Source organism: Gouania willdenowi, chromosome 17 (genome assembly GCF_900634775.1).
Source record: "Gouania willdenowi chromosome 17, fGouWil2.1, whole genome shotgun sequence".
NCBI classification, from domain to species: Eukaryota; Metazoa; Chordata; class Actinopteri; order Blenniiformes; family Gobiesocidae; genus Gouania; species Gouania willdenowi.
In genome coordinates this window covers 21356568-21478463 of record NC_041060.1, presented here as the reverse complement: position 1 = coordinate 21478463, position 121896 = coordinate 21356568, and the positions used below count along the sequence as shown (strand labels likewise).

The window sequence follows — 121896 nt, the reverse complement described above, 5'->3', positions numbered from 1 at the left end:
GGGCTACATTTTAGCAACACATTTTTAACTTTAGAGGCTTGCTGTAGCTTACTGGCCTGTTTTTGCCACTGAGGCAATCTAGCATTGGACTGAACCTTGGTTCATGCATGGGAAGTATAGGATTTCCTCAAAAAAAGAACCTGCACGATAATAGTCGTTTCAAAAGCATAGGATGTCTGGCCCCCTGATCAGGAAGAAAAATCTAAAGTTTTGCATTGCTGTGATGAAATGCACGCTCTCGTCACCTCTGGAGTTTTGACAGGGCAGGACAAGAAACAGCTGCAACCTCTGGAATGCAGATCCTCATTTTTTATTGTTTTTTTTTTTTTTTCTTTTTTTCCAAGCAAGACAAGACTGGTCTGCATCATGTTCATCGTCATGTTGTAGAGTCACTTTATTAAAGGTATGGCTTTATCTTCAAGTGAATGCAATCAATTGTAACGTACATTTGAAAAAAAAGCACCAACCATTTATTAGAGTTGTAAACAAGCGGAGACAGAGTGTAATCACACAGGTTTTTGGAAACGGCTTTAAACGGAGGAAACATAAAGCAGACAGAGATCATTCTGAGTCAGACAATAGACGAAAAAGACTTGAATAAATTTCAGCAGAGACTCCGAGTCCCCAACCCTCCTCGTGAGGGAGCGTCGGATGCAGAAGTTAAAGAGCGTCCCTCTAAAAGCCAATGTAGACATTCAACTCCACGTTCGTCACAATCCAGTTTTAATATTCTTTGAAAGAAGAATTCCAAGCACATGAAGACGTTTTCTTTTTACTGTTACAATGAAAGCATCAACATGAAGGTTCTGCAAAATTCAGACAAATGTAACTATTGAAAAATACTTTTTCTTTAAAAGCTATAGAAACCACAAATCTTGCTTGAGTTTTAGAGCTAGATATGTTCACGTTTTGAATAGAAAAACTGAGGTATTACATCTGACTGGAAGATGAAGCCCCTTTTATTTCTCTTTTTTCTTGATGGCTTTTTTCCTGTTGGCCACACCAACTGGTTTACCAAGTAAAAAAGTAATTAAAAAAAAATGTAGGTAAGTTAAAACTATTTTTCAAGTCAAATGGTATAGTATTTACAAAATGATTAGTTCTTACATCTTACAAATTGGAGCTTTTATCAAGTGTTTTTAATGAATCTGCTCAATAAACATGTTTTTTTGCAACAAATTTGTCCCAAACAGACATTAAATATATATTTATAGGCTTTGTTCTAGAATAGTTTATTAAAAAAAAAAGAAAAAAAAAAGAGGAGAAAACTATAAACCTTAAACGATAAGACACATGCAAGATTGTAAAGTGGATTCCAAAAGAGACAATATTGTACAAAATAATATTAATAACAGTTTTAACAAAAAGCACTAATTGTAGCACCTTGCGTGATTTGCAAATTCTGCACAAAAGCACCTCTGTGGTCGGAGCCAGAGCAGCACCGGTGGCATCAAGAGAGAGAGGCATGATGGGATAAAGGGGAACAAGGGAAGACGGGGATTGGGTCGAGCAGATCCTCTCTCTGTGACTGACAGTGCGCTACTGTTGGCCAGCCACGGCATTAAATGTCCTTCTCCTGATGTCACTCCCATTGCTAAGTTTAAGTCATGTGATTCTGGCCCTACAAGGGCGAGGAGTAGTTTTCCCTGGTCAGCGCTGGCCTGAGTGGATCTTCTTGGCAACAAAAGGAAAAACACAGGTTTTTTTTGCTTCACAGGGAGAGAAGAAGGTAAAGGTTGTCAGATGTCGATCTTGGCATGTGGGTGTTAATATATACCCTCTGGCCCTGTCCTTCAGCGGGGGGTTGGGGGATCAGGGTGGGGGGTAGGGCTTATCAGGGGTGTGTCTATCCCAGGAAACAGACAGGGCCAACCTCAAAACCAAATCTCTGGTTGGAGTCCCCAAAGTCATTCAGCATGACGTCGATGATGGGTAACTGGTCGATGCGGGGAGTGTTGATCTCCATTACCGTCTTTGCATAGCCTTGTTTCACCTGTGGAAAGAAAGAGATTTACTCAAAAAATTATCTATCTCGAAAAAGTTGTTGAAGGAAAAGAGATAAACATCTACAACAGGGATGGGCAATTCTATCACAGCGGGGGCCACATAAATGTGATTGTATCTGATCTGAGGGCCACATTATCAACATTTATGTCAGCATTAGAATAATGATCTGAGCATTAACACGGGGGGGGTGGGTTGTCTTTTTTTGTCTTTGTCTGTGGTTTTGTTGTAATGTCATGTATTTTTCTGTCATTTTCTGCATTTATGTTATTGATTGTGCGTTTTTAGGGTCACTTTCTGTATTTTTGTTGTTATTTTCTGTATTTTCTTGTCATTTTGTGTAATTTCGTTGACAGTTTGTGAGTCTTTGGAGTTATTCTGCAATGTGTGTTTTGTGTTTTCATAGTCATTTTGTTTGTTTAATGGGTTGTTGTGTCTGTCTTTGTTTTCATTTTGTGCATTTTGGGAATGTTGTGTGTGTTTTTGTGTACTTTGTGCATTTTGCTGTCGATTTGTGTGTTTTGGGAGTTATTTTGTGTTTTATGTTGGTCTTTATATTCCTTCCAACTTGTTGAAATACAATTTCTGGGGATTTGTTTTGGGGGCCACACAAAATTAGACCATGTAGCCCCCAGGCCACCAGTTGCCTATGTCTGATCTATAACATAATTCATTTCAATGTAAGTGGTGGATAGAGGATGTTATGTCCCACAGCTTTCACGGGTCAATAGTTGGTGTTGAATGTATTCCCTAATCAATACTGCACAGCAACTAATGTCAATCCAATAACCATTTAAAGCTGATTATTGACCTTAATGTCTCAGTTATACCAGAAAGTAAAAAAACAAATCCTATGTGACCTTTGTTTTGTCACCAATAATAACTTGACATTTATCACCCGATAAAGACAATTGATTGTTTTCACCCTTCTTCAAAGAATAACGTCAAACGTGTTATAAATTATTTATTTTACCTGATAGAGATATTTAAAATACTCTATAAGAGTCTCTTTAAAACTGAACCCAGGGTCTGCATTAAACGATCGTTGTGTTTCTTTAAATGCTAAATGCAGAATACTTTTATAGTGACTTTTGGAAGTGTTTCACAATTGATTACTATGTGATGTTGTGTCTGCAAGTTTTTCTTAATAATCTTTTAAAATAAACTAAAAGCACTTTCTTTTTAGAATCTTCTTTAGTGCATCCATTCTCTTCATGTGTAAACTCTTTACACTCGGGACCAGCAGCGGATCGCTCTGCAGGAGAGAGCATGGGCATCCCAGTGGAGGAGAAGAGGAGGATATTCTAGTAATTCCGAGGAGGAAGATTCTACCAAGAAAATGTTATGTGATGGTTCCAGCCCGCAAAGGAAGCAATATGGCCAGTGACTGCTTGACAAATACTTATGCCAAACTTTACGTATGATTCTGCCATGTGACCCGGATGCTACACTGTGGCTGCCCATGGCTTTTTACACATATATAAAGCGAAAAACGAACAAAACAACTGTACACAAAATGACTCCAAATACATACAAAATAGCAAAAAAAATATGCAAAATGACAAAAAAATGAACAAAAAATATTCCAAAAACTAAAAAAAACTAAAACGAAACACACAAAACTACAGAAAAATGTACAAAACCACAATAAAAAGCACACAAAAACACCATAAACACTCAAACAACAAAATGAGAAAAATGTGCAAAACAAACAAAAAGGATTCCCGAAAAGACAAAAAACCAAAACAAAACATGCAAAATGACAGAAAAATGCACAATATAACTCCAAAAACACAAATCGACAACAAAAAAAGCACACAAAAAACTCCTTAAACACCCAAAACAACAAAAAAACAACACAAAATGACTGCAAATACATACAAAATGACAGAAAAATGCCTAAAAAAAGAAACCCCATATATAGACAACAAAATAAGCCCAAATAACTGTTCCTTTCTGTAGTAATTTTCAGATTGGTCTTAATTCTAAATGCTGACATGGATTTTGATAACATGACCCTTGGATCAGACAGTCACATTTCTGTGACCCCTGCTGTACTAAAAGTTGCATATCTGTGAAATAAAGTAACTGTGTTCCCCTATTCTTCTGTTTGGCTGTAATTTGCAGCAGTGGTTTTCAAACTTTTTTGGCTCAAGTACAACATTTTGCTCAGAATACTATGAAAAGAACAATTATAGAGCATAATGATGGAGGATGAGTGATTACACACATTTTAAAGAATCCCAATTTGTAAATGAACATAATTTTAATAGATTTATTTTATTTGTATTATTTCGGTCATCTCCTGCCTGGTGTGGGACCAAGACTTACCCTTGTATTTTTAGTTCTTGTTCTATTCAAGAAAATTTTCATCATCATTATTATGATTATCATTTTTAACTAAAAATAAACATTATAAAATCCCATATTTTTAATGCTTTCATTTTTTAACTTTCCACTTTCTCTCTCTCAAGTACCCCTAGTAGTGCCATTTGGAGCCCCAATTTGAATTTTCAATTGACTGACTGACTGTGATGCTAAATACAATATTGTGCAGTAATGTTTGCTTATTAATCCTTCATATATAGGGATATAAGCTGGTCTATAACTGTAGGAAACTAGCGTGCCTTATACCCTGAGTAGGCTGAGAAATATCCCATTGAGAATTCACTGCTTTTCTTTTCCAATGATTGCAAACAGAAGGTTAGAAGATGAATGTTTACCGAGCAGCCGTCCGCCAGCGGCTTGATGAAGGGATTATTGTCGTAAGACATTTCCTCATCATTGGAGCCCAGGAAGCGCAGCGCCTTGTCATAGTTGTCGGCCTTGGCGTCGTACCAGGCCACGGACTGATGGCATATGTAGGTGAAGTTCTGCCGCGCTGAGGAGCTCAGCAGCTTCAGGAAGGTCATCTGCACTGTGTTGATCGTGCGTTCTGCCACATCCACGTAGTTCAACTGGAAACAGGACAGGAGAAGACAGCAAAAGGATGAAATAGGAGATTTAAAAAGGGCAAATAGAGGATGGTGAGGCATAGAAAAATATTAAAAAGAGATGAAAAGGCAGAGAACATGAAACAGGAGAGGAAACGAATGAAATGGGAATGGAATGGGCAACTGTGGCAGAGGAGTGAGAAAGAGTTACTGTAAATGAGACACAGTGATAGGGATACAAAATTGAAAAACTTATCTCTAAAGGATGGAAGGTAATGGAAAATAAATTATAGTCTGTGTGGGCTGACTCACGATTTTGCCACGTTTAAATTCACTGAACCATGAGCCTGGAGACTCCTTGGGCCAGTTAGATATTCTTACCTACAAATGCATACCAAGCAGAAATTAATGACAGGAGATTATTAACATACCAATATTACCAAGTGTTTTACACAGCTGTTATACTATGTTTTCTTAAATAGCTGAAATAGGGCTAATCCTAACAAATGTCCCGATAGAATAAAGTTTAATGCCAGCAGTAGATTATCCATAGCTGAGTTTCTAATAATGATTATATTAGTGTGAACAAGTGTGGAAAGAGTGCTGAAAGCTTACTCCTGCAGATTTCTTATCTGGGTAGATACAGGTTTCTCCTCCTGCTGTGAAGTTACAGAAGACTTGAATAGAGTCTCCGATGCAGCCCTGGTTTGGATCAATCCAGTATTCACCTGAGAAACAAACAGTCGTTACACATCAGGGCAGGAAAGGAGGAGGAGGGGGACAAGGAGGAGGGAGGAGCAACCACTTTAGTTCTCCCTCCTTATTATTCACAAATTGATCAACTGCGCCTCCTAAGAGACTTTGGTAACACTTAACTTTACATTAAGTGTCATTGGCTAAATTGTGACACCTTTCGCAAGATTATGACACCTTTGGAGCTATGGTTTGGGTTAGGTGAAGGGATCTAATGGGGTTAGGATTAAGATTAGGGATTAGGGGTTAGGGTAACAAACAACACTTAATGACAGCCTTCATAACACCTTATTCATGCAAACGACAGGTGTTATGTCATAATAATGATGGCGTAATGTCAACCTTTATGTATAAAACTTCAAGTAAAGTGTTACAGAGACTTTTTTCTCCATCATACCATCTGGGAAGTCAGGCTGGCTGAGGCGCAGGTCCTTGCAGGTCCTGGCCGGGTTGTCCTGGGTGCCCAATGGGAACTTCATGCGCTCGATGTCCTGTTTCAGATGGTTGAGGGATCCGAAAACATCCTCCATGCCCTCCATGCCAAGATCGACTCCGTAATCTGCCATCGACTCGTCGCCCTGCACCTCCGCCTGCCGCTTGGTCTTCCTGCTAGACTGTTGCATGGGGAGCGGCTGGATGATGTCACCGGGTGGACCCTGCAAGTCCAAGGACAAAATGCATTCAATGTTCCTAAAGGAGTGTTTAACCATGCACAGGAATCCAGGAAAAATGTCCCTTAAATTAACTGAATAAAAATCTCAAATAGTAATAGTTTATTACAAACAGGCAACTTACGGGTGGTCCTGGTGGCCCAATTAATCCGGAATCTCCTTTCTGACCAGCTGAACCCTGTGAAAACATAAAGTGTGAATCACATATTCTAAAGGGCATTCGCTGAATTTAAGCATAAATGTGTTCAAAAGAGTATTTTAGATGTGTGTTTTTTAAAAATAAATGTGCACGTTTCGTTTATTGGTGAAACAAAATACACATTTTATAATATATACTAGGCATGGGACGATACGCTGAGTTCATGATATGATATGATATGATAGACAATAATGGGCTCGCAATAATAAAATGGAAAACATACAAAAAATTGTAGTTGAAAAACTAATCAAGCTTTTACTTGACTTAAACCCGGACATATAGTATGTATATGACCTTTTCAACTCAATGGGAATTAAAAAACAAAAACAAACATAACTATCAGGTGCATAGTAGTAATTTGTGTGTATTTATTTTTTTATCTGACCCCTTACTTGTGACGTTTTGTTATTTGAATATCTTAACACAATGTATTGCGATATATTGTCCCACATTTATTATATACATTTCTACTACAGGTACCCAATAAACACATGCTCTAAACTGATTGTTTTAAAAATACTGAAAGTTGAGAACTCACAGTAGATCCTTTGGATCCTTTCTGACCTATAGCCCCCTGGTAAAAAACAAGGAAACATTCAAACATGATCATATTTGTAATAAAAAGTGAAACTTACACTTCTTCATTAAAAAAAAAAAAAAGGCTTACAGAAAGTCCAGGAGGACCAGGAGGGCCGAGAGGACCTTGTGAACCACCGACACCCTTAAAACCCACAAAAATTAATCAGCATTCAAGAAATGCAAACCATATTATCACAATTGCTAATTGCAATTGTGTGCAAAGCTACAATATAACAAGTAATCTATTCTAAATACTATTCTGAATAGCAGGCTTTTGGTTTAGCAAAGTATATCTGTGCAGTTTTTTGCTTCTACTAGTTTAACCAGGAACATAAAGCTTACTTACAGCATCACCCTTACCACCTCCAGAACCCTGAGGTCCAGGCAGACCTCTGTCACCTTTCTCTCCAGGTTCGCCCGGAGGTCCAATCAGACCAATTAGACCTGGATGACCCTGGGAAAGACAACATTTTAAACTTTAAAGTCAAATCACTCAGTGCTCATGATCTATTTTAACAGACATATGTTTAATGCTTTGCAAATAACAGAAATACATGCAATGTTGGGCCAGATGACCTCAGTGTCGTTTTATTTCACCTATTAATAATTGCTTTGTTTATTGTGGTTGCCATACTTAACAATGGTGGTCTGTCCCAACACCTGCTGCTAGGCAGAGTTATCACCATCTGCTTCCCTCTGCTGCCTACTGGCACTAAACCAATGACCATTAGAAACAAAATTGAGCTTATATCTATTCATCCCCTGCATTCAATCTCCCTGCGGAGCACAACAATTCTGCATCGTGCTGAGACGGACTAAGGATAAATATATAGGAAATTAACCCAGCTCTTTGCTTACTTTAGAAGCCTTAGATAAGGCATTTCAGTAGCTATGAGAAATACTCAATAAGAAAATTGGAGACTAGCATCCCAGTATGAACTTGCCTTTTCTCCTTTGAATCCAGAGTCACCTTTCATACCAGGAAGTCCAGGGGGGCCCTTCAGAAGTAAAAATTTGTCAGTGTAAGGCATTTGCATAATTGTAGTGATCTTTAAACTGATGGTAGGGATTCTCCTTCTGACCCAGGCATTAACCAATACATTTTGCAACAACATCTTAAAAGTAGACTTTTCTTCTGAAATTGAATAATTACAAATAAAAACATCACACCCAAGGTAAAGCAGTGTAACTAAGGTTACTGCAGAACTGACTGCATGTGTTTGATAATTTGAAAAACAAATAAATGTCTTACAATCGGTCCAGGTGGACCATCTTGACCCGAAGCACCGGGAAGACCTTGCTCACCCTGAAAAACAAACAAAAACACTTCCAGTCTTATACTCGTCTCATTATTTATACCTGCTTTTCCTAAATAGGGTCGCAGGGGATGTCTTGCTGATTTCAAATGAGAAAAGTCTACTCACAACAGCACCGGGGATTCCACGCAGACCCGTGGCGCCAGCTTTTCCAGGGGGTCCCTGAGGTCCCACAGGTCCCGTTTTACCAACAGGTCCCTCTGCTCCACCTTCACCCTGTCAAATGCATTGCTATGTATTCAGGATTTCTTACGCCACTTTTATTGATTTAACCCTCCTATTATCCTTGTCTGTCTGTCTGTCTGTCTGTCTGTCTGTCTGTCTGTCTATCTGTCTGTGTTTGACCTTACATCCCCACACCTGCAGGTCTTGAGTGCATACTTTTGACTTGACATGGCATGGGGGGTTCTCTCATGACAACGTTCCCATACCATGGAGATGAATTTGTGTGTGTGTATGCGTGACCTACTACTCACACCTGATAAAGTAGAAATGATATTTCCTGTACTATGAACAGCTGGGAATCACCATTAGGACATTGGTAGTTCATGTCAACTAAGGGAGGAACAAACATATAAAAGCTTGCACTGTAGCTCTTTATTCAAATTGTTCCTCATTGTGCTCTGTGTGCATTGTAATCTGCACGCTTTCTCTTTCTCTTGAAAATGTCCTGTAGGAAATCTTTTACTGTCAATGACGTTTTGGAACAGCTCTTTCACAGTGAAAGTGACGTAGAGGAGATTGTGTCTCAGACAGAGAACTTTGTAGAATAACCCCAAATATGTTACAGAAAAATATTTTTATGAGAGAAGGGGGTGGGGTCATCAACATCAATCAATTAAACTTAGAAAAGATTTGGTTGAAAAATTTTGAAGATAAACACTAAAACTGAAAGTTTGACCTGGTGGTGGCGCAGCAGGAAAGGTCATAACATTACCACAACCAATAGGGTTCATACTCTTGTGGGCATAAATGCTAATTCAAAAGTTTGGCCTTGTGGTGGCGCTAGAGAACAGGTCAAGGTTTCATTATTAATGACTTATTTATGTATTCAACACATAAACAAAATGCCTGACACAAAAACTTGGTCAGCAATTTTCGGGAAAACCTTTTCATATCCCTGGGGGTCAGATTGACCCCAAGGGTAAATGGTGTTGAGGATAATAGGAGGGTTAATAAACAAGGAAACAAACCCCAATCCCATACACATACATGTGCAAACCCTAAAGCTTATGAATGTTTCTTTAGACACTTTTATTTAACTTAAAAAAAATTGAAAAAAATCATTCACATGCTGATCTTTCCTCGAAGAAACTTCAATATGTGACTGGTTGTAATCCTTTGTCTCTGAGTAGCAGCAGCTAGTTTTCACATATTGCAGCTCCTTAGATGTCATTTAGACGAGGATGATAGGATGAACGAACAAAATCATTCTGACAACCAATTAGGGCTGTGTTTGACACCCTCTGTTCAGCACACAGGCTTTGTCTTGTCCACATCAAATCAAGTCTAATCCTCTACCTTGATGTTGATAGAAGGTGCACTTTTGTGTACGCGCGTCTGTTTGCTACAAAGAGGAAAGGAAATGAATGGATACAAAAGGAACAGCAAGGCTCTGCCTGAAAAGTGGCACGTTTTCTATCTGTGTGATGACAAGCCATTTCTTAAAGGCTCTCACTAACATCCAGTTTGTTTTGCTCAGTAGAAGCACCAACATTGTGCTGTGGAGTTGGATAAAGCCATCAAAAATCCCCCAAGAAACCTCATTACTTTTTTTGTGGGGGGATAAATTGCCCAAGTCTACAAACATACAGAGCACCTGAGAAGAAAAGCTCCATCTGAGAAAAAAAAAACAAGGTGGCTAAAAAAAAAAAGTTGCTCTGTTTTAATCAACTGCTTACAAACTTTTAAATAGTTATGTACGGCTGGGACTGAAGCATCAGCGTGGCTGGACACCTCATTAAAGCGACTTGATTCACTATGTCCAGTGACAAACAGGTTCATTATGGCTTCATTGTGTCATTTGAATGCTTTACTGCCAATACTGTTTACCCAGCTCCCAGTTTCACTACCATAGGCTCTCACTCTCTGCACTTCATTAGGCTTACACCAGGGTTGGGCTCAATTATAATTGTAATCGCATAATTGTTAATTCATTACAATTGTAATTGTAATTGAAAACATCTGTTGCTGTTGTAAAAATAATGTAATTGTATTTGAGTTTAGATAGTTGACTTTGTAATTGGAATTGGCATGGAAATTCTATAAAAAACAATTAATTGAAGTGTATTTTACAGCTGATTTAAGTCTTCAAAACAGACCGGTTATCATAAGCGATGCTAACAGAAAGCTAACACAAGAGGAAGCTTACATTTTATGTTTTGTTTTGTTTTTCTATTAAAAGCACAGTAATTGTGATTAAGTGAATTTGAACTTTAGTATTTGAGAATGTAATTGTAAAATAATAATTGTAATTTTAATTGTAATTTAAAAAAAAAAAAACATAATCATAATCTAATTGTGGTGGAAGATGGATAATTGAAAAATGTAACCTGGCTTACACATTTTAGGACATGCTAAGGTGATCCTGAACATTCTATAGGAGTCTTGCATAGGAGGCCTTTATATGGTGCACCAAGCATTTTTAATGACGTTCCTATAATTGCGTAAAATGGTATGATGTACTGTTTTATTTCAAACAAATGCAATAATACAAGAAACAATATTATAATACAAAATATTTGATGCAGATGGCTTCCCTCCAGAAACCCCCCTCAAAAAACCCAACAATAATTGCACATATTACTGCATACACCTACTTTTTGTGTTTGAAAGGGAGTGGGTGGAAGTATAAATGTATTAGTCCTATGCCTTAACCATTAAATTCAATTACATTTAAATGACTTTGTCCTTGAAGGGGCATGAAATACCATACCAGCACCATGGCACATTCTGACATAACAGTAGTTTAAAACTTTAAAAGTGTGTAAGTATTAAGACCACACATCACTGACTTGTGATGTGATTTTTCTAGATTGACATTGCCTTGCTCTGTTCGCTCCTCATTTCCCACAAACCCTAACCAGATAATCGTTTCCCACTCCGTCATCATTTACGCGAGCTCGAGTGGAAAAATGTTGAGTTTATTAAATAAAACCTTTTATTTTTTGCAAGTACAAAAATACATTTTAATTTAATAGAACAGCGCCATGAGACCTGCACAATCTAGGATTTAACTATCCTGAGACAGGTTAGATCGACTCTTCTAATGATGTGTTGCTGCCATGGTAACTCTGATTTTGCCTCTACCTCATTTTACTGTCTGTGGTTTGTTTGTTTAACTTACCTTTGATCCCTTTTCTCCCTGTCTTCCCTCCTGACCGGCTGGTCCAACAGGTCCCTGTAAAAAAAAAAAACAGCACACACTCAACTTAAACTATGTCACAATGCAACCTTTGATGGATTCATTCAACATTCAGTATGACCTTGAATAATAGAGGCCAACACAGGGTCAGGCAACCTTAATGGAAGCAAAACCCATCAGTACTGTCAGCAAACAGCCTCTGGCCTGAACCCTGTGAGCGGGCCATTAAAACCATAATCAAACAGAGTAACATCGGCCTATATGATGTTAGTTATTGGGTTTTGTAAATGTGCATTAGTGAAAGTGTGTTTGTACTGCTGCATGTTTGTGCAGATGAGGCGAAACTGATAAATGAGCTCCCAAATATTGGAAGCAACTCATGCTGAAGTGAAAATACTTTGATAAAGGATGACAAATCACATCAAAAATCTTCAATGATAAGGACATGGAGCTGGACTCCCCTCTCGCTCACCTGACGGCTGGCTTCAGGAATACTAAATAAGTGGTGAACACAGCCGTGTATCATCAAGCATTCAAGCCTGTAGCCACCGAATCAAAAACAGGCTAACTAATGTGACCACTGCATAATGATCTGGCCGTGTAGTGCCACCTGAGGTAGAAACTTTTTCAACACAGCATTTCAAATGATGCTAGAGTCGCAGCCTGGTAATTATTTGGAGCCAAACAACCTTTTGGTCGATTCGACGTCTTCACACAAGCAATTACAAGTCCTCATTTGAAAACCTGAATGTTAAAACTGCAGTCAAACAAACAACAAAAGACATGACTGGTTACAAAAGATTTGTTACTGACTGTTTTGTATTGAAGTTTACAACTGTATTTTAAACGTTGTTTTTCTCAGTGTTGGTTTTATGTGTATGTACTGTAGCATTGATTCTTTCCAAAAGAAAGACATAATTTCAAACACAATTCAGTACCGTACAAGAAAGTTTTCTTCATTATGATTAAAATAACAAAGGCAGAACAATCAATGCATTTTTATCAATCTTATGTCTATTGTTGGGGAAATGCTTGGACGAGAGGAGTAGAAAAAACATAAGACACCCTCTGAGAGCATACGACGTTATAATTCACCAATGTCAGAAGGAATGATAGCAACAGAAGTAGGACAGTTGGCTGCAATGCCAGCATCAGTGGTGCAGACTCACTCCCTGGTAGAGGTTATCCATGTGATGTGTATGCGAGGGGACAGAGTCCTCTAGATGAAGACATCAGTGGCTTTGGAGGTGCGCCAGAAGCATTTGTTATCAAAACTTTAATTTATGGGGCACAATGAATAGAATAGTGTGTTATCCTAATTTGTGCTCGTGAGTAGAAAGCTCAACTTCCATCCATCCATCCATCTTCATACCCGCTTATTCCCGTTTATCAGGGTCGCGGGGATCTGCCGGTGCCAATCTCTGGCTCTCATAGGGCGCTGGGCGGGGGTACACCCTGGACAAGGCGCCAGTCCATCACAGGGCAACACAGACAGACAATCACTCACTCACTCATTCACTGCTATGGGTAATTTAGAGACTCCAATCAACCTTACAGTCATGTTTTTGGATTGTGGGAGGAAGCCGGAGTACCCGGAGGAAACCCATGCAGCACGGGGATAACATGCAAACTCCACACAGAAAGGACCCAAGTGTCTATCCCAGGGCTTGAACCCAGGACATTCTTGCTGTGAGGCGGATGTGCTAACCACTAAGCCACCGTTAAATGGGTTGGGGCTTAAAGAGACATTGGCTTCGTTTGGTTCTGAGATGTTTCGTCTCGATTAAAGCTCTACTGTGTCCATCCTCCGCGTTTGCGCATCATCCGCGGCCTCTGCGAGTGTGTTCCAATATTACGGCAGGTCCCACATAATACTTCATTTAAATTTGAAAAATGCATCTTGGTGCTCCTGCTGCCTTTGGCAGATTGCCAGAATGCACTGCGACCGAGCAAAAAGAACCAATCAGAGCCAGGATTGTGTTTGATGGACTATCTGACAGCTGTTGCTCACAGTCCCACCCCCTTCCCGCGGTTGGAGCGCCGTTTCTTTTACAGTGTATGGTCTGGAGGAGTAGAACATGGAATTAGCAACTTTTCTGCTTGAAAGGTAATTACTGCTGCTTGATTTACATTATGTTTGATTTGTAATTGTTATACTAGAACTCTGTAGTGCATGTGTTGTTCGGGTGTGCGCAGCAGCCTCCATGTGGGCTGCTGTAAGTGACATTGTGTTGTTGCTGAGGTGTGTGCACATTGAGAAGGAAAAGTGCTGCAGTGATATGCTTTTAACAGAGCGTGTTATATTACTGTGATAGTGCTGCCGGACTAACGATAGCTTGTTAGCTCCTCTGAGGGAGGGACTTTGGAAAGTTTAGCGGCAGAGCAAGAGAGCAGTGGGGAGGGAGGGGGAGAGCGGGATCTGAGATTTGCGGACTGCATCTTTAAAAGAAGGCTGCAACAAAGATAAAAGAAAGAAAAAAAAAAATACTTTAGCTTTACTTCACTGAATTTGGCCCTCAGAATTATACGTTTCAAAATGTTCTGCACCAGTGACGGTCGCTCGCGTGCCATGCTATGCTGTGAGAAATTCCTGGTGAGAACCCTGAATATTCTCACCAGGCCAACCATACCTGAACAATTTCACATTTATAAAGAGTCAACAATTATATAAAAGAAAAAACAATATAAAGTACTACTTTGATCAAAATACAGAGAAGTACTACAATAGACTCAAAATTACAAAGTACTGTATTTTATTTTAGATCGCAACTAATATGGCAAAGCGCCCTATCTGTGTATTTTACAGCCAGTCGGCAGCAACATCTAGTGAGAAAAAATGTAAATTGTGAGTCACTTGGAAATTTGAATTCTGCGTAAACGTAAAACATATTGACTTTGCACTTTGCTGAAAAAAAACAGTAAAAACGTTACATTAGATTTAGTTAAATAATGCAGTATACCATAAAGTATCAAAAACAGTACCTTAAGTGTTTTCATATCTGATTGCGCTCTGGGCCGAATCAAAAAAGCAGAATCTGGTTTCTACTTTCTAAAGTAGAGCAGACGAACAGTTAGCATAGCAACCTAGCGGCAGCCTGATTACAGAAAACTGGTGTTTTCCAAACTGGAGATTTGAATAGTCCAAAATGTTATTTTTTCAAAAAAGGTTACGCAGCAGAAAAAAACTGGGAACATCAGAATTAGTTAAATATTTATTTATTTGAAAACAAAGAAAAAGAAACGGTCTTCATCACATCAACTAGATACAAGAAAACTTGCAAAATCGGCAGTGAATCAAATACCTATTTTCCCCACTGTATATATAATTTATATAAAAACTTCCCTGCACAGAATATACAGGGAGGCTTTATATTGTAAGACAGCAACCGATGCGCTGTGAAGTGCACCCAGAGAGGCACTTCAGCCAATAATAGGTCTGCTCACTCAAAAAACAACGCGTGTGTTTTGGTTTGTTCAGCAGTGTAAATGTGCTGTCATCATGCAACGTCTAATAGACAGACATCCATAGCTAGACGGTAGAGGGTAGAGGCCGTCCCCTCAGGGGGGTGATGTTGAGGTGCATTTAAATTTGGTGGGCACAGTGGACCAACGGACAGGACAAATGGTGCGGACGGACATGCAGCACAGCAGGTCCTAGAGTCACGACCAGAAATTCACATCCGGGGCAGACCCCGACCCACATGGAGCACCACAACACCCCCCAGCCCCCGTTTTGTGGTTAAGAAGGTGTTCGAGTGCAATGAAAGAAATGTTCAAACCATGTGAACAGACAGTTTTTCTTAGACTGGCAGGCGTCTTTTTTTTCTTTTAAATTGTTCAGCTTTATTGTCTCTTGAATTGACTCCCATCGTTCCTGAGATCTTAGCAGTAATTCTTTTTTCATATTAAGCTCATTGACGGCTATTCTCATGATCGAATAGGTTTGTTCAGAGTCAATCTCAAACGTGACTCTGTCCTCCTTCAACTGCTGTATTTTATCTTCAATATTAGCATTTACAGACATAACTTGGGAAACATCTTCTCGTAGGACTTTGTTCTCCTTGAGCAGAGCTGCAATCACTACCTTAGGATCTAAAAACTGAATTTCTGACAGGTTTAAACGGAGCATCTTCGCCAAAAAAAACCAAGGCTCTACTTTTTCTTCTTTGTTTAGTTTTCTGACGGGTGGCACCTAGCGTTACAGGTACGTTACAGCCAAAAAGCAAGGCTCAAAGGCAGGATTCTGACATTAAAGTTAGGGTTCCAAAAAGAAAGAACATTTAGGCCAAGTCAGGGCTCCAATTGGCCAAAGGCAGAGTTCCAATGATGACATCATAGGCCAGTGGTTCAAAACTGGAGGAGGGGTGTGACTTCATAAAAAAAAAGTGTGTGTGTGGGGGGGGGGACCACACCGGCCCTATGGAGCACCATGTCACCCCTCCGCCCCCAAACACAAATGGGTGCCAACCACACTCCCAAGTGGTCCAGGGGTAATTACTGCAGCAGCCCACAGCAACCCCCGGCCGGCACCTAGTGACCCCAAACACGGGAGCCGGCTCCACCGCACCCCCAGAGTTTTAGCCGGGTTTTCACTTGAAAGGCTCTATAGATACAGTAAGTGACTCTCTTGAACCAAGGTGAACGGTGAGCGAGCGCCATTCACAAACGCCAGAATGAACACGCTCACAATGTTCAACAGGCAGAAAAACAGTATGTTCAGTTAACGTTATCTCAAAATATTAATGAGTTTGTGAGAATGTAACCCCTTCTGCTCCTCAGCCACAAACAGAGGGGGACAGTTGCTCAAAAACTCAATAATCATAGAGCTACAGGCCGTGGGGATAGACTTAGGCAAGTACACCATATTCGGGCGTAATTTAACCTTAGACCCATCTGGAGTGAACTGGGTACAAGAGGGATGCACGAACAAAGCAAGAAGGCTGCCAACACGCTTTACAGAAAAAAAAGCAAGTACCAGTGCAGTTCTATATGAAAAAAATTACGTATCTGCAAACTTAATAAGCTTGAATGGGGGTCCACAAAGAGCCTCAAGCACCAACACTAAATTCCATGAGGGAATGCTTGATTTAAATACAGACCTCTCCTTGCAGACTCCCTTAAGGAAGCGTATGGATAGAATAGAATAGAATAGACCTTTATTGATCCCCATTTGGGAATTCAGACGTTGCAGCAACACCATAGAATAGCAAAAGTAAACAGTAAGAACAAAAATAAATACCAACATAGGATAATAGCGAAAATATACAACTGTCAGCTGAAAAAGCAAAATGGAGCCTAAAATTAGCGCTCCGTGAGTAGGCAGCATCGATTTTAGCCTGACTTCGTAGAGGTTCTTAGCAAAGTGAAGAGCGTAAGAACTGAAGCATGACTGTGATGGGTGCATGTATATATGTGCAGGTGAGGCCTCACATACGTCATCACAGATCATCTGCCGTAAAGGCATGAATAGAGGTGTCTTCAGTCGGCCACTTGGGGGCGTTATATCCTATACTATATGTGTTGTACTGAGTGAAACCATTTCTGCTGTCATTTGATGCGACAGAAAGGCCAACGTGGGCCAGGAATTACTGTGACGAGGCAATTTCCTGACATTACCACCAGCAATAGTCCGACCTCTTTTATATAACTGCCTGTCAAACTCCCAATATGTTGATATTAACTGGATGATCACTGTCTGCAATTACTGCTTATTCTAGACACTCAGTTTAACTAATGAATATAATTTCCTGTCAAACACAATAAGATCAATTTTAGACCAGGGCATACAATCATAAATATGCATCACTCTACATTAGTAACTAAACTCTCTGAACATTTTTAAAGCCAAAAAAAAAAAAAAAACCTCTAATGTTGAATTTTTATAATGAACTCACCCTTTTACCGGGAGGTCCTGGCACTCCAGCTTCACCAGATGGACCTGGAGGGCCCTAAAGTAGAGCAGATAGGATACTTAACTTCACTTTATAAAAATGGAGGGTTATGACATGATGTGTTTCTATGGTTTCATAGTCGTAGAAAGCGTTAACCATTTGCATATGTTATGCATTTAAAAAAAAAAGATTTCAGTTCCTCTCTGAGTCATTTCAGAACACTATTCTAGTTCGAAGTTAACTTTTTGGCATGACAGAGTGAAAAAAGGCACTTGGAGTGAAATGAATATACTATATATATGAATATATGAATTGAGTGAATGCTTAACTATCCCACAGACTTACAGGTTGTCCTAACTCTCCATCATCTCCTTTGTCACCAGCTAAACCATCCAGACCCTGAAGACAACACAAAGGCCAATGACATCTAACATCAGGTATCAGATACCATGTCATTTTAATGATGACTATGGTGATAAAATGTAGCACTTACAGCAGCACCAGGCTCACCGGGAGGACCTGGATCTCCTGGGAATCCGACAGGACCCTGAAGACAAATGTGAACACAGAGTTAACTGAGCTTGATGTGTCTGTCGGTGTGTGTGTGTGTGGGGGGGGGTTTCCAAAACAGCGGACGTACAGAGTTACCCTTGGAACCGTCATCACCAGGGGGTCCACGGCCACCAGGGGGTCCAGCAGCTCCTGGGGGTCCGGTTTCCCCCTTTTCACCAGTCTCTCCTTTAGGGCCCTGAAAAATGTTATATAACTCATTACCTTACAGCAGCATTTCCAAAACCATGGGACAAAACTAAAACTGCTGAGATACAGTATTTCTGAGAATCTCAAGTTGGCATTGGAAAAGTAACTTTTACTTCTTTTCTTTGCCAATTCATAATTGGCTAACACTTAATAGGTATAATATTTAATAAACTGTACTTAATCACTATTTGGTCCCAAGCCCAGACCAGAAAGTCTAAATTATAAACACGAAGCAGCAGGTCTAAGTAGCTAAATTAAGTATTTTAAAAAACTGGCTATCCTTTGCAGCCCTCAACAAAATAACGCAAATATACACATTTCAGATCAAAAGATCTAATGTGAAATAATATATGTGATTATGTTAAATGGACTCAAATTTTGGGTTGTACTCTTAATTGCAGCATTGGTGGAGAATCGTTAGAAGCGGAGAGCCTCTGTAGTCAATGCTAGAGTGACACCTTAAATATAATCTTGTTGTGATGCAAAGTCAGACTCAAGAGGAGTGAGGAACTCAGACGAAGGTCGGATTTTGGTGTCTCTGCTCTGCTCTGAATGCCCACAGCGGATACCCACTTAACCAATAACCTAGAATCAACTACAAAGAGAATTTAATGAAACATAATGCTCGTAATATTTCACATATTAAAATCAAACCACATTGACTTCTACTATTGACTTTTTGTTTAACTTAATATTATTGTTTTTTAAAGCGATAAGACATAAATGTGTTGTTGAGAAACCTCTACTTTGGAAACATTCTACTAACTTCAATTGAAAATCGTTCAGAGCTGGACTGACACAGTACAAAGAAAAAAAATGATAAAATTCTACTGGATAGGTACACTTTAGGGAGAATGAGATTTTAATGGACTATATGTATTTGAATGTAGATCATTTACCTGCAGCTTGTCACGTATAATAGACGAAAATTAACACGTAGATAAAGAAAATGATTGTATAACACAATACTCACTTTTCCACCAGGCTCTCCTTGGGATCCTGGGTTGCCAGCCTCGCCAGATTCTCCCTAAGATGTCACATTATAAAAAACAAGCTTTTAATGTGTGCTGAGCTATTACCATGCATGCAGACATTGTCATCATCATCATAGGCTTGCTATCGAGTGGATAATAAGCTACGTCTGTGCTCTCGTTTTTGCATATTTATACTTCACAGCAGCCCACTTCAAGGCAATAATCACATTCAGTGCTACATTCACTGCATTAGTAAAAGCATTCTTACCTTTTCACCCACAGCTCCCATTGAACCTATACCTCCAGGAGGACCCTGTGAGCCCTGCAATTAAAACACATCGACACCAATTATAGCCAATGAGAACAACAAAAATGTATTTTGACAAGGTTTAACTGTGTCGTCCACCAGATATCAAATACCAACTTACATCAGCTCCGCTGGGACCCTGAGGACCTCGGGGGCCTGGAGGACCAGGTGGACCCTGACAGAAAGAGAGAGGCAGCTATAATTAAAACCACATTTTATTTAACAAAAACTACCATCAGGGTCTAATGAACTTGAACAGTGCAAAGGTTTTTAATAATCAGTGTTAGCATTTTCTTTCGACTTGAAATCAAACTTTGGATGGCTGCATACAAATTGTCTACAACTTTCAGCACAATAGTTTGGGGGTAAAAGCCCTTCACACACTGAAATATGTCAACAAAAACAAAAGAAATCTGGGTTTATGAAAAAATGTGTAATATGGTTAATGAGAGAAAACTGTCTGGGTCTGTGACTATATACACATGGCATATTGTCATCTAACACTTTTTAACACTTGTTTAGGCATTTATCACCTTTCAATAAGATTTCTGAGACAAGTGTCAAAGCTATTTCCTCATGTTTATTTATTGAATAAGGCATCATGTCTTCGATGACGTGAATTTATATTTCAGGTTCAAATATTGCATTTATCCAGCTTTTTCCTTTCCCGGATTACGACACACATTACCATTTAAATGATAACAGTCATGTTATGCATGACAATATGCGCCATACACGTCTCACCAGCAATGCCTCATCTTTGGCTCTTGAGATTGTTTCCACAAAATCCCGCGTTTACTGATTTATAGACGTTGTACTTTTGTTGGTGATTTTTTTTATTTACTCGTCTAGTTTCATCATATGCTTTATTTCATTGTATTTATCTATTTTAAATTTGATTCAACTTCTGGAATTTTGTATTTGTGATCATTTCTAAGCTACGGATTGTCTTTGTCTGTTTAAATGTGCAGTGAATATATTTAGTGTGTTACTTAGATGGGAGTTGCACAATGGAAAAAGCTTGATTATGGAACGACTTGGTTTTGGAGATTAATTATTTGTTTTAAAGTGAGGTTTAGACTAATATGACACTATCCACATTTTCGGTAACACTTTAGTTTAGGGAACACCTATCAACCCTTAATTCTTAGTTAATGGCTTACTGGTTTGTATAATAAGGCCAAAGGCATATTTGTCATGTCGCAGGTAAGGGTGCAGAATTTCTGCTCGACACAGCGAGAGCGTCACAATAATCAATTCTAGCTTCAGTTTGACTGCACTCACCATCGCTCCAACGTCTCCATTCTCGCCCTTGTCACCTGGAGGCCCAGGTAAACCCTGGAAGGAAGACAGAGACACTTTGTAACACAGATGAAAAGTCATTCTAGGTAGCTTTTCTAATCTAAAACTTGCTAATTAAAACCAACCACCGACGGCTGAGTAAATGCACTTCATAAACTCTGACATTCAGGTGATATATATAGAATAACAGGCTTTACTTTTGGAGTGCAAGCTCACAATTAGTCAGAAAGGACACCTATCATAATTAAAGGGTAACTGTGGCTAGATGTAATCAGCTTCACTAAATTGCAGGGTGGAAACTTCATCCATCTTTGTCCACAGGAAAGTGCAAACCAAAGAGGCCGTATTATTCATTTTCATGCTTGTCTAAAACAGTTTGTGAGCACCTCTAAAAGGTGTGTCTGCAATTGAAATGAGAAAAACTCTGACTTGCTATTGTTGTCTACAGTCTCTTCGGATAATTGCAGTTATTAGGTGTTGTGTTAAATGAACTCAATGATAGAAAATGTGTTTTTCCATAGGTGGGGGAGTGCCGTGATGATAAGTTACTGTATAATCCAAATGACGCGGAAATCAATCTTTGAAATAATATGTGTGCAGTTGAAGCCCATTTGGCTGATTTATGATGGAAGACGTTGCTAATTTATTACTGGTTCTGAGTTGGACTTCAGGTGCAGTAATTGTGTGGTGGCAAAGAAAATTAATCCAACAAGGGCAGCGCATAGGAATCAAATTTGTAAAACAACTTCTAGTTTTCTCCAGGTAATCCAGCTATATGAAAACATGTATGTTAGCTTGATTTAAAAGTCGCTATATGCTAACTTTTGCTTGGAGTATCAATGCCTGTGGAGGTAGTACAGGTGTACAAGTAACCAATTCATCCATCCATCTATCCATCTATCCATCCATCCATCCATCCATCCATCCATCCATATTTTAAACAATTGCCTGTGAATAAGAATGTGCACCATTGAAACAAACTGACAGAAATACAAAGACATCAACAAATGCTAGAAGGATATTAATAATGTCTATATATGTAATATATAATATATATAATAATAATATATTATATATATTATATTATATTATATAACATACGTATATATAATCTAAAGGTCTATATGGCACAAGTTTCAGTTGATGAAGAAAATCTGGCGTGATTTATTAGATATTTACTCCCTTTCACGTCCCTTAATTAATCTCTTAACTGAAAGAGGATAATTTTTTTGCAGCCAGAATGATGAAAGTCTTTCTGACCGCGGCCATTCATTCCCCACAGTCAGAAACCATTAATGTTACAGATAATTACATTGAAAAGCTGAGCTTGCTGCAGCTTAGCCAAACATAATTAAAAGAGTAGAGATGAAGTGCATTATGCTCGATTAAAAGCCAATTGCACTTAGTAACAACGTTATGTGGCCTTATTGACCAAAAGGGCTCGTCTCTAATTTCATCCACTGTAAAATCCACAAAGATTTTCTACAGAATGTGGTTTCTTTATTCATTCACTTCAGTCCTTAAGTTTTTTTTAAATTTTTTTATTCCTGACTATGCTACTGTGAAACAGGGTGGTTCCCAATTCTGTGTGGGAAATTCTGAAATCCCTCTCGGGCCTACAGTATGTGTTTCTGAATTCAATTTGCATGTACTCCCTGAGCATGCATGTTTTATTTTGGTGTGTGTTGCTGGAGTAATGTATGTGAGTATGCATAGTATACCAGGCCAATTACATTGAGTTAAATGCAGTTAATGACTGAATCATTTAGGGATTGTGCAAGGGCTCGTGACTTGACGTTGAGGCTTGGAATGGATAGACATATAGATGGATGGAAGGATGAATTTCGATAAGAAATAAGTCAATGTAAATCCTTAAAATACCTAAAAAAAACAAACAAAAACTGCAATCGAATAAAACTTCAAATCAACCAATTTATGGTTTTATGGTTTTTAACTAATCATCATCCTCATGGAATAAAATGCAAACACATATGAGTCCAGTGAGTTTGTGACCCTTTTGGTAAATATACATTTATACAGGTATAGAAATGTATCAAATAGGCTCATTTATTTTGCAGAGTCGGACTGTTACTCAAACCATAAAAGCTGCAAAGGGGAAGAGTTTTACACCATCGGGAGAGTTTCTGAGAAATCAATGGAGCCTTCACGTTACCTTTAACACCACAGGAAGCAGCTAACGGATATTTTGTCCACTCCTTGAGGGCATAGCAAAGGAATTGTTTTCCCCTGGGGCATTGCAAAGCTTTCCTCGACTCCGAGCCAGTATTAATAAATGATGCTTTGTTTTGATTGAAATTGTGTCAGGTGAGATGAAATGTTATCGGGTTGAAGAGGTGCAGAGAGGAAGTCGATCTGCTCTGTATGGATTGGACAGAACTAAAGTAATCTTGCAAGGTGGTGACAAACGTGACTTGGATTTATGCGTTTCTCAGTCAGGAAGGGAATCAACGTGCGTCAGTAGATAAAGGAACAAAGAGGTGTAATGTTGGGCTACCTGCAGTCCGATGGGTCCTGGTAAACCAGGGAATCCTCTTGGCCCTTCGTCTCCTTTTTGACCGAACATGCCCTGCTGTCCTCTGGGTCCGGCCTCACCATCACTGCCCTGTGCAGGTCAAAGGACACAAAATTCTTATCACCGGTCCCCAAATGAAGGTGTTTTTAGGCTTGTTGTTTCTTTTTCTTCTATTATTTTGGTCTGCATCCTGCTCATATTTTCACCCTATGAAGGGAATCAAATGCTTATGCAATTGAATTCTTGTTAATAAAAAAGGCTGTTTCTTCAATTGAGGAACACTCACTTACATTTTGTTACTTAAACAGTTTAGAGCAAAGAGGAACAGCCACAAAAATGTGACCAATGTCTGATGCAAGGGCCACGTTATCAGAATTGTTGTTAGTTGTTGACCAATTTGAGCATTACTACTGTTTTTCTGTAATGTTTTATTTTCATATCTTTTGGTTGTAACTTGCGTAATTTTATAGTCATTTTGAGTATTTCTGTTGATAAGGTGTACATATTTTACTTGACATTTTATACATAAGGCTGTCATTATTATTGCATGACACCTGACATCAAGAGTCATTCGTTACTCTAACCCTTCGTTACCCTAACAACTAACCCTACCTAACCCCACTAGTTCCCTCCACCAAACCCAAAAAATGTCAAAATAGCTCCAAAGGTGTCATAATTTAGCAAATGACACTTAATGACAGCCTTTATGACACCTTATTCATGCTAATGACAGTGTACTGACAGTCTTATGTATAAAACATCAAGTAGTGTTACCAATTTTTTGTTATAATTAATTGTAAATACATATTTATTGTTGTTTATGGTATTTTTGGAGTGAATCTGTCATGCGTGTTTTTGTTGTCGTTTTGTCAGATTTTTAACTTATTTTGTGTGCTTCTAGTGTCGTTTTTTAAAATATATTTTGTGAATGTGTTTAGTGGGTCGCCCAGTATTAAATTAAGTGCCACATGCTGCTCGCAGATTTTGAAGAAAACCCGTGCAACGCTGGGAAATCTTGAAAAAAGGTACCAATCCACCAAATCACCTCATTACAAGGTATTGGCTACAGTGAAGTGAAGCCACAGGGTGATGGTAAACAGGAAAAGATGCTGACTACATCTGTGATATCAGGGGTATGTGGAGCCCAACGAGAGAGAGAGAGAGAGAGAGAAAGAAAGCTCTAAGGAGACTAAGAGGTGAAGAGTGAAGTGCTGACAGACCCGGAGTTTTCAGTTCAAACACACGTCAGCACTTGAAAGTGTTAGAGGAGCCTTTGCTGAGCCCTGGGACGTGTAGGGAGCCTCTGGCACCGCTACTGAATGCCAAGCAACTTTAGAGGAAAGGTTGGGTGATTACAGGTGGAGCAGTAGGATCTTTGAATCTGTAGCGGGGTGAAGTGAAATCTGCATTACTGTACTGCAGTTAAACATCCATGCACAATCTAACTCAACTGGTTCTCAAACTTTTTAGGCTCAAATACCCCCTTTCTCTTACTTTTGAATGCCAGTACCCCCTTATGTCCGTCTACTATATTTTGCTCAGAATTCTGTGAAAAAAATACTCTAGATGGAATGAATGTGTTATAACACACATTTTAAAGAATCTCATTTTGTAAATAAGTGGAATGAAACAGTATTTAGTGGCTCCTGAATAGATTTATTTCTATAGATTTTATTATTTCTGGTCTGATCTCCCTCCTTGATGTGGGACAAAGACTGATCCTTGTATTTTCAGTTCATGTTCTAATCAAGATCATTTCTATTATCATTGTTTGTGTTTTTTTGGGCTTATACGACAAAGCTAGATAATTATATTCTGCATTTATCTCCGTTAGTGGGCTCCACCTAACCAAACATACAAAGCCATCCTACAAATCTAAATTACAACTCGCTAAGTTAAGTAAGATGATTTCAGCCTGGTTACGTGCGCCCTCTTGTGACAGAGGTGGATATTACAGCGTCAGACCAATCACAATCACAGAGAAACTGGAGAAAAACTTACGTCACAATTGAGGAATAATTCTTTAAACATATGTAGAATTAAAATCCATAAATCAGACCAAAAACTCTCCCCTGTCAGCTGTCAGATCGGATCCACACAGCGATGTGTTCACAATGATCCTCGTTTTATTGGACAGATTGTTTTCTAAGAGATTTGATTGGCCAGGAGGCGGGACTTTAGTACTAGCTCAGATCCTAACCAGAACAAAACCTGGTCTCGACCAGGTTAGGTGTTCAGCCAAAGTTACCATGGTGATTTAGCTCCGTAATACATTAGCCAACTTCGTAGGACACTGATTAAATCCCAAAAGTTAGCACGAAGCTTCATAGTACTGTATAGGCCCTTTGTGTCATTTTGTGTATTTTAGTGTCATTTTGTGCATTTTGCTGTTGTTGTTTGTCTGTTCTTTTTATTATTCAGTATCATTTTACTCTTAACTTGTGTTTTTGTTGTTGTTTTTGTGTGTTGGTATTATTGTAATTATTATCTCAGTGTGTGTGTTTTTTGTGTCATTTGGTTGTTTCTTATGTTGTTTTGTATGTTTCTGTTATTTTTGTGAATTTTGTAGTAATCTTGTGTATTTTTCCCTCAATTAGTAAGTATTTTTCTCTCTTAGAGTCTGTATTTTGGTTGTCATTTTGTGAGTTGCTGGTAATATTCAGTGTGACTGTCTTTTTTTAATGAAAAATAAACATAACAATTTGTTAATTTTCCTCTCTCTCCCTCAAGTAACCCCTGTAGTGCCATCGCAAACCCCCATTTGAGAAACACTGATCAAACTGAACACCCATATTTAGTTCCCAAATGGTAAATTATATATATCTTTTAGTTTAGAACCAGAAAATACTTTATTAGTTCAGTTTTAGTTTAAGCAGAGGCATTTCCAAAAGTACATACATGTTACTTTTGCAATGTAACATGTACAGTTGGCTCTTAAAATGTCATTTAAGGGCCAGATTATCTGCCTTTGAGATAAAAATGAACTGTGCAGAGCACAATACTTAGCACTGTAATACAGCCTACATATATATAGTGAAAGCCTATTTTTATTTTATGCATTTTTATTATTATTATTATTACTCACCTTAGTTACAAACATTGCTACCTGTCAACATTGAGCTGTTCTGCAAAGCTGCATTTAAGACAATTTTGTGAAATAAGTCATTAACGGTATAATTCCAAACAAATCCGACGTTGCACATCTTTGAACCAAGCAGCAGCCATGTTGAAAGTCTCAGGTCAATCTAAGCCTGATTCACAGAGATATTTGAGGAACAGACACACACACACACACACACACACACACACGCACTGACAGACAGACAGATATTCCTTACTTTATAGATAGATATAAATAATTCTTGTGAAAATCCTAATTAACACTTACTCACTAAACTGAAAAATTAATCAAAAGTATTTGTGCAGCTTCCTGAAGCAAAGCTTCGATTGTGAAAATGCTTAGATCTGTATAAACACTACACTTGTGTAAATATAAAGTGGGATTGATCTTTTCGCTTCCTGCTCTCAGCTTTCTCTTTCTGCTTCCTGTCTAAACTCAACACTTGTGGCAAATCAGAGCGAGAGAGGGAGGGGGAGTGGATCTAAAGGCTGATTAAACGAGCAGGGGATATATGCATATACATCTGGCTGGAGAAACACAGACGTTTTGCTAAATTCGGATATTTTAGTTTGGATTGAACATTAGTAATAGTGCTGTTTTCATGTTGTTGCCCTTTTGCAGTTTTTGTGGTTGGATGCTGGGTGTGACGGCCCAATGCGTGGTTACACTGGTGTCCTCCTATCTTTGGTTCAGTTTGGCCATAGGTTTGCAATCCTTTTTGTGTCCTTGATTTCATTATATTTCTGTTACTTTTAAAGTTGTTCCAATTAAATAAAATCACTATAAGTCTTGATGCGCTGTTTGACATCCTTAATTTATTTTGGAAAATCTATCCGTGTTGCCGTGGACTGTTTTATTACATTCTCACAACCTGTAGGTTACATTATTTAATCAGGAGCACTGTCTACACCAGGGGTGTCAAACTCATTTTTGGTCAAGGGCCAAATACAGTGCAGTTTGAGCTCAAGCGGGCCGCAGATTTGTTAGAAAGAAAGTGCAATTTTAACACTAATGTGACCTAGTTTTAACTTCCATCACTTATCCAAGCAATAAGTGACGGATATCAGTCCCTGCAAGATCAACAGTGCAAAAATCCTTAATTTTGTGGCCAATTTTTTTTTTATAGTAATTTAGAAGATTTTTGTGGGGAAAACGCTTGGAATTCTGAAAAATTAAATTGTTTCCATAAATTGCAATAAAATAAGACTGCAGTCGTGTGACATAGGCACAAAAGCACCTGCAAATATTGTGTCATTTCATTAAATTTGTGTATTTGGAGGGACAAAGATAGCTACGACTTAGATATTTGGTCATTCATGTCATGATACATGTTTTTTCTGTCATTTTTTACTTTTGGATGATCTAAAGGGCCGGACTTGGCCCCCGGGCCTTGAGTTTGACACGTGGTCTGCACAGTCTAAAATTTTCACAGCCTGCTTTTGGTTGTTTGAATGAAAGGGAAAGTCAAACAGTAGACTGTATCTCAGCGTATTATTGTTCTTAGGATTTCCAACCATAATAAAGTTGAGGATCTGAAGCTGAAACGGCACAGCACGACTCAGGACTTCATCATGAATACATGAATACACATGAGCAATGACTCACCAAGACAAACAACTGGTAAATACTTTCTTATTCAGCATGGGTGCGCTATACCTGCTCCTGGCCATCCGTCTCACCAGGTTGGCGCTGGCTCCTACAGAGCCCTGCAGATGCAGATTCTTTGCTCTAATGGTTGTTAAGGCCTCATCATTTACAGCAATGAGCTGCCAGCTGCCCTCGGGCCATTGGCTATTGTCGAAACAGGACTTTCCCTGTTGTGTTAATGAGATGTGCACCTCAGCAGCTTTTGCAGCTGGACCTGATTCATCATCAGGTAAGATGTGATAAAGACTGGCAGGCTGTTAGACTGCCACACTATGCAAATCATAGTTTGAGGATTTTTTTTATTTCATTAAAAGGAAAGCTGTACTTTTAATCTTCGTACTTTGTGATTGAAGGTGTAATATTTGGTCTCCAGGAGAGGGTACAGATTTTTTTTTTGGCCATCACAAATGATGGTGTGAGTGGAAAGAACTGCAGCTGGACGCACCTGCATTTATGTCTACATACGGGGTAAAACATCACTATCTACCAGATTTCTATACACGAGGATTTTCCATATTTACCATACATACACATGTATTATTATGAACTATTATGATAATATTGGCAGCACGGGGGTGTAGCGGTTAGCATGACTGACTCAGACTGTCCTGAGTTTAAGCTTTGGGGTGGACACATCTTCCTTTCTGTATGAAGATTACATGTTCTCCTCATGTTTGTGTTTTGTTCCTTCTGGTTTTTTTCCACCAACTAAATTTCTGATTGGAGTGGATGAGCGGTAGTTCGTTGAGTTGTTCTATTTGTGTTTAAACTTAAATATGACGGTGACTTGTCTGGGGTGTACCCCCACCTAGCACCCACTGAGAGCAGATTATTTACCAATATATAGATACAAATACAATCCTTTTGTCTCTTTTGTCCCTCAGGCCATCAAACTATACAACTCCCAACTCGGAAAAGGAGCAGTAGTTTTCGTCTGTAGCACCAAGGTTGTTTGTTTATTTATTATTTACTGTATTTCTGTACATTCATGTTTTTTTTTTTTTTTATCATGTATTCTCTATAGTCTGTATTCATATATTATGTCAACCCTGTTTGCTGTTTTTCTTTTCTTTAATGCTGCTGTAAATATAATTTCCCTGATGGAGCCTTCCCAAGAGATTAATAAAGTCTATCTAATCGAATCGGGAATCGAATCGGGAATCTAATCTAATCTAATCTAATCTAATCTAATCCAATCTAATCTAATCTAATCTAATCTAATCTAATCTAATCTAATCTAATCTATTCTAATCTAATCCAATTTTTTTTTTAAATATAATCCATTATTTTATGGTTCTTAGAGCATTATCACTGTGCTAACTTAGAGGTAAAATGATGACAAAACAAAGTAGAAAAATAAGATTTAGAATAAATTTCCAATAGCATTAACAGGCTAAAATTCCCAACAATATTGGTGCAAATCAATAAACATTGGGTGTTTTTTCCACTTTTACTTATGTTTTACTTGTACTCAGACAAAGTCAGTTCAGGTAGTATTTCCTGTTATAAGATTATAGGAGAGATACTCACAGCTGGACCAGGAGCTCCTATCACACCTTGAAGACCGCTTGGGCCGGGTGGTCCCTACAAGAGAGAGCAACACATATGACAAATGACAGGTCAGAGGAAAACTGCTGCACTGGTAAAAGTAACTGAGCAGAAAAAAAACACACATGGGTAACATGAAAATCTATTGTTAATTTGACCTCCTCAGTGTATTCTAATAAAAAAAAAAAAAGTAAAAAAAAAAAAAAACAAGGAAAAATGTAACAGCTGTAATCAGAACTATATAAAAAAACACAAATATTTAAATACTCACAAGTTCACCCTTATCTCCTTTGCCTCCTTTCTGTCCAGGTCCTCCAACTTCCCCCTATAGTGCAAACACACACACACACATTTCAGATCTTTTCTTTCACTCTAGAAAATATTTAAACGTCAATCTTAAGTCAAAGTCCAATATCTTTAAGTGTCACCTTAATCATGGTAGCACAGTAAATATTTCTTGTGAGACTTGATGTGATTGGCCCACAAAGACCTTGGCTGAGTGCAGTTATTTGATTAGCTTCCAGTTTAGCCCTGCTGACACCATGATTGACAGAAAGGTCCAACGTGATGCAAACACGTGCATGTTTCTGTCTTTACCTTTCTGTGAAGCGACACCTAATAATTATTAATTGATTAATACATTAAACTAAATTTAATGGAAGATATTTGCTCAAATGCAGCCGACTGAACAGAATGAGAGAAACTATATGAATGATGGATTGCAAATTTACATTAGGGCATGTGAGTGTGTGGGAAAGGCTACAAGAAGATCTGAGAATATACATTTAATGAATACCATTTAAAAAAAGAAGAAGCATTGGACGCAGCATAATATTGACATTTCTAAACAGTCTTTGTAGTTGTGGTGAAGGTTCTGGGCGTTGCTATTCTTTAATGGTAAACGCCTGCACCTTTAATGGGGAAAATGTGGGAGCCGCAGGAGCCTCATTAAGGGAAAGCTGCTGGTTTCACTTGAAGCAACCGTATCACCATAAATGTTCACAGAGATATATTTTACAATAATACAATATCATCTGGTTCTAGCATTTCAATATAAAGAAACCCAGCTCTGATCTACCTTGTCACCATCCTCTCCAGGTGGACCCTGGGGACCGGCTGATCCAGGAAGACCAACAGGACCCTGAATGCCATCACGACCAGCAGGACCAACAGGACCTTTCTCTCCCTGTGCGGAACATTGTTTCAATTTAGTAAGAAGAAGCTTAAAAAGGTATATATAATTCTAAAAGTGTAGCTCAGCACAAACTCACAGGGCCGCCCTTTTCTCCTGCAGGTCCGGGGGGACCTTGTGGACCGTTACGTCCAGTCAGACCGATGGGACCTCCAGGGCCAGCAGCGCCTCTTTCTCCTGGAGAACCCTGCAGAGCCGATGTATGACGTAGACGCATCAAAAGCAGTGAAATTATGCTTAGTCACATGTAGAAAAATTTGATCTCGTAGATCAGGGGTGCCCGAGTCCAATTGTGTCATGCATGTTTTAGATGCCCCCTGGTTCACCTCAGCTAACTGTAAATGGTAGCTTGTTATCAGACATCTCAAACATGTGGTACAGGAGCTCTCAAGGACCATACTGAGCACCTTGGTTGTAGATATTCAATATTCAATGATTGTGTAGCCACATTCATCCATCTGGACTTGAATAAAGTGCAAAAAACATGTTCTCTGACACCCTCACAGCAGAAATCACAAAACAGCTTAAAATGAGCTTTGGTGACAATTAAGAGAAAGAACCAAGAGGCAGTTTTTAGATTAAATCCTTATTTTAAGCTTAAAAACTAAATAACAGATTATTGCACTTCTTACAAATCATACACTGATCACTTTAACATGTCCTTTTGTTTTATCTATTAAGCTTTAGCTTAACTTATTATTCTGTATTTTGTGTTGCTGTAACAGCCAAATTGAACTATTGTGGGGCTGATAAAGTAATACTTTTTCAGAATCAGAATCATTTTATTGTCATTATACGTATGTTTCCAAACACACAACAAAATTTCAGTCAAAAATCTCTGATTTCAGCAAAAAGAAAAAAATGGCATAGATGAGAGAGAGAAAAAATGGAATACATAGTCAGAAAGAAGTCTAATAAACACAAAAAAAAAAAAGTATAAAAATAAACAGATAGTGGAGCCCAGAGTTCACTGCAAACATGGTGACACTGCTTTTAGTTGTTATGCTGCAAGGAAGTGGAACAAACTGCAGCAGAGCTGAAGATGTAATGTTTTTTTATTGTTTCAAACTGTAATTAATGTTTTTATTGATTTTTGCACTCTGGTTAATGTTTTCTGCTACACTTTTTAATGATGTAAAGCACTTTGGTTTGCCTTGTGTATGAAATGTGCTATACAAATAAATGTGCCATGCACTAAACACAAATAAGAAAATATCAACACATGAGCACAACTGTAGCACCACATTGCACTCTCACCTTAAAAGAGTCGACTCTTCCCCACCCCTTCCATTGTCCTACCCTGACTCCCTCCCCCCGTTCCCTTCCCCCTCACCTAGGTGCAACACTGCCCTCTCTTTTTATATCCTCCATTTAAAAAGGTTTTTCTTACCCTTTCTTAGGGAGGGCTGGTTATGGTCAACATTGTTTCAATCTAGTAAGAAGAAGCTTAAAAATGAATGTATTTAATTGCAATAATAAAACATGCATTGCTGTCGCGAAAAGATTGCACTATATATAGTGTTGACCTTTGACAGCATGTGCAGACAATAAAAAAAGGAAAATGATTTTAAAAAATGAAATATAAACACAACATTGTTCAAATATAAATAAAAACATCCTTTAGAAAAAAAAAATATACATATTGCAGTCTTTCCCTCTGATTTTAAACTTTTAAACTATAATCTTGACATAAACAAAATCATGACATGGCTTCCTTAGTTAAATAACAGTTGAATTAAGTAAATATTTATATCAAAGCTGTGTAAAAATAGGGTTCCAAACTTCAAATAAACCTGTGAACATGTAACTCAGGGGTCGCTTTTTTCTGCCGTCCCTTTTATCTGAACATAGTGTTTTATGAGACGTCTCTGTGTCTCTGAATACATCTGTAATTACCACATCACTGAAGCTTTAGGATGAGTCTGAGGCTGCTTTAATACAAAGCTCACACACACTGATGGTGTGTACCTCTCCCACTTACTCATTTCGTATCAAATGTTTAAACATGCAAGTACGAGCTTTCACTTGTCCACAGGCGGGCACAGAGCTCTGATTTTTCTGCAGCTCGGTCAGAAAATCAATGCTTTGGAGATTTCTAGTGTGTGTGGGAACTGGAAGCTGACCAGTTTATGGCATGTGTTCTGCCAGCAGCTAATGGCTTTGTGGAGGAATGTGTATTACTCACTCCCTTTTCATACTTATCATCATTTCCTCCATGCCCTGCATATCCCCCGTCATTTCATCTTGTGTAACTCTGTTACTGGCTCAGCGAGGCAATTATCAAAAGAGTGCATTTAACGCCTGAATGACACGTCAGACAGTTCAAAGCTTCCTGTCAGTCAGCTTTCTGCATCACGGCTGAAGCTCCCGAGGCTTTTTAATGCATATATTGGTAAGTTCAGGGAAGAGGCTCAAGCTCCTATTCATTGTATGAACGATATGAGAGAGAGAGAGAGCATGTGAGGAGGAAATTTCACAAGAATTCAGGTGGAATTCTGTGACGTGAGACGATCAAGCTTCAAGGAGAAGAAGAGGGAACAGCATCTGTGTATTGCATGTAATTATCATATCAATAGTGACAATAAAGGGATGAGCCCTCCCGTATTTGTGCGACAACAGTTGCTGTAGCAGCGACGGAAAGTGTTACAAAAACAATCACATTACGGAAAAATTAACGTGGTTATTGTTTAATTTTGGGAGAGAAGAAATATTACGGCATGCTTCAAAGCAGCAAGGTGGCACAAAAACACTATAAATCACACAGATGATTGCTTTTATCAAGACGGGAGCTTCAAAACTAAATTGAATGAAAATTAATCTTCATAAAAAGTGATTGTTTAATCTACTGCTGGGCAGTAAAACTACAATACGAGAGGTGATTATATGCTGTTTCAAGTTCATACTCTCTCAAAGTTTATATCTTGTAATAAACCGGATCCATTGTATACAAATATCTGTTTTTTTATATGTTTTTGTAATAATTGTCACTATAAATAAAGGTGTACTCATTGTGCGGGAAGTAGGCTACTGCAGTAATTTACCAAACAACTGGTAAATCATATCGCACATTCACAAGCAGCAAAAACAACGGCCAACTCGACCCGTTCCAAACACAAACCACTCTTCATCTTGATTTCTGTGGTGAGGAAAATCATATGGTAACCATAGAAACTGTGTACTCACAATGGGACCAGGGGGGCCCTGAGGACCTTCTCCTCCCTTTAGACCAGCTGGGCCCTGAAAGCAAAAGATGGCTGAGGATTAGAGCCCGGCCTTTGAGTGATGCCACCTCCAAACATCAGTGAAATGTGCACGGACGTGTGACGTCTGTAGGTGTTCAGGCATACACTAAAATATCAAGCTTTAAAAAACTGAATTGTTGAAGCCTATTCAACTATTTATGTATTTATAATGTAAAAAAAAAAATTCTAATTATTGCATTTTTTGTTCAGTATTTAATGTTTGATGGAATATTTTTTTAATTCATTTCTTCCCTCTAGCTTTGAACACATTCAGGAATAAATAAAAATAAAAAAATTCTATTTGTCATATTTGCTAGTCTCTTCAGCTTTGTAGAAGGAGCTGACATCTACTGAATACAAAGCAATAAAGGGATATTTTCTTTTTACAAAACAAAAACACAGGATCCTTCATATCAGGATTGCTTTGAAAAGACATTGAGAAAAAGATCAACTCAAATAATTGCCTAAACCTGAACTTTTATTAACATTCGAATTGTCGAATTGGTTGCTTGTAAAAAAAAAACAAAAAACATTCATAAAGAAAAGGTTTGTCATTCCATGAGCCATGACATAAGCAATATACAGTATACGTATCCATACCAGTGTGATGGACTGGTTGATGTTAATTGATACAATATATAGACGAGCTTCCATTGCTTGTACATCTTTAGTCACTGAATTAGCTCGGTGAGGAATGAAAAAAAAAAAAGAACAGGTGACAAAGTTCTCGGACTGGACACTGAGTGAGTGTGAGAGTCCATCCATCTCTGCTCTTGACAACTCTTTGTGATCCCGGTGCTTGAAAGGAAATGCATGCGCTGAATCACAACTGCACGAGGCTGAGAGTGCATACGCAAAACACAGTTCACCTCAGGCATTAGAGACTCTCATTAGAATAGAATAATCATTAGGATGCCAGGCAGCAAGCCCCTCCCACGCCTCCCTTACACATTTCACTACGATGCGTTCAAAGACGGGAGAAATCTTTCTTCGCTGGATGTGCACAAAGCTTATTTATGACCTCATATATCACCCCGGTGTGCCTTTTGTTGAGAATGAGGGATGTGGGATGAGTCAGTGTAGCGTCTAGAAATGTGTCTGTTAGTGTATGCAAGCCAGCATTATCTCTCATTATTGTGTGTGTTTACTTTGCTGCTGTTGTTGTTCACGTAGCAGGTGTGAACTCTCACTCTCTGTGTGTCTGTGTGCTAAAGAAGCTATTCCTCTGCACCCGCGGGACAAACGTAATGGTTTGTAATAAGTCTGGCCAGTGCTGTGGTGTCGCGTCTTGCAATAATGGTCGGCCTTTAAATGAGCCTGAGCTCTATTCCCATCGGCTGAGAAGAAGTCATCACCTCTCACTCACGCCAAGTCCCTTTGAGAAAATGATCTGGTAAGTCAGTGAGCAGGTGTGCATGAGATATACTCAAACATAAAGAAAAAAAAAATCTGTCATAAAAACATTTGAACTCAAACTGCAGCTGTTACTCATGAATGCAAACTGCACCAAACGGCAATCTGCTTCGAAAACTCGGATATTGATCATGATTAATAATGTTCATTTTGCATCTGGTGTGGTCCCCTGAATACACACAGGATAAGCTATTACTGCGTCTTTCAGTCCTGCCCACTGCCAAGGCTGACATTTGGTTAAACAGCAGGTTATTAGTCTGGTAATTAGGGTTCGGAGCAACAATCTGTTATATTGTAAGCTTGAAAATGTTGGATGTGGACATTAGGGGCTTATTTGCATCAGTGTGTTCATCTGTGGGAGTGATCAGCATGTTACCATGGCCCCTGGAAGACCTCTTGCTCCATGGAAACCCCTCAGACCAGACGGTCCGGGCTTGCCACCAGGTCCCTGGGGACCAGGATCACCCTGTGGAGGGAGACAAGAAAAGTTTTAATGACTTGTGGTCGCCGTCACTACGGGATAAACATGAACCTTAATGATGGAGAACAGAATGCACTTTAATAGTGTCTAAATTGTCAGACAACAACAAAACACAAACAGAGAAGAAAGTAACTCTTGGTGCTTGTGTCTTGGTTGAACCAAAGCATTACATACGGCTCAGCCTTTTTCTTCAACTTTATTATTGGTTAAAGCAAAGATTGGAAAACTTATCCATCAAAGACGTTATGATTTGCAGGCATTATTTAATTTTTTTATTTGTCTTTTAAATGTACAACTAAACAACTAATCAACGGATTTTGATGAAATTTTAAGAAAATATCCAAAATGGGATAATGAACAAGTGATTAGGTGTTGGGGATGTTTTGGATCACTATCCTGATTGTGGATCAGTTTGAAAAATCCATGAATCCCTATGTTCAGCACTTTCAGCTGGTTCTACAACACCTCCTGCAGATGACTTTGCACATTGCATGCTCTAGTTGTAAGTTCCCCATGTGATAGAAGTTTTTTCCAAGCCTTTAAAGTGTGAATGATCATAGTACCATGATCAGAATCACTGACCCAACTATTTGGTGCTTGGCAGAGAATTGCGCTCTGAATGTTCTTGTTTCAGCTTTATTCTATGGCACAAGAAGGATAATATCTACTGTATACTGACCTTTCCACCCTCTTTTCCAGCTGCGCCAGGGAGACCTTGCTCACCAGGTGGACCAGGGGAGCCAGGATGGCCACGCTCTCCACTTGGTCCTGTTTCTCCAGTTGGTCCCTGTTGAAAAAATGAATGTCAAGTGGATGCAAGACAAAATCATGTTAACTTACATCAGGAGTGATAGCTACATCTAACAGTACATCCTACTAGCACGTGTAATCTTTCAGGTCGTAACTGTTTATAATTACCACAAGATCATCATAACGGTAAACAGCTGTGACTGAATATTAACGGTGAATTTTGATGGTGATACCTGGGGTCCAACTACGCCTCCAGGTCCTGGAGGTCCAGTCTTTCCTTGGAAGCCCTGAGGAGGAAAACAGACATAATGTTTCACACTTAAACTACATTTTCAATTTAGACAACTGTAGAGAGAGCTGATGTTTTTCCTAAAGCAGCCGGATCTTGACACTTTAATCTGACTCCCCATTATCAGATGACTGACTGACTCTGCACACAACATTTCCACATTGCACTGGGTCGTGCGCATTTAAAATCACCATGTGCTCTTGTGCAAAAGAGTACATGGTCTAGATGCATTTGTTACATCTAGACTAGATTATTGTAACTCTTTACTAACAGGATGTCCCAGTAACTCATTAAAAAGTCTCCAGTTAATTCAGAATGCTGCAGCCAGAATACTCACAGGTACTAACAGGAGAGAGCATATTTCTCCAGTATTGGCTTCCCTTCATTGGCTTCCTGTAAAATCTAGAGTAATGTTTAAAATCCTCCTGTTAGCATACAAAGCTCTGCATGATCAAGCTCCTGTGTATCTTAGAGACCTATGAGTGCCCTATCGTCAGGGCAGATCACTCCGCTCTCAGCCTGCTGGTCTACTGAAAGATCCTAAAGTGTCTAGAAGTAGAACAGGAGGCAGACCATTCTGCTACCAGGCTCCTCGCCTTTGGAACCAGCTCCCAGTCTTAATACGGGAGGCTGTTACTCTCTCCACCTTTAAGGCTGAACTCAAAACCTACTTATTTGCTAAAGCGTATACCGTATAACACACCATTTACACTGATGTCCACCCCATACTCATCATTCCACTCAGACAGTTTAGCACCAGGTGTTTCCATGCAGGCAGACCTGATAATACTATATCATGTTTTTCTGCAGTCTGTGCCTTCTCCTCGCCCTTCGCTCTCTTTTCTGTTTCAGGTGTCTTAAAGCTGGAGTTGGCAGTTCCTGATCTGTGGTTCACGGCTCAACTAGTTTTGGGACACTCTGATGTTCTATCTCTCTATCCTGTTCTGTTGGTCCTTCTGTCCACTAACCCCAACCAGTCGACGCAGATGGCTGCCACCTCTGAACCTGATTCTGCTGGAGGTTTCTTCCTGTTAAAAGGGAGTCGTTTCTTCCTACTGTCGCTAATGCTTGTTCATGTGGATTTATTGGGTTTTTTCTTGGATTCTGTATTTTGATAACGCTTCAAAGATGACTTTTGTTGTAATTTGCACTATATAAATAAAGTTGAATTAAATTGAATACTCACCGTCTCTCCTCTCTGTCCGGGGTGACCAGGCAGCCCGTCTTTCCCTGGTGGACCCTATAAGAATGTAACATGGATTAGTTTAAAATGACCAAATCACCCAACATACGCTGAGGTTTTTAAATATAAATGCCAACAAGGTGGTAGATGGTGCAGTACCAGCTACAGACAGTTTCAGCAGCAGATAATTACATTAGGTCCTTTGGGTCCGGGGAACCCGACAGGTCCCTGTGGGCCTTGAGGTCCCTTGAAGAAAAAGACATGAACATAATGAATGCGTGGTAAAAAGAGGCAGGTGGAAAAGGGGAGATATATTTCAGGTTTACTTGGATGTGTAGCTTTTCATTTGGTGTTATTGAAAGAGCTGACATGTTTCTTAAGAATTAAGATTGAAGTCTGCTGCACACAATGCAATATTGGAAGACAAAGTAGGAGGAAGGTACTTGAAACAAAAAACACGTTACTCACTCTTTCTCCAGGAGGGCCGGGAGGTCCGTCATTGCCGGAGGTGCCCTGAGGGGGGGAAAAAGAAATAAGGAGAGAGATATTGGAAAACTGAATGGAACTAACACAGATGACCAAAACAAAGAAGAAGACAGGACTCTACGCTGTGATATATTTGGATTTCCACCAGGCATGTGCCTTAAATCAATGGAAGGGTTCATCTTCTATTAATTGTGAGTAACTGTGATTATTCATAGTTTTCTGCTCCTAAGGTATTTAAGGTATTTAAAGTTGTCTATCAGACATCAGTAACTGGTGGCCCAGGGCTACATGTGGCCCTTGGTTTAATTTTGTGTGGCCCCGAAAACAAATACACAAAATTACAGAAAAATGCACAAAATGTAATTGACTCAAAAAGCACAGAAAATGCAAAAATAAATTAATGTGTGTTTGGACTGTAAAAAATTATGCAAATCCTCGTAGGTATGTGTGCACTTCACACACACTCGGGGTGTATATGTATTAGGGCAGGGCGATAAGGACCAAAACTCATGTCTCAGTTTTTTTTTTTCTCAAAATGGCGATATACAACATAATGCTTGATATTTTGAAGATCAGGCACATTTATTAAGAAATAGCTGCACAATATGTGCCACTTTTGGCTTTTTCTCCTCTAAGAGATGTGAGTGAGCACATGTGAGTGAGTTCTGTAGTGTGGCTTGTTTAGGGGAAAAGCAAAAGCAGCATCTCCGAAAATGATTTATTTCAATACAAAGAAAAAGCTGTATAATAAAAACATATTGATTTAGGCAAGATTGTAATTTTAAACATCGTCAAAATAGAAATCTTGATATATCGCCCTAATGTCTATAACAGATGTCACTATCAAATGATGGTTTAAAATACACACTTCTGATAAACACAAGTAATATTAACTAGTCTTTAATATACATACATAGAGAATGAAATTCAACAAAGTCACATTCAATATTCATTTAGGTCTCTGACTCTCACCTTTGCACCTGGTTTCCCCGTTGGTCCTCTTGCGCCCCGCCCACCACGAGGTCCCTGTCAAAAAAAGTGAACGATCAAAGGCAGAAGACATTTCATCCATAGCGATTTGAATGATAGAAACAAAACAATAAATAAACAAAACAGAAAGCAATTTCCTGGGGGTCAGGTAATCAATGTGTAATGTCACCCCTGTGCACACATCTTCTTTGAAAGACAAAAAGGACCATCCACGAGCAGAGCAGAAAATGGATGAGATTTTCATTTGCACACAATAAATCATTCGAGAGGAGAGCTTGGGTAGAGCTGGCAGACAGATAAATAACCTACCGTCGGGCCACGTTGCCCTCTGGGGCCAGATTTTCCTGCAGTTCCCTGAAAAGGAAAGAGAAAAGTCTATGATTAAAATCTCGCTCGTGCCATCAAACACTCAGGGTTTCTCTTAAAGCTTCTTTAGTAAGTTTCATGTGGGATTGTTTTTATATTAAAACTATTTCGATGGCAAAGTGGAACAACTGCTATGGGACTTTGGGACCGTGATGAGATGGAACCATCTGAGCATCTCTGGACAAAGCAAATTGTTACGGTAAGTGGTTCCCCACAGGCACTTGACAGCCTGAACTACCTGTCAGTTTCAGCGCACTGGGGCCGGCTCTGCCAGCCTCTCTGTGTCTGTCTGAGCGCACAGAGGAGCCCGCTTAGTCTTTAATAACCCCCCTCATCCTTCTGCCATCTTCACTTACATCCTTATCTATTCAGATTTAACCCTTTCCAACCCACACCACTCTACTTTTACATTTCTTTATTTGGACATCAGTTCATTGCAAACATGCTCTTAACCTAAACTAATTTCATGAAATTACTTTATTTCACTTTCATCTAATTAAGTTCAGTTTCAATGTTTCACTTTTTGCTCACCCGTGTTCCTTTCTCGCCATTTGAACCCGGGAATCCTGGGAAGCCATTGGAGCCCTAAGAGGAGTGAGAGAAAGAGAAAAGTCGTTAAAGAAAAAAGCTGTCAAATGTGGTTTTCTTGGTCTTGTTTTAGTTGTTAGTTTAATTATAGAGACATCCCAAGTTGCCATATCTCATTTCAAAGAGGAGTGCTGTACTTAATTCTGCAATTATTGTTCTCCAGGCCTTTCTACAACACTTAAGGGAAGGCTATTGATAAAGAATAACTTATGAGTGCTATTGAAAAGCATACATACATTATACCAAGCATTTCATATATAGTTTTAGGGCTTATTTCTGTATTTGATAGGTTAGGAAGATGAGGCATTAAAGCAGCTGTCATTCTGAACACACACATATATATATATATATATATATATATATATATATATATATATATATATATATTGTTGGGATATAATGCAATATGAAGAATAGAATGAAGAGAAAAATAATACATAAATAGATAAAATACAGTATTAAGACATCTGAGCTGGTGCATCTTGTATCTGTGCACAAATCCTGGCTACTCTGTATTTGTTACACAGAGTAACAAATATGGTCAAAAACTCATAGAAAAAAAAGTCATTGGGGTCACCAGGAATGTATGATATCAAAATGGGGTCACCATGCAAAAAAGGACCAACGCTCTTCTGGTCATGTGTGACCTTCATGCACAAGTGCAACAAGATCACAGTCTGGCATCAGGAAAAAGTGACTATTATGCGGGAGACTGCCAAAACTTCCAGGAGATTCAGGATTTCTAAATGATATATTGTGTAAGTGGGTGTCGGTTGGTCGGTCTGCATGCTTTTCAGTCAGTGTTTCAGGTTTTTCAGTTTGTGTCATTGATTATCTTTATTTTTTGTATTTTTTACTTTGTAGCTTTTGGTTCTTGCCATGGAGCATGAAGCACAGGAGTAAGTATTTTTAAAAATAAAACACCTGTAAAAAAAAAAAAATAGATATTGTTTATGTAACTTTATACTATCTTTGCATCCCAGAACCAATAAAACTAGAAATCCAGATCATTAGAGTTAAAACTTGTATCCCTGTGTGCATAACTGAGCATCTGGGTCATTCTGAGTAATTTCAACAAATGGCCAATGAACTTTGGTCTAAAAAAATTCTGGAATTTTTACCAATTGTTCAGTGATTATTCAATAGGCACACTGCATATTTTTACTGAAAGAATACTTTTTGCAATAAGGGCAATTTAGTGAGCGGGTTATGTGTCTATTTACAGGGAGCTGTGGCAAATAAAAAGTTGTTCAGTGAAGGCCCAAATATGTTTGAGCCCATATTTCTAATTTTGAGGGGCTATATTCTGAGAGAGTGGGGAGAGTGTATTTTTATACCAAATTTTGGTTTCCTATGTGGTGTACTTCTTGAGATATTGGAAGCTGAAAATGGAAAAAAAGAAATAACGGTGCATGAACATCAACACATGCCCCCCCATCTCACTAAATTGTCCATATCTCAAAAAGTATTCTTTCAATACAAAAGTACAGTGTGCCTATTGAATAATCACGGAACAATTGGTAAAAGTTTCAGAATTTTTTGATATCCTGAAAATGTGTTGAAATGACATGGAATTAATTTACAATGTCAAGGAATTTTATACTGAAAGTGAAACTTATTACTTTATTAGTGTTGGTATGCAAATACATGGCAGTTAAAAGACGATTGAATTCAATGGCTACTCTGTGTATTGTTTAGGTTCTTGGTGCACTTGGTAGAAGATCCAGGGATTGCTCTGCCTGGAGATCACATCGAAATGATCCCCCTGTTACTTTGTAAGACAGTTGTTGGGTTGTTATCAAAGAAAAGAGAGAGAAAAAACACAGGATAATGACAATGGAAGGGGAAACAGAAGATCCCCTTTGATACCCATCACCAACTTAGTTAATAGGCTTTTACAGGCTGTTCTGTCTGATAGCGGTGGCGACGCCAGTCAAACAAACTCGGGGAGGGCGGTCAGTGTTGGCTGAATAGGAACAAACAGCAAACCAACGGAGCTTGACTTTCTGCACAATTAGGCATCAGCCAAATCAAGTCAGCTAATTTAGGTTCAATATCTCTCTCTTTGCACACCAAGGTCATGCCGTATCAGCGTGCTAATCCCTGAGGCAAAACACATCAGACTGCAAGAGCTAGGGCTGCATGACTGGAGGATCCATGATGCCCGAAGAAGCCAGACAGTGATAAGACAGTCTGCTGAAGTGCTTGCACATGGCATCTGGAAAGCTGTTAACAGAGAGTGATGAGGTGCAGCAGCCAACAAACAAAGCAGGACTGGGGAGTTTAGGCAGTGAGGAAGATAAGAGTTGTTCACAGTCTGGGTCTCTGACCCCCAACCTCCTTAGGAAGCCAAAGTACCGGTAATTTAACACAACTAGGCATACGTTATGGTGCAACATATTCTATTCATGTTTAACGACATAATATAACCCCAAAATCTGCTGAAAACACTAATTCAATTTTGACCGTTATCTATGGTTGAAAACCAGCCTTTACAACCAAACTTGTCTTTTAGCTGAGAATGGTGGCTTGTTGCATTTTGGTGGATTTTTGCATCCTGAACCATCGCTGTTGGCCCCGCCACTCCTATTAAAAACTATTATTAAGTATTGAGACATATCGCATTGTTAAGTATCAAGATATTTTGCACTGTTGAGTACCAGGGTATCAAGAAATATCACATTGTTAAGTATCGGGATATATCTTATTCTTAATATCGGGATATATCGTATTGTGACATGCAAATTTCAAATTGTATTGTATCGTCACATTCATAGCAATGCTCTCCCCTAGTGAGTATTGAGTTGGTAATTAGCATAAAATAGATGTTAGATGTTCTATGGAGATTTTATAGTATAGACTGGGTGTGTCTAAACTGCTCCATGAGCCCCGATCATAATCAAGGCAATTTTTTTTTTATTTCCAGACTTGACCCTGGGGTTTACTTACTCTTTAAAATAGTCCTTTGAGGTGAAGAAATCTCAAATTCCAGATTGAGATAAACTGTTAACTGTCAAACCAACAAGCCCTTACAATGGCATCCCTCCAAAAATGAATAATTGTTACAGCTAAAGTATTAGTCTACCTTCAGCCGTGCATAGTCCTGCATCGCTGCAAAGGATGACAATAGCTTAGCAGTGGATGCTAACGTTAGACGTGAACATAGAATAGAACCACATATCCAAAGCATGCGATTCCATGCAAAATGTGAGCCAGATTTCCTGAGACTCATGGCAACTAATTACACATGCAAACATGCATGCAATGTGGGACGTGCACTGAAATGTTATTGACATTGTATATATATGTAATAATTACAGGCGACCAAAAAATTAAATCTATGCAAAAACAAAGGAAATCACTTGTCCTATAATTAAACACCGCAAGGCATGATGGGAACACCCGAGATGGCAAAACAATGCAGGTCCGTCACCAGAACAATACAACGCAGACGTGAACTCATGTGAATAAACTGAAGGAAAGGATAATTACATTTGTAAATATTTCTTCATAATTTATTTAAGCCAATAATGACAAACAGAAGTCAATTTTGTGTTATTATATGATACGCTTTATATTACTAATGGTCTAACCCAGTGTTCAGGCACTAAAGCCATAATGTTTGCTCAGAGTGTGGGTTTCACTTTCCAAAATCTGCCAATGACTTTCTTTTTTCTGATCTAGAAACTTTAGAAACACACTAACCGACAGTAAACAATGGATTGCTTCTCATGTGCCAAGGTCAGGATGCCTTTAGTGTCTAATCATCTAAGAAGTCAGCTGCAATTCAAATGAAAGCTCCTTACTATCAACACACAAAACAATGGTATTTGGAGCATGTTTGGTCAAAAGCAATCAGTTTATAGCTAAAACAATGAGGTTTTTTTAATATAAACATGGATTTTCTGTCACTCTGATAATGTATGAGGCAACATGGGTCAATAATAGAGTGAACTTCCAGCTCTTGGCATCAGGTGAGTTGTTGTATTTGGCCCATTGTATCGTTGACAAAGCATCAGTGCTGACAGAAGTAAAAAAAAAAAAAACAAGCTACAGCAGCACAAAGTAATCTGAGTGGCTGTGGAACAACAGTCAGCATTGTTGTGTAAGGAATGCCAGTGTGTGTGTGATCACAGCTTAGGTCTAAGGAAGGCGGACAGCTGATGAGTAACACCAGTGACCCACGCTGGCTTCTGTAGACGACAATGTGGTGTCTCATTGGGTTTGTGTTTATGGTTTAAAGGTAGATCTGAGAGATATGTGTTAGCCCAAGTTTAATTAGCAGTGGGTGATGGTTTAGTAGAACTGAATGAATGATATAAAACACTAAATAGACACAATGGACAACAAACACCACCAGCAAAATATAACTAATTATTCTTTACATTCAATATTTGGGAAAAAAAAAAAAAACTCACAGATTTGATGCCAAAGTATCAAATCTGCTCCTATCACACACCTTTGAACCTTGTCTTCCAGGGTATCCAGGCAGTCCAGGGACTCCAAGTTTCCCCTGAAAGCAGAAAAAAACCCATATAATTAGTGATTTTTTATGGTAATTCTTTTTAAATAGCTAAAATAAAAAAATAAAAAATCTACATAATAATGTCTTGTTTGTTTTTTTGCCAGCATTTATTTTTTTGGAAAAAGAGTGAATTTGAATAGCACAATCTCACTGTAGCAATAAAGCATTAAAGTAATGGAAAGCTCTAAAACTGCAGGCAGATGTTTTCCATTTTAACAAGTGTACAACTATCCTGCTGGTATGTGAATCTGAGCCCGCTGTACAAACATCATTCATCAAATCTGTCAATGTCTGTGAAATTCAATCATTAAAAGAGCAATAATATCGTTTAATATAGTGTTTTTCAACCTTAGGGTTGCCTGGAATTAAAATGGGGTCGCCACAAGTGTCTAGTAATTGGTAAAAACAAAACACAACAAAAAATAAATAAATAAATAACAGGTAAAAACAGATAAAAATTCAATTTTTAAATTATTATTATAATTCAAATACACATCACACACAATACATATCAAATAACTGTATACTATACTTAAAATGTCTTAAATATAAATCTAGTCAAATAGAATGCAGTATAAAAATATCTGAGGTGGCGCACTTTGTAACTTTGTGCACTAATCGTGGAAACTCTGTATTTGTAACACACTTTAATTAACGTGTTAAAAAAATAATAATTCTTGAAGGAAAAAAAATAAAGTGTCTATTTGTACAGTTGCCCTACGGACAACCACCGGTGTTATTGGTACGATTAATGAAGTACAATTACGTACCGTCTTAGGGTTAGGGTTAGTGTTACAGTTATAACCCAACGTCACAACAATTTTTTAGGGTTAGTCTTAGTCACGTGACCTAAACTGGCCAAATAGGGGCGCTGCCTACAGATAGAATGTAGGATAGCCACTGCTAAAAAAAATGTCTCTGGGGTCGCCGGACATTTGTGATATCAAAATGGGGTCACGACCCGAAAAAGGTTGGGAACCTCTGATTTAAGAGCACTGCATTGAGCTGTATTGATTTGCAAATGATTACAAAAAAATACTTTGACTCTTGCAGAAGACACCATTACACCCCACTAATTAAAAACAACACCAGATATGTAACTGTTGGGTTTTGAACGAGGGTCAAACCATAAAAATTTAAGCCAATCAAGTGACTAGTTAACTAAAATATACTGATTTATTAAAATTCTAATTCATTAAATCAGCTCAGTGATGTGTATTACAATCAGATGCTTCTTTAAAAAAAAGCATTTATTTCCTTAATCTTTAAACAAAGAAACTTCCTAACTACCTCAATTCAAATATTGCTTATTATTTACCTTCTCTCCAGCTAATCCAAGGGGTCCTGAATCTCCACCGGGTCCTGAGTTTCCTTTGGGACCCTCGGGGCCGTCCTCTCCTCTTGGTCCATGTACACCTCCCTCCCCCTGAACACAGAAAGGAAAGCAGCAGTTTATTTAGTAGCAGTATTATTATTCAAAAATCAATCTGAAATTACAATATTTGTTTACCTTGTCGCCCTTGAGTCCCATGTCACCCTTAAAGCCTGGAAATCCATCCTCCCCCTAAAAAAAAGACAAACAGGAAGTGCAAAAAGTTACATGTATCAATAAAAAAGGGAAAAAAATAAATAAGAAGAAATGAGAGTAGAATGTATATGCTCTAAAATCGCACAAACATAACAATAGTGACATCTAGTGGTCATTTTTTAAAAAAGTGTAGCTGTTTTTGTTACTCTGCTGACCTCTGGTGGCTCAAACTAAGAATGCAAATTTATTAAAGCTCTTGAATCAATAGGGCTTTATTTATCCCAGGGGGGAAATTGCTTTGTATTGAATATTTCCAAAAAAAAAAAAAAGAACAAGAAACAAAGAAAAAAAGAAATTAAAAAGAAAATGTATATAATTAAGTAAAAGAATGTTAATTAAATACATTAAAACCCTTTTTTAAAGATCTAAGAATAAGATAAAAGCATGACGTTGAAGCTAATAGGCTCTGATGTTGTGAGAAAACCCATAAGGAGTTTTTCATGTGACGTCAAGGGGTGTTTTTGGTATTTGAACGATATCATTAAAATTTAAATTTATCAAGCTTTTATTGCTGACAATAGAGAATATTTAACTAATAAAGTATAATTATGTTTATATACCCTTTATTGTTTACATTTCTGATGCTAGAAACTTGAAAATACATACCTTTTCTCCTCTGTCGCCTTTTAGACCACGAACCCCTTCAGCACCCTGGGAATAATTAAGAAATCATTTTTAAAAAAAAGATCAGTAATAAGCGACATTGTCACTGCATTACTGAGTACACCTACTTTCACACCGCGGGGTCCAGGGTAGCCGATGGATCCCGGTGGACCAGGGTGACCCTAGGAAGTGGAAATTTAACACAGTGGGTCAGCTGTGACCAAATAACAAAAAGTGACTCTAATGCTAAGTACGAGCATATCCTATATAATCATTGCATGATGGAAAACTGCACTGTTGGATCACAGTTGTGGTTAAATAGCATTAACTAATAGCTTGCAATGCGTTTAACAGTTAATGTGTAAGTTCTGTGCAGTATGTCGTGAATATTACAGAACAATTGTACTGCAGTGTAAGTTAATGAGGTGGTTCTCAGTGAAAATGACATTTTTGTTTATAAATGTCCTATTTACTGAGGGAGATTTTTGGTCATGTTGTTGTTGATGTAATGCATTTGTTACTGATTTTAAATGTTTTTGCTGCTGATTTTAAATGTTTTTGCAGCTGAATTTAATGTCCTTATTGTTTTTTAAGCAATTGTCTGTTGCACTTTTTGATCATGTAAAGCACATTGACTTGCCTTGTGTATGAAATGCGCTATACAAATACAATTTCCTTGTCTTATATGAATCAATATTCAAAATAACTGGATATTATATTTATTTTATGAATATTTGACAAAATTATTCACCTTATAAAATGAGCTATGGCTGTGGATAAAGGTCAATGACATTGCATAATAATAATAATAACAACAATAATAATAATAATAATAATAATAATAATAATAATAATAATAATAATAATAATAATAATAATAATAATAATAAATGAACAATAAACCTACTGCAAAAAAGGCAATAAGAATTATTTAATTTAATAAGAATTATTTAATTATCACTAAAGCAGATTTCTATGCACCAACAAACCCTATTTTTGTAGAACTGAATTTATTGAAAATCCATGTTGACCTTAACACATTAGTAATGGTGTACAAGGCACGTAATAATCTTTTTTTAGCTTTTTGAACACAGGAAAAGTCAGTACAACCTCAGAGGAACCGGCATTTTCAAAAAAGTAAAAGTTAGAACAAATAAAAAAGTCGATGTATTTCTGTGTTAATCTGTGGAATTACTTGAAAGATCAAATAAAACAGTCTGGAACAGTCACAGCTTTCAAAAAAACGCTTAAATCTACTATAATTAACAAAATGTAAATTTATGTTTAAACAACTATTTAAAAAACATGTGTATTTCTCTTCTGTTGGACACTTGAAATTGTTTATTAAAAATCTTTGTGTTTTTGTCTCGTGGAAGTCAGTAAACAGGGTTAGGCATAATAAGTATTAACTTCAGCCTAAACCCTTTCGGTCGTGCTGTACACAAAATAATGGAAATGTTCTGTTTAATGTTTAATGGAATTAAATCAACGAATAAAAACTACTACTACTACTACTGCTACTAACCTAACCAAGCATAGTTGGCATTGCGTGTTTCTGGCTATTAGTTGTACTGCACTTTTATGCTACATGAGTTAGCTGGATTTAACTAATTATCTGCTTCTGTGAGTTAGCACAGCTATGAATAACCTATGACCCATTATGATGACCAGATTGTTAATCTTTTTGAACTCACATTATACCACTAATAATATTAAATGTTATCCATGAAATACAGATAGTGGGTTTTTCTACATTCACACAGGGTCATATTGTAAACTCAAGGCACAATCGGACAGTTTTCCCTCTTTTAAAGACTATTTCTATATACATCCCACTCTTCACTGCTTGTGGTCACCTGCAGGCTGATAGAGAGCTTCTCTATGTAAGGTTTGAATACTATCCTAGGCCTCCTTCTGTTATGCTACAGAACTCAATCTACCAGAACGGCAACATGATCTCCTCACTGTAAAAATCACAAGCGACAACAAAAGTGCCTCCGACTTACAACTACTCCTTTCTCGCCTGGAGGACCTTCTTTTCCTGGGTGACCCTGTGAAAACAGTTCCAAAGCATTATTGGATGTATGTGTTGGCTGTTGTTTTTACAGGGGCGGATTGGATGCACTCACAGGAGGGCCGTCAGCACCCGCCAGCCCAGCCAGACCGTGCTTCCCTTGTGGTCCCTACAAAGAAACAACGTCAGACACATGTATGTATATACAGCACAAAGCCGCTCCCTGCAGGCCTGCACGTCTCTGTCTACCTTGACCTTTATTAAAGGCTCTGCTAAATCACTTAAAGGTGCTCGACGGACTGAGATATATACCAGTGCTTCCACTTTTACTCACTTTTTCACCAGGAGGCCCGATTGGACCTTGAGGACCAATGAGACCCTGCAAGAGAACAAAGACACACCAAACATTTATACTACATCAAATGACAATGGAAGGTGATACCTGTTGGATACACAATTGTGTGTTTAATCTTCAGGTATGTAAGTATAAAAAATCCTGAAAAATCCTTTGTAACGTGTGTTTTTCCATCTAGTTGTGTAATGTGTGAGCTGACTTATTTAAAAGTTCAATATATTCTTCTGGTTTCCCTCCATCAGGTGTAAATTGACTTGACTTTTAAAGCACTACCAAACAATCTGAATGTGGAGCTGAGGGATTGTTTTTTAATGATATATATGGGAAATTATTTGTAGTATTAGTTGTACTTAAGTGATTAAAGGGGTAGGATTAAATAAGTTTACACTATTTCTGTTGTAATTCATCATTTTTCATGTTTTTTTTTGTTTACTAAATTGTTGTTCTTTTATCATTATAAATATAATTACATATATATATATATATATATATATTTAAAGGTAAAAATAAATTATTTTTAGTATAGACATATGAATTAAGACATTATTATTGCATTTGTATGTGTATGTGTATTTTGGTGTATATATGTATATGTACACAGATGTATATATTATTGTATGTGTAATATATGTGACTTGGTTGTGAATTTGGGCTTGGCCCTTTGTGTACTAATAATTAATAGTACAATGTTTGAGTTAATAGTGATGGTATTTATAATTGTGGCAATAATGTGATAATGATGACGAGTTCATGATGCTGGGAATAATGATAACAATGAGATAACAGTTAGTTATTTATAATATTAAAAACGGTCAACAATGATGGTGAGAACAGGGACAGGAACAATAATACGTTCATTTTGAATAAGCAGCAGGAATTAAATAAGTCTAAACGTCATCCTTTTCCTTTTTTGTTTATTTCTTAATTGTTTAATTTTTTGTTTACTTTGTTTTTCCTTTGGAATCAAAATGGCTCATGTCTGAAATTAACATAACATAACATAACATAACATAACATAACATAACATAACATAACATAACATAACATAACATAACATAACATAACATAACATAACATAACATAACACTGATGAACGTGCACTTTTACTTTGTGTTCAGCAGAATCTGTCAAACTAAACATCCTCACTTCCTTTATTTTTTCAAATAAAAGCTACAAAAAGGAAGAGAAATATGGGGAACAAGAGCAAACCAACAACAAAACAAAAAACAAATAAATAAATCCCTGAACAAGCTATAAATGAAGATATTAGAAATGTGAAAGCGATTGAGTTTCAAACACTCGCTGCATGTGACAAGGATGATTACGAATGGAAGTTAAAGACAAAGAGCAAAAAGAGGAAATAAGAGAATAAGTAACTGTGCCAAAAACACCAAAACATAATGATTTGAAAGAGAAAGAAGACTAATAACCTACGTGAGGACCGGGCAAACCCTGCTGTCCACTAGGCCCTGGTTCTCCTTGTGGACCCTGTAGATAAGGAGAAGGAAAAACACAAAGTACAATGACATTTTCCCATCACTTAAGCGTAATTTCATATAAAAAATCAAAGCTTAATCCAATGATTGTGATTCTTCAGTTTAATCTGTATAAATAGAAACCAAGGAAAACCATTGGTACAAAGTTAACATGTCTAAGAACAACTGTGACGTGTGGTTACTGTGCATCCCTGCTGACATTCAGGGAACGCGTTTCCAAACTATTGACACGAACAGGACCCCAGCGCTGATGTCTACACCAGCTGTTACAACAACGCCCCCCCAAAATAAATAGTCATCTTAGAAAAACGAGGCTCCCTGTGTTCAAGTGGTGCCAAATTAACAGCAATACCACAAATAATCCAGCCCAGTTAATGCACCACTGTTGCTATCCTGCATGATTTATCCTTCTTTTTTCTTGACCTCACTGACTATGGGACCTCATTCAAACGTATACCAAGAACCTCCAGGAAGATAAATGCACGAGTCCACAGACACACGGGGGTGTTTGGTTTCATTGACATGAGATCCCTTCCTTTTTTTTTCATAAACTTTTGAACATGCTTGTAATCAAGACAAAGTGACAGATCCATGTGTTGTTCTCTCACCATGTTTCCTTTGGGACCAGCTTGCCCATCGATTCCAGGAAGACCCTGCAGAGATGGAAATCCATCATCAGCAGATGGGAAAGAGTCATATATTACTTAGTTTAATACTAAATATGTGAGCACACTTACACGCTGTCCTCCAGGACCTTGTGACCCTCTGGGGCCGAGCAAACCTCTGGGACCCTGTAGGTCAAAAAGAAAACAATCTTCATTAACGCTAAACAAAGCATCCAAAATTAGATTTTTCCCAAATATATTCCCAATGGTAATAATTAGGAAATAACACACTGTAGCACCCAAGCACAGATGCAATGAAAACAGCCTGTTTGTGTTTAGTTTGTTAAACACTGCCTCCATGTGGACATTAAAAGATACTACAGGATGAGGGGCCAGTGCGTTTCTCATTTTATCAATAATAACACAAAACTAAATTTCATGTTCGTAAAACTTGAACATTAGACACTGTGTGAACTGTGAAAGATTTTTTGTTTCTTTATGTTCCTATTCTTGTATATATTTGTACTTGTGTAAGTGTTTATTATCATGTGCGTAGTAAGGAAACATGTTATTCTGTACAATTAAATTCTTACTTTGCATATATATATATATATACATATTGCTGTGAGCCTGTAACAACCAAATGTCTCCATTGTACCATTAAAGTACAATCCGGATCTTACCTTATTACATTAGTAAAATGTAACAAATATAATATAATAAAGCTATTATCTATTTAAAGAGCACAAAGTAGACCCTGGTGATTTAGTCACTGATTCAGAAATATAAAACTACATACACTACCAGTCAAACCTTTTAGAACACCCTCATTTTTCCAGTTATTTATTGCAATTCAAGTCGTGCAACTTCAATGAATAGCTAGAAATGGTACAAAGGAAAGCACTGAACATCCAGGGGTTAAAAAAAATGGTTTGGTTACCTAAACCTGAAAAATAATGTACATTTCATTATGATACAAATAGGTCTTTTTCAGGGAACACAAAGTGGGTTAACAATTTAAAGCTGTTCTGCGGCAATGAAGGTTGAATCAGCCTCGAAAGCTGGTGCTACTGATTCCTACAGGTGTTCCAACTCTGTCTGTATAAAAGCAGTGTTGGAACACACTGTGGTACCAGACCCTCATGCGCATCAGCTGAACAGCATTGTTCATTGACTCCATGATTTCTTTTTAAACTCAAATTGCTCATTTTTTCTAAGTTTTCATTTCAGAGTGCACTGACACAATACACTGAATCATTTTCTGTAAAAAACTGGCAAAAGTGTGGCGTTCTAAAACTTTTGACATGTGATGTATATTAAAATTATCAAGCAAAATGATCACAATTAGGATCAGAATGTATTTAAATGCACATACGAGGAATTTATTTTGGTAGGTTGATGGCATTAATAGTACAGCAATAATGTAACTTGTAAAACATTACGCAGTATAAACGATCATCTGAAGAAGAAGAAGAAGAAGAAGAAGAAGAAGAAGAAGAAGAAGAAGAAGAAGAAGAAGAAGAAGAAGAAGAAGAAGAAGAAGAAGAAGAAGAAGAAGAAGAAGAAGAAGAAGAAGAAGAAGAAGAAGAAGAAGAAGAAGAAGAAGAAGAAGAAGAAGAAGAAGAAGAAGAAGAAGTAGAAGAAGTAGAAGAAGAAGATGTTTGGATAATTTAAGACTCGTTTCTTCTTGCAGCTGTTGGATTATAGAGAAAGTAGGGATTTCATATTTTCCTATAACATTAAGAGAAAATCATGAAATGGTGCAGTTTTGTATTGAAAGCTTAGCGTTTGTGTTTATTATGCTCTCTGTGAGAACCAATTTGGCATCACAGTCTGACAAATAAGATGACTCACACTTTCTCCAATCACTCCTCTCTGTCCAACCTGGCCATCTTCACCCTGTTTTTTTTAAAAGAAAGACATCACTGATTATCAGACAATCCAACAACTTGCGTGAATATCATATCATTTATGTCCCTTACCCTTTGGCCATCATTCCCCGGGGGTCCAGGAGGACCCGTGGGGCCGGATTCTCCCTGATGACACATGATTGTGAGAAGAGTTGCAAAGTCATGCACAAGATACAGTATGTGGCAGGACATAAAGTTCACATATTTCTGTTGATGTCTGCTACGAATTAAAAATTAATAAAACGCACAGTGATCAGTTATTCAGGCAGTTTTTAACCCACAAAGGGTTTGGTCACCACAGCGGGGACAATCCTATATGATTTCTACTATTCCTAGAGTTCTATAAGGAAAGGCGGATGCATGCACCACCTTCCGCCCTGTCATTACTCAGTATAGGATAAGATATAACAAGCCAGTCTAGAAATACTCCTACTCTGTGATTTCTGTCTTCTCTAAGTAAGCACAGATCCCACAAACACAGCTCTGCTCAAAGTGGTTCAGACATTTCTTCGGCCTCTCATAACTGGGTCAGACGCACTGGTGACTTCCACTGGTTGGCTGTGAACTTTGCACATGCTGGATGGATGGCGACCTTTGAACTACGAGCCTTTTAGGGCAGTAATGACAGAGTGGATGGATTATTCTTCCTCTCACCCCAAACAGTTCTGACTATATACTTACTCTGTGTCCCTTTTCTCCAGGAAGCCCAGGGAGCCCGTCAAATCCCCGGTCACCCTGGAACAGCACAGACACAAATGTTGAGCACCGTCAGGGAATGTAAATGGATAAATATGTTGTATAGTGTTGATCAGTGGCACCCAAACTGGGGTACGTGTACTTGAACACCTCTCAGGAGGTACACAAACACATTGGGCAGTTTATTTTTTTAAATTATATGTATATTTCTACATGCACACAGACTTTTTTTTGTCATTCATCAATAATAATTTGTGGCACAACTCTTTAAAGGTGCAGTCTGCAACTCTTATAAAAGTGACTTTTTGTCATATTTGCTAAAGCTGTCACTATGTAAGGACAGCTTTACATCAAACTAGTAGTTTGTGTGAAAATAAACAGACTCATTGAGTCCCCCCTGATGCTACTGCAGCCTTTGGCAGATTGCCAGAATGCACCGCAACCAAGCAAAAAGAACCAATCAGAGCCAGGATTGTGTTTGATGGACTGTCTGACAGCTGTTGCTCACAGTCCCCGCCCCCTTCCCGGGGTTGGAGCGCCATCTTTTTTACAGTGTATGGTCTGGAGGAGTAGAAGATGGAATTGGTGACTTTTCTGCTTGAAAGGTAATTACTGCTGCTTGATTTACATTATGTTCGATGTGTAATTGTTACACTAGAACTCTGTAGTGCATGTGTTGTTCATGTGTGCACAGCAGCCTCTGTGTGAGCTGCTGTAAGTGACACTGTGTTGTTGCTGCTGCTGAGAAGCGCTGCAGTAATATGCTTTTAACAGAGCATGTTATATTACTGTGATGTTGCTGTCGGGCAAACATTAGCTTGTTAGCTCTTCTGAGGGAGGGACTTTGGAAAGTTTGGAGGCAGAGCAAGAGAGTTGAGGGGAGGGAGGGGAAGAGAGGGATCTGAGAGTTGCGGACTGCACCTTTAATCAAAATACACCAAAACTTGAAATTCAAATTCTAATTTCAAGGTTAATGTTGGACGAGACACAGGAAAGAGTTTAGAAAAGCCTGCAGACACAAATAAATAATAAATAATTGGAGCATGGGACAATAAAGTTTGAGAAACACTGGTGTAGAGTACCTTGGATCCCCCTTCTCCCGGCATGCCTCGTGCTCCATCCGCTCCATTCCGACCCTGGGAAAAAAACATTTTAGGTTAATACGGATACGCATAAAAAATAAAATGTAAATAGCTATACAGCGTAACAAAAAAAAATCAAGCAAAGGAGGAGTTTCTTGTTAAATAAATATGTCTTCATGATTCCAAACATGCATGGACAATTATTAGGTGCAGCTGGGTTACTTGAAAATGGGCCACACTTGAAACTAAACAGATTTGTGTTTTGTCATTCTAGCATCAATTTGTGTGCTTGTTGATCTGAAATATTAGACACAGAGGAGTGAAAACGGATTGTTCTGCTGGAGTGGAAGACTGCTTCTGGAGACGATCCAAAAATAAATGTAAGCAAGTCTACAGATCTCTACAAATCTCTGTATTGGAAGTTTTTGGGAAGTACTCGTACCCTCTTTCCTGCTTTTCCTGAAAGGCCAGTTGGACCCTGAAGACCTCGTGGCCCCTTTGAGACAAAAAAAACAATCACGATCAAATGTTTTTTTTTCTATTATTTTTTTTTTTTATTAACGTGACAATAATAATATGAAAACGCGTACTTACCGGTGGCCCTGGGTCACCACCGTCCCCTTTAAGTCCTGGAGCACCAGGCCCTCCCTGATAAAGAGCAGGCACACATGCACTTATGCAAAGACTGCTTTGAAAGTGACCAAAAGCATTGTTTTTGTGCATTTACAAACAAATAATTAATACATTTTCATGCACATTTCTTCAAAAGTGAATCTGGTTTTCAAATGAGCAGATACATTACATTAATTTAATGCTCACAAAAGACCTCATCAATTAAAAAAAGCTTCAGCAGCCGTTTTAACTGTGAGAACTGTTAGAATATTCTATATTTATGTATGTATGTATGTATTTATTTATTTATTCATGATACTTATATAAAATTAACATAAAAGTCATTTAATCCTTCAAATTGCCTTTTTTATCTATATATTTTTCATATTGAATATAAAAACCATGTTCTCTACTCTATGTTGCTTAAATGCAATTTTCAGTTATCAATACAATTTTATTTTTAACTGAGACTAGGGAATATTTCCCACCGTAGTATTTTTTTTTTTAATTTGTTTTTGTTAATTTGATTTATGATAACGCAACTTTTTTTATTGACAATATTAAAACTCAATAATTCTCATTAAGGATAGTTTATTTAATTTTTTTAATCATTATATATATATATATGTACCATATCTGCATATATCGTCATAGAATAACACTACAACTACACTTTTGTACAGTAACTGAACTGACCTATGATGTACATTGTTTTTAGGAATTATAGCTCATATTTTATCTATAGAAGTGTTTTAATTGACTTTTGTTTTTGAATACAAAAAACAAAGAAATAGTAACTATGGAATCACAATCCTAAATAAATCAGAAATGAAATCGCCACTTAGGTGTCTGAATACTGATTCAGTGACACATTTTGTGCAAAATACCCCCACAGTAGTAAAATGCATGGATGATGATTCTCTGAGCTGCTACTCACCACAGGACCAGACCGTCCCGTCAAGCCTGTTGGACCCGGAGGACCCCTCATTGCTAACTGTGGGGCACACAGGGACAACTCTTTAAACATGACGATCTTTCATTCGGAGGTTCAACACATATAAAGACCCGCCGAGCATGTGGAATCAATATAAAAGATCTTAAATATGTATGGTAACGCGTCTTTGGCATTGTGACATCGTCGAGGTGAAAGCCAACGTACACCCGACACGGGTCACAGATCCATGAAAGGGTTAACATACATTCCCAAAACAATTATTAACTGACGCCAGGTGACATTTTGGATTGTATGAAAACTGACACCGTACATTCACTTTCCCTTTATAGCAGGCTACTGTTACTACCTATACACAATTAACAAGCATATATATATATATATATATATACGTACGATTAATGCAGTAATCACAGAACACTAACTTTGCTGTCCACAACAACAATATTTAGCTTTTGTATCTATTTTTGACTTATTCCTTTTTATTAATTTACTTAGATACCTTAAGGTATTTCTGTTTTGATACCAGCTATCTTGTGCTCTGGGTTTTATGACGTGTACATACGTGACGATAGTGTGGGTTTGTGGAGATGACGATGAGGATACTTACCTGTAGTTTTTTAATTCTTGTTTTTGACTGTACACTACTTCACATGTGAAAGTGCTCTATAAGTAATGATTGAGAGATTTATATCCTTTCACAACAAAAGTGAACAAAAACTGCTGTTTATTTGAAATGTTTTTTTAAAATTGTTTTATTGAGAAAAAAGCGCATTTGTTGCACACATGATTAGGGACAATGTTTGCTGTAGAAAGTTGTTTACTGTAACTGTACAGCTTAAAAAGTATCTTAGAAAGTACCTGATCAGGTAATAGAACTAAATACTTCTATTAGAAAATACTTCCTGGTACCAAATAGAATAGAATATATATATATATATATATATATATATATATCCATGCATATGCAACCAATCATGAATAAAGATCACTGAAAAAGTTACATATTGTTCCCTTCACCACGTTTCAGCATTTATGCCTTCTTCAGTTTTCACATCATCGGGTCCACTTCTTTGGCAGAAAAAAATCACTCTTAGAAAAGTGACAAGTGCTTTCCAGACATTACCCAGCACCAGCTTTGGCAGCGATAAAGGCTCCGGAGAGTTGTGAATGTGTGAATATTCAGTGTCTCTGCAACATTTAATGATTTGCACATGTTTGACTACAAATCACACCTCGCTGAAAGCCAAAAAGTGCAACCCCTGATGTTAATACGGTACACTGGTTGTGGCAGTATTTATGCAACATTAAATGACACAACACTTACTTAAACTGCATTTTAGAGCTGGGAAGGATTCCAACCCCAACTTACAATAAGCAAGAGAGCTTTATTATTATTAAATCAGGTAGAGTTGCATCAAAAATCAGTTTTGCATATAAGAGACCTGGTCGGCCAGTCACTACATTTTGAAGTACAGCAACAATGCACATTATTACACAATATGAAATAACCAAAGCATGGATTCTCACCCGAGCCTGAGACAGAATGGCCTGTGCCTGAGCTTCCTGCGCTGAAACCACGGGTCCCTTGTGTGATTCCCCACCTGCGCGAAACTGTCAGCCACAGAAGAAGAAAAGAAACATAGTTAAAGTTAAATGGACTCCCCTGAACTTTACAGACAGACATCTGATGCCCCCCCACCCCCAGCCCCCCCGTGGCCTGTGTGTTCAATTCATCGCTGTGTTCAGGTAAACTTATAAAACCTTCTCCTCCCTGTGCCACACGCAAAAACCAACACACACACACACACACAACCCAAGTGTCACCAAACCTTCCAGAGCCTCATTGGTTCCACTCCATTACACTGGCTGACATTTACAAGTCAAGTGATTTGTTACCCAAAGAAAATACCAAAATAAGGTGGAGATCCTTTGGCCTGCTGGTGATGCGGTGAGGTAACCTTTACTAAATGCACTGAGTTCACACACTAAAGCTGAAAATGAAAGGTGAGCAGAATGACAGGGAATAGCGCCTGACAGCTAAATGGGTGTGTTTGAAGCTGTGGGACTTACTGGAAGCATCAGAATGGTACCTGCAGGCCCAGGGACACCGTCTGAACCAGGGATACCAGGACGTCCAGGAGGACCCTACGGTGCCAGAAAGAGAAGCAAAGTGGTTTAAAACAAATCATAACAGAAAATAAACAGTCGATTACAAAATAAAGATGCAAATAATAACGTTTATAAGCAAATATAACGGAATACGCGGAGAATTTCACTAGATTTCAATGAAAATGAGATTCATATTTTTCCATGTGATTAAATGACTCATCGTCTTTGAACTATTGCTGCAAAATGTAATAAATGCCACTGGCAACAACCAAGAAAACAAAGATGAGCAAAAACTTTCATTGATAGGGGTGTCAAAATCATCTTAATTTAGAGTTACGTAGATCCAAGTTTTGCTACTCGGTGGTCTGGTGCAGAAAAACCTCAGCATTATCTTCAGTTAGAAAGACGATAGTTATTTAAGTGCAGTTTGTTACACACTAGTTTGTCACTACTACTAAAAGATGACAGAGAATATCTCTGAGTGCCAAAGTTTTCAGTTACAAACATCTTGAATTCTTCTGTATGGTTTTCCCATCATTTGAAATGTTGGATGAATATATCTGGGATATCTTTTCACTGAACCAAACAATCCCAGTGCAGCTGTACTATGAAGCTGGTTATCAACACGTTAACTTGACCTTTGGAACACTACTATCACCCGGTATTCATACGATTTTCATCATGATGTGTTTCCCTGAGTGTCATAGGTCGCTGAGTGGCTTCAGCGTCAGCTTTGACGTCTTTAAAAGTGTGGGTGTTTTCCTCCTGCGAAACCCAATTTTTCCTACAGGTACGTTTTGGGGTGATTTAAATACCATCACTAATGCCATATAATTTGTACCCAATGTAATATACCCCAAAAAAGTACTGGTCATAAAAATATATCACTTTTTATTAGGTATATTATATTGTGTAATACTGTCATTTGTCATGTATGGTCATATTTTGTTACTTTTTATTGGGTATAATGTATCAGGTAGAAATCACCCAGCGTTAGTGATGGCTACAGGGTCATTCCATGTCATTTCTCAAATGACACACACTTCGGTCTCCAAAAATTCTCAAATTTTTACCAATCGTTCTGTGATTATTCAATAGGCACACTGTACATTTTTAGTTTGATCGGACGAACACTTCTTGAGATATGCGTCGATTTTCACTTGTCCATTATTTTTCTTCCATTTTCAGCTTTCAATATCTCAGGAACTACCTCACATAGGAAACTAAAATTTGATATAGTAATACAGCTCCAACTACTCTCTCAAAATATACAAAAAGATCTACAATATACATCTGGTGGACATATTATCCCCTCAAAATTGGGAAAAACATTTGTCTGGGTTTGGGGCTCAGTAAACAACTTTGCATATGACTCAGCTCCCTGTAATTTGATCAGCTTTGAGCTATGAACATAGACTGTTCACATCAAAAATGATTAGTCAGATATGTGCATTGGTTCTTGGGTGACAGTCTCTTGGACCGAAGTGCGTGGGATTTTCCTGAAAATGTGTTGAAATGACATGGAATGACCCTTTACTAATTTTAGCGATAGTGTTCTGGGGTTAAGCTACAATATGCGATTCCAACCTGGATGCATGCACGCTCTCATAAAGGGGGCGTTGATTGCACCATCAGACCAATCACAAACATGGAGAAACCCTGCAGAGCAGACTACGTTAAGCAGGAACATACAACTATTGTTTAAAAGATGAATAATTAAAAATCATAATTCAGGCCTAAAGCAACACTGTTGCCGCAGAAAAAGCAGGAAGAAAGCTGCAGACACTGTTAATGTGTAAAATGAATCAAAATGATGAATCGGATAATTACTGGACAGCTCAGTAAGTCTTCATCTTAAGGTGGACAAATGTTGGTCAGCCACTCAGATGAAAATCTATCCATTTACCAATTTCCATAGCATGTCATTTATAACTGAAAGGATGGCATCAATCAATAAATATTATTTTTTTCCTAAGCGCAGCTATCAGATCTGTGCACCAATCATGATTGGTCAGGAGGCGGTGCTTTTATATTTGCTCAGATCTTATTCACAACTTAACCTGATCCAGACCAGGTTAGTGTCCAGCTTAAGTATAGTGATTTACCCTGGTAAGAAGTTAACCAGTGACACACAAAATAAATGATACAAATATGCTCAGACCTATTTTAAAAGTATGTGTATTTCCACTTGTCGGGTGGTTTTGTGGAACGGTCTTGTTGAAACAATTAAACTAAGTGTGAATTTAATGCAATTTATTTTTTTACTTTTTTTTTTACAAAAGATGTATCTCCGAAAATCACAAAAATGAAGGAGAATCACAAAGATGTTGATGGCGCGTGTTCATTTTTAGGCTGGGCTACCGGCCACTCACTTTGTTGTTGTTGTTGTTCTTCTTCTTCTTCTTGTTCTTCTTCTTGTGTACACTAGTTAAAATCGCTACTCCTCTGTTGTTCGTCAAGGGATCGGGCTGAAATTAGGTAGGTTTAATCTATGGATGTGTACACATCGACGCTAAGAGTCCGATTTTTGATTTATTTGCGAGTCAAATATTACGATGGTTGGTGGTACCAAATCATTGGCACATACCAATATATAATTGGAGTCAAGGGGGCGCCAGGGGACCCCCGGGGGGCCCATTTTTCAAATGAATACTTCTCCATTGGTTCTCTTTAGATTGAAATGCAGTTTGGTATGAATTAATATGAGATGCTCCGAGCCCTTTTTTTTTTTAAAATGGGGACCGGGGACCCACCCCCCATTTCTGGTAATTTCCAAATTTATTGGAACATTGTCATGTGATATATTGTTTCAAAGGTAATTCAACGTAGATTACGATTATGCCTCATACAATTTTTCTGCTATTTCCATTGAAGTTGTTTTCTCATTTATTTGTGAGTCAAATATTGCAACAGTTGGTGGTACCGAATCATTAACACATACCAATATATGAATAGGGCCCATTACTCTGTATGTGCCACGGGGGAGCCAGGGGGCCTCCGAAGGCCCCATTTCTCAAATGACAACTCCTCCGTTAATGCTCGTTGAATCAGGCTGTAATTTGACATGGATATTCTATGAGCGGATGTAAAGAGCCTCACAGAGACCGTTTTTTACTCGGTGGAACCGAGTCATTTGACGGAATTCTTAGGAACGTGGTACGTGCTATTCAGCGCTGAGACGATCCGTGGGCCCTGCCGTAGTTCATCTGAACTTGTTTTGTTTTGTTTTTCTTAATAACTCGATTGGAGTACGTATTTAAAATGTCCATTTAGTTTATTTCATTGGATTTTGCATTTGTTAATAGTGAAGAATGGGGGTAGGACTTGACAAGCATAGGCTTCTTCCTATCCCTTGTCAAACTAATCAAATGTATATTATATTGGAAATGACCTTTTTCTTTTTTTTTTACTTTATAGAGATTCATGTTGAGAATGGTTTCATTGTTTTTGTTTTCATCAATTTTTGTATTTGTTTGTTTGAAATAAATAGATGAAGAAATCCTGGAAGTTAACGCGATAAGAGGAAATCTTGGGGCAGACAATCTAATTTTTTCCCCCTCTGTGTTATGGGCTATGGCTGGCGTTCTCAACCTTGGGGTAGGGACCCCATTTGGGGTCACGAGACACTTGGAGCGGGAAACTAAGCATAGTTTCTTGCCATATTTTTGCTCCTTTCAATGCATTTTTGCTACATTACTCCCATTTCTGCCACTTCTCCATCAAATTCCAATGCCTTTTCTTCACAATTGTTTCACTTTTAGGACATTTTCAGCACTTATAAACTCTTTCCACCACTTTTCCCACCTAATGTCGCATATGTTGACCCATTTCTGTCACAAAAACAAAAGTAGAAACAGTTTATTTCAGTAGATTGTGGTTCATTAATTTAAACTGATCATGGAGCAGATCAAGGCAGAGTTGTTCTTAGTTCCCTGCACTGCCAGAAAAAGGAAATCGTACTAAGCATTCATGTCAGGTATGCCTATGTCAGACCTAAATTAAAGCCATGTGCTCTCCTCTGTGATCGTGAGCCCAGTGGCATCTAGTGATAGTAACGGTACAACATGGTGTGGAAAGACATGCCTGAGTGGAAAAGAGGGAGACGGTGACAGAGGATCACATGCTGAGTGCAGCCAGATCCAAACTGCAGATTTAATCCCGCCGTCAAACCTCAGCAGGACAGTTTCTCAGAGGAGGAAATGAAGGGAGGGGTAAAGATTTGGTGATTTTTGACCCTGTGGAAACAATAAGGCTTTTGTGCATGTGGTCACAGTGGAACGGGAGGGTGGGTGGGTGGGTTCTGATATTTTGTCTTCGGCAATGCAATGGTTAACCTCCAGAGGGATGTGATAATGGGATAGTGAAAGAGAGGTGTGGGATGAGACACCACAGCGGGTGAAAAACAAGCTGAGATCCAGCTTTCAGAGGGGACAGACGCTGTGTGTCATCCAATCAATCAGAGAAATGAGAGGAATCCCAGGGCGGGGCAGGAGAAAGGAGGATAGGACAACGCCGGCTTTACTGGGATTTATGGAAAAAACTCTTTGAACTGACGATGGCGGCACAGCTGTTTCTTAAAAGCGTTCTTTGTTAGCATAGTGACAGTTAAAGCACCTCTCCCAACTAATCCCTCCCACAGATGCAAAAGCAGGAGTGTCCAAATGTTTTATTCCTCTCTTAGAAATGATTCAGAGAAACAAAAGAAAACCAAAGAAAAAATGAATTATTTTAAATTAAGTGATTTCATTCAATTTAAAATGTGGTTTCAAAATATGTTTTGGTTTAACAGCAACCTTTTGGCACAAAATGACCCTAAAATATAAACCACTACTTCCTGTTTTGCAGTTGTTTGCTTGATTCTGTGATATGCTTTAAATAAAGAACCATCTTTACTCACCCTCTCTCCAGGATCTCCTGGAGAACCTGGGGGACCCTGCGACCCTGGGGTACCAGGAAGACCCTGAAACCAGAAACGCACCCATTCAGTCCATCATTCAACCAGCTAACCAGCATTCCCACAGCACTTAATACTTCATTTACACAAGCCAACTGAGACAGGAGCAGGGATGGGTTTGAAGCGAGTATAAGCCTTAAAGTGTAATTATCCCCCCCACCCTTCATTTTTCTCCCACAGAGACACAGACATATACACTTTCATGCACAAATACGCATTTCAACGCACTCTCCACATGATCACGACTGAGACTCTTTCCACTGAGACACATTTTCCTTCTTTAGCTGTTCTCCATCTGTGGAAGGCAGACAGGAGTGTGGAAGAACGTGATACTTACTCCTTGGCCGGGGGCTCCTTGGGGTCCTTCTATAAGCATCCCCTGAAATGAAGGGAAAGAGTGAATACGGTAGCATTACAAGACTGCCTGTAAATCCATAGGTAGCGAAGAACAGGGGCTTTAATTTGGAGGATTAGCATCTTACTTATAGCAAAAAGCAGTGAAAAAAAATGAAGCTGTCAGAGTTTATACCCGCTAATAGGGATGTGGTGACTTAAATGGGGGCCTGTGGTGGAACTAAATATATAGAATATACAGTATAAATGGCTAACTATTATAGAAAAATTATGTTTTATGTTAGAAATAGCCAAAAATTATCTTTTTGATGAAAACCCAACATTTTATCATACGGTTTGAATGCGCAAATACGTACACTTAATTAATTTGATTTACATTTATCTACAAAAAAGCACAAAACAATACATATATACAAATACAAAGTATATGTAATCAAGAGGGGGCTCAAAGAAGCAAAACTTATCAAGTTCAGTCCCCCTAACCCCATCATAAAATTTCACAATTTATAAAAACATACCTAATTCATAAAACCATACAATCATTGATAATACGATTCACTTTAATATAAATGAGCCCTTAAATACAAACTGTCTAGATCAAGAGGTGTAGATCTGTCCAGTTCTCTATAGCTGATTAAAAACTCTGTTTATAGCTGCTTTTAAATAGTTTTAATGTTGTGCACATTTTGATGTTCTTTATTCCATAATTTAACACCATAAACAGTAATGACAGTACACACAGTGCAGTGGATCTTCGTGCCGGATTCACCAAGCATGTTGTTATCTGTTAAACATGCAAAGTACAGTAACATGAGCAATCTATTTACTGCGATCTCCTCAAACAAAGATGTAATCTGTTTGCTGTAATTCTTGTCTTCCAATAACACTTCAGATATTAAGTTTTGCGCATGTGGCCACTCTCCTCTTTCACATGTTAAACAGGGTGGTCTCCATCACTTTTGCACCTTATCATCTGCATTGGGAATCTTAGTAAACCACCTGCAACAGGTGAACAAAACGTGTTTAATAAACGTAGAGATTGCACACAATTTAGCAATCTTCATTTGGGAGCTTAGTAATACTTTATTTAATTTTTGACATCAAATGAAGCATTCCAGGATTTTAAAATGGCCTACTGGTATTATTACATAGTAGCCACCTCATGATTGTATTTATAGCTTGGATACATTAAAGTTTAGCACTGACAGGCTTATTTGCAAAATATTTGATTTTGTGCAAAGGTTACTTACAGGTTCAATGACAGCAGGTTCACCCTTCTCTCCTTTTTCTCCCAGGTAACTGTGTCCTCCACCCATCTACACACATGACAAGCACAAGGCGAGTCAGCATTTCACATTTTCAGGACTAAGAAAGAAGGAATAATCCGACAGCAAAAGTGACAAAATGTGAGAATAAATGCCTCCTCCTTATTCTTATGTCTGATTTACTCTGCCATTAATGCACCCAGACACACTGAGGACTGCCTGACGTGTGGATTATACTGTCGTCACATTTCTGAAATGTGCTTAGTGTAGACAAACAGCTTCTATTAATGATAGGCTATTTTATTTCATTTTATTAAATAATATATTTACTTTTCATTGACACAAGTTGTCTAAAGCAGGAAGTGCTACCTACATTTTATGTATTTCCCTCAATAAAAACTTCTGAACTGAATTACTAATTCAAAGTGATGACTAATAAAAAATAAATTAAATTTAGTTTTTAAATCAAACTGAATAAATTGCGGCATTTCTTTCACCTGCAAATAATCAATCCTCAAAAATTGTTTTATTATGGTAATTCCTAAAGTTGACATGCATCTGGAAACCCATAAAGACGATAATTCATCAACTGTATGTCTGAAACCATCAAAGAATGAATATTTTAGACTCAGTGTGAGGGTGATAGGATTTGATAGCACTGAAAGCAGAGCTTGAGTTACAGCAACAGGTTACAGATGGAGTCACTTCCTGTCTTTGAGACCTGGAACCAGAGCAGTGATGAGGCCTGAAGCCATGCCATCACTCATGTCTGGTTTCATGCATCAGTCTTGATAAAAAGGTTTCCAAAACCGAACGTTTGTCAAGTAATCCAAGCATATCATTGGGTGGAGGACCAAAAAGAGCACCTCTTTGATTTAGGGCAAAGGTCAAAGAGGTCCAAAGGTTACAGAGGGCATGCCTGGGAAAACAGCTGGGTCAACATCTGTCCAAAACAAGGTGTGCATCTGAGCTTTCTGGTGCTGGTGTAAGCGCAGACGGCTTCAATACGGAACAATCACTTGAAGCAACAAACAAAGTGGGAATAGCAAGCATGTCATCAGCACATTCCTAACGGTCCCACATTCCCCAGCATTACCGCTCCAACACTTACACTGCTTTCTCTGAAGTCTGTCTCTGCGGGGACGCCGGGACCAAACTCTTCTTCATACGGCGCAGATGTAGGCTTCGCTTCAGTCGGCCCGTAATCACCATAATCACCGTAGTCGTATGGTTTCTCCACAAACTCTTTGTGATCATATTCCTTCAGGTCATATTCCTTAAACTCGTACGCGTCGGTGGAAGGATCCGCCTTGACGTTAGGGTCAACCTCGACAGGGACTTCCACAGCAACAGTGGGGTCAGCCCCAACCTGTTCCACACCGGTGATGTAATCATCCACTATTTCTTCATCGTAGTTCTGCAATTAATCGCGATGTGTCAGGAGTGAGAGAGGGAGGAAGCATGGAGGTTAGATTAATACACTTCCAACATGTGAACAACAGCATCACAGTAATAATAATAATAATAATAATAATAATAATAATAATAATAATAATAATAATAAACAAGAGTGCAAACATTAGCATTATCACAACTTTTTCCAGAAAAATCTGATAAATTTGATTTGCTTTAGTTTGATGTTAACTTAGCTGTGCAAGTCTGCACATTCCTCGTCAAAGACAGCCTTTACAAACTAACACATTTAATACCATGTATGATGCTTTAAAACAAGGCATGAATGAAGAATAAAAATGAAAAAAATAGACAAAAATTGAGTGAAATTGTAGAACACAGCCATACGCAAAGTTTGTGTTGCCCCTTAGTGGTCAAAGGTTTCATTACAGTTTTACCAAATTCATTTGGAAAAAAAATATGTAATTGTTTTCTGTTGCTTTGATTCTAACATATTACTGTTAGTTTCTTGTCACAGATGTTAGTTCTACCTCAATTGTCTAGTATACGTTTTCAGTGAAATGGTCCTAAGCTTTTGAGACTTTAGGTTGGTTTTTTTTTTTTTTTTTTTTTAAGGATTTTTTTGGGCTCTAGTGGCCTTTATATGACAGTTGCTTGACAGGAAAGGGATCAGAGAGAGCAGGGAATGACACGCAGCAAAGGGTCCCAGGCTGGGAATCGAACCTGAACCGGCTGCAGGTGAGGAACTACAGCCTCCGTACATGGGGCGGGCACTCAACCCACTGAGCTACACACCACCCCTAGGTTGGTTTTTCTTCTGTTGTGCAATCTTTCTTTACAATGTAAATGGTGAAGCGACACTGCACCCAGCAGTTCATGTGTGGTACTGCAGCAAAAATGAAGGCGAAAGCGGCCTGATTTTATCATGAATTTAAAACATTAAACGATGAATTTTTGTAGTCAACATGATCAATTACGTTACTCATAATTTTTGCATTATTGTATGTTAAACACATTGTGGTTGGGGCGAATCTCGTGATGGTCTATATCTTTAATTCTATTTCATGAAGAAAGCTTAAATGCAATGGAAAACAACCTTTTGTAAACTGAGGTAGTTTGAATAGCAACAAACAGTGCTTTTGTCATACAATGACAGAGAAACAGTGAGTATAGGTAATATATGCACGGTTAACTGATCTCTTTGCTACTTGGACATTGTATGGGCTTTATTTTGGGTAGGGTTAAAAAAAATTGTGACATGCACATGCATCATTTAACAAATTTGGCGTAGAACCTTCATAAAAAATAAATACATTACATATTGGCAAATGGTGAGGCGTACACAGCCTTTGGTCTAATTTTGTGCGGCTCCAATATGAAACACACAAATTGACTTTAAAAACTCATAAAAGGATACTAAAAGGACAAAGAATTACTTAGATCTGATCCAAAAACATACTAACTGTCAGGAAAAACACAAAAAAGACTCCATATAACCACTCAAGGACTCTAAAACCACACAAAAGGACAATAAAATTACAAGAGCTGAGTCTGAAAACACATAAAAGGATAATAAAAACACACCAGATGACAGAAAATTATACAAAACTACAAGATTGATGCAAAAATACTAAAAGCGGATTTCATTCAAAGGATCTAAATATTTTCCCATGTCCATATTACTTTTCCTAAAAAAACAACGCTCAAACTGCGTTTTCTACTCAACGTATACAACTTTGGCAACTATCCTCTGTGATTTACAGTCCTCATTAATAAACCCATTGTTGCATACGAGTAGACAATATGCATAACTTCCTTGGTTAACCACCTGTCCTGCAATGGTTAATAAATGCAATAATTCCGGCTAACTGAAGCAGCATATAAACCTGAAGGCACATCCCTAGACAATTACAGGCGGACAACATTGTCATATTGCTTCAAACCTCCAACTGTTCCTCATTCTCTTGTGGTTATTGAGATCTTTTCATATAAATCACAACAGGATGTGCAAAAAAGTATTAAAAAAAAAAAAAAATCAGCAAACTGAAGAAAACTTTCTGATTCCCCATTCACTGTGCTGCATGAAGGGAACAATTCTTTCCTGTCTTACTTTTCATCCTGTTTTAAAGAGACAGTTGCATGACTATTAAAGGTGAAGCTGGCTTTGTATGATGACGAAGTAACTTTAGGGCTACCAACTGCTACAAGAAGCTACATGACTATTTCCCAACAGCTTTGTTTTTAAACAGATCATAATGATGGGATCTAATCACCTGGCCTTGTCCTGTAGTCTCAGGTGGAGTTTCAACCTCAGCTCCTCCCACTGTGCCATAGTCATACACACCAGTGTAGTAGTCTCCACCATTGGTCTGAAATAAAATAGTTTAAAATGGGTTAAATAAATCAAAAACTACTTCATTTGAAGCCCACATTTTACCTCATCAACACAGAAACATTCAGCAAACAGTGAAACAAATCTGTGCAGATGTTGAGATGTGTGTACTTTATCTTAGGTATGAATTTGCAAGAGTTTCGACAAACAAACACGACTGTGAATGCTTCTAAATGATGAATAATTGTTTTTTTGTTTTTTGTTTTTTTTTTAACAAAATGCAACTTGAGCAAACCTTTGCATACTTGCACAGTGATTTTGTCAGATTAAAGTCAGGTGTTAGTTTCAACACATGCTAATGTTCATTACGTTTACAAGCAGGTTGATTCCTAGTCATTGACTAAAATAGAAACAGATATGTAGGAAGCTTAAAATGGGTGAACTATACCTCACTGAGGCTGTGGAGATCCATTTAAAGCTACGGGTCACAAGACATGGCAAGACTGAGCACATCTTAGGTGGTTACACTTAATGTTAAGACTAACGCATTACAAAGGAACATTATGCTACTGTAACGACTTTTATGTCTTATTTCCTGTTTCCTATTCACGTGTGTTTGTTTACATTTTTATTTTATTTTAAATTGATGACAAACACAAGAACATTGTCGTCAGATGTAAATTGTGTGTCTAGGCTTAAAGCTCTAATCTACTGCTGGAAACATTCATTCTAATCTGTGGAAGTACCACTAAGCTAGAAGACCAGAGGGGTATTCCATAAAGTGGGTTATGTTCAAACTCTGAGTAAGTTCGGGCTCAAATGAGGGAAACTCTGAGTATCCCATTCCTAATTACGAGGTATGTTCTTCTCTGAGTATGTCACCATGGCAACATTGTCCGTGAACTGAACCTGCTCCCTGGCAGGTTTTATCAAAGAAACCCTGGGTTTCTGCCTGGCTCCGCCCACCTGAACACCATTTCTCAAGGAACACTTTTTTTTTTAAACTTGACACTTTTCTCTGACACACATTAGTAACATCACACACCACAGATGTGCTCACATCATTACTAATGTTGTGTTGCTTTATGTTTTTTGGGGGGTTTTTTTTGCAAACGATAGTTTTCTTTATAACATTGTGGATGTAGAGCATTAAGTGAAAGTCACTGAGAGGTTGATCTGCATTAAAACGCCTACTACTTTACTGTAGTAAAATTACCTGGATACAAACGTGGAGAATGTAAAGGGGAGATGACAATTTAAATGAATCCACTTTTAAGGCTCGATTGTTGTTTCATACTGTAATACAGTTTGATCTATAGACCGCATAACTTTCAAAATTATGGTGGCGCAGTGCATTATGACACCGATTTTGGAAGCACAAGGTCGTGGGTTTGCGGCCCGCTGTAGTCTTTTTTATGACATATTTTTTGGACGTTCAAAATCAATATAAATGACGCAATATTAAGCCGTGGTCACTGTGTTTATAGCCAGTGTAACGGGAGGGCTCTCTATGCAGCCATCCTATGCTGCTGCCACGTCTCTCCAGACACATTTTATTCATATTATTCCCCGCTCGTCACGTCACTGAAGCGATAATGTGATGAAGCTACCAAAAAACGCGACTAATCATGGGTGACTTAAGCCACTATAGTCACTGAAGTGGGGTACAGTGTGAATGCACCTTTAGAACAGGCTCATATTCCTTAAACGCCGGCTTATTTCATCAGGGTGAATAAATCACTCTCTTCCAGGTGGTTACCATGGTAGTTCGTGTAACCTTGGATCCACTGATGATGGCTTTTAATTTTTCAAACTTTTGAATTAGAATTAATTCATCTTGAATGGTCTTCCAAATCTTCAATAATGGCCTCTGTTTTTGTAATTCTGTTTTTATTGTAAAGTGTCCTTGGGTGGCCTGAAAGGCACTTTTTAAATAAAATGAGTTATTATTATTATTATTATTATTATTATTTATTAAGAGTATGAACCCTATTGGTTGTGGTGATAATATGAGCTTTCCTGCAGCGCCACCATCAGGTCATACGTTCAGTTTTAGAGTTAGTGTATCTTTAAAACCTTTCATCCAAATCTTTTCTCATTTGGGGTGCACATTCATGACTCTCACAGAATTGATGTTGGTGACACCACCTTTCCTAAACACATTTATTTACTTATCTTTTTTTGTTACACATTTGGGGTTAGACGTGGGACTGGCAGTGGCAGAGTTAGAGTTTTTTTTTTGTTTGTTTTTGTCCATGGTTTTTTTTTTTGTTGTTCTTTTTTTATGGGGGTTTGGTGTGTGTGAGGGGTTTTACATGTTTGTCACACACAGACAGTCTTACACAGCTAAAAGGAACATCAATGTGTGCGATATGTGTTCAGCACATTGAAAAAAAAAAAAAGTCATCATGATAATAATCAATTGTACCCATTAAATTAGGAAAAGTCATGAAAAAAAAAAGAGTCAACCAATATTTTGTCAATGACAAACTGTGAATGTGGTCAAATTGAGCCTAAGGATAGTAGGAGGGTTAACTTAAGTGATGAGTAAAGTAGCTCAGTACCTTGTAATGGTAACTAGTTACTACTTTTCACTTAATATACTGCATCAGCAAGATCCCTCTCAGTTCAACAAACTGGGAAACACTTGTGGATGAGAACCTCATCTAAAAAAAAAATACATATATATATATATATATATATATATACTGTATATGTGCACTCTAAAGAAAACAAAGTTCTTCAACTTTGGACAAAAACAGGTAAACTAAGGTTGGCTTAACTGTTGAGTAATTTCTGTATAGGCCAAAATAAACATTTGGATAAAACAGACGACAGTGTGTTTACTGAAGGGACTGAGAACATTACGATAACTAGTTTCTGGTGAAAACAAGAAAGTTTGGAAGTTTTTTTTCTGCAAGTGAAGTTAATGGAGGATGAATCTTATCATATCTTGATAATAATTATCAAGACAAACTGATGCACACAAAACACTATTCAAATGTGGATTCTTCTTTAGCTTTTTAACACAATTTTTTTTTTAACAGAAATGTAAACAATATGACAACTGAGTTTACAACTGATTGAAACATATAAACATTAGTTCTAATCGAAGTGAGTACAAAAAAGAGAGGCAGGAATCAGCTGCAACCCACGAACAGAAAAGGTTTGAATAAGAAAAAGCCCTAATGATGATGAGGATTATGAAATGAAAAGGATTGCGTAAGCAAAACGTTACCTCAGTCTTGGCTCCTTCAGTGGGGGAAGTGTCCGTGGTTACCTCTCCTTCACTGTAGTCATAGAACTCACCATAGTCATAGTTAGTGTACTGAAACAAAGAAATTATGGGAAGCCACAAGTTAATCAGTGCTGATGTGTAAATAAGGCACCACATTGTCTTAATAATAAAACTTTTGCTTCCCTTGCTTCCAAACCCAAACATTAAACTCCTATTTTAGCAGACGTAGCACTTTCACATATGGATGGACGGGCATGTTTCATCCCCTGGTTATAGACAATAAGGCCTTTAAACACAAACGCAGCAATTAAGAGGATTGCCTAAATCTCACAGGATGTAAGAGAGTTAATGCAATGCAAGTGGGAAAAAAAAATCAAATCACTGCTTCCTACTTAGTGTGGTAACAATAGCCTGCAGCTTTCATTAAAGAGAAGAATGCAGTGAGCTGAAAAGCTGTGTGGAATACGTGCACACAGATTTGGGAGGAATAACCATTATTTTTCAAATCTGAACACAATGTGTTTTAACTTACACAAGACTTCAGGGTGTCAAACTCATTTTAGCTCAGGGGCCAAATACGTAGCAGTTTCATCTTAAGTGGGCCACAGATTTTATGTGGGGAAAACGAGTAATTTCAACTTTATTTTGCCCTACTTTACACTTCTACGTACACATAAACTACTAAATAATAAATGTTAGAAACCAACAACATCCAAGCATTAAGTGATCGATATCAGTCGCAACATGATTTTTAAATTTCCTTAATTTGTGACCAATTTGTATTTAATTAAGGGAAATGTTAGGCAATAATTTGAGGACAATTTAAGGATTTTGAAAGAATTGAACTGTTTAACATAAAAAAATGACTGCAATCATGCAATAAAAACATATGCAAAACTGTGAGCATCAACAAATATTGTTGAGTTTCATGTTTTCTATGTTTTTTTTTTTACTTTCTCATGCAGGCCGAATTGGATGCTTCAAAGGGCCGGATTTGACCCCCGGAGCATGAGTTTGACACATGCGTTTTGGGAACACTAAAATATACTCTATGCATGTATTTTTGTATATCATATGAGAGAATGAATTCATATCAGTAAACCACAGGATGCCATACAGGTAACAATTATAACAAGACAGGGCTCAAGCTGCACCCTTCATGGAGTCAGTCTACGAGCTCAAATTTAGACAAAAAGCAAAATAAGAGAAAAGTAAAAGGGAAAAATAGGCAAATACACATCACTCTATTAGTACATGTCTAAATGGAAAGTATATAGAAGATAAAATAGTTCCTAAACTGTGTGACACACCTGGGACAGGGTTTCAATAGCTGAGAGCTTTTATTGTCAGGGTAGTTTTTAATCCAGTCGTTTGCTTTAGTCTATATTCAATATGAAGATAAAAACAGTATTACTCTTTATTTTTAGTTCTTTTCTTTGTTTAGTTATTGCCAGTGATGTGCAGTGAGCACTGACTCCTCTGGAATTGGATGTAGAAATGCATAGACCCCCCCAAAAAAGCTTATATTTAAAATTTCACTTTTATTAAAACATTTAGTCATTAAACTGTCAATCAAATTATGCTTTAAACAATTCAATACTGTTCACCAAAATGATAGCAAGAAAAACAAAAATAAATTTAAACAAATTCGAATTTCTAAATGTTTTATTTATCTTGTAAATTGTGTATGATCTATAAAATTATTATTATTATATAAAGGTCATGCAACAATCTTATTTAAATGAGTGTACCATTACAGACTTGTCGGCACAACATCCCCGCATGCAGCGATGAACACGTGTTAGCTGTTTAATAAAAAATGTATCATATTTAGTAACGTTAAACTTTATTCTTCAACTTCGTAAAATTTGTCTCTGCATTCACCAATTTCAACAGCCAATGCATAAATTAGGCAATTTTGACCATTAAAATGTTAAAACCATACAGAAAATATGTTGACAAATACTTGTTAGTATTTTACTCAGCAGAGCCTCCTCTGCCTCCCCTGACTTATTGGTGAATCCATTAATTACTTCATTCAGGAAATCCAGGTCCTTCAGCTTTCAGAACGATTTCAGGTCACATTTAAAAATCAAACCCAGTCCTTTCTCACAATGAAACAGAACTGCTAACAGCTGCACTGCGGTTTGTATGAAATACAATGACTGGATTAATTCAAACGGGGGTCAAAAGTTTGTTTCTCACCAGCAAAGCTTTTAAATCTGCTGTTATAGAAATAATCTACATAAATATGTACCAGCAAACAAAAGTTGGGTGGAAAACTATAAGTGTGAATGCTTTTCTTAAGGATTTTGATGAGGGAAAAATGTTCCGATCAAAATTTTGTGTTTGATCAGTACTCATGGAAAAACTTCTGTATTGTCTAATATTGTCAAAACACAGACTCAGCTATCAGACCAGTCTCCTGTGTGCGACACTTGATGAGCAGATGAACGTTAGTCCCAGAACAACTGCTAAACTCATAAAAATATTACACAATGCGTGGTGTCCTGCCATTAATGTCCGGCCAATGCTCAGCCGAAAAGAGAAGCAGACTCCACAGAGGCTGAGAGGAGAGAAATGGACAAAGTAGAAGAAAAAAAAAGAAGAAGAAGGACCCAAGAATGGATTTATAAAGATTTATTGTGTTGAAGAGCTTGGCTCGGCTGAAGAGTTTGTGGTTTGGGGAGAGTGTGTGCTCCTGTAAAGCATTAGCCCTCTCTCTCTCTGCATCAGTCTTTCCCTCAGACATGTGGCTCAGGGCTTCAGTAGCAGCAGGATTCAGATATAGGAAAGTTAGTATCTTTATAAGCTTAAAACAGCTTAATCGGAAAAACTCACAATTTAAAAAATGTACCTGTATGTCACCAAAAAGTGGTTCTCATACATCCTCTGATAGGGATTCAGTCACAAACAAATGTCAAAAGTAGAAATTACTGCCCGGAGTTTGTTTTTTGACACCACCATAAACAAACTGGAAATGGATAAAACATTTTAAATTATTTTTACTTTTAATGCAGAAGTCTGAAGCTTTTAAAAGTAAAACTGATTTTAAGACACAAAAACTGGCATGACAGTGTAACAAACTGTAAAAAAAAAAAAAAAAAAAAAAGATTGAAGATTGTTACTTTTTAGGGTATTTTTTTCTATTTCTGGTTGTGGAATTTTACTCATCCATGTCATTAAAGACTACATATAGGAATGTTTGAAGTTATTGAAGCTTATTTTACATCTAATATCAATGATGGAAAGTTTTGCGCATTGCATTGTGGGATTCGAAGTCCTGTGGAAAAACACAAAGATGGCATTGAAGCGGAAACGTTTCAACAAGTACTTTTACTTCATTCTTTCCGTTATTTTTTGTGATTTGCTTTAAGTCATTTTTGTCTTGATTAGTTTATCCTGTTGCCCGCAATTTGGGGTCACTCCAATTTTGGCCGTATTTAGGTGTTTTTTTTTGTCAACAACTTACAAAGTCCGTGAAAACATCAGAAATGTCACTTTGATGATTTCTTAGGGGGTCACACTGGCCTCAGTAATTCATGTGAACAACTTTTGGATGACATACGGATAGAGTTTAAATAATGTGATTTATGTGGTTAAGGAGTTTGAAGAGCAACACTGCAATTTTCAGAAACTATTGGTGTCCAACTTTAAGGATCAAAGAATAAGAAAAACTCCAGTAATGTAAAGTTTAACCAGACAGAGAATAAATAAGGGTCATTCAACCAAACCACTACCTGATGCAACTTTATTTTTTTTTGTTGGCAGTGAAAAGTCGCTTGATGCTGAAGCAACATTTTCCAGCTCTCACTATGCGACCAGGAGTTCTTAGTAAAGAAACAGCTCCCAGTTGTTTTTTTTTTTGCTTGAAGCAGGATTCTGAAGTCTGCTTTTCCAGGTATTGGGATTCTAGATGTGGAAGGAAAAGCTTGAATTTCTCTGGGAGTCTGGGCAGCGCCTGCAGAAGTCGTTAGTGACATAAATCACTCAGCCACTCACAAAGCCACTGAGCGGGCTCAGACTTTGTGGCAGGGAAGGAAAAGAAAAGTTTCCAGCGTGAGCTCATCACGTAAAAAAAAAATGTATCCAGGAGAACGGCTCGAACATCACTTAAACGAAGACAAATAATAAAAACTGATGCTAAACATTTCAATTAAAGGAGTAGCAACTGATGCTTTGAAGGTAGAGGCAGTAAAGCTTGCATTGAGGTCTGTTGGTGTGTTTCTACCACTAAGAAGAAAGAAAAAAAAAAGGAAAGAAAGAAAAGGAACGTTTTGAGATAAAACAGGAACTGAAACAAGTCATTTATTTCCAAGAAAAGCGAAAGGAATTTTTTCCACATCCATGCAAAAAGCAGAAAATACTTTGACATTTGTTGGATGCTGAGAGCATGGCGTCTGAAAATGCTTCAGATTTTGAGAATGGGAAGAAAAATACATATGGTGCCGAACATTCCATTTAACGCACTTCAGCTAATGCCTTCCAAAGTGTCCGTTTTTAAAGGATATACATGATGCACAACAGTTTGCACTAATTAACCTAAAAAAAGCTCTTATCATCAGACAAAGTGCTATTGTTCGCTTCTTTCCTCTTGACCACTTTTTAACTGGAATATTATGAAGGTAGATATGTTGCAAAATGTGAGAGCTTGTATAATGTGGTGTGAGCTTGTGTACAAAAAATCCACACACATGAAATAAATGTAATGTCACAAATGATGGGACAAAATTTATAGACTGATATTTACACATATAATTACTGCTGCAAACTTGTAATCCAACATTTATTCACATGTTTTTTAATGACTTGCGTAAATGATCGTTTCCAACCACAACTCTCCGGTTACAACTTCTTGAATCTGCCGCTACACATGCACAAACTACTTTTCTTGTGTGAATCTGCGCTGCTTGAGTTTTGCATTTCGCGAGACGTCTGTAGCAAAACTGATTCGTGCTCGTATTCATTGAATATTTTTCCTAATTCCTGTACAAGGTCCCCTTATCCTCCCTCTATATGACTACTTTTCCCATCCTATAATCAATCTTTTTTTTTTGTTTTCATTTATTTATTTAGCACACATGAAAAAAAAAAAAAAATTAAGGTGCAAGGAGGGATTGAAGTACAAGAGCTCCTCCCCTTTCAATATACTATATAAGACACTTAAAAAATGCACAATAAATCTTTCATATGAGTGGAAACTAATATATAAACAGACTTCACAAATATTAATATCAAAAGACAAATGTAAGTGTTGAAAAAAATATTAATTGAAGATCAAAAAGAGAAAAAGGAAACAAGAGGTAAATTGGTGTAGTGCAGGAAAGTTCATGAATGGATAAGATGTTTTTTTAACTGCCTTTTAAAGATTGAATAAGAGGATATGGATGTTATCGGGGGGAGGTAAACTATTCCAGAGCAGAGGGCCTCTATAAGATATGTTTAATTGGTGATGTGTCGTAGGGGTACATATAAGGGTAAATATAGTAAATACAGAGAATAGTTATTGTCATTACTGTGTCTTGTACGGTATGATTGTATATTTGTATATTTGAAGTAAAGGTAAAAAGGTAAAAGTAAAAAAAAGTGACAGAAACATCTTTCTTACTATAAATAAACTTGTGTATGAATAAACATTGCATAAGTGGTAATATGATATTACCTCAGAAAAAATACTGACCTCGCCCTCGGGCTCCTGAGCCTGTGGAGCATCATGGTGGTTGGGGGATTCACAGTCAGGGCTGAAGTGTTCACAGTAGTCATAGGCTGCCCTGGGGTCCGCCACTATCAGCAGCTGCTGGATGTCTCCCTGGCAGAAGAAAGAAAGCGTGTCAGCACAGACAGTCGGCCATCTTCCAAAACTAAAGCATTACAAAATAAGTATCTTCCTTGTTGCAATATGTTCTTGAGCCTTTATTATCATAGAGTTTACAGAACGGGGGTCCTCAAGTTCTGGGAGCACCAACACATGTGAATTTATTGATGGTGTTATCATGCAGCTGCACAGAAAGCCTGATAAAGAGCTGGCCTTTACAATCAGCTGTGGTGGACCAGAGGAGCATCTAAAACCTGCCCCAGGAGCTGCTGATCATGTTCTACACCTCCATCATTCAGTCTGTTCTGTGCACCTCCATCACTGTCTGGTTTGGATCTGCAACCAAACTAGACAGACACAGACTACAACGGATAGGCAGGTCTGCAGAAAAGATCATCGGTGTCAATCTGCCCTCCATCCAAGACTTATACCTGTCCAGGTTCAGGAAACGGGCAGGTAACATCACTGCAGACCCCTCACACCCTGCACACAATCTGTTCAAACTCCTCCCCTCTGGCAGACGCTACAGATCACTGTACGCCAAAACGACCCACCATAAAAACAGTTTCTTCCCCCAGGCTGTTACTCTGATCAACGCTATACAGTCAAAGAGTGTCAGACCTGTTTCTGTGAAATAACCCTGGAACTAAACACATCAACCCGGGATCAATCTGTCACTGTGAATGTTCATGTACATACTGTTTAATTTAAATGTTCACCTGCACTACTCATCACTGCACTATTAACTCATTATTATTATTATTATTATTATTATTATTATTATTATTATTATTATTATTATTATTATTATAATCCTATGTTGTTATTGTTATCTTGTTATATTATTTTATTTAGTTTTGCACATATTTGTCTAACTACTGTTTATATCTATGTTTTTTTTTTTTCTAGTTAATTGTTATTATTTAATGTTTACACTATTGGAGAGAGCACAGTTCACCAAGTCAAATTCCTCGTGTGTATAACATATATTACATGGCCAATAAAGTTGATTCTATTCTATAAAACATGGAGGATAGGGACTTCCCAAGACCTGGACTTGGGCACTCATATAGATTATACTTTACATCAGCCTTTCTCAAATGGGGTTACGCGATGGCAATACAGGGGGTACTTGAGAGGGAGGGAATGGAAAATTAACAAATTAATGCATTACAAATATGTGCTTTTAAAATGTTTATTTTTAGTTTAAAATTATAATCATAATAATGATGAGGGAAATCAGAGATGACTGGAAATTATAAAAAACTATAGAAATAAATCTACCCAGGAAGAACTACTGTTTGATTCCACTTATTTACAAAATGAGAACTAAGTAACTTGCTCTAAGCACTCCTCCTAAAGGTCCCTTTTGGTTATGTCACTCTGCACCCCCCACTGCCTGCCCCACCCTACAGCTACATGCGCACCTTTGCTCTTCCAAGACGGTAGCAACCGATCACTGAAGAATCCTAATACAACAGTGACATTAAGGGTGCTTTCACACATGTAGTCCCATGTGATCATGTGAACAGTATGAGGAAGAGAAACAAGTAAAATAAATGAATGATGTGGGAGTAATACAGAAGGGAGTGTGGAAATGTGTGTGATGTGTTTGTTTGTGTGCTGACAAAGCGGCTCTGAATGGATGATGAATAGATGGATGGATATATGTGTGTGTGCTGCCTGATGGAGCGCTGGGTTGTGTGTGTGTGTGTGTGTGTGTGTGTGTGTGCGTGCCTGTTGCCGTGACGACAGTCTGTGTGATTGCTGTGTGTTGCTGCTGAGCTGTCACTGCATGAAGTTGCTCCGTTCCTCGAACAAAGGTCTTCTCTGGCCTTTTTTTTTTTTGCTGGCTCTGCCATGATATAAGTTTGAGAAAAGTGAATTTGTAGACAACCGTGTGATAATCTAGCATTAGTTTGTATTGGGCTTCCGTAAAGCAGTACGTCTGCCACCGGACCAGAGACAGAAGGGGGCGGGGGTGAACGACCCCCCAATCACCGCATAAACACTTGTACTACCCTCACAGGGATTACGAGAAGGATTTATTAGGGTGTAAAAGTTACTTAGTTCTGCTTTAAAGTGTGTGTTATCACTCGTTCATTCATCATTATGCTCTATAGTTTATTCGTAGTGTTCTGAGCAAAACGTTGTCGTCGGACAAAGGGGGTAGGCCACTTGGATTCAGAAATAAGAGAACGGGGGTACTTGAGCCTAAAACGTTGAAGAACAACTGCGTTGTATGACCAAATTTAAAAGTTCCACTGCCTTTATGATATTTTTCAACAGTTCACTTCTACAAATTTTAGCAAAACCCTAAAACCCTTGAACATGTCTTCTTCAAAGGCACAAAAAAGCGAATTAAAAGATTGAGTTGGGGATTGTTATTTGTCAAAAGTTGTTCATAAAAAAATGTATTATTATAATTCCATTTAACAATAAGACCCTAACATGTGGTCTGGAGCTGGAGGCCCCTTCTAATGAATAACTACATATTTTCTTTATGGACTGAATTAAAGTTTCAGCACGGGTCGTTCTCACTCAGCCATCAGGAGAGCATGTACACCCCTCCCCAGCAGATAAATAACCAAAGTCTGTACTTATCTGAGGCCGTCTGTTTTTCATGAGCCTTTGGAAAAGGAAATTGGATCCCCTCACCCAACCCTCACATCAGCCAAGAGACCTTTTTCCATGATAGTCTCTGAAGGAATTTCTTAGGGAAAACCGGTAGTTGGGATACCACTGACCTGAAGAACCTCTCTCGAGCCGTGTCTTATCAGAGTTCACCTGCGCTAAGTAACACCAGGGACAAATAAACAGGGATCGTAACCCAAATACTGTGTGTGAAGGCCTTGCAGCGCCTCAGCCAGGGTGGCCCCTAAAGAGGAAGGATATACATGCAGTTTGCATTAAATTACAGGAGGCAACATCTGCACGGGCTCACATCTCTGGAACACATTAGACACTCAGCGCCCCATTGCTCCATCACATGTAACCAGTAAATTTCAACAAACTATTGTACAACTCAAACAACAACTTAGAGATATAAATATCTTTGACGTATGGATTGATGATTGGGTGTTAAATCTAAAATTGCCAGCAGCTGTGCCATTATCCTTGGTTCCTTTCTGACAATGATTTACATGTAGAGCACAATCCCTTAGAATAAAACTAACCCGAGGTTTACAATGTTCCATACAGTGAGTTAGTCAGAGACCCTTAATCCCAGCCTTTGTACAAGAAATGGTTAAAAAACAGAATTCATGAAGTAAAATACTAATTACAACAAATTCAAGCATACTATATGGATTGACAATTTTCTTATTCTGAACATTAAACATACATATACTGGTACAATAAATCTGATGATGTGGATTTCACAGTGTCCGCCATTTCTATTTTTGAGTTATTACCTGTTACAACTACATTGTGTATCAATTTTGTTTTAATCACGTGATAACAATATACTGTATATTTTTTTTAATGCATTTTGGCAGTTAATACTGTGGCTTTGTTAATGTTTTCATCATGGGCAAAACAATAAGAATTATTTTTTTAGTGCGTTTGTTTCTTTTATGAAAGAAAAGTACACAAAAGAAAGAAATACAGAAAATCAAGGGGTTTATTAGCAACAGCACTGATATAATATCATGAATGATTTCAGATATTAAAGGTGTGGGGGGAGGAAGTTGTGAGTGGGGGACACATTGTATACCAATGTTTTACATATTTTTTTAAGCATATATACACTATGAAACAATGGTTTAAGTATCTGAAGGAGAAACCACCTTTGATGACTTCAGTGATTCCATTGTTTAGTAGATATTTGTAAGAGAAATTATAATATCAAACAACATACAGTATATGTGTCTTATGGACACTCAGCAACAGAACACTGTACAACCACTGTGTGGCCTGATGGCTGTGATGGTGATGTATTTACCATATCAGCAGATTAATGAATAATAATTGTCTTTTCCAATGTCTCAATCTTAGTCTTTTTTTAAAGCAAAACTAAGTCACTTTTACACCTTAACAAATCCTTCTTGTAGTCCCTGTGAGGGTAATACAAGTGTTTATGGGGTGATTGGGGGGTCTTTCATCTCTCCCTGCTGACGTGCTGCTTTACGGCGGCCCAATACAAACTATTTTTCAACAGTTCACTTCGACAAATTTTAGCAAAACCCTAAAAACCCTTGAACACGTCTTCTTCAAAGGCACAAAAAAGTGAATTAAAAGATTGAGTTGGGGATTGTTATTTGTCAAAAGTTGTTCATAAAAAAATTGTATTATTATTATTCCATTTAACAAAAACACCCTAACATGTGGTCTGGAGCTGGAGGCCCCTTCTAATGACTAACTACATATTTTCTTTATGGACTGAATTAAAGTTTCAGCACGGGTCGTTCTCACTCAGCTATCAGGAGAGCATGTACACCCCTCCCCAGCAGATAAATAACCAGATTATGTCGAGCCCCGTGGCTGCACACGGTTGTCTACAAATTCACTTTTCTCAAACTTATATCGTGGCGCAGCCAGCAAAAAAAAGGCAGAGAAGACCTTTGTCCGAGGAACGGAGCAACTCCATGCAGTGACAGCTCATTAAGCAACACACAGCAATGACAATCACACACACATTGTCGCCACGGCAACAGACACGCACACACACTTACAACCAAGTGCTCTATCAGGCAGCACACACACAAATATCCATCTATCTATCTATCTATCTATCTATCTATCTATCTATCTATCTATCTATCTTTCTATCTATCTATCTTTCTATCCATCCATCCATTTTCAGAGCCGCTTTGTCAGCATACAAACAAACATCACACACATTTCCACACTCCCTTCCGTATTACTCCCACATCATTCATTTATTTTACTTGTCTCTCTTCCTCATACTGTTCACATGGTCACATGGGACTATATGTGTGAAAGCACCCTTATTGTGACTGTTGTAATAGGATTTTTCAGTGATCAGTTGCTACCGTCTTAGGAGAGCAAAGGTGCGCATGTAGCTGTGGGGGTGGGGCAGACGGCGGGGTGTGTGGAGTTTTTACGACAGTGACATAACCGAAAAGGACCTTTAGGGGGAGCACTAAGCGCAAGTTACTTAGTTCTGCTTTAATCTTCTGATTAGATTAAAAAATTAAGACTGACAATCAAGGCCCAAATTAAAATACACTGGAAAAACAAGCTACAGATTACACTACTGTAATGCACTATATGTCAGTTTGATCCAATGTTCTATTAGGAGACTTCTACTCATCCAATAATGATGCAATATTTTAACAAACACATTCATGCGTAAAAGTGTCATTGCCCTCCTATCATCCCTCCACTTTTTTGCCTGTCAACTCAAAAATGTGTTTTATTTGATTTTATATTTTTGTGCTTTTTTGAATTGTCTAATTATTTCAAAAGGCTTGTAATGTACAGCAGCGATATGACATTTATAAATGTATTCTATGTTTTAGTCTAGTATTACTTTTTAATCTTCAAACTTTGGGTTGTCAACACGTTTATGGATACTTTGCCCCTTCTACGTGGAACAACCTACAACAGGATCTAAAGTTTCCCAGTTTTATTATTTTTGGTCATTCAGAACTTGAGTTTGTATGAATATATTTTAAATTATTAATGTACATTGTCCAATGTAAATGACACCTTTTCGTCTCAATGGGACTATAACTGTGTAAATAAAGGTTATAAATAAACAGACACAAGTTTGTGGACGATTTTAATTTTTCACTGCTACGCCCTGTGTTTTTAAGGCTGACATTGATTGATTAACTTGATTGACTTTCCTGCAGAGCTGAAGGTAGCAGTGTGATGATAACATTGAACCACATGAGCTGTAAACGGTGACATTTCTCCAGCAGTTACTTTGTTGAACGCATTCACATTTTCCTGAAAACAGTAAAATGTCTCATGAAGGATATAGTGGAATTTTTTGCATTTTTTCCAAGAAACCAGATGTGGAATACAAACTACAGATGCATTGGATTATTTCTTTGGCCTATTTTCTGTGTGAACGAATATTTCAATGCACAGTCTCCATCATCAAGCAAAGATACATAACAAATTAAAAAAAAAAACTATGCAGGAGACTCCAAAAATACATGAACCACACACATTTTATTGCCTTCGCTCTGACACAAATAGACACATTCTCCCAGATTGAATTAGATTACCCCCCTGTGTCTAGTCTGCATCTTTTTTGCTGTGCTAATATTATTGTCTGGACTTCATTGTGCATCTCTCTGGCATAGATTCTGAAGTTTCTCCACAGAAGTTCATAAGAGGTCTGCTCTGTTGCACTGAATTAACTCGAGAGTTGGCACACACGATGGGATAAATCATCTGTCTAGGCCGTGCAGTAACAAATCTATTGATGTGTCTGTGTGCAATGTGCCTGTGCGTTTAAATACAACTTGGCTCAACAAATGTTCAAAATCTTTAACAACAGACTTTAGTTTGAGGAAGAAAAACAGACTGAAGCTTTAATAATTAAAAAGACAGTCATTCCATTTACAGTCCACCCGCAGGGGAAGATGAAATGTTTCTTATATGATGAGATCCCGATGTGTGTGTGAAGAACAATCATCCCTAACAACAAAACAAAAGCAACATAAATGCTTTAAAAAAAAAATTAAAAAAAACCTGGAGACCTGAGTGATATCAAATAGCGGGCATTATTTCAAGTCCTCAACAGACCGTGAAATTGGACAATGGGCCATCAGTCCAAGCATGTTCTTTACCTACTTCTTCTGTTCTGGGTCACCGGACTCTGGAGCCTATTCCAGCTTACTCAGGACTAAGGCCAGGGTACACCCAGGGCAGGCGGCACGTCTGTCGTCATGTTGGGTTATTGGAGCCAAAGTAAGTTTATGTTTGCTCCACAGAGGAATGCATTGTGAAGGGTGGGTTTTATACCTCATTAATAAACAAATATCACCACGTGTTAAGCATCTGACTGGCCTCACCGGTTAAAAAATGCATTTGCTTGGATGTGTAAAGTGCTTTCTGGCAGTAGATGAGACAGGATAGGATGTGCAGGGGTTTTCCCATCATTGCTTTACTGGACAAGTTTACAGACATAAACAAAGACGGAGTTTGTTTTGAACAACACAAAAGGGGGGCCATACTTCATATAGAGACAATATCAACACCAGAGTGTTGAGTGGAGGAAACAAACTTGGCAGCTGTCATAGTACGAAGACTATTTTTTTTATTAATGCCTTTAATATAACCTTGCTTGCAAGATGAATTCTCCTGGTCTTCACAAACACCAAAATCCATCTTGTACTGTCCCCGCCTTTGTCTTTCAAAACCGAATCCAACTGATTCGAACCAATCATGAGTGTTGGGGTTTTGGGTGGAAAATCAGGGTGTGGCAAAGGCAGAAGCGCCAAAGCAAAATTGACGCATGCGCAGTTGCGGGGAGAGGAGCTAGCTGGGCTACCGCTATTAGCATAGCTTCGAATCAAAATAGAGAGATGTCGACGCAGGAGGATGGTTAACGTGCCCTTAACTCACATACATGTGTTGCAAAAATGGCAAAAGTCACTCAACGACATAATGACCGCAGCATTACTATCCCAAAAGAAAGTTTTCACCAGCGGAGCCTTGTTGTTGTTGTAGCAGCGTCTCTGCGGCGCATGCCGATGACGACATCATCATTTGTTACCGTGTGATTGGCTAAAACAAATCATGGTGGACATGCACTTTGCCCAATCAGCTTCAAGCATTCTGGTTCCGAAAGGATTTGCCAAACATAGACCCAGATCGATGTGGAGAACTCGACTTAGAGGGAGGGCTACACATCAATCGGGCTCTTGCCAGGTTACCTTTAATATCCATTTTAACAGATTTTTGTTTTGTAGCTACAACAAAACAACAAGTTTGAAGAATGGAAGAGGATTATTTTTTTAGCTAGATGTAACCACTCATTTTTCTTTCCTGAAAACAACACAATGTGGATTGTTGGGGTTTGTGGGCATTAACATTTTCTGTTTGGGTTTGTTGCATGTTCTTTGAGTGTTTAGGTTTGTTCTCAATTATTCGACAATTTTTGGGGAGGTGGCAAACTTTTCATTCAAGAGGCTGCATCAGTTTTCAAACTGGATGTTTGGGAGTCTGGGATTTATACAATTTCGCATTTTAGCCTCAATTAAATAATTGTGTGATTCATTAGTAAACTAAAGGATGACACAGATTGTTGTTGAATTATACGGAAAGTGATGGGATTATCGATTTAAGAATGATTGTGGCACAAACCCGTTCCTCTGTTCGAAGATGGCCCTTCCTGTTTTACAAAGATGGCTTCTTTCTCACCTCTCTAGAACCATCTGTCTTCTCTCACCAGGATCATACATTACATTTTGTTAGTGAGAACCATGAGAGATGTTGCTATTGTGTAGTCGGACGGGTTTTTAAGTCCTGTTTTAGTAATTGTTTAGTATTTAGCTGGTCATTTGTTCTGTTGGTTGTGTGTCTCCCTCCCTGTTCAGTCAGTATGTTTAAGTGAAAAATTAAGGAGTTCCTCTCCTTCCTGTTTCCACTCAGGTGTTCTGCATCACCTCATTACCATCCCTCACTACTTAAGGAGTGCCTGAACTCTGATAAAGTGCTGCTACTTTATGTTATTAAATGGATATTTAACCCCTTGTACACCTGTCTAAGATTCCTTGTGTCTGACAGCTTTCATTTTGCAGTGGTTTTGTTTAATGGACACTGTTGAGTTGAATTTTTAATTTTCTGTCTGGGCTGGTATGGTACTTGAAAATAGTTTTTTTTTTTTGTTGTTTGTTAGATGGATACTGTATTCGAACATTATTCCAATGACTACTAAAATCACAGCTGACAAATTACAACTTCCTGATGATAGTTCTTGATGAGATTATGTATTAACTAGGGATGATCTACACCTGCTGAACTATGACATTGTTTACTGCAACCTTTTTGTCACACTGACACCAGAAGTCTCAGTGTGACACAGAAAATGAGCTGCTCTTCTCAACTCTAGCCATGCTGAATAAAGAATATCCTCCCCTTTGCCTTAGATAATGCTTTTCTGACCTCTAGAAGGGATGTCCTGCTTAAAAATACAAAGAACAAAAGGAATTTCAAAAACGTACAAGAACAACGATTAACCAATAGGCAGAGGGATGAAAAAAAACAAAAAAACTTCTGATACACCCAAGACCTCTTCCAGCATTTTATCAAATCCAGCCTTTGTGGTTAGCATGGGTTCCTTTTCAAGCAATGGGGGCATACAAAGACACACGTAAGACGAAAACATTTTGTCTGCCAGTACAAACCTATTTAACTGTTTAAACAATCTTCAGTTCTTATGCTTTTCCTCTCCGTCTGGTTTATCTGACATATAACGTTTGGCTGAGCAGAGATCAATGGTGAGTGACATGAGAGAATAGAAGGGACAGAAGAAGGATAATTAATTCTCTTATCAGGAGAGTTTTAGGTTTCAGCTATTAGATTAGGGCTAAAGTACCAGTGCAATTATGAGCAGAAAAGCTGAAGCATATATACATGTTTACTTAGGGTAGGGTACACACTGAATGATCAGGGCTAAAATACAGAGACAGGAAATTACAGGCACGTACACATCCATTCATTTAATCACAGATGCAGTAACGGAATACTTTCAGAGCGAAAATAAAACCTAATATGAGTTTCCCTGATTATACATTCCTAACTCAAACATTTTGTCCTCTGCTGAAAGCAGAACAGTGACTCAAGAGAATGAGAAACAGTCACAGTGCGCTTCTTCTTTCAAGGTACTTTCAAACAATGATTCACTGTGAGGCCAAGCACATCAGTCTTTGGTTAAGTGTGACAGCATTTTGGACTGATGTGCCGTGACAGACATAAACAAACTAGATTCAGCTCTCCTGCACAGATGCGGAGAATGACATGTAAACACACAGGCTGACATTTGGCACAAACAAAGAATCCTACACTTGATCTTTAAAAGGTTTAGCAGATGAAACCTTTCTAAAGGGAACGACAAAAGGAATAATATTTAATTTCAAATATCTGGTGACTTTAACTAAAATTAAAAAAAAAAAAAACAGGGAGGAAAAATGCCTTTGGAAGTCAGGACTGTGAGTCTATCTCTTAAACATCTGTGCAAACTCAGCCAAGACGAAGCACACGCGCCTCATATTTTCCCCCAGCTTTCACTCCTCCCAGTGCAGCCAGACACCTGCTTAGGTAATCTACTGCAGTGACTCAGTCATGTGCTGCTCAAGGCAGTTTTAGATATCAACACTGAAGTTTATGATCATAACGAAACCAAAGCTCATAGTTTGTTAACAATCAAAACTTGCGATAGAGAAGAAACACTACTTTCTGAGATCAACACCACCACAGATTCACAGAATCACATTTCTAACTTGAAAGAATAGGTGCCAAGACTGTCATCATCTTGTCAACACCATAATGTGATACAGCTAATAATAAGTGAAAAAGCATACGCGACTGTAGCGCTGCAGTCACTTCCATCGCCCCTGATGTGTCGCTTGCACATAGTGGTGCTTTTTGGTCACTCCATCGCTTCATCGCTCCAGTGACGCGATCACCAGGGAACAATGTGTGTGTGCATGTGTGTGTGTGTGTGTTGAGCCGGTGACAGGGTAGAGAGAAAGAGACAGGGGGTTGATCACTTCTTTTCCTTCTCGCTCCACTTTTACAGTTTAAATGGTCAACTTACGGAGATATTAAAGGATGAGTTCACTCAGAATGTGTTATGATCAGTAGTTACTGTGGTTTTCAAGAAGTTAAAAATGTGAGCCGAAAAAACTCAAATGTGCCGAAAAGTTGCCAGATCGAAGCGAAGATTCGGGTGTTGCGTTCTTTTCAAGAATGTCTAGCTGCTCAAATAGCAGCAATAATTAGTCTGTTCATTTCTAGCTTGAAACCGTCATTAACTTAAACAGCTGTGTGGGAGTCAGCAAAAAAAGACACTTGGTAGGTATACTGCATCAGTTATAAGATGTTGTTGAAGCATTTTGGAAAAAGAATAATAATTCGGATGACTGCTGAAGTGAGTGAATAAAAAGTCAATAGAAAAAATTCAGCCTTGTAAAGATTTAGGGGGGAAATATAACACTTTAAGGAACTCTGATTTATTGTATGCAGACGTTTTGTCAAAGTTTTTGCCAAATCCGTATATCCAGTGTTCAAACAAGGACAAGCATCTCAACAATGCAGGAAGTTGGGAGAAGACAAATCTCAGTAGATGTTCAGGACTGATTAGGAATAACTCACATATATTATTCTGTAGCTAATAAAGGTTTATGCATATCAATGGAAGGAAGAACTAAAACATCTTGATGTGATGGTATGTGGCTTTCTCAACCCTGTCTGGGACTGTACGACAAGGGAGCAGTAAAGGTGGGATGACTACTACTCACCAGATTTCTTATTTGTGATTTTATATTCCTATTGAGTTGAAAAGGTCACACCCAGAGTTAGAGATGTCCTGATACAATTTTTTCATTTCCGATATGATACCAATTTTGATCCAATATCAGCATGAATCATACATACTTTTTTTTTCTCCCTCTTTTGTTTAATGAAATAATAATAATTACTTAATTTGTAGTATGAAATATTAGCAAAGGCTTGATCAAGTGATGTTACTCAAGCAGAGAACAATAGTCAGCAACAGTAGGTATGAGAAAAACTGAGCCATTTATTATTAACCAATTGTTTCCATAATTTCAACATAATGTCTACAGTATTCTACAATTGAATAAAATAAATAAAAATTTGAATCCAATGTCCGATATTCGTTTTCAGGCTAATATTGGACCGATATCCAATATCGGATCAGAACACCCCTACCCAGAGTAAGTGTATAAGTATGTCCAAAGTTAAAGTCAAATAAACGTACAGCTATTTTTTTTACACTAATATTACTGTCTATTGTATTGAATCATGAACTCAATGTATCGTCCCACCCCTAGGCAGCAGCACGTGAGAAAGTCTAGATCATAATCTATGGTTAGTTCTCTAAAAGTTTTAAAACAACCAATAGATTGAGTTCCTACAAACACTGTGTACATCTGGCCCTTACAAGAGTCGATGGTGTTTGGAAGCAAAGTGGGTCACTCTAAATATTACAATAGTTTAGATTCTCACCTGTTTATTAAGCACATTTTCATAAGTAAACAACTGCCCAATTTCTACGCTCTCTTAGTTCAGGGCACTTTATCCACATCCGCTTAAACTTTATGACTTTGCCACATCTTTCTTCAATTTTCCCTCAACAAACCCTTAATCCATCTGGTCAGACATATACACTAAAAACTAAATTTGTGCATCCCCATTAAAATTAACGGTCTACATCGATCGGGCATAATTTTACAATTCATGTAAAAATAACATTGCCCACGTTTTCTGCCAGAGCTTCCTTTCCTTTGAGCGGTTGTAATTGTTTTATACCGAGAACAGATGAGGGCTAAGAATGCATGCCAAAGTTTAATCCCATCAACAAAAACTCAACCAAACACATGGCTTATATTTTCCATATATAGAAATATACAGTAATCAACAAAGACGCCTGCAGCCAGCAGCAATTTTTATGTTATTGGCAGAGCAATTTGCCTTGAAGAAGACAAATGTAGTGATGCAATGTAGTTATTGTTGAAGTCAATGATACAAGCATTTCTATGCATATAAAATAATTCTGATATATTTAAGCCACAGTGGAAAATTAGACTTTTTTTGGTGTTAATAGCCTTGCTGGAGGATCAACAGTGAATGCCATTAGGGTGAGGAATAGGGATGTACTGTATGTTTCCTCAGACCTTTATGAGAACAGTTGAACTTGAAAGTGGAAATAAAAACAGTTTCAGTTCAGCCAGCAATAATTATTGTTTCTTAATGCATTAAAAGCAAACCAGTCATAGCATTTCTTTTAGCAATAACTGCACCAAAATAACTTATAAGTTTTGCAGGAAATTATCAGTAAATGATCTCATTTGGCCTGACTTGTTGTAGTTGGTATAAACACGGTTCATCGAGTGTGCCATGATGTAAACATCTGAAATGTCTGATTTTGTGCATTTGATGATGATTTTTCCCCCTTCTTCTATTGCTGTAATTATTTAGCCTTAGTGGCAAAGACTACTCAGGACTACACTTTGATTGTAATTTGGGTGGTGGTCTCTCACATTTGTCGTCTTCTCTTATAGCCTAGTGCAGCGATTCTCAACTTGTCAGTCGGGACCCAAAAGTGGGTCGCGGAACTGCACTGGGTGGGTCGGCTGATCCAAAATAAATAAATACTTAATGTCTCTCATGTTGGACTTGTATTTTATTTGACAGGCATGCTATGAAATGCATGTGCACAGGAAAATCAGTTTTTAAAAAACAGCAATTTTTAAAAAAACATTGGTTGGTTGAATTCTAAAAAAAAGTGTGTTGCGATTTAATGACTGTGGAAAAATGTGGGTCCCAGGGTGAGACCAGTTGAGAACCCGTGGCCTAGTGGATGTATGAAAAGAAACCTGTTGCAATGTTGAAAACTATTGGAGCAAAAAAAAGTAAAATATCTTGATCTACTTTTACATCCTACACATTTGTATCACCAAATTATAATCTATTGTGTAACAAATATGGCTATGATTCAATTTGGCTCTATCACTAAATAGGAAATCCTATTTACTTTAAAACAGTGATTTATAATAAATAATGAAATTATCTCATTTCAAATATCCACCAATGGAGAACCGTGCCAAATTAGCAACCACAAACTGCAATGGAGTCCTCATGTCCTTGTGACTTGGATGTAACAATTCAACAGCTGATACTGGTAAACTGAGCCGAGGCAACTGGAGTGAAAAGACATTTCGCTTTCCATCAAAGAGCGGTGAAACGTCTTCATTTCTATTTCAGACATCCATAATCGACATAACCTGGTTGGCTGAGAACCTCTACAGATATCTCAACAAACTGTTTCACTCAAGCACAATTCCCCAGCTAGACATAATCAAATTCTAATCTAAGACAGCAGTGGTTTGGTTAAACCTAATACCTACAATATTCATACAACTCCCAACTAAAATAATGATGAGAACCGATAAATTAGAAAATAAGCTCAATCAAATGTTTCGGTTTAGGAGAAAATGAAAATAATTGCGTATGAATTGATTGCATACAGATCACTTTCCCTCTGTCATTTCAAACAGAACATCTCACAACAATCCAACCAGTGTTAATCAAAAGGAGCTCTTTGGACAACAAGCCTTTCCACAGACACTGCCTATGGACCCTGCCAAACGCACAAAGTTTATATTGTTGACCTGGCCAATAAAATGTACCACTTACTATACGCACACATTAATGAAAGACAAATAAAGTGGCTGGCCCTTAAGCACTGGGACTTACGGCTTTACAAACTCAGATAGTTCCCTTTCACAATAGTAAATGAGATTCATTGAGAGCAAGATTCAAAATATGTTTTCAATTATATCCCAGCTTAACCAGACTGGGGAGGTTGTTGGCATTAATTTAAGCTTTCTTTTACTGTGCTCCAATCATAATAATTTCAAAGTAGAGGAATGCCTGCATTGTGGTTGCATAAGACACTCCTGTGAGTATATCCATGCACATTTATACCACAAAACATTGAATCAAAACATATTTTGTAAAAATCACACTAACGCCACAAAAAACTCCTAATCTTGACTAATAGGACAACATAAAACCATATGTTTGCCAAAAAAGTAAAGTTATGCTTATACTAGCTTTCCAAGTACATCAACAACAGTAGAAATTATAAACAAAGGTAAGAAACCCACCAGCATTTGTCTTATGGGTCAAAACTTCTTCTTTGTTTAATCTTTTAACACTCTGAGAGATGTAAACCAATAACCTATACATTTAAGCAGAGTCTCAATACAGCAGTCTTACCTCAAAGACCTCTTCATCCAGGATTCTGGTTCCAAAGACAGTTATTCCCTCTGTGCTGATGACAGCCTTGTCACTTCTAGCGAGGGGACGGATGACCTTCTTCTTACAGTCCACAATTATGGTAACACTCTTCTTTTCTACGCTGATTGCTACACGATGCCATCTGTGCAAGAAAGAAGAAGGTCATAGTTGGTACAAGAATGCCCTTTCAATCATTTATTCAACATCTGCTCCCAGACTTTGTTCTAGACGGGTTCTTTGCCAGTTCACACACTGCAAAAATTGCAGTGTCATGTCTTAAACTGAATGTCACCAGGCCTGTTCCTTGGTACAGGTATACTCTAGAATTGACCAAAGTCACCAAAATGAAATAGATTGGGGTACTAAAGTACAGAGGAAAGAAACAAGCTATTGTCATGGTACACTAAATCAAAGGAAATCTGAACGCTTTAATATATATATATATATATATATATATATATATATATATATATATACCGGTACATTACGCTTGCTTATAAACAATCATAATCAGATGCTTTGCTCTATGACCTTTTTTTATCATTTGCATTAATAAATGATGCTTCTTAAAGTTATTATACGTTGCATAGCTGCATGAACAGTTACATGATTACATCTACAATACATACAACTGCAGGTTGATCGCCACCATGCCACACCGCATTGATGCAGTAATTCGTGCAAACAGAAGCCCAACCAAGCATAGAAATAAACATACTTTTCAGAAGCATGACATTTCTTTTTAAAATATCCTTTTTTATGTAATATGAGATATTTCACTGTCTGTATCATGAGTGTAAATGGGTTTCACTTTCTGAAATGAACTTTTCCATAATATTCTAATTTTTTTCAGTGTGCCTGCCTGTAATACATCACAAATTAGTACGGTACATAAAATCCCACTGAGCATTTCAGTGTTGACAGGAATAAAAGTAATCTGCGGAAGCCAAGTTTGGCACAAAATGCTACAAGCTAATTATTTCTCATTGCAGCCTGACTTATTTGAGATGGTATAAAAGATTGTTCTTAAACAGGTTTGTCAGGTGTGTTATAACTTGTGAAAGGTCTAATTTTAAATAATTGGTCAAAAGATTGATTATTATTTTTACTTCTATTGCTGCAACTATTTAATCCACAGATGAGTCACTCCTAGCTATAGATTGCATGCCTAGATGTTACTATTACTTTGTATTGGCTTGGTACAATACTGACTGGTACGTTATTTCGCTAATAACAAACTGCTTTAATCACATGCTATTGGCTTAAGGAGGTGTCAAGGGAGGCAGATATTGAATCTGGTCTGGTTTCTTCCTGATAAATTAAGTTTCACTATATTCTTCTTAGATTCATCAACTTTCTACAAATACCTGCACCTCCTCACAGCTCAGTGTCTTCATATCAGTCTAATTATAGCTTTCTCTTGTCTTTGTTTTTTTTTGTTTTTTTTTGTTTTTTTACTGTAGACAGGCTGCTGCTAGCCTGCTATGCTAACCATCCATAAGCTCTATTTTACTGGGTAAAAAAAAACTAAAGTTGTTTTTTTCCGTTCTGCTCCAGAGTGCGATCAAACATGAACAAACCTAATCTGGATGTTTGGATCATTTATGCTAGTTACTGTATCATTCACAGAAATCAAGTGTAAACAGGTTCCCAGCTAAACGAGAAGTCAAAGGCTTGACTTTCACATACTTGTGACACAAACAGTTTCAGAAACAGCTTAATCTTGCCGTGCATGTGCAAAGCTTTCAAAATGAAGAGAGTTACTTAGGCTTCTAGCTAGGACAAAATTTATATCACAGACAATGAGGAATGGCCACCAATTGTAATGGGAAAAAAAGGCGAACAATAATCATCTACCAAAATCCCACATTGCAGTCAGTCACTTACTTGCCGTCAGCAAGGTTGATGGTTCGGAACAAAGGGTAGTCCTCTGGGGCCGGCTTGCCGTTCTGGTCCTCGTACAGGAAGACGGGTGCTCGGCCGACCTCCACACCCAGCTGTTGGAGGCCTTGCTGGTTGTACATGGAAAGCAGGAAGGACTGAAGACCAGCCTTAGGTTTGATGGTAAAGAGGATGGAGAAATCTTCTGGAAAAACGCCCCCTGGAAGTAAATTTGAAGGATCCAACCAACACATCGTCAGCAATGTAGAGGCAAACGGTATGTTTCAGTATCAACTCAACTCAACTCAACTTTATTTATACAGTGCGCTTAACAAAATATAAAGTCCATAGTAAGAAAAAGAACAAGCATTCAGTAATATTAACTTTCCTGAGATCGTTTTTTTCTTCTTTTTTCACTTTATTCTCTAATAGTACCATTGATTATCCAGTGTCTAGGCATGGACTTATATTGTTTATAGAGGATGCTGAAAGGCATCCAGGCTTATCCTGATAGGAATCATTATTAATGAAAATAAGATGTAACCATAGTTTACAAGAGCTGTAAACATAACAGCTCATTCAATAATATCGTTTAATGAAAAACAAAACCTGGATAAACAAAATATGCCAAAGACAGTGATGGTTTCATTAAGAAAACTACTGTGGAATCTACCGCCGACACAAACAATCATAGGACACATTTAGCAGGACACTAAAATCAGCTTTCAACAGCCTATTCTCTGTCACGGATCAAACCTTTAAAAAAAAAGATCAAAGAAAACTTAACACAACATTGGCTAACAAAACTTCAATAGATTACTGTAAATCAAATTCAATTGAATATTTTGAATCTAAGAAAACAAAACTGTGCAACGTTAGTTATTTTTTTTAAAAATAGTAATCTTATAATATTATTACATGTCACCATTTAAGTCCAGTAGTTAAAAACAGATATGTTTGTTTGGAAAAAAAAGTTCAAAACTATGGCTCATTGTGGCCCAAAAAAGTTTAAAATAAATAGAAAAAAGTTTGTTTTTACCCTGTTTTATACGTATTTGGCCATAGTAGAAAATAAAGGAAAGAAGAAGAACAAAGTAATACAGGTAAAAACTAAAATACATAGAATAATTTTAGTCCAGATACATTGTTTTGATCAGAAGCTTCTTGAAAACATAATTTGAAGCAGAAATGAACTTTCAGTAAAATAATCAAGTTTTTTTTTTTTTTTTCTTCAATGATCTGCTGGTAATAACACAACTGGTACTACTAATACAGTCAATCTCTCTTTATCTCAATGTAGAGGCAATGCAGTCACCAGCTATCAAGGTAACCATGTGTCTCAGTTTGTTTTATTCTAGCCATGTAGTTGTTATTGCTAAGCTAAGGTGGAAAACTATACAGTTTATACTTATTCTACACCCCTGGTTCTCAGACTGGAAGGCCGTGTGTGGTATAAAAGGGGGAAGGGTGAGTGAAAAACACCAGATGCCCATTACAACCCCTCCCACATCAGCCTACTTTTCCCACCTGGGTGGAAGCAATCATTTTAAAAGAGCATGTTCATAAACCTTACGCAATGAAAAAAATATACAACATTTAATTAGTTATAAACAAAATTATATTAATAAATGGAAGTTTTACTGGCATAATTGATAACTAGTTTTGTCAATTTTGTGGTTGCATGTGTGTAGTCAGCATAGGTAAAAAATGCACATTTAAAATAACCAATGGAAAACACTAACAGCAGTAGTAACTGAAACACGATGATCTCTGACAATCGTTTTATTGAAATGCTTATAAATAAAGGACACAAATAAAACTCTTCGTCTCTTCTCTTAAAGCCGAACTAAGTAACTTTTCCACCTTAATAAATCCTTCTCCCTGTGAGGGTAATACAAGTGTTGATGGGGTGATTGGGGGTCTTTCATCCCCCCTGCTGTCTCTGGCTAGGAAACAGCACTTGTGACTTTCCCTGCCTCCGACCCAGTGGCAAACCTACTGCTTTATGGCAGCCCAATACAAACTAATGCTAGATTATCACCAGCTGCACACGGTTGTCTACAAATTCCCTTTTCTCAAACTTATATCATGGCGGAGCTAGTAAAAAAAAGGCAGAGAAGACCTTTGTCAGAGGAGCAACTCCATGCAGTGACAGCTCAGCAGCAACACAGCAAACACACACACTGTCGTCACGGCAACAGGCACGCACACACACTCGCAACCCAGTGCTCCATCAGGCAGCACACACACAAATATCCACCCATCTATCCATCCATCCATTTTCAGAGCCGCTTTGTCAGCACACAAACAAACACATCACACACATTTCCACACTCCCTTCCATATTACTCCCACATCATTCATTTATTTTACTTGTCTCTCTTCCTCATACTGTTGACATGATCACATGGGACTATATGTGTGAAAGCACCCTTAGTGTCACTGTTGTATTAGGATTCTTCAGTGATCGGTTGCCCCACCCCACAGCATGTAGCTGTGGGGTGGGGCAGGCGGTGGGGGGTGCAGAGTTTTTACGACAATGACATAACCAAAAGGGACCATTAGGGGGCGCGCTAAGCGCTAATTACTTATTTCTGCTTTAATACTTCCTACAATAACCCCTACTCTGCTATTGGGATAGAAATCACCTTGCAATAGCCAAGCATTAGTCAGTATTCTTGGCCAAATGAACAACACTGTTTTGCAATATAATTTGTTTTGATTTATTTTATGATGTTATTTTTTTGCAAACACTTTAATCTTCTTAAACTAACCTGCCTGTGGTAGCTGTATCCCTAAAGTTAATACACAATAAATGGAGAAGGTGGTTCCGAGTATGAAAGGGTGAGTAATGTGACACACTTTTTCAACTTTTAGTTACAGTTATTTCATAATTATGATTAAAAAAAAACGTAAAAAGGGTTTGAACTTTGAAATTTACATTTGGATACCTTAGTCGGGATGACTAGACTTGAAAATGTTTCGCCTCTCACCCAGGTGGCTTCTACAGCACCATTTAAAGTCCAGTCGCATCAACTACGTTACCAGAATAAACATGACCTGCATGACTGAGAACCCTCACAGACAACTTGATTTAATGTGAAAGATTCAGAATTTCACACTAAATTAAAAAGGCCTCTCTTGAATATACCTTCAGAAAAATCCATAATTATCTCAGTAAAAAGCTGAAATGTGAGCTGTGTTAGTTACTTTTGTGCAAATATGCAGTTGTCAGAGTTTAGGAATGTGTGGTGAGGAGTAGGTGAATTTACCTGGGAAGAGCTGTCTGGTCGGAGCACTGAGCTGCACTGTTTTTCCTACTCGATATGCTATGTCAGGTTTGGATCCTCTCCGGACCGTGCAGAAGCCCGGTGTTTTCCGTACGCCATCAGGGGAACTCTGGAAGTCTAGAAGCTTCAGTACATCAACTGGTTCAGCTGTTGAAGTAATAAATAAAAAAAGAAAGAAAGAAGAATCCATTTTTAGTGACACATCAGCAAAATAATCCAACACTCCATCTATAAAGAAAGGAGTCAAAATCAAAGGGATAAAGGACTTTTCAAGACACTTCTTAGCTGTATATTCTTCACTAAGTTCATGAATGAACGTTTCTATCCTTTCTGTCTTGAAGAATGATGAAAATGACTTAGACAATGACTCATCACAAAAAAAAAAAACAATTAGAAAATATACTGAACTGTATCCAACCTGTATGAGATCTTATTGATATTTTTACATATTTAATGTACATAATTCATATCCAGGGGAAAATGATTGACCCCTCTCTTCAGGGAATACAGATGGAAAATAGGTTTTATGCTAAAGTCTGGTAAAAACAAATATGTGTTTATAACTTCATGTATTTGTATGCTGTCCTAATGAATAAATTAAATGAAATGTGCAAAATAATTCTATATATGTAATAAAGACATATAATTGAATCTTTATTTGTTTCCATTTTCTTTTAGGGTGGGAGAGTTTTCGAAATAAAGATTTTCAACATTAAAAATGTGTTGTGTTTTTTCCTTTTTATTGCAAATTTTATATTTTGATAGCACTTTGAGATGACTTTTGTTGTAATTAGCGCTATATAAATAAAGTTGAATTGAAAATTCAAATTTAAACTGAAAATATGTGCCGCAGAAACAGTATATTAAAGACTAATATGAGCCTCCCTTCTTTAGAATAGCACTGAAATAAAATTCCATTTGAATAAGCAATAAAAAATAAGCTGTTAGCATACTTTCAGGCTGTTTAACTCTGGACATAGCTCATTAGCAACAAGCAAGTGCTGACGTTGGCAACTCGTGTGAGAGATTGTCATGAATTCCAACGTTCTTTTAAGGACTTTTAAAAGTTAAAAAAAAATGCTATAACAAGAAATAAAATGTTAGAAAACACCCTTAAAACTTAGAGACATATTAACAAAAACGTCTTACAAATGAATAATGTATCTATACATTTCTCATTTCTGAACAGATTGTTCTTCTGTTCTATTGTAATGAATAGTGTTAAAAATGTGTATTGTTGTCAGTCCCATCCTGATTCTAACATTTAGTTTGAATACATAATACATGTTGTCATAGTGTAGGTATTGAATAATACTGGAGAGCAGGTAGGGTAAATAAATTATAAGAAACAGGCTAATTTGTGAAAAAATTAAGAAAGTTCTTATGACATTACTTGGCTGTAAAGTGTTCATTTATCCATGTTACCAGCCTCTTGCAGTACAACGTGAAACAGCTCAGAAGTTACCAGGAAATCCAATTGGTCCAGGCATTTAAATGATAAATCAGCATTTAAACCCCCTGCCTGTTCAGTGGCTGCAAGCCAAATCTGTCAGTTCAACTAGTTGTTCATTTATAAGCTTTCCTTGGCAAAGAAGCAGTAATAACGTCGAGACGTGGTTCCCCCCCACCAACCCCTCACATGCTGCCGTTTCCTCCTCAGCCAACAAAGTCACGTCATCTACAAGACGATAAAACTCAAAGCTGCTGATCGTAGGATCTTTGGGGAAAAGGGAAAGGGGGTCACTTTACAAGCACTTTTAACATGACTAAGCTTATTTCTATCAATAGGCCAACAACTCAACTTCACAGTAAGTCATAAACACCATTCTTTCATCATCATCTCTCTGTCAACAGCCCAAGATTACAGCTTTGATTCTCACTTTTTAAACTATTTTCTTTTTATATTCTGACCTTCAGTCTCCGCCATCTGTTATAACAGAATATTAATCTAACTGTGATTATGGGATGTTTACAACAGCCAAAGATGTCCGATAATAAAGGGTGTGTTAAAACATGGGAATGACCCCTTTTAGCCATCAAACCAAAACCTAATCCACATGTGTGGGAAGTGAGAGTATAAGGATCATTAAGACTCTACTGGGATCTCATGTTGTGCCAAGGCCAGAGATATTCTGGATTTGAGCTAATCTCAGAACTTTAGTCCCAGTTGAATGTGCTTGGTACAATTTAAACAGGAGGCAAGGGAGCATTCTGACTCTCAGTCAAAGTTGAAGAATAGCAACTCTGCTTTTGAGTTCCTACAAGAGAGATTAAATGTCATCCATCTCCCTGCCAAGGATGCATGATTACCTGATGTTTTATCCTTGCCATGTGAGGTTAGGGATATGCATTTATTCGTGAACAGAAACCTTTGCTTAGTTGAATATAATACTCTACTAAAAGCTACTTAAAGGAATTAAACCTGGTATTTAACTTTGGTTTTAAGGGTTTTTTTTTTCTTTTTTTTATTACAACCAAGTAACATAAGGAAAGCATTTCAAAGTCACATATTTACTTGATAACTATGTTCTGATATATATAAAAAAAATTAAGTAATATTTCATTGTAACACAAATTTCATGCAACTGAAAGTCACCTGCTGAAGTTGTTAAAGTAACAAAACCCAATAAAACAGTGTCTAGTGGACATCACACTGCTCACATGTCTTGTCAGTGAGTCAAAGGCTTTCTGTGTGCTCTTCAAAGACTCAGCAGTGATAAACAAAGTCTGAACCTCTGGTAAAAAAAAAAAAATCCCACGGGAGAAAAAGAGAGCGTTGTGGAAAGGCAGATAAAAGGCTTAACGAAGAATCCCATTTATCCAAAAAAGGAAGTAGACTCATGTGTTTGATAACAGCAACAAATATACAGCGGGAATTCTCTCCAAAGGGGTCAACATTTAAAATGAGATTTTCAGTTTCCTTCATACACTCACTTAACAAACTTATTCCAATCCTCACTGAAGTATCTCTCTATCAAAGCAAGGAATCTCTGTCTGTCTGTGTGTGTGTGTGTGTGTGTGTGTGTGTGTGTGTGTGTATGTTCCTCAAATGTATCTACAGATCAGCATCAGACTGACCTGAGAGTTTCAACATGGCTGCTGCTTGTTTCAAGGGTGTGCCACGTCTCATTTGTTTGAACTGCAATGATACTGTTAATAAATTATTTAATAAAGGCTTTAGAGTCCTACCTCTACACTGATGATGTCATCAGTCCTCCCTCTACAGTGATGTCATCAGTCCTACCTCTACAGTGACAATGTCATCAGTCCTACCTCCTACAGTGATGATGTCATCAGTCCTGACTCTACAGTGATGATGTCATCAGTCCTACCTCTACAGTGACAATGTCATCAGTCCTACCTCTACAGTGACAATGTCATCAGTCCTACCTCCTACAGTGATGATGTCATCAGTCCTGACTCTACAGTGATGATGTCATCAGTCCTACCTCTACAGTGACAATGTCATCAGTCCTACCTCCTACAGTGATGATGTCATCAGTCCTGACTCTACAGTGATGATGTCATCAGTCCTACCTCTACAGTGACAATGTCATCAGTCCTACCTCCTACAGTGATGATGTCATCAGTCCTACCTCTACAGTGATGATGTCATCAGTCCTACCTCCCACCTCCAAGCTACAGATGTCTTCCTACGGGCACTGTACTAGTTTAATAAAAGCCTCAAATGTGTTTCTGTGTTTCCAATAACACAAAGGTAGCATACAATATCAACATTTACATGGAACTTTTCATGGTAATGTTCCAATGTTACATTTATTTTCATTTTACTTTTCCATTTTTGTCTCCATATGGTGCATGAAAACAGGAAGTGCTGATGGGGCAGTTCCTGTTCCCTTCAAGTAACCAGGAGGGGTTTTGCTGGGTGGAGCTATGAGCCCACATGCTGAAACCATTACGGCACTGGCACCACTTATTGCTTATTGTATCCCCCCAACCCCACCCCCACCCCAAAACTAAAACATTCAAGAGATTGAAGTGAGAAGGCCCCATCCTCATAGCTATGTCTCCTGTGACCACAAAAAGAATAGCTGGAGAGCTGATTGGGGATTGGATCAGGAGTTCTAGTTCATGGGTCGAGTCCATCATAAATGAAATGGCTGGAGTCAAGAAACTTAAGAAAAAGAAAACCTAGAAATGTGTTATTATTATTATTATTATTATTATTTTTTAAATCAATCAGATAAGAAGAAAAAAAAGATTTTCCTCACAAATAAAGAGAAATATCTTTCGATAAAATACAGCAGTTTCAGCGTTTTCAGTATAAGTAAATAGTCTCCTGCTCTTTTGAATATCGTCTTAAGTACAGAGCTACTGGTTCTTACAAAAATAAAATAAAAAATACAAAGCATGCACTAAAGGTTTCTTTGTGAGTTTCAGAATGCCTTGCTGCATACCTCAAGGCCTCATATATTCCAGATGTGCTGAATTTGCCAGAAACACCCCACTGCAGCCCCCTCCCTCCCACACCCACATCAGCTCCGTCCTTCCTTCCAGAACCGTTGTCTCACAGAAGCCTTCGACTAAAAACAGGGCAATATCCCAAACCCATTAAAAATCCCAGTGAAATTTTTCAAGTTTTTATTTTCCAGAAGAGAAGCTTGAAGGAAACCTAGCCAAAAACACATTCTACCAACACATGAAAAAAAAAAAAAAAACTCCCACGTCTTAAGCTTAAAGAAATAAAATGCTTTCTAATGATAAGCGTGTAAAAACCACATGAGAGAGATGACAGCGCTCTCCTGTTAAAGGAACCAAAGCAGTTTCAGACTTTCCACAGGCTAGTCTGAGGGGTAATTTGTCAGTCTCTCTGATTTTTAATGATATATCCTCCTGTCTGCTCTCTTGGTCTTGTGATATACTATCTGTCATGTTAACAAGCTACCAAAAAAAACTTCTTGGAGCTGTTATTTCCCCTGGAGCGGCAATGGCATGTAGCGACACACACGAAAAATCATCAAAGCTGTTTCACCAACAGAATGAGAGCGCATCTATTGGTTGAAATACCAATCTCTTCACATCTCGTAACTTATCCAAACCAAGCTGTTTGATGCTTAGGTTGAAACTTGTAATTGGCCGCTGTTCCACTGTCCTACTTGACGTCTCTGTGGCCAAGCAGTAGCATCCTGGAATGCCTCGTTGGTCGTTTTGTACCACTGCCATCAACTGAGAGTTGGAAGCTCAAGCATCAATTAAAGCGCACTAGAGAGCCTGTAAATGTGTTTTAGCACATCATGCAATTATGGTTTGTTCAAATATCTGTCAAGGGAAAGAAAGATGGGTCATGGGCAAAGGCTGCCAGTCCTGAATATCTTCTATTGCATTTTTATTCAGCTTTTTTTTTTTGCCATTTCTACTAAACTATTTCATCATGCATCAGTCCTTGTAATTTATGACCAAATATTATCCAATGTGACCCATATATGAGTTCTAGAAAGAGGAGGGGGAAATTAAAAAAAAGCTTGTCTTCTTTCAGATTTTTCCTACTACGCCCTTTCTTGGACTCGGTGTGAGCCTGAATAATGTGGAAAGATGGTAATCTTTCAAGCCCAAAAAACTATCTCACCCCCACTCTTTCATTCCACAGTCTCCTGCCCAGTAAATATACACTCCATCACAAAATATCAATCTTGAATGCACACTTTGCTACTGTTATAACTTTGCTGACAGATATGAGGCATCCCATTTTTTTAAACATCAATTATTAGAAAATTGAGTGTTTGCTGCTGTTACGTTGACATTTTGTAATTATAACATGAAGGTGTGTAAAAACTATCCCAAATATCTTAATAAACTTCTTTTATTTTTCCATTCCTAAGCAAAACTTCTGCCATTAATGTGGCCATGACCTCTTGCTCTGACTTTGTATAACTAATAAAAGGCTACTTTACATTGACTTTAGGGGAAATTCAATGTAACTGTGGTCATTACCCCACTTAAAATAAATAAATACATACATACATAAAAGAAAGAAAAAATATGAAGATCACCCAAGCAGATAGATACAAGCCCAACCCAACACAATACAGTATTATGAATTATTACTTTATATCACATTCAGTAACCATGAAATGCTCAATAAGCTTTTAGATAGTGATTAAGAGTATAGTGAGGCAATAAAGTGTAATTGACAGCGATTGGCTTTGACTGTAGTAAATGTTATGGCAGTGCCACCTACGGGCTGTCTGGAAGTCCTGGATACTGGGCAGCCTATTTGATAACTTTACAAAGTTGGGTACCAGTATATACAGCCTCTTACCTGCTCTGACAGCTTGAAGGGTTAACATTAACGTGAGCACAGCGGTAAGAGGTGAATTCCAAAGCCAATTTTTCGTTTTCCACCTGGTGGTCCACCTTTGCACCTCCATGATCAAAGCAGCGCCCACAGCTGATCAGAAAACCGGGCGCGTTTAAATCAAATAAAAGTGGGTCCAAATTTCCACAGTCCAAGATAGAGAGAAAGAGAGAGAGAGAGAAAGAGAGAGAGAAAAAGTGCTTCAAACTAATGCCCCATGTGTTTATCTATAATAATCCTTTCTTGCGGGGCCCTTCAGATGGTGCTCCCCCCTTAAGCCCAGCTCACACAGTGATGGTGAAGGGCTCACATGTAAAAAAAGAAGCGCTCCACTGCCTGAGAGCTGCGCACCGAGCGACCGGAGGAGAGTGACACCACATCAGCCTCTGTTCATCAAATCACCAGCCGGGGAAATCATCCCAGGGCCCGCCCCCCTGAGCTTGGAAACAACTATTATCAGCTGCGTGTCACGACAGTGGAGCTATGGAGATAGATTTGTGTCTTTATTATTCAATAATCATAAAAATAAAAATAATAAGAATAAGAATAAGACAGCACTTTTCAATTAAAAATAAAAATTAAATCACTTAAATCAAAAAAACTTTACTTTAATCAAAACTTAATATTTTCAATCAAAGAAAAAAAAAAAAGGTGTTCAAATTCCACAAAGGCATCTGTATAGAATAAAAGCTTTGTCAAAATGTACAATCTATTTTAAATAAATATATTCAATTAAAAAAACAGAACAAAAAAAAAAAAAACATTCTCAGGCTTTATGTAAAGCTACATTTATGAACTCTAAAACTGGGGAAATAACCAATTCATTGCTGTTTTGGCATGGTGTATTACCTTTAAGGCAAGGCAAGGCAAGGCAAATTTATTTGTATAGCACATTTCATATACAAGGCAACTCAATGTGCTTTACATGATAAAACATTCAATTGTTTAAAATCAATAAGAACATTTAAAATCATCAGTAAAATCAATTAAAATCAACAGTAAAATCAATTAAAATCAACAGTCAAATCAATTAAAATCAACAGTAAAATCACAAACACATGACATCAACAACATGACCAAAAATCTCTCAATCATATGCAGTAGAGAAAAAAAGTGCCTTTAACTTTTTTTAAAAAATGTTCACATTAGATACTGACTTCAGCTCTGCTGGCAGTTTGTTCCACTTCTTTGCAGCATAACAACTAAAAGCAGCATCACCATGTTTACTGTGAGCTCTGGGCTCCACTATCTGTCCTGTGTCCATAGATCTGAGAGACCTGCTGGGTTCTGACTAACATGTCACTGATGGATTCTGGACCAAACCCATTCACAGATTTATACACCAGCAGCAGAACTTTAAAGTCTATTCTGAGGCTGACTGGGAGCCAGTGTAAAGACTTTAAAACTGGAGTAATGTGCTCTGACCTCTTTGTTCTGGTTAAGACCCGAGCTGCAGCGTTCTGAACCAGCTGATTGGTCAGCCAGGATGTGATGCATTTGATTATTATCTGGTCATTTGATTTTTTTGTAGTTTCACAATGTCCGTTGATCATTTTAAAACAAAAAATAATAATTTACTCATGACGGTTGGGTGTAGAAATGTAAGAAATTACTGACTAGTAAAATTATTGATTTGGAGTATACCATAAAAGAAACTCAATTACAGTAACGTGAGTACTTGTAATCCATTACTTTCACCCCTGGGATATTCACATAAGCAGCATCCTGAGGACTGTGCAATTAAGAAAGAAAACATTCAAAGATAGAGAGAAGAAAAACTAATTCTAGGTATATTTGTTAACACTTCTGCCTCAAAGCAAGAAGGCTCCTCTGACAGAGACCTGGACCTTTCTTTGTGGAGTTTGTATGTTCTCTCACGCCTCTTGTGTAGCCTTTGTTAGATTGATTAGCGTATCTTAACTGAGAGTGATAGATTGTAAAAAATGCTGTCAGATTCTCAAGATGAGTCAATGTAAAAATTGAAATCAAATTAGCCATTTCACATTCGGAAATCTCGCTCTGGTTCTGGTCTTGCGCGTGAGTTCAGTGGTCAAGACGAGGGATAAACTCGCCATGGCTGACAACAAGTCTGACAGAGATTTAGAATATTTTGCCGTTAGAGCGTTGATTCCTTGAAAGATTTTTTACAGAAATGTGGTATCGGCCTCAAAGGCAGAAATGCTGAGTTAGCTGCTGAAGCTAATGCTGCACACGCACTGAAAATGCAGGTTTTTCCTGGCTTTTTAAACAGTGACCAATCATCTGATCAGTGAGGTTTCACTTATAAGCCTGTTTAGAGTCCATCCTGTGCACTTCCTTCAAATTTGTAAATTGAATTAAAATAATAGCTAAGCAAGAATAATCATAGACCTGGTTAGTGAATGGTGTACCTCGTAAATTTACCTTTTCAATGTGAGAACTCATGAAGATAATTACAACACTATAGTGTAGAAACTATAGAAATAAATCCATAAAGGAGGCACTAAATACTGTTTCATTCCACTTATTTACAAAATGAGATTCATTAAAATGTGTCTTAACACTCATTCATTCCATCATTATGCTCTATAGTTGTTTTTCATTGTATTTTAAAGGCACACTGTGTTAACCTTTGGCCACTAGGGGCACTAGACCTGTAAGTTTCACATCAAGCGCCCCTAGTGGCCATAAGCGCCGCAGCACTGTCGCAAAAATCAACAAACAGTCAGTCGGGCCAGCCTCCCTTGTCTTTTGATTGTATATGCAGACAGTAGTTGACCTGTAACTTTGGGATAAGGATTGGCTATAAGGGCTGGGATCTTACGGATCTGACTTGCCGACTTCCCTTAATAAAGAATTCACATTTAACTCAACTATCACGGTGATTAGTGCACCATTAACCCAACACAAAACTACCATATTGTGCTCTTTTGACTGTGAACAGAAGCTAAACTTATGTCAGCTGCTCCCAACAATGGTGCCGGGTCGGGAAATGCCCGTATGTTGTGACGTCATGTGGGAACTATGTATATCCGAGTCTGTGGTCACGTGACTGCCATAAAGTGATACGTTCTCCAGGCATTGTCCAGGTCACATGACCTGGCCAAAGACGGTCCGTCTCTCCAAACTTACATGGGCAGTATTTCAATTGGGAAGCCCCGCTCGGAGCATTGATACTGTCACGCGCTGTATATTGGTCTGAGGAATTATTTAAAATAGCTCATATGGGTCAACTCTTTAGGTCAAAAACTTTGCGGTGTGCCTTTAAGTAAAATGTTGTAGTTGGACAAAGCTTTTACTTGGATTCAGAAATAAGTGAAAGGGAGGTACTTGAGCCAAAAAAGTTTGAGAACCACTGGTGTAGGCTAAACCTTATTATCTCTGGATCTAACTCCAAGCAATGTTTTTTCTTTTCTTTTCTTTTTTTTTTAAGTAAAATATCTTGCATTCATTCAACATTCAACAGTGTTCCGAAGGAAAGAATAGCATCTGTACAGCTGTTTGGGCTTTGCTAACAATTAAGCTTACAGTAAATGTGGCTGAAGATATTTGGTATATGTTTTCACTTGTGGTTTGAATGCAAGTCGACGGCAGAGTCCTCGGTGGAAATGTTGGCAGAAGATCTAGATTTCGGATTGATGCATATGTCAAGATATTGACAACCATGGTGATTAAACTCACATCCTGATATATTGTGGGATTTTAGGTCTTTCTTATTAATCATAGTTTTGCTGTCTGTCCTTACAGTGCATATTTTTTTTTGTACATTATATTGCATGAATAAATCCAAAACTTTACTTATTATACTGTATATGTGTGTGTGACTTGGGACTATAGGTTCTAGCCCCCTGCGGCTCTGAAATAAATTAAAAAAAAAAAAAAACTAGAGAAGATTGATGGAAGACTGCATGGAATAATAGTAAATCAGTGAAGGGTTGGAAGTTGGTGGTAAAAATAATTATGACATAAATACACATGACTAGGAGGTTATCAGCTAGAAACAGAGATGAAGCGCAAGAGTGTCAAAGTACTTTTAGTTCAAAGGCTAGTTTACGGACCAGTTTGATCTCAAGTAGGCTGCAGATTAAAAACAGAAAACACGCATTTTCAAAATTAATGTGCACTAGTTTGCACTTCCACATATACATGATTTATAAAAAGGTACAGTGGAACTGACAATTATCCAAGTAATATGACCTTGAACTTAAATTCACTTAAATTTGATTGGGGAAATTTTGTGGAACAATTTTTAAAAAATTTAGTTATTTCAACAATTTGTGATTAAAATGACTGTCATGTGATATATGCATGATAGGATCTAATCTTGCAAATATTGTGGCGTTTCATTTAATTTGTGTGTTTGGAGGGACTGAGATATCTACAGCTGAATTAGTTGGTAATTTCACACAATGATTCATATTTTTTCTATCATTTCAGAATCAGAATCAACTTTAATGGCCATGTAATGTATGTTATACACGTGAGGAATTTGACTTGGTGATTTTTATTTTCTCCTGCTGGCCTAATTGGATGCTCTAAAGGAATGGGCCTTGAATTTGACATGTGCAACAGAGAATGCAATGATGTTCTGATGTTGGTGCTTTACATGTTAGAAGTGGTAGATTTTGGTTTGTGCATACATGATCAGGGTCAAGCGTTTTATTTTATTGTAAGGGAGTAGGAGATGTTTAATAAAACAGAGAGGGATATGGACCAAGTTGAACTGCAGTCCTTAGTTTCTGGCTCAGTCAGTTGGCAACATGCAGTGGTTCAAAGAAAGCGCTTCCACTTTCTTGTTTCTGGGACAGTGTACAGTTTTAAGCAGTGCTTGGCTCTAAAGCTGCCCACTTTTCTAGTTGGAAATATATGATTACAACTGATGCATTTGTACCAAGTACCAAAAATGTCATTGTATAATTATTCTATAATTAGTCACCCCTCTCTGGCTCAGCCCAGAGCAGCTATAAAAACAGAAACTCTGAGGCTAGAGGGTATTTTCTTTGATCCAATGCAGCTTTTAATCTGTGCGTTTTTAAATTTCAGATGCAAAGGAAAAAAAAAAAAAAAAAAACTTTGCAGCTGTCTAGAGTCTGACTGGCACATATGTTGCAATTTTATGGTCTGCTAACTAATGTATTTCATATATGTCATAAACTTCTTCATCAGAACTATAGTAATGGAGAATTAGGTTAATTACATAAATCTGAATACTAGAAACATGCTAACCAAATTTACATTGGATTTCAGTGTTGCTACAGTTACCTCGAAAAAGTAATTTGACAACTGATTACTCCTTTGACAGTAACTTAGTTACTATACTGATTACTTGATTTTAAAAGTAATTAAGTTACATTTAGTTCCTAGTCACATTCAGCAGCTGCCGACAACAACCCCCACAGCCTCAACATACTGTAAAAATAACAATTTTGCCAATACTCATTTTAATGGAAGTGTATTTTAACTGTAACGTCAGCCATGTATCTCTTGACAAACTATTACCTGAAAAAATACAATCTAAAAAAAAACAAAGACTCTTTCTTGATTTCACTTAAAGCTCGACTCCAGTATGTAATTTTTTTTTTGGCGTAATTTTGTCCAAAATCCATAATCACTTTTGAGCATATTATATACCAAAGTGACAACACTGGACCTCTGGACCTTCTCTTGGCTCTGTATTTGAGCATTAGAAATCAAGTTGCATGACGCTAAATTTCCGCCAATCAGACATCTTTCTACAAACAGAGTGCTCCACGAGCTGTTTTGAGCGTTACTATTGGCTGCTCGACTGAAGTCAATGCGTGTTCACGTATCATTGATAGTAAAAGTGCAATGGCTAACGTTCCAGCAGAAGTCCCCATCGCAGCGTAAAGCACAACGGTTACACGGCAAAGCAAGAGAAAAAAGGAAGACCGACGTGGAGTAGCAACAATCTGAAAGGCCCAAACTTATTTGGGCAAAACGGACTCGACGGAGGTCCATGTGGACTCAAAGCGGTCTGAGTAATAATAGACATGATAAATATCTTGTAAACCCAAGAGAAGCATATCCGAGGTGTAGAAAACTGCAAATTAATTACACATTCTGGACGCGTCTGCTCTGACTGGCAGCTGTGATCGCTGCGGCTGCTTGTGTGAGCTTTGCTGCAGAGGAGGGGCTTAGAGCAGTACCTGCTGCTGTGGCTGCTGTGAGGACAGTAACATGAGAGTGATAAACTCTCCAATAACACAAGATAAAGTCCCTATATTTGTCACTAGTCTCTATTGAGAAAAGACTCGCTAAGAGCTCTACAATTGTGCGCGTTAACAAGGATGCCTGTAAGGGACAATAGGTTTCAAAACAGGGAGGGGAGGGTGAGCACGGTTGTTTCTATAATCTCACAACTCTACATACTGCAGCGATAGATACTTTTTTGATCAAATAAAGACAGTCTTTTCTAACCTGACATATTTTGCATAAGTAACACGTGTCAGGAATGGTGGTTGTGAAGGTGATGTAAATAGTATGCCCAGTGACTAGGAGAAGTAACTTTATTCTGATTTGGAAATAGTAGCGTATTGGATTAGTCATTACTGAAAAAAGTGGTCATATTAGACATGTTACTAAGTAACTAAATTACTTATGATACAGTTAGAGTGAACAGATTACGATACAGTCTTTACTCCTTAAGATGGCAACATTTTGTGGTAAAATATATATAATCGTTGAGATGTAACTTTTAGGTACATGGCAACACATAGCCAACTATTTATTTATCACTCCAATGTTCCTTTATCTGGGTGACAAACTGCTCGAATCATGCTTCTTTTGGGGAATAGGAATAGTTCACTTTATTCAAACATCTACAAAATGAGCAGTTGGAGTTGAAACAGAGACATCCTTTCTCAGACCACAAGTAAATACTGCCTCACAGGCTCTTCATTACAATGAATTATATAGTTATACAGCAGCATGAGGCCAGGTGGGGGTAGGCAGGCACAAGCACTAGACACTTTACCACATAACCACCGACTAGAATGAATGTTTGTCTGGGCAGGGCTATTATACGTGCTTGAGTTTTCCAAATCGCTTCACTTCAGTAGTTTGTCGAGATCTAAGATGATAGGGAAGGCAGGCTTTCTCCTCACCATCTTTTCATGTAACTATATCGGGGTAAGAGTTGGGAGGCAAGAGGCTGCCATTCACCAGCCATTGAGTCCAAAGGTTAGATCTCAGAAGAACCAAATTAGCTGTTTAAAAAAACAAATGCTCTTTTTCCCGATCCAGTTTAGTCAAATCTTGAGTGGAGACTTTCATTTAAATCAATCGCATTTTGTGGTTGTTAATTTTCTATTGATCAATGTAAATCTCATCAACCGAGGGGCAGTTTAATAGATCCTCGCCCTATAGCACATTAGTCAAACTCCCGACCAGGGGGCATAAAAGCGATTATCCGGAAGATGAAAAGAGAGAGAGAAAATTCAAGTTACACTTCCTCCCCCTGCCTCTGCCAATCTACCAGAAGCCACACCTCTATTTTTGTGCACGGGCATAGCGGAACATAACAACAATGTTAAACACACCAACACACGTGTAGTATTGTTTATCACTAATAGAACACTGATGGTACTTTGATTAAAAAATGTTTATTACCTGTCCTTGAGAAATGTCGCCAAATCAGGATCCGTTCGGATTTTTTTTAAAAGCCGCAAGTCCCTCCAGCTCCAAGATAAATTCTGTTGCGGTCACGAAGAAGTTTATCTGCAAGCTTTGTACCAGGACTTTTCTTTTGTTTTTTAATAGAAGCTTTGGAGTTTCGGCGCGCTCCTCCATGATGCTATGCTGCTCAGAATGATACCCGTTTGCTGTGGTGACGCGCGGCCTTGTTTCCATGCACAGTTTACACACGCTCATTCACTTTGATTGACAGTCTCAACTACAGGAAGTCGAAGCCTATTGGCTGGGCGATTGCAGCGAGATTTTGCTATTTGTATAGGGGTCTAAGGCAAGACTTATATACATTGAGGTATATGAATGACCACTGGCAGTAGACCATAGTAAAAGACTAGTTAGGCATTTTTTTGCATTTCAAAAGAATGATACATAAACATAGATTTCTCAGAAACTCTAGATATGAGCTTTCAAAGCATCCAATGTGGCTCGCATGAAAAAATAACAATGACTGAGAAAACATAAATCATTGCATAAATAACCAACTAATTCAGTTGTGGAAATCTCAGTCCCTCCACATACACAAATTCAATGAAACTCCAAAATATCTCCCAGTTTTCCCATGCTTATATCACATAACGACAGTCACTTTAAATCATAAATTGTTGAAAGACCTCTCAATTTTCCAAAAATCCTGTGATTTTCTTTAAATTATTCCACAAAATTTCCCCAAATGTAATTAAAGTTGGTCAAAGAGCGAAAATTAAAAAAAATATCATATAAAGACATAGTGTTGGCTGCAGAGATCAATACACCAAAGATTGTTTGCTCAAAAAAAGATGTAAAAGTCTGTTCTGACCTCCTGTAAACACTCTCTGATTGACGTTTTGTTGCCGGAAAAGTTTGGCCCGTTGCATTGTGGGATGTGGAGTTCTGTAGATGGATGCAGCTTGGATTTATTGATCCATGAGGCCAATATGTCTTCATCTGATTAAGATAATCGAATCAAATTTAGTTTAAGGTCATTTATTGTTTGGTTATTGTTGTCGGTGTCTCACATACTTAACACATCATTAACACGTAGAGGCGCAAACTAGGCACATTAGTGTTAAAATTGCTAATTTTCCTGCCCTAAAATCTGTGGCCCTCTTTAGGTCGAACCGCTCTGTATTTGGCCCCTGTGTGAAAATAAGTTTAACAACCCTGCCCTAGAGCTTAGTCAATGAAAAATTTGACTGGTATAAAATTGGTGAGTGGCCTCCCCCACACTATCTCTGTAGCCCACCATGGCCACCTCAGTAAAATGTTTTTGAAAGCGTTAAATCTTCCAGAAGTTTTTGTGAAGCTCGATGTGTCCACCTGTAACTACATATTAGGATGAACAATCTCGCCAACTCAATACGAGCACCTAAATATGAATATAACCCAGAAAGTGATGGAAAAAAGAAAAAAAAAAAAATCAGAAGTGAAAATGCTACAATCTCCTCTGTGGACAAAAAATGTTAAATACAAGTAAACATTACACAATGTACTGTCTTAAAAAACTAACTATAAAGGCGAATTTGCTGAGATCTTTCTAAAATCACCTACAGGAGTGATGTGATGAAGAGAGGCCTACCTACTTTTGCTTTTCATGTGAAGTGTGTGAGATAAATGTCTTTCCTTTCAGCAGTGAATGATGTGTTATGGCTGGTTAAGTGGAAAGGTCTGTGATAATCTAAACATGGCCCAAGCCACTCATATTTCATGAGCAAAAGTCTCCCTGAGTTCTGCCTCCAGCTGTCAGCAGTAAAAACTGATAGTAGAGAGGGACAGGCTGTCACAGAGAGAAAAGACTGTAGAACAGACGGAACCCAAATTCATCCTTGTTATCATACACGTAGGTGGGCTAGTATATGTCAACGTACCTGGTTTACCCAAGAGAGGCTGATATACAGTAGAAGTTCTCAGCTTTAAATGAAAACATATCAGATAGATAACATTTAACCAGTTAAACTGAAACAAAAGAGATAAGAAGACGAGAGTCAATATGAGTGTTGCCAACAAAAAGAAAGATCTACCACTTGTGTACAACAAACTGAGAGACCTGGCACTCATTGGACTGCAGGCCCCTTAATAGTTGCTGCTTATAAAGCTTTGAATGTTGTATTTTGTTGTGGTTGAACATTATTCTTTCTGTCATATTAATGCCCCGTATCAAAGTGGAAAAAGGTCAGTTTTCACTCCTTCTATTTTGTGCAACAGCAAACATTTTTAATAATGTTATTCTCATGCTTCTTATTTTTTTTTGTGTAGAATGCGATATTGTCACTAACTTTATGAGCCAAACTTTAGATATCAAACAAGTTATATAATTTCATATCAGCATATATTGCAAACAAACATAAATATTCAAAAAATAAGGATTATGTGTCAGTTCAGACTTCAGTTATAGCTGTTTATATTTAGTGGACATATAGGTCCACTCAATGGTGGGGTGTTAGCCAAATGAAACGAAAAAGCAAGGCTTAAATTTAAGGCTGGTATCAGCTTTAAAGCTACTCTGTATTTGCTCAATTAAAATTGGCATAGTACATGCCTATGCCAATTTTAATTTAGCAATTACATAATTGTTACCCTCAAATGGTAAATAATAATAATAATGTATCAATTTTATAAAGCGCTTTTTTGGACACTCAAACACGCTTTACAGAATTAAGGGATTATTCTTTCACTCCACACTTACTCCTCATGAAAGCCTAAAAACACTTTTTCTACACTGTAGAAAATATATTTTGGGGTGTGGTAAATATGACTTTGTATAATAGATTATAGGTTTCTCAATAATCTTAATTATCAAGTAAAATAAATTCATTTAGATCACTTTTACTGAGATATTTTAGGTAAAAACTGAAACAGAAAAAACAAGTAGGGTTTTACTATTTAATTATAACAGCCACAGTGCAGCTTTCCCAGCATGTGTTGCAGTGTTGTGGTTTGCAAGCTTGATTTTAACAAAAACAAAGGAATACTGAGATAAAAAAAAAATAAATAAATTGCCTACATTTTTGTCAAAGTTTCTTATCTATCGTACTGTGGCACCATGGGTAACAATCCTAACACCACAACAGACATCCTGTAGACAACTTTGTCACAAGTGATGACACTAAACTCTGCGTAAGAATCAGCACAAAACGCTCTTCCCATCTTCTCCCTCCAGTCCTTCATCAACTGCCTAATTGACAGTAATAAAAGTGAACTCAAGGTTGTGGCCCACAGGTTGATGATCTGCTCCTCCCCATCAAACGCTCCATCATCTAATGGGAGTGATCACGGACTCCACCCTCTCATTCCACAATCACATCAAATCAGTTGCCAAGACTGCCTTCTCCCATCTTAAATACATCTCCAGACTCCGCCTTTTATTCACTGACCACATCGCTTCAACATAGGTTTATGCTTTTAACTCCTCCCACTTGACAGAGACCTGTTCAGGGGTCTCTGTCAAGTGGGAAACCTAGATACTTACTCTGGACATGACCTTTTCAACTCAATAGGAATATAAAAAACAAAACAAAAAACAAATAATAAGAATGTAATGTACAGTAGATAGAAACGAGAGAGAAGGACGAGGATAAGGCACAGAGAGCAGAAAAACATGATACAGTATTAACAGGTCTGCCTGCATGGAAACACCTGGTGCTAAACCATGTGTAAGTGGAATGAAAATGAGTATGGGGTGGACATCAGGGTAAATGGTGTGTAAGCAGTGTGATGGGTATACGATGAGGTTCAGAAGTGGGGGGTTGGCTGCAACCCGGTGTCACGTACTGAGTTTACCACCGTACTGAGATTAAACCCTAGCCCTAACCTAATCCAATAAACAAATAAAACATGTGTCTGTTCACTTTGAAAACAAAAATAAATAAAAATTTATTATTTTTTTTGGCAAAAATGCATTTTTAGTTAGTGCGCATGTTAGTGCATGTGCATATACAATCTCAGTAAGATGTGAACTCAGTACATGATACCGGCATAACTGCCCGGGCCACATTTAAAAAAAAGGGCTCCAAGAGTCAGATCACATTCATTCATAGAGTATTCATACCAAACTGCATTCCAATCTAACGAAAACTAGTGGAGTAGTAGTCATTTGAATAATTGGGGGCCCCCCTGGTGCCCCCGTGCCAATGATTAGGTACCACCAACTGTTGTAATATTTGACTCGCAATTAAATGAGAAATCGACTTTTGTTTTTTTACTTTTGGGACCCCTTGGGCCCTCCTGGGCCCCATATCAAAAATACATGCATACACATCCATGGATTATACCTACCAAATTTCAGCCCGATCCATTCACAAATAACAGAGGAGTAGCAATTTTACCCATAATGCACAAAACAAGAAGAAGAAGAACAACAACAAGAACAAGAAGAACACAGTGAGTGGCATTTTGAGTCCGGTAGCCCAGCCTAAAAACTATTTTGGCTTTTATTTGCTGGATCCCAGTCATGGGGTTGATACATGACGTGTCCCACAGGATTATTTTATTTTTATTTTATTTTATTTATTCAGTTCATTTCCGACATGGTTGCAATCACAGAAATTCACTTTGACATTCAGAGCAAAATCACATCATTGTTTTTTTTTTTTTGTCCTTTTGCATGCCGGAAAGGGCGACGGAAAAAAGCATTTTGCTTATCCAGATCCGTCCCCTGATTTGAACACAGGTAATTTTACATCAAACCTCGTTTCTTCCCTAGTCAAACATGCTCATCTTGTTCATACCATAATTTCATCTTTTCATTAACGTCTCTTTTTTTTTTTTTTTGTCCTTTTTTATGTGATGTGTTCTCGTCTGCAGTCATTGTTCCTGTTGTTACTCCTCCTCACTGTCCTTTTTCTCCGTATCTCCTCGAGCTTTCTTTTCCAGTCGTTGTTTACGTTCCTCCAACTCTCCAAACGAAAAGTTCTTCTTCTTTCGGAGTACCTTCATATCCTCGGAAAGTCGCCTCAGCATGCGATGCATCAGAAAGGCACATGCACATACACATACCCCCATCATTAGCAGGCCAAAGATCATGACCCCTAGCAGATAGATGTCCTCCACATCTTCCACTGTCAGCGGGGAGAGACAGAGCATCTGGCTTCTCCCTCGTGCATCCATGACATATTTAAGTTGAATGTGATTGTTCCAACATTGTAGCCGCAGGAGATCCAATCAATTGAAGCCAAGAGCTGTTCAAAGGCTCAGGTTAGAGTGAAAGTTAAATTAAGTTGAAAGTTAGACCAACTCCTTACTATTTAGTAACTAACCAACATCTGCTTGCTAAAAACTATTCCTTCTGACATCTTAATGAGGAAGCAGCAAGCCGGGGTTTCGAGTAATAAAAGTCGAACTGGGGAGACTTTTCCTAGCCATCACTTTCTAATACAAAGTAGTTTACTACACACTAGACCCAGCTGTGTGCTCATTATTTGGCCAATTTTGCCTTGTGATGAGTTTGGGAGCTATACACTTAAGATCACTCTAGTTTACAGTTTATGTCCTAAATCAATTCGTAAATAACACAGGCAAGTTAACGAACACAGGGGTTTTATGGAGCTTTTTGGAAAAAAGGCAAATCAGTCACCCCACAATTTACAAACAACATCGTTCTGTGGTTATTTTTTTTTCACTCTAGTGGATGTTAGTTTTGGGTCTGTATCTTTTCTCTGCTCTGAGTTACAATCCATACTCATCCATGTATATATAGAGTAACTAAACCCCAAAACCACTTTTTTCTGCTGAATACAAATGTATTTGGATATGAAGTAGAGCTGTTGATTGATCCTGGCCCAACTCTCAACGTTTTAGTCAAAGTATTTCAATTTGGCATATTTAGTTGTAAAATGTCAGCGTGACTGCCCTCTATGGCTTGAAACCAGGCTATTACAATTAATTTTTTATATTAGCTGAGAACAAGATCATGTGACGTTTTGAGACCATCTTGCGTTACAAACAAGCACTGTTAGCCCCGCCCCTTTGATAAAAACTAGCACCTGTGGGCTCTACAATCTGTGGTGAGTCGGTTGGATTGAGAGAAGCGTGAATAGAGAGGTATATTAAGTAATGAGTAGCTAGTAGAGTTGAGCCGGATGCTCAGCTGAAATGAGTATCCGTTATGGATAAAGCACTTTTTCCGAGTATTATACGAGTAACAAGAGTCAATATATGTGCTCGGATTGAATGAAAATCCTCATTGGATAGCTGACTGTGTCTGCATTCTGTGTCAGTCACAGTGCCCCTCCCCGACACACATACAGATGTGTTGCTGATTGTGTCCCGCAGCAGCTTCGCTCTGCATGATCACTCACTGACAGCTCTGTCTCTCCTTCAGTCACTCAGGTTTGCGGGTCTTTTCCGTTAACGTTTACGGTTTCTTCAGCTTCAGGATTGTTTTTACTTCGGTTTGTACTTACTTATTAAACAGTAGAGTTCTGGTAAACGTGGGTTCGTTCAGGCGTGGTGCTTGGTAGAGTGCGTTGTGTCTCTGCCTGTCGGTGATTTTTTTGTTTTTCTAACCGCCAGCTGGCTCTAACCAGTTTTTTTTTTACTTCACTGAGTGTCTGACACTTTCTTGCTGTATTTTATGAAAAATAAAGGTGTTAATGGTATAAATATTACAAATTAATTAAGCTACACACACACACACACACAAACACACACGTGGAAATAAAGAATTATAATAAAAATGAGCCAAAAATAAATCACACTGATCATAAAAAAATTAAGTTAAAAAAAAAATCGAAGTTATGTGGAGTATGAAAACTTGTGTACATTACATTTTACTTCATAATTGCAACTGCATGTGTAGTATTCATTGTTGCAAAACTTGTTCTGTAAATAGTTTGTTTGCTATCATGATCAAAACCATTGATCTGAAGCTCAATGCGGATGCTGTCCTGTAAATAGTTTTCTAATCAGAAATAAATATAACAATTTCTGATCAACCCATATCAATTGCTTGCTTAAAATAACATACCAGTTAAAGCCCCGCCCATTTCAAGACAACATGACACACTTCCGGGTTAAATCCCGCCCACTTTCGGGTTCGGCCCTACCCACTTCGAGCACAGATACAGACACAGATAATTCATATGATTAACAGATATAGATATAGATACAGATAATGCTGTATCCGCTCATCCCTAGTTGCTAGTTAACATAGCATAGATTGTTCTTTGGAGATTTTATAGTATAGATTGGGCATGTCTTAACTACTCCAGAAGCCCCGCCCATAATCAAGGCATTTTTTGAATTTTCCTCCTCGTGGCAGGTCAGGAGAAAGCAGGGGTTTATTTACTCTTCAAGGAAGGACATCCTAACCTTTCCAATGGATCTCATGTGTGTTACAATAAAAGATGGGAACTTTTGAATAAGTTTGCTTTAAACTGTTGCGGTAAAGAGAGAGTTGAGTCTCACAGCATGTTTTCAGTCAATCTGTATCTTCACTCTCAATCCTGATAATGAACTTTGGATCATAACCGATAGGATGAGATCCTGGATACAAATACTTATTATATCGCTCATCAACTTCAAGTTGAGCAAGTTGTGGTCATCTTTTAGTTTTCCTGGTGTACAATGTACTGATGACTGGCACAAGGCCCTGGGGTTTACTCAGTATGCATTGGATATATTACATCACTCACCTGGTCTGGTATACATACTTGCAGTGACGTGCCGTGACCACTAGGATTGGGTAGGCACGTTGCAAATCGAGACCACCAATGACAGTTTCATATGTTTCTGCTGGCAAGTATTAATTAAATTCAAATCAATTTTATTTGTATAAAGCTATTTCCAACAACGTCATCTCAATGCACTTATCAAAATATAATATTCATAATAAGAAAAAAAAACCCAACAAGATCCACATGAACAAGCATTTAGCCATCTAACAAAATCAACATCATAAACACCATTAAAGATATATCTCATGACACGGCAGCGCATCCGTTGTTTGTGTTGGAAACACAGAAACACGGAAAAAGTGACAACAACAACTCAGAACAGCCTCAGTGAGGCTCATCCACAAAGCCAATCCGTCGTTTTGTACCATTCACTGTAGAAAATACAAACAATTTTCTGACCTTACCATTGCTGAAGGTCTGGTAACTCACGTGTCGGTTTCCTATCTTTTAAAAGCTGTCGTTTTTCCTCAAAAAAAGTTTCTTTATCATCTCTAGCGCTGTCATCCTGCCTGTAGTGTTATCACGCCCACTAGCTAGAGAACGTAGCAGCAGCAATCACATGGCATCTATTCACTAATGTACTGTGAACTTACGTATAGCATTTAGCATAACGCAGTTACATCCAAAGGCAGCTCTCTACGCTACCTTTGGACGTAAACGGTTGTCATCTTGGGGACCTGACTGCACATGCGCAAACACGTAAAAACACGTTATGGGAACGGAGGCAGGGGAGCAACGTGCCTTTGGGAGGAGGCGTGGCCTCCCTCTGCCTTACAGCGGAGTGAGACTGTGCAGCTGTTCCAGGAAATAGCGCTGTTTAGTCATTGGGGCTATGAAACGCCCAAAATGCGGACACTTTCAAACTTATAGGTACTGTAGGCTATTGGAAATGGAAAAATAAATAAGTTATAATTATATTATAATTAAAACAAATAATCAAAATATTGGGTAGGCACTGCCTACCTCGCCTACCCTAATGGTATGTCACTGCATACTTAAATAGAAAAGATAAGGTGGAAGCCAAAGAAGGTGTGAATATGATGTGGGCATCTTCACTCTCAAAACTATCCTGTAACTTCTGTTAAAAATAAAGATAAATGCCTAGAAGGGTCATTATTTTTAGAAATCATTCACTTCTAAAAAGTGTTTATCATTTTTTCACTTAAATAAATGAATAGATATCAGTTCTCGAAATGAATGGAATATGAATCTTTGACCTGCCCGTTTGAAATTCTACCAGTACCGTGACTGTATCTTCAACCCAAGGAACTTAAACAATATTTATTTTTAGAAAATTGA

The 121896-nt window shown here is 37.9% G+C and overlaps 1 protein-coding gene across 1 annotated transcript; it reads right to left on the bottom strand.

The window, feature by feature from the left end:
* Positions 1-376: 376 nt before the first annotated feature.
* On the bottom strand, positions 377-105629 carry col11a1b (collagen, type XI, alpha 1b). Its single transcript, XM_028472063.1, has 67 exons — positions 105224-105629; positions 98926-99090; positions 95660-95873; positions 93752-93914; positions 78668-78796; positions 72988-73077; positions 69691-69786; positions 67116-67421; positions 65990-66055; positions 64723-64764; positions 64329-64391; positions 59393-59467; positions 58850-58933; positions 57305-57361; positions 56350-56403; positions 56198-56251; positions 55756-55809; positions 54659-54712; positions 54050-54103; positions 53922-53966; positions 52200-52253; positions 52071-52115; positions 51401-51454; positions 49946-49990; positions 49727-49780; positions 49604-49648; positions 47726-47779; positions 47601-47645; positions 46917-46970; positions 46725-46832; positions 45341-45394; positions 40825-40878; positions 40237-40281; positions 39910-39963; positions 38920-38964; positions 38644-38697; positions 38455-38508; positions 37213-37266; positions 36909-37016; positions 36125-36214; positions 34277-34330; positions 31173-31280; positions 30980-31087; positions 30173-30226; positions 29884-29937; positions 23568-23675; positions 21035-21088; positions 19872-19925; positions 19712-19765; positions 19443-19496; positions 18351-18458; positions 18204-18257; positions 18056-18109; positions 17714-17767; positions 11802-11855; positions 8564-8671; positions 8392-8445; positions 8084-8137; positions 7486-7593; positions 7228-7281; positions 7099-7134; positions 6486-6539; positions 6088-6346; positions 5553-5665; positions 5250-5318; positions 4728-4961; positions 377-1993 (listed from the first exon to the last, which is right to left on the bottom strand). Exons 1-67 carry the CDS (start codon positions 105330-105332, stop codon positions 1847-1849), a joined length of 5460 nt encoding a protein of 1819 aa, XP_028327864.1. The 5' UTR covers positions 105333-105629; the 3' UTR covers positions 377-1846.
* Between the last annotated feature and the right edge of the window lie 16267 nt (positions 105630-121896).

Coding starts and splice junctions, on each gene's coding strand:
- col11a1b (XM_028472063.1), bottom strand. CDS start 105,332: ATGGAGGTGCAAAGGTGGACCACCAGGTGGAAAACGAAAAATTGGCTT. Junction 99,091..105,223: donor CCTTCAAGCTGTCAGAGCAG/GTAAGAGGCTGT, acceptor TTACTTCAACAG/CTGAACCAGTTGATGTACTG. Junction 93,915..95,659: donor ATCAACCTTGCTGACGGCAA/GTAAGTGACTGA, acceptor TTTCTTGCACAG/ATGGCATCGTGTAGCAATCA.